Below are 144179 nucleotides of genomic sequence, written 5' to 3' on the forward strand. Positions count from 1 at the left end.
TGAGTTTTCCCATATAACAGGAACCGATGAAAGAGCATCCGAGGTCCCACACTATCTCATCGCCTGGGAGAGGATTGGAATTCTGGTTGGTTAAATACCCCAGAATTCCTACCTCTCTTATGGCTTTGAAGTATAGCGTAGTGGATACAGCATGCAACTGCCACCTTGTTGGCCAGTGTTCGAGTCTCCTGGTGGGTTGAGTGTCTAAAAAGTTATATATATATATATATATATATATATATATATATATATATATATATATATATATATATATATATATATATATATATATATGAAATGAAATGAAAAAGCCCTGATAAAGCTGGACTTCAAAAATGCTTTCAATCTGGTTAGAAGGGATGCAGTACTCAGTGCAGTTCATCGCCTTTTTCCTTCCCTCTACCCGTTTGTAAACTCATGCTACAGCAAGAATCTAACTCTGCTTTTTGGGGAACATGAAATTGAATCACAAGAAGGTGTCCAACAAGGTGACCCCCTTGCTCCTTTTCTTTTCTGCCTAGTTATCAAGGAAGTCACCGATAACCTGTCCAATGAGCTCAACATTTGGTTTTTGGATGATGGTACTCTAGCCGGCTCCCCAGCCTCACTCTTGGGCGACATAAGAATAATTCAGGAGCAAGGAACAGTCCTAGGCCTCACCCTGAACCCTTCCAAGTGCGAAATAACCTCCACCAACCAGCACATAATAGAGCAAATAAAGGTTGTTTTGCCTGACATTCATACAACCAACCCTGAGGACAGCACACTCCTAGGTGCTCCTCTTGGAAGGAATGCCATCGATGGGGTCCTTGGTAAGAAGATCACTGACCTGAAGAGGATGAACGAGAGGATTGAAGACATCGATGCTCATGATGCACTTTACCTCATCACCAAATGTTTGTCCCTTCCCAGGCTGACCTACTTTCTAAGATGTTCGCCATCTTTCAACAATATTAAATTAGAAGAGTATGACAGCTTGCTGAAATCAACACTAGAAAAAGCCCTCAATCTTTCCCTCAGCGACTCACAGTGGAAACAGGTCTCCCTTCCTGTCAGACTCGGGGGGGGGGGGGCCTTGGCGTGCGCACAGCAACACAAATTGCTGTACCAGCATTCCTGTCCTCTTCAGTGGGGTCTGACAACTTGGTGAAGGAAATCCTACCTGAGCACCTAGTTCAACAGGCAGGGGTGCATGATCCCAGCTTCACAGACTGCACAACCAAATGGGTCTCTCTCGCAGGACCAGCACCCCAACCACCGCCTTCTGAAGCCCATAAGCAATCCAGCTGGGATCGCCCCATTGCCGACCAAGAAGCTGCAACTTTGCTAGAAGCTGCGACAACACCACATGACACTGCCCGACTTAGAGCTGTAGCAGCTCCCCATGCAGGTGATTTCCTATTAGCAACCCCAATGTCAGCAACCGGCACCCGTCTCACACCGCAGGCCCTCCGAATTTCCGTGGCTCTCCGCCTCGCTGCCCCAATCCACACCGAATACAGGTGTATTTGCGGCGAGGCAGAGGCCGACAGATATGGACGGCATGGCCTTCTTTGCCAAAGGACGGGAGGATGGCATGCAAGACACGGCGAGGTCAATGACATTATTAAGAGAAGCCTTACCACAGCCAGTTGTCCAGCAGAGAGAGAGCCCCGTTACCTAATGTCCCGCAACTCTGATGAGCCTGTTGGTCGCCCAGACGGAATTACGGTGAACCCCTGGAAGAATGGTAGACAGTTGGTGTGGGACTACACTTGCGTTTCAACTTTAGCCAATACCTATGTTGACTTCAGTGCTACACAAGCAGGAGGAGCTGCCAATCACCGGGAAGCGGCCAAGTCACGTAAATACAGAGACCTTGAGCACCACAACAATTTTGTCCCCATTGCCTCAGAGACACTTTGTGCCTGGGGTAAAAGTGCTGCTAGCTTTTTGAAGGAGTTGGGGTCTAAGCTAATCGAAACAACTAGAGACCCTAGAGCTGCCAGTTTTCTTTTTCAGCGCCTTAGTGTGGCAATCCAGAGAGGAAATGCTCACTGCATCCACGGTTCCTGCCCGCCATCTGAGGAGCTGCAGGAGCTATTCAACTTGTGACAAGCAGCCTTGTACCCTGCATGTAATCAATATTGTAACTTTTTTTGTGTAAGGACATTTTCAAATAAAGTTAGATAAATATACACACTTACCAAAAGAATAGGGGTTGTAGGAGAAGAAAATATGAAAGTGTTCAGTGAGGATCCACAAGGTCTTCTCTGAGTACTCTTTATTTTCTTCTCCGAGGCTATGGGTCCCTACACTTGCACCAGAGGTGGTACCCCTTTATATATATATATATATATATATATATATATATATATATATATATATATATATATATATATATATATATATATATATATATATATATATATATTAGTATATTTTGGTAGCAGTCTTTCCTTTCCATATTATTAAATATGACCGAAAAAGTAAGATTAATAATTCTAACACGAATTTTCTCAATCTTTCGTACATTACGCTTCACTGTTGGAGGTAAATCAAAAATCACTTCTCCAAAATTCATTTTTATTTCTAGTCTGACGCGACACGGGCGCGTTTCGTAAAACTTATTACATTTTCAAAGACTTCACAAATACACAACTGATTAGAACTTACGTCTCTCTGATATTATATCTACATTTGAGTGAGGTGGGAAGGGTGATGTGGCATTAACACAAGACAGAACACTAGAGGATATTAATAGGGTATTAAAAGTATCAACACAAGACAGAACAGAAACAATGGGTATTGAATAGAAGTGTTTGTAGAAAGCCTATTGGTCCATATTTCTTGATGCTTCTATATTGGAGCGGAGTCTTGAGGTGGGTAGAATATAGTTGTGCAATAATTGGCTGTTGATTGCTGGTGTTGACTTCTTGATGTGTAGTGCCTCGCAAACGTCAAGCCGCCTACTATCGCTGTATCTATCGATGATTTCTGTGTTGTTTACTAGGATTTCTCTGGCGAACAGTCAGATGTAACAGATCTTGGAAAAGATGTAACAGTCTAGATGTAACAGTCTAGAAAGATGTTTTCTAGATGTAACAGTCATGGAAAAGGGCGGAGGTTTCCACACTGCAGTCTACACAAAGGAAACAAACATAGGAATGTGCCTAAATGCCAACAGCGACTGCCCTGACAGGTACAAGAGGAGTGTTGTTAACGCATACGTCGACCGTGCTCTCAGCCACAGCTCAGAATGGAAGCAAGTCGACGAAGAACTCTGTAGGGTAAGGCAGGTTCTAGTCAATAACGGCTTCTCCAATGGTTTCATCGAAGACATCATAAGAAGGAAAGTGAAAAGCCATGCAACCTCCGAAGAGACAACTAACACAACACCTATACCCCCTATTAGACTATTTTACAGGAACTTCTTTTCCACAGCTCATAAAACAGAGGAAAGGGTCCTGAAAGATATTGTTAATAGAAACGTTATCCCTACAGACAAAAATCAGAGGATACAACTGACGATTTACTATAAAACCAGAAAAACGGCCAGCCTACTCATGAGAAACTCTCCAGACACGAAACAGAACGCTTTAAAAGAGACTAACGTCGTCTATGCCTTCAAATGCCCACTTGGGGACTGTAAGCTCCAAAAAACCCAGTATATAGGCAAGACAACAACATCTCTTTCTAGGCGTTTAACGATGCATAAACAACAGGGCTCCATTAAGGAACATATAATCTCTTCTCATAACCAAACCTTCGCCAGAGAAATCCTAGTAAACAACACAGAAATCATCGATAGATACAGCGATAGCAGGCGGCTTGACGTTTGCGAGGCACTACACATCAAGAAGTCAACACCAGCAATCAACAGCCAATTATTGCACAACTATATTCTACCCACCTCAAGACTCCGCTCCAATATAGAAGCATCAAGAAATATGGACCAATAGGCTTTCTACAAACACTTCTATTCAATACCCATTGTTTCTGTTCTGTCTTGTGTTGATACTTTTAATACCCTATTAATATCCTCTAGTGTTCTGTCTTGTGTTAATGCCACATCATCCTTCCCACCTCACTCAAATGTAATGCCACATCACCCTTCCCACCTCACTCAAATGTAGATATAAAATCAGGGAAACGCAAGTTCTAATCAGTTGTGTATTTGTGAAGTCTTTGAAAATGTAATAAGTTTTACGAAACGCGCCCGTGTCGCGTCAGACTAGAAATAAAAATGAATTTTGGAGAAGTGATTTTTGATTTACCTCCAACAGTGAAGCATAATGTACGAAAGATTGAGAAAATTCGTGTTAGAATTATTAATCTTACTTTTTCGGTCATATTTAATAATATATGTCTACAGGAAAGACTGCTACCAAAATATACTAATATATATATATATATATATATATATATATATATATATATATATATATATATATATATATATATATATATATATATATATATATATATATTGGTGTATACTGGCAGCAGGTTTTCTTTCAAACATGTTTCATTGAATATGACCGCATATTCTGTATTTATTATTTTCTGGTTTAGGGCTTCTATCCCTCTAACTATTTTCTTAGCATCAGGGCTTAATTGGAATAGGAGTTCTCCAAAACTCATTTTCGTACTTTTAAGGTGAAGAAAAGAAGTGATTTACTATAAAAACACCCAAATCACGGAACTATTTACTCTACCCACCATGAGAGTAAGGACAAGACAAGAACATATCGATGCCAACACAGAAGACAATGTCCAACATAACAGGCCAATTACACTGGATTAATCTTTGTGTTTAGATAGGAGATGCCTCGTATGGGCCAATAAGCCTTCTGCAGCCCCTATGTTTATCCCTTATGTATCCCCCCATGTTTTCACCTTCATTGTATTATCACCTGACCTAATGCGGGTATAAAATCAACTAGTATTGTAAGATCTGTTCACTTGAGAATGAACCATGGAGGTTCGAAACGTCGTGCAAATTATACAAATAAGTGTAATACACTCTATAGTAAATCACTTCTTTTCTTCACCTTAAAAGTACGAAAATGAGTTTTGGAGAACTGCTATTTCAATTAAGCCCTGATGCTAAGAAAATAGTTAGAGGGATAGAAGCCCTAAACCAGAAAATAATAAATACAGAATATGCGGTCATATTCAATGAAATATATATATATATATATATATATATATATATATATATATATATATATATATATGTCGTACCTAGTAGCCAGAACGCACTTCTCGGCCTACTATGCAAGGCCCGATTTGCCTAATAAGCAAAGTTTTCCTGAATTAATATATTTTCTCTATTTTTTTTCTTATGAAATGATAAAGCTACCCATTTCATTACGTATGAGGCCAATTTTTTTTATTGGAGTTAAAATTAACGTAGATATATGACCGAACCTAACCAACCCTACCTAATCTAACCTAACCTATCTTTATAGGTTAGGTTAAGTTAGGTAGCCTAAAAAGTTAGGTTAGGTTAGGTTAGGTAGCCGAAAAAACATTAATTCATGAAAACTTGGCTTATTAGGCAAATCGAGCCTAGCATAGTAGGCTGAGAAGTGCGTTCTGGCTACTAGGTACGACATATATATATATATATATATATATATATATATATATATATATATATATATATATATATATATATATATATATATATATATATATATATATGTCGTACCTAGTAGCCAGAACGCACTTCTCAGCCTACTATACAAGGCCCGATTTGCCTAATAAGCCAAGTTTTCATGAAATAATATATTTTCTCTAATTTTTTTCTTATGAAATGATAAAGCTACCCTTTTCATTATGTATGAGGTCAATTTTATTTTATTGGAGTTAAAATTAATGTAGATATATGACCGAACCTAACCAACCCTACCTAACCTAACCTAACCTATCTTTATAGGTTAGGTTGGGTTAGGTAGCCGAAAAAGTTAGGTTAGGTTAGGTTAGGTAGGTTAGGTAGTCGAAAAACAATTATTTAATGAAAACTTGGCTTATTAGGCAAATCGGGCCATGCATAGTAGGCTGATAAGTGCGTTCTGGCTATTAGGTACGACATATATATATATATATATATATATATGTCGTACCTAGTAGCCAGAACTCACTTCTCAGCCTACTATTCAAGGCCCGATTTGCCTAATAAGCCAAGTTTTCCTGAATTAATATATTTACTATAATTTTTTTCTTATGAAATGATAAAGCTACCCATTTCATTATGTATGAGGTCAATTTTTTTTTATTGGAGTTAAAATTAACGTAGATATATGACCGAACCTAACCAACCCTACCTAACCTAACCTAACCTATATATATAGGTAAGGTTAGGTTAGGTAGCCAAAAAAAGCTAGGTTAGGTTAGGTTAGGTAGACGAAAAAACAGTAATTCATGAAAACTTGGCTTATTAGGCAAATCGGGCCTTGCATAGTAGGCTGAGAAGTGAGTTCTGGCTACTAGGTACGACATATATATATATATATATATATATATATATATATATATATATATATATATGTCGTACCTAGTAGCCAGAACACACTTCTCAGCCAACTATTCAAGGCCCAATTTGCCTAATAAGCCAAGTTTTCCTGAATTAATACATTTTCTCAAATTTTTTTCTTATGGAATGATAAAGCTACCCATTTCATTATGTATGAGGTCAATTTTTTTTTATTGGAGTTAAAATTAACGTAGATATATGACCGAACCTAACCAACCCTACCTAACCTAACCTAACCTATCTTTATAGGTTAGGTTAGGTTAGGTAGCCGAAAAAGTTAGGTTAGGTTAGGTTAGGTAGGTTAGGTAGTCGAGAAAACATTAATTCATGAAAACTTGGCTTATTAGGCAAATCGGGCCATGCATAGTAGGCTGAGAAGTGCGTTCTGGCTACTAGGTACGACATATATATATATATATATATATATATATATATATATATATATATATATATATATATATATATATATATATATATATATGTCGTACCTAGTAGCCAGAATGCACTTCTCAGCCTACTATTGTGGGATATTTGGGTTTGATTCTGATTAATTAATAATTAAAATAGTAAATTAAATTACGAAGGACCACCCGCTTTTAAAGTAAAGAGGGAAACTGAGAATTTCAGATCATTAGATAAAATTCTAGAGAAAACCAGTGACTATGGATATGACTAGAAAGTATGATCATAAGAATAATTAATGGGCTGTATTATTAAAGAAACAAACCTCAAACACCTACATTGGGTGGTTATTACTGGAGGTCAGTACGTCCAGGAATCAGTGTGGTTCGTTCACTAATTCAATTAATAATAATCTAATCCTATAAATAATGCTGAATATAATATTATTCATATAAAGAAGGACATGAATATGAGCATAGTAATGATTTACAGTAAATCACACATTATGTTGAAACATTCTGAATGTATCAAATTGCTAGAATATGGAAAAAAGAAATAAGCCTTAGCTTGTAGTAGGTTCCTTTAGATAACCCTGGAAGTCCTCTTAATCTCCAAGTCTGGTACACTGACGAATGGCACGGTTAACATGGAGAAGACAGCATGAGGAATTCGTCTCTCAAGCTGCAAGATAAATAACTACCAGTAGCAATTGATTTAACTACTCAATTCATATTCAAGATTATTGATATCTACAGATGGAATTCTAATCACCTGTTATTAGGTGTTATCTCGCCGCGTGACGCGCAATCACCCCGCTATTATTAAACCTGTAAATGATGCATCAAATAAAGGGTACTTAGCTGTGGGCACTGTATAAGTATTAAGATTGCCGTAATTTCGCATCCCAGGCTCCGGTGAACCTATCCTGGATTGATGCTTTTCAAGCTGGCTGATCACGTGTCGTCAGGAACCAAGTCTAGGGTCCCTCTTTTAACACCAGCACCAGTTGAAGATATTATCTGCAAGGTCGTTCACGCCTCACAGTGGCGGCTTTCATCTGCGGATGAATAACACCTGCCCGATTTGCTGGGCAATGGCGTCGTTTATGAGTACGGTAAGTGCAGTTCTGCCTCCTTCCGGCTCTGCACGTGTCCGCGTACCGACTGAGGATGGCGTCCCCCAACCCACGCCGAGTCGACGTTCATGACACAAATTATTGTCTTGAACATTAATATTTCTCGCATTCGCGCTTGAAACTCTAAAGACTGGACGGGTTTATTATTTAGAGGAACGAAATATTATTATTTAACTATTTAAGAATAGTAAATATATAAGGGAGAGGAATTAATGTCTCCCCATGCCATTCATTGATGACGTTAACACTACCGCGAGGTAGACGGTATAATTCTAACGCTCTATTCGGCTTTTAGTTAGAGAACAATTCGTCTGCAATCAGTTGTCATACAGAATGCTTTAATTATGGAGAATCGTATTTAATTCTCACACAAATTGATTATAATGTGTTTTTCTGTAAAGAAATCTGACGCAATACTGGCGTCAGGTGACGTGAGAATTCTAGCCTAATGCACAGATGAATTATTAGTACAGGAGAATTCTACGAGTTGTTAATTTTACTTACTACAATATTAAGTATGGTTAGTAATAAGTAATGAGAATACAACAATGCTGTATTCGATGTTGGAAATATCCAACATAACTCCGGGGGGGGGGGTTCCCAGGGTCGCAGTGTACTGTGTTGTACTGACCTATCCCGAAGTGATATTAAGATTAATACATTAGTATGTTAATATGTTAGTATGTTAGTACACACATAACGAACGTCCCGGATTTATCAAGGACTTACAAGAATTTGAGTCTTGTTATTCACAGGTCAGCTGAAACATGTTGTTTGTAGCCTACACAATATTTATAAAATTTAACTCTCCCAATTTAAACTAACAAAATCTACAGTGATGCGATATCTTGGGTCACAGTGACGTGTAATGTTTCGTTACGTGATATCACATCATAGTATCAGTACAGTTTTCTTAGTGGGAAATGAAGGAAATTATTCTTCTTCAGAGTTATAATAGGCTCGCAAATTCCGCCTACATTGTTGAGCTGCAGCTCTAGCGGGACGGTTGCTTGGAGGAACAAATTCATTGTCCTCTGAAATTACTGGGGAAACTGGATCTGACTGATATTCTTGTTCAGTCAGTTCTATGGGAACCAGCTTCTCTAAAGTTTTTAGAGTAGTGTTGCCTTTGCATAAGACCTTAACCACTCTTAGGACACCTTGTCGATCTGGGTGAATGGTGACGATTTTTCCTATAGGCCACTCGGACCTTGGTCCATCACTGTCGACTAGTACAAGGTCTCCAGGTTTTAATTGTACCTTATTGTAAGGGCTCGAAGCTCCGTAGTGGTACTCTCGTAGAGCTGTGAGGTATTCTCGAGTCCACACCTCATTCCACCTGTTAATAACTCTAGAAAGATGCTGGTAGCTTTCCACCAAGTCTCCTCTGGTCACATGGGATGGGTCTACAGGGTCCTCTTCGGCTAAGGAGATGAGAGGGCTCAGTAGACCTCCATGGATCAAGTGAGAGGGGCTCAGTGGTTCTCTCTGGGTGTAATCATCAGACAGGTAGGTGATCGGGCGGTTATTGACTCGTGCCTCGATTTCCACAACAATAGTTTGGAGTTCTGAGTAACTGACCTTTTGTCGGTGTAACGTTTTCCTTAGACATCTTTTGACTGTGCCTACCATTCGCTCATAGAACCCACCTTGCCAAGGGGCTCTTGGTGCTATGAATTTCCAGTGACATTGTCTTCTTTGTAAGACTGATTGCACTTCAGGGTGGTTCCAGACTTCTCGCAAACAACTTTCTCCCGCTACAAAATTAGATCCGTTGTCTGATATCATTAATCTAGGACATGATCGACGGGCAGCAAATCTGCGGAAAGCTTGAATGAAAGCTTCAGCACTCATGTCTGGGGTGACCTCTAAGTGCACGCCTCTGGTTGTAGCACAGGTAAAGAGACAAATGTACGCCTTCACTGGTATATTATCTGGGTTACCAGTGAGGAATAAGGCTCCTGTATAATCTACTCCAGTGGTTTCGAATGGACGAAGATGAACTACTCGCTCTTCTGGGAGTGGAGGAGGTCCTGGGTAAGGACAGACTCTAGCGTCGTATCTCTTACAGATTACACAAGATTTAATAATGGTCTTAACAGTCTGACGACCTTGAGGAAGCCAGTACCTTTGTCTAAGGTCGGTGAGAGTATCTAAAACTCCACCATGTAGGGTACCATATTGATGGTGATGTAAGACAAAAAGTTTAGTTATGATGTGGTGACGAGGTAAAAGGATTGGGTTCTTAGTGTCTAAGTCAATCTTTGCATGTAGCAAACGTCCTCCACATCGTAGTATGTTATGAGTGTTGACATCGTACCAGATGCCCAGAGATTTAGTGAGTTTATCCGGAAGATTCTCAAATTCGCTTCCGTAAGTCTCCTGCTGCACCCACTTAATCCAATAGTGAACAGGATTGGGAAATTTGTGTCGAATCCCTACTTTAGAGAGAAAATCAAACACGTGTGCAGTCACTCGTAACAATTTGCTTAAATTAGAATAATGATGAGGATTAATGGCTAATGTTCGCTGAGGCTCAGGGGCCGGATTCAGGAAGGTACTTACGAAGGTTTTTCCTCTTAGCTAAGAGCGAATTCCTTCTTAGCGCCTTCGTGGCGGCTAGGTCCGTATTCAAGTAGGTACCCTAAGTGGAAAAACCTTCGTAAGTTCATTCCGGGATTTAAGTGTGGTTTCGACCACTCGTAGCTTTACGTAAACTGGATATAAGTCATTTTTTCTCTACTACATAACACTGGGATCGATTTATGATATTGGAACATGACCAAAATATTATAGCTGGTGAATCTAGTGAAGAGGAATCCTTCGTGTTAGTTATATATGCATTCTCTGCTTGAAACTTGAAGTAAATATGTGTTTGATGATAGTAGAATTAGTTTTATAATAGCAAGATATTATACCAGTAGTTATTAAGTAAATAAACACTGGTGAACATGAAATATGAGAGAAGGTGATGAGCCCTGCCTGATGGGATCATTTACTATCACCAAATGCCCCTGTTCACCTAGTAGTAAGAGTGTACCTTAGCTATACATACCCATTTCTAATTTATTTAGTTTGGTTTTATTTTGAAATTAAATCTGGGTGAGACATAAAATAAAAATATGCTGCACAAATGATGTTAGGTAAGGAGAAGGGTAAAAATGTCACAAACTTTATTCATTGAATACTTAAAGCTATAATTATGACTATATACTGTAGATTATTAAAAAAGAGAGAGGGAAGTAGGGGTCCAAAACCTCTTCCTGTTATACAATTTGGGTGTGGAACAAGTAATTATCAAAAGAAGGCACCATGCCGGGAAGGCTATGTAGCAGTAAGGCAGTGAGGTGAGGCAGCTACTTATTTGAGAAATGCTTATTTTATTTACCTTATAAGCTGAGGCAACTTATTTTATTTGAGGAATACTCAGCTGATTCCTCTACATTTAGCATGGAACAAATTTGTGTCCAAGACCTCTTCCTGTTACTCAATTTGGCTGTGTGTAACCAAACTAGAAGTGCTCTACAAATCAAGGGACCCAGAATGTGGAATGACCTCCCGAATCATGTCAAAGGCTGTACCTCTCTCAACCAGTTTAAGAGTTAAACCAAGTACTGCCTAATTAACTCCATGTAACCTAACTTACCTCCTAAATGTCAACCCATGTCTTGCTATTTTTTAAACAACGCTGTTCACCAACATGTGCAATTGCTGAGTTATGCTATGCTAACCCCCCTTTTTGTATTTTTTATTCCTTCTTTCAACACAATTTATACCTAATCCCGATTACTAAGTTTTAGTCTGTGTTTTTTCCCCCACACCTTGCCCGAAATGCTATGAGTATTAGTGGCTTTAGGTATTGTATGTACTAGCTCTGCCTATAAATCCAACATTATGTTTGTAAATCAACTGTATGTACTTTTCCTGAATAAAATGTATTTATTATTTATTTTTTAATCAGTAAGTATTAAAAGAAGGCACCAAGCTGGGAAGGCTATGTAGCACCATTGTGTGTAACAATAAACCAAATTTTTTTTAACAAATAATGCACCTGTATGGTAAAACAAATCCTGTCAGCTGTAAAAATATTGATGCAGTTATTTAAATGAAAAATATAATGAAAGAAATATTACTGGTTTATTTTTATCCTATCTTTTTGTACTGTACAGTATATCCAAGGAAGTGAAAAATTGAGACATAATACACAATTTAATGAATGATTAGCATGGATTAGCAGTTCAAAAGAAATATGACTTGTATTACATATCAACATGAGATCTTAATGATCCATGGTCAACATGATTTAATAAGGATAATACAGTACTGTATTTGTAATAATACAAACTATAATTTAAAATCTTTATTACTGATTTTTTTTATTAAGAAGATTAGGTATACACAGCAATGTGCTGCTACCCTATTCTATATGGAATATTACACAGTGTAGATAAAAAACTAGCTATAAGTTTATCTAATACTCCCATCTCACAGGATGGTTAGACATACTGTACATGGAATCAATTTAGAAAATACCAGCCTCAATACAAAAAACAAATCATCTCTGACTAAACAACTCTAAGCAATTTTCACAAGAGGTAAGCACTGAATCATGGAAACATTATATTATAATTACTCTTACCAGTTTCTACAAAACTCCTCTCAAACAATGTATTTTTAAACATGTTTAGGTATACACAGCAATGTGCTGCTTCCCTATTCTGTCTAAAGGACCACACAGTGTAGATCAAAAACCAGCTACAAGCTCACCTCACAGGATGGCCAGTCATACATGGAATTAGGAGAGAACAAAATACTTAATGCTGATCTATTAGCCTCCACTGGCAAAATCTGGGTGCAGCACAAGAATATCTTCCAATATTCCTGAGTGTATGAAGTAATTACAGAGCTCAAAATACCTCATACCATTTGGTATGAAGTCACTGATAACAGGACAATCACAGATATAGTGTTGGAGAGTATGTTCTCTCAAGTAGGACTGAAAACAGATGTTTTTTCCACCAAGAGGGCTATAAACCCATGGAACCGCCTACCCGCTGAAGCCGTAAATGCCAAATTCCAGCTAAAAAATGTAATTAAGACCATTGGCGGGCCCTTCAACAAGCCGCCGGCTTTCTGTCCTCTTCGAGGTCACTAGATAGTTAGTGGCCCTTGGGTAAATTCAGTAAATATATACAATAATTGTCAGCGCATCTTCCGAGCAACAAGGACAGCTACACAGTATCTCTTAGAATTACGTAGGTAAACAACAAATGTAACATATTTGTTTACTACAATGTCGGTGCTGGCTGTAGAAGTTGAAAAAACATTGTTTTACTTCGAAATATACTAATTTTATAAGAAAATTCGACGTAAATAGGAGGCAGTAGAGCTGCGATAAGCCAGCGCTAAATCTTCAATATGAAGAATGTTGCTGCTCTCTGATTGGCCAAACGAAACACAGTAGTGACCTCTATCGGCACGCAGGTGAACCAACAATTTTTCTTCCTAAGTATACCTTATTGAATAGCACCTAAGCATCTTCTTAGGGCGCACTTAGGAACCTTCGTAGCAAACCCACTTACGAAGAAATACACAGAGCTTCCTGAATCTAGGTCCTGGTTCCTTCATGGGAGCGGTGATACTGGTCACTATGACTTGTGGCTTTTGTTTGGGCCACTGACCACCAACAAGCCATGAAGGTCCATTGAACCACAGCGAAGATTTGACAAGTTGTTTTAATGTCAATCCTCTTGATAAATAATCGGCAGGATTGTCCTTAGTAGGGACATGTCTAAACGTATATCCTGCGAATAAATCATGAATCTCCCTGACGCGATTACTGACGTAAGGAGTTTTGTTGTTATTGTTTCTTACCCATTGTAAGACTGCCTCGTTGTCTGACCACACTACAATCTCACCAAAGTGGATATTACTGAGTGTCTTTGCCAGGCAATGGGCCAATCTTACTCCCACTAGCAATGCAGTCAACTCCATCTGAGGTAAGGATCTCTTTTTGATGGGAGCAACTCTTGCTTTTGATGTGAGTAAAATTGATTGAGCACTGTTAACTAAATAGGCTACTGCGCCATATGCTTTGCCAGAGGCATCGCAAAAAACGTGCAAATTGGTGGGTAAGTTTGGTCCTGAAGCATTACGTGGAAATTTCAAAACACCTAACTGATTAAAATCCGTTGAGAGTATTTGCCATTTGGCTTGTAACTCACTTGATAACGGATCATCCCATCCCATATGTTGTTGCCAGCACTCCTGCATTAGGAGTTTGCCCCTTATTAATATAGGACTAAGTAGGCCTAAAAGGTCAAATGGTTGGCTGACAAATGAGAGCAGTGTTCTCATGGTAAGGGTTGAGTTATCAGTTGGCACTGACTTGACATTCATCTCGTCAGTGTTGGTGTTCCATTCCACGCCTAGAACCTTTAATTTACTGGGTACCTGATAATCGGGAAATTCTTTCTCAATTAACTGGTTAAGCAGTTTATTATTTGAGGCCCATGACTGTAGAGGCATATTAGCTCCTAACAGTTCACGGTTAGCCTCATGGTAGATTTCTGCCAGATCAGCTTGATCATTAGTTGTCCCCTGGAAATTGTCGACATATAAGTTGTCGCTAATGGTTGCCTTATAAGGGCTGTCTGATTTCCTCAAATGCGTGTCTAGTGTTGCTTGCAAAAGAAACGGTGAGGAGGTAGCACCAAATAATACAGAGGCGAACCGATAGGTGATTATATCACTGTTAGGATCCAGTGGATCCTTGTACCAGAGGAATTTTGTGTAGTCACGATCTTCCTCCTGCAATCCTACTCGGAGAAAGGCTTTGCTGATGTCAGCAGTGTAGGCAAAAATGCCTGTGCGAAATCGCAACAACACGTCATGTAGCCTTTGTGTTAGGCTAGGTCCCGTTTGGAGACATTCATTTAGAGACACACTATTAGGCTTTACTTTAGCACTGCAATTAAAGACAATACGAATAGGTGTTGTCAGTGAATCTTTCACCACAGCATGGTGTGGTAAATAATGACCTGTTTTTCGGTCATCGTGTTCAACAACTTCAATGAACTTGTTAAGTTGTTGTTGGATAAGTTGGTGATACATGGTTAATTTTTCTGGCTGCTTCTGCAGTCGTGTTAATTGAGACCGCAATTGTGAGGCTGCCATAAAATAATTCACTGGAAGTTGGGGATGATCTAACTTCCATGGAAGTCTTACCCAGTATTGTTTATTTGAGTAGACAACTGTATCCAGATATTGCTGGTAAGTCCATGTATCATCAGGACATGGTTGCTCAGGGATGATGCCTAACGTATCTAAATCCCACAAACGATGTATTGGTGGGTCAGACTCAATGTCCTCGGCTATTTCCCTGAAGCGTAGGGGTGACTGCTCTAAGCCTAGTCACGCCACAATTACATTATTGGTTTGTTGGTTTGTGGGCGCTGGACCTTGTCTGAAAAGCACGGGTCCTGTGAGCAATTTGCCACCTGCGGATGACAATAAATTCATACCATGTTGCCTAGTGCATCCAGTGATAAACTTGTAATAATGATCCGCGCCTATTAATATTCCAATATCTGTGAGACAATCGGAATTTATTTTATGATCCGCTAGCCTCATGCGGTTTCGCTTAAGGTGTCTCGCTGTGCGAGCTAATCCTGTGACTTGTAGGTCCGTAGGAATCTTATCCACTACCACCGTGTGGATTGGGCTAGCAGAGGATCCTAGTCTAACTAGTAATTTAACTACCTTGTAGTCACGTGGTCCACTATTTGATAGGAAACCAGAAATGTTTAACTTCACACTTTTGGCAGGTTTTAAATTTAAATCATCTACCAACTGTTGTGTGATGAAGTTTTTTTGGGAACCTTGGTCAAAGAGACCTCTACTGTTAATTCTAGATCTTCGGTTTATTAATTTAAGCTGAGCAGTAGGCAAGGTAGTACTGTTGCCTGACTCAGTAGCGAGTACATTCACTTCGTGATGTACTTTACAATATTGCACTGAAGTAGAAATAGTAAAATTCTCTCCAGTGGGCATAGTTGGTGTAGGAAATTTCCTTCATAAGGCGTAGTGGTGTACACCCTGGTTACAACGGTTGCAAGTACGTAGTGGTACTGCACACTTCTTGGGATCATGAGAACCCATACATTTAGTGCATTTGTGCAATTCCTGTAACCTTTTAACTCTAGCATTATACGTAGGATAAGCTGAGCATTGGGAAGTTCCTGATTGCAGAACAGACACTTTCTTGGATTAATAGACTTAGTCTCTTTAGTAGACAAGTCATGAGTTATCTCTGAAGGAGATACTGAGTAGGTACCTACATTTCCACTTCTTTTCCTGGTGGATGGAGTAGGTTTGGATTTATATTTATTAGACTTACTTGGAGTCTGTTTAGGTTTGACTGAAACATCAGTATTAATTGGTTTGGACTCAGGTTTAATTTTGTCATGAGTCTTTAACCTATTAACTGTGATCCTCAACCCCTCGAAAATCTGATCGAGAATAAGAAACTCAGTATTATAATGTGAGCAGAGCTCTGTCAAGACGTTTCGAGGTAATTTCCTCAGTAACAATAGCTTGATAGACCATTCAGAACTAGGTATATTAACCTTGGTACCTAAGGCCTTCACTAGAGACTCTACTTCTAGTCTGAAGCTTTGAAGTGACTCTGGTCTACTGTTTGGTGCATTCAGATCTAGTAATTGATAATAAAGGGTAGCTATACTTAACTCTTTGTTGCAATAGTTCAACTTCAGGAGTTTTATAGCTTCCTCATAATTACTCTCATTAAGATTAAGGTTATGTATGACCTTTTTAGCCTCTCCTTTGAGAAGACTGAGTAGGTATGAAAATTTAGAAACTTTGTCTAGAGACTGTTTCTTATGGATGTGAACTTCAAAGGAAGTCCAAAAATTATCCCAATTTTCTGTATCTAATCCTGAAAAGGTGGGCAAGTCTAGAGTAGGTAAACGAACCTCAGGTAAGTGATTATTGAAGTGAGACCCAGTGTTGCTGGCATTGGATCCAGACTGTTTGGCTAATTTAGATAGCCTGAAAATTTTATCATGAGTATCCTCTTCATATTGGGAGATGTCGGTTACTATTTGACTTACTTCATCAGGATCAATTTCTACAGTATTTAGCAGAGCAAGATAAGATTGACTTGCAGTTCTGACTTGATCAAATTTCAGATCAGCCAATCTAACTGTTGACTCTAAGTGATAAGAGTCAATGGGATTATCTTTAGTTAAGTCATCAGCCTTATTGATTACTCTGGTCAAGTGACCTTTAAGGCCAATGTAGGTTCTCCTCAATTGTTCAGGAGTAGCCATGTTGGGCTTAGGTTTAAACTTCACAGTGTTAGGGTATGTATTACTAATGAAGCTTGGATACTTGTTCATTAGTGAACAGGTAACATTAATTGTAGCCTAAATTAAGGTGACTACTTTATGGTTTACCTCACTTGAGGTTGAATGTACCTACCTACCTAACAACAAATAGCTAGATATTTTGTGCACTGTCTGAACTTCACCACTAGTTCTCGTCCGGTTAGCTCATCCATATCACCATCAGAGTTAATGGAGATTATCCAGCAATACACAAAATAGATACACAAAATAATGTATACAAGAGAAATATTATGGAGACACTCCAATCAGAGTTATCTCAAGATTTATCCCACCCTATAGAGGGTCAGCACAAATAATGTAATATATACACAACACTGATTAGTTTTAGATCTAGTCGTAATAATTCCTAACTAAGAACTATAAAATTATTTAGTCTGGGCTTGTACCAAATTCAGCACAATCTCAGCCTAAATTCTACCTAATAACATGGGTAAAGATTATTGTGGTGCAATAAGGTAAATATAGTTGTGCTGTATTTTTGGGTTTTTGTTTTATAAGAGTGCTCTTGCATACACAGGTGAACAATTATGTACAGTTAAGTTTGGCTTGCTAGCCATAGCGTCTTGTGATGGTTGATGGTGTTAATTAACTTGTCAACCACATGCAACCTAGATTCCCCTGACAAATGTACACCGTCTCTGTTCAGGTTCTGTCTGTAAGGTCTGGCTGTAAATTGGATATATGTGGCATCCAATCTCACTCGTTTTTTCAGCCTGAAATTTATGTACTTAGCAGCTCTCAGGTAGTATTCCGGAGTTACTCCCCAATGATTATCTTGGCTTGGTTGGCGAGGCTCCACTAATGTGAATACTACTGATTCACTGATGAGCTTGAAAGAAGAAATTATGTTTTTGAGGTGTTTGATCACCTCGGCTGGATGACGAGTGGGGTGGATGTCATTACCACCTAAGTATATGATGGTTAGGTGGTGAGGCCACTCTAACGCAGGTGTTAGGGTGGTGTTATTGTAAAAGTTATGAGCTGTTGCTCCTGGTGACCTAAAGAGTCTCACCTCGGTGTGAGGTATAGGTCTAATTGTTGTGGGTAATTGGCTATGACCCACTAAAGCCACTTTATACATGAGGTAAAAGTAGCAATATGTTAGTGTGATCTAGGCTAACTGATGTGTTACAATGTTAGTTGACACAATTAATTAAATAGTTAGTCTAGCTTCTATCACACAAGAATTAGTTATTAATGGTTAATATTTTAATTATAAATTTAATGCCTATCCGGTTCGAAGGACCATAATGTGGGATATTTGGGCTTGGTTCTGATTAATTAATAATTAAAATAGTAAATTAAATTACGAAGGACCACCCGCTTTTAAAGTAAAGAGGGAAACTGAGAATTTCAGATCATTAGATAAAATTCTAGAGAAAACCAGTGACTATGGATATAACTAGAAAGTATGATCATAAGAATAATTAATGGGCTGTATTATTAAAGAAACAAACCTCAAACACCTACATTGGGGGGTTATTACTGGAGGTCAGTACGTCCAGGAATCAGTGTGGTTCGTTCACTAATTCAATTAATAATAATCTAATCCTATAAATAATGCTGAATATAATATTATTCATATAAAGAAGAACATGAATATGAGCATAGCAATGAGTTACAGTAAATCACACATTATGTTGAAACATTCTGAATGTATCAAATTGCTAGAATATGGAAAAAAGAAATAAGCCTTAGCTTGTAGTAGGTTCCTTTAGATAACCCTGGAAGTCCTCTTAATCTCCAAGTCTGGTACACTGACGAATGGCACGGTTAACATGGAGAAGACAGCATGAGGAATTCGTCTCTCAAGCTGCAAGATAAATAACTACCAGTAGCAATTGATTTAACTACTCAATTCATATTCAAGATTATTGATATCTACAGATGGAATTCTAATCACCTGTTATTAGGTGTTATCTCGCCGCGTGACGCGCAATCACCCCGCTATTATTAAACCTGTAAATGATGCATCAAATAAAGGGTACTTAGCTGTGGGCACTGTATAAGTATTAAGATTGCCGTAATTTCGCATCCCAGGCTCCGGTGAACCTATCCTGGATTGATGCTTTTCAAGCTGGCTGATCACGTGTCGTCAGGAACCAAGTCTAGGGTCCCTCTTTTAACACCAGCACCAGTTGAAGATATTATCTGCAAGGTCGTTCACGCCTCACAGTGGCGGCTTTCATCTGCGGATGAATAACACCTGCCCGATTTGCTGGGCAATGGCGTCGTTTATGAGTACGGTAAGTGCAGTTCTGCCTCCTTCCGGCTCTGCACGTGTCCGCGTACCGACTGAGGATGGCGTCCCCCAACCCACGACGAGTCGACGTTCATGACACAAATTATTGTCTTGAACATTAATATTTCTCGCATTCGCGCTTGAAACTCTAAAGACTGGACGGGTTTATTATTTAGAGGAACGAAATATTATTATTTAACTATTTAAGAATAGTAAATATATAAGGGAGAGGAATTAATGTCTCCCCATGCCATTCATTGATGACGTTAACACTACCGCGAGGTAGACGGTATAATTCTAACGCTCTATTCGGCTTTTAGTTAGAGAACAATTCGTCTGCAATCAGTTGTCATACAGAATGCTTTAATTATGGAGAATCGTATTTAATTCTCACACAAATTGATTATAATGTGTTTTACTGTAAAGAAATCTGACACAATACTGGCGTCAGGTGACGTGAGAATTCTAGCCTAATGCACAGATGAATTATTAGTACAGGAGAATTCTACGAGTTGTTAATTTTACTTATTACAATATTAAGTATGGTTAGTAATAAGTAATGAGAATACAACAATGCTGTATTCGATGTTGGAAATATCCAACAACTATGCAAGGCCCGATTTGCCTAATAAGCCAAGTTTTCATGAATTAATTGTTTTTCGACAACCTAACTTACCTAACCTAACCTAACCTAACTTTTTCGGCCACCTAACCTAACCTAACCTATTAAGATAGGTTAGGTTAGGTTAGGTAGGGTTGGTTAGGTTCGGTCATATATCTACGTTAATTTTAACTCCAATTAAAAAAAATTGACCTCATACATAATGAAATGGGTAGCTTTATCATTTCATAAGAAAAAAATTAGAGAAAATATATTAATTCAGGAAAACTTGGCTTATTAGGCAAATCGAGCCTAGCATAGTAGGCTGAGAAGTGCGTTCTGGCTACTAGGTACGACATATATATATATATATATATATATATATATATATATATATATATATATATATATATATATATATATATATATATATAGATATATGTGTGTGTGTGTGTATATCACGAAAATAAACACGTGATTAAAAATGTGACAATGTCAGACCACGGAGGAAAAATGAAACAGGAATTTCCTTAAGTACTTTCGTATATTAATACATCTTCAGAAGGAGTGAAGATACCACTCCTTCTGAAGATGTATTAATATACGAAAGTACTTAAGGAAATTCCTGTTTCATTTTTCCTCCGTGGTCTGACATTTTCATATATATATATATATATATATATATATATATATATATATATATATATATATATATATATATATATATATATATATATATATATATATATATATATATATAATGTATGAATGACACAGAAATCAGTATAGCGTGATGCATCAAATGAACAAATCCACAAGGGCCGTGACGAGGATCGAGCGTACGTCCGAGATCATCCCTGACGCTGCCTTAGTCGACTGAGCTAAGACATGATCGTAGCTCAGTCGATTAAGTCAGCGTCTGGGATGCTCTCGGATGTAGGTTCGAATTCTCGTCACGGCCCTTGTGGATTTGTTCAAATGTATGAAAGAGTTATAAATCAAAGAGGCCCCCAGTAATAAGGGAGGTCTACTCTAGCCTGGTGTATGTAATCCGGAGGATGGTGGATTTGTTAACAGCTTGATAACTATGGTCAATATAGACGTTCATGTTACAACAACCCTAATTATTCTGAATAAATACTTTGAGCACGATCATGCCGAGTCCTTAAAAATTCTTGTCCTCCATAACTTTAGTGTATTAATAAGATTTTTAACTTATTAAGAAAAACAGCCAGATAATTTTAGAATCTTGGATATTATATGTAATTATAAGCAGAACACAATTCTCAAATATTTATATAGCGAAAACTGTCACTTAACATAAGACAACATATAAGTCAAATCAAATTGGTGGTAGTTTAGGGGTTATGATACTTAAACAACTGCCTAGTGTGTTGTTGTTGTTTTAGATTCAGCTACTCAGAAAACAAAAAATTCTAAGTAGCACGGGCTATGGTGAGGCCATAAGTGGAGGTTCTTTGGAGCCATTATCTGTATCAATAGCTGATACTAGAGATCAAAGGATGGATGGGGGGTCTTCATGGTGGTTTTCAAGCTTGGAGGGCTGACTGTAACAGTTATGGAGCTGGTGGGTTAGTGTAGACCTCTAGGTCTTCCATTTTTTCTTTGGCTGATACATTGGCTGAGCCGTGCTGTTGTTGGAGTTTGGTGAGGTGGCCTCCAAGAAAAGATCTTGAACCGAATAGGTGTCACTGTGCTGTGGCGGTGGAGCTCCTACTAAGATTTCCTCGTCTGAGGAGTCTGTAACATCCGTGGTTGGTGATTTTGTCTTTCGTCTCGCAGCCTGAGGTAGGCTCAAGTGTCGTGGATTAGTGGTAGCAGCTATTTCAGGAGCGTTGGTGGTGCTGTTAGTATTTCTTCACAGCACGTCTGCTAGCGTTGCTGCTGAGATAGTGATGGTAGAAGTGTTGGGAGCTGGAGAAACAAATACCTCAGTTTGTTCTGCCCGGGTCTTGGGTGGTTCTGGAGTCTGTGTAGAGATTGACCACGTGGTCGTCATGGTGGTAGTCTCTGGAGTGGTAATGGAGGCAGTACGACTCTCGTCCAGGGCGATGATGGGGTGCAGGCCATTGGCTACGTACACTGCGTTCAGTTCCATGACGAATCGTTGATTGTCTGATCCGGTAAGCCTCTCTGCTAGTCGAATTAGACCAGGGATAATGCCTGCACGTGATACAAGGGACTGTGAGGGTGCTGGTTAGACCTTAGATCCCCAGTGTGGAGGCCGGGTGATCTGTTGGGAGGAGCCATTGTTTGGTTGGGGTGGTACGGTCGTAGTCTGCATCTGGCTTATAGAAGGGAGACTCGGGAAATGGTCAGGTCCAAGGTCTAAGGTCGTGGCGACTTGCCTCTGGGTGGTCGGCGGCGTGGTGTTCATCTCTTTAATCTTCTTCAGTTCCTCCTTCCTTTATGTGCAGCGGTAGGAGTTGGCAGCGTACTGTTCTCCACAGTTCGCTTATTTCTTGGTGGTGGCGGTACAGTCCTTGTAGTTGTGAATACCGGATCATGAGCTGCACTTAGCCGTTTGTTCTGGGTACTTGTTGAAGAAGTGTTTATAGGTGAAGCACTTGTAGCACTGTCTCACGTTGTTGACCTTCTCCATGGCGATCTGGTTTGGGGAGGAGGTGAGTCCAAAGCACTTGAGCCCGTGTCTCACTGCTTCGTGGGCCTGTTCTGCTGTTTCGAAAGTCATCTTCATCGTCGGTCGAGTGGCGCCGTTGGTCTTGATGTAGGGTTTTCTTCGTTCACTTGCCGCACTATGGTGTTGGGGACCTCACCTGCTAACCAGCGGTTCAGCCTGTTCACAAATATCGTTTTCCCGGGAGTGATTTTGTCTGGGAAGAATCGGTAAGAGGTTCGCCTCCAGTAGTGGGACCCGGCGTTCCGGATCTTCTGTATGTCCGCTTTTGTTGCCACAGTTACCGGGGCCTCACACCACGCATATGGACGTCTACCGGTCCCACTCATGTTGCCTTGTCAATGGCTGCTGCAATTTCTCGCTCAGAGCGCTTGTAGACTCCGAGGAGTCGCACTTTCACTTTGTATGTCAGCTTCTCTGGCAATGGCTCGGATTGTCAGAACCTGGAGTGAAGAGATGTTTGCCGGCAGGTTTGTGGCAACACGGCTTACCAGCAGGAGAGGTGTGGAGTATTTATCACTGTCTAGACTATGGTGATTCAGTTTTGTGGTGTGGGTGAGGCGTGGGTCTGCTGCTGGATGGTGTGGGTGAGGCGTGGGTCTGCTGCTGGATGGTGTGGGTGAGGCGTGGGTCTGCTGCTGGATGGTGTGGGTGAGGCCTGGGTCTGCTGCTGGATGGTGTGGGTGAGGCATGGGTCTGCTGCTGAATGGTGTGGGTGAGGCGTGGATCTGCTGCTGAATGGTGTGGGTGAGGCGTGGATCTGCTGCTGGATGGTGTGGGTGAGGCGTGGGTCTGCTGCTGGATGGTGTGGGTGAGGCGTGGGTCTGCTGCTGGATGGTGTGGGTGAGGCGTGGGTCTGCTGCTGGATGGTGTGGGTGAGGCGTGGGTCTGCTGCTGGATGGTGTGGGTGAGGCGTGGGTCTGCTGCTGGATGGTGTGGGCTACTGCTCGATGCTCTTCATTTTCCAGACCTTAACGTAGTCGACCTTAAGAGCGGCCTCCTCGCTGATGTGCGGCTCACCGTGCTTCCAGGTGGGCAGCCACGACTCACGCTGAGGAGGGAGAGTAAGGTGTCACAGTTAACAGTACCAAGCAGGTGGATACTGATGGTAGTGTTGCTACTGTGTAGGGTGAGTGTGTCACAGTTAACAGTACCAAGCAGGTGGATACTGATGGTAGTGTTGCTACTGTGTGGGGTGAGTGTATGGTGTCACAGTTAACAGTACCAAGCAGGTGGATACTGATGGTAATGTTGCTACTGTGTAGGGTGAGTGTGTCACAGTTAACAGTACCAAGCAGGTGGATACTGATGGTAGTGTTGCTACTGTGTAGGGTGAGTGTGTCACAGTTAACAGTACCAAGCAGGTGGATAACATGAGAGTTGGCAGTGTTGCTACTGTGTAGGGTGAGTGTGTCACAGTTAACAGTACCAAGCAGGTGGATAACATGAGAGTTGGCAGTGTTGCTACTGTGAGGGGTGAGTGTAAGGTGTTGACCAGACCACACACTAGAAGTTGAAGGGACGACGACGTTTCGGTCCGCCCTGGACCATTCTCATTCTCGTCCAGGACCATTCGTGAGTGTAAGGTGTCACAGTTGCTACTGTGTAGGATGAGTGTAAGGTATCACTGTTACTACTGTGCAGGATGAGTGTAAGGTATCACTGTTACTACTGTGCAGGATGAGTGTAAGGTATCACTGTTACTACTGTGCAGGATGAGTGTAAGGTATCACTGTTACTACTGTGTAGGATGAGTGTAAGGTATCACTGTTACTACTGTGCAGGATGAGTGTAAGGTATCACTGTTACTACTGTGCAGGATGAGTGTAAGGTATCACTGTTACTACTGTGTAGGATGAGTGTAAGGTATCACTGTTACTACTGTGCAGGATGAGTGTAAGGTATCACTGTTACTACTGTGCAGGATGAGTGTAAGGTATCACTGTTACTACTGTGCAGGATGAGTGTAAGGTATCACTGTTACTACTGTGCAGGATGAGTATAAGGTGTCACAGTTGATGCTGTGTAGGATGAGTGTAAGGTATCACTGTTACTACTGTGCAGGATGAGTGTAAGGTGTCACTGTTACTACTGTGCAGGATGAGTGTAAGGTATCACTGTTACTACTGTGCAGGATGAGTGTAAGGTATCACTGTTACTACTGTGCAGGATGAGTGTAAGGTATCACTGTTACTACTGTGCAGGATGAGTGTAAGGTATCACTGTTACTACTGTGCAGGATGAGTGTAAGGTATCACTGTTACTACTGTGCAGGATGAGTGTAAGGTATCACTGTTACTACTGTGCAGGATGAGTGTAAGGTGTCACTGTTACTACTGTGCAGGATGAGTGTAAGGTATCACTGTTACTACTGTGCAGGATGAGTGTAAGGTATCACTGTTACTACTGTGCAGGATGAGTGTAAGGTATCACTGTTACTACTGTGCAGGATGAGTGTAAGGTATCACTGTTACTACTCTGTAACATGAGTGTAAGGTATCACTGTTACTACTGTGTAGGATGAGTATAAGGTGTCACAGTTGATGCTGTGTAGGATGAGTGTAAGGTGTCACTGTTACTACTGTGCAGGATGAGTGTAAGGTATCACTGTTACTACTGTGCAGGATGAGTGTAAGGTCTCACTGTTACTACTGTGTAGGATGAGTGTAAGGTGTCACAGTTGCTACTGTGCAGGATGAGTGTAAGGTATCACTGTTACTACTGTGCAGGATGAGTGTAAGGTATCACTGTTACTACTGTGCAGGATGAGTGTAAGGTATCACTGTTACTACTGTGCAGGATGAGTGTAAGGTATCACTGTTACTACTCTGTAACATGAGTGTAAGGTATCACTGTTACTACTGTGTAGGATGAGTATAAGGTGTCACAGTTGATGCTGTGTAGGATGAGTGTAAGGTGTCACTGTTACTACTGTGCAGGATGAGTGTAAGGTATCACTGTTACTACTGTGTAGGATGAGTATAAGGTGTCACAGTTGATGCTGTGTAGGATGAGTATAAGGTGTCACAGTTGCTACTGTGTAGGAGTACACGGTGAGAGGCGACCAACAGATGGCATTGTTTAAACAAAAAAACATGTTTTGTCCTGTCACAGGTTAGGCATATATATAGTACATATATAATAAGACGCACCTATTCGAATGCATTGTACGTTGTATCAAAAATTCAAAGCAATCGGTAAAGAGGTTTCAAAGATTTTCCTCAAATGAATAACACCGTTTTTCAGAAAATGCATGTTTTTTTTTTTTTTTTTTTTTTTACCGTTATAGACGTGACTCTGTATAGTATGTATATAAAAACCTGCTCGGATGCGAATGGAACGTTGTGTGAAAAATTCAAAGCAATCGGTGAAGAACTTTCGGTGATTAGCGGTTATTCACAAACGAACATTTCCATTATTATTTATATTGATTAATATGAACAGTTTAGTTCATTACACATGGGTAATGTATTGACACGTTAATTGATAATCAAAAACAGAAGTAAATTATAGTGAAGACTTACACCGTTCCAGAAGTCTAGGGCAGCATGAGGGGAGCCGTTGCTCCAGGGCTTCTCTGGGTTCTTGGCCACGCCATCGTGGAAGTAGCCATCTGTGCCGCCCACAGCCAAGTTTACGACGATGTAGAACTGAAGACACGTTCCCATAATTACAACATAAACTGTATGCCTTAAATTTTTTTATTTAAAAATGAAGAAGTGTGTTGAAGAAGCTTATCATAGATGTCACCTACACAACAGAGGAAATAACATTTGCGACAGAAAACATTACCATATATTACTCTAAACAGACACACAGTTTTTAGTAAGGTATCTCTAGTCTTAAATGCCATTTTACAATTAACACCAGGACTTTGATAGATGATAATTCTAGATAGGCTCTGATAATTCTAGATAGGCTCTGATAATTCTAGATAGGCTCTGATACTTCTAGATAGGCTCTGATAATTCTAGATAGAACGATTAAAATATTTTGAACATAAAATAAAAACCTGTGAAACTGCAATATTAAATCACAGGGAGTTAATTCATTGAGAAATAAACTGATGCAAGAAAACGAACATAATTAAAAAATTTAATTAATTGGTAAGCAGATAATTCTAGAGAAAATTAACAACTATAATATAAGTAATTATCTTTCCAAAGAAAACGGGAAATATTTAGCAATATTATGCATCATTTATCAAATAACAAGAGACCAGGTAATAACAAGGAATTAACTTAGCATCAAATGGGATATTGTATTGACTATCAACGAATGTGCTTCCATATTCAGATATAAAATAATTCTATAATTGTCAAAGAAATTGAGGGATGTAAGTGAAATTTAACGGGAAATTGAAGTATTTTAAGAAGTATTTTTTTAAATTTTGGAATCTAAATTTTTCTTTCATAACAATCACTCAATGACAAACATATGTAATTTCCCATATAAACATGGAGTATATATTATATAACAATAAATATGTAATATACGCATGTAGGCTCCCTTCTTATCAATATTGTGAAACCCGCCACACAGCAATCATCAGCTTGCCACCACAGCAACAGGCACAAAGCTTTATCATGCACAAAAATAAAAGAGATGAAAATAATTATAATTCGCTCTGTTGGGGGAACAGGCATCCAAAGGATGTGATATACACAATGTATATATCTTAACAATGATCGAGACGATCATTGGTGCAGTGGTCACGGTACTGTGTACGTTTAGGGGTGATCCTGGACGGCATGGGTTCGAATCCTGGCCGGGTCAAAGAGTCCTTTGTGATATATATATATATATATATATATATATATATATATATATATATATATATATATATATATATATATATATATATATATATATATATATATATATATATATATATATTGGTGTATACTGGCAGCAGGTTTTCTTTCAAACATGTTTCATTGAATATGACCGCATATTCTGTATTTATTATTTTCTGGTTTAGGGCTTCTATCCCTCTAACTATTTTCTTAGCATCAGGGCTTAATTGAAATAGGAGTTCTCCAAAACTCATTTTCGTACTTTTAAGGTGAAGAAAAGAAGTGATTTACTATAGAGTGTATTACACTTATTTGTATAATTTGCACGACGTTTCGAACCTCCATGGTTCATTCTCAAGTGAACAGATCTTACAATACTAGTTGATTTTATACCCGCATTAGGTCAGGTGATAATACAATGAAGGTGAAAACATGGGGGGATACATAAGGGATAAACATAGGGGCTGCAGAAGGCTTATTGGCCCATACGAGGCATCTCCTATCTAAACACAAAGTTTAATCCAGTGTAATTGGCCTGTTATGTTGGACATTGTCTTCTGTGTTGGCATCGATATGTTCTTGTCTTGTCCTTACTCTCATGGTGGGTAGAGTAAATAGTTCCGTGATTTGGGTGTTCATGGTAGGTCGCTCTATTCTTATGTGAATTGCCTCAAGAATTTGTAATCTTCTTGAATCTTGGGTTTTGTCTATTATGCAAGTATTCTTGTTCAACATTTCTCTTGTTAGAGTAATGTCATGGGCTTGTCTCATGTGATTCCTAGGGGCACCAGATTGAAGATGGCATGTCAAACGCCTCGTCAGCTTGGTCGACGTCATACCTATGTACTTACATTGAAGGTTACATCCTTCGTGGGGGCAAGTGTACATGTATACAACGCTTGACTGCTGTAGAGGGTTCTCCGTCGGCTTCGGGCTGTTTTTGATAAGGAGTTCGGAAGTCTTCTTGGTTTTGTAGAATATTATCAGGTTTATGTTTTGGTTAGGAGTAGTGCTTTTTACTCCTTTACGGATTATTTCTTTCATTATTCTTTCCTCTTTTATATGTTCACTGTGCATGGTTGATTTGTAATATAATTTTATTGGGGGTGTTGTGGTTTCTGTTCTAGGTTCTGAATTATACCAACGGTCCAAGTGTCTTCTTATAGCAGCGTTTATTTCCGTGTTGCTATATCCGTTGTTCACCAATACCTGAGTTACTCTTTCAAACTCTCTACTCACGTTGCTCCATTCAGAGCAGTGGGTAAGCGCTCGACGAATATAAGCATTGAGAACACTGGCTTTGTATCTTTGGGGGCACTCACTTCTACCGTTCAGGCATAATCCTATGCCTGAACGAGGAACCCCGTAGAAGACCTTAAGCGGAAAGTAAACAAAACAATTACAGCAATCAACGCAAAGAAAGGTAGTGTGCATTTCAATAAACTTCAAGGCGACTATGGCTTAGGATATGCCTACGGCAATGTTAAGACGCATAAACCAGGTAACCCACTACGCCCTATAATCAGCCAAATACCAACCCCAACTTATCACCTGGCAAAGAAACTCAATGAACTCCTAACTCCATACACTCCAAGTAAGTTCAGTCTACAATCATCAGCAGATTTCCTAGAATTGATCAAATCTACCCAGCCCCATGGAATCATCGCTTCCCTGGACGTTGAATCCCTTTTTACCAACGTCTCAGTCGACACAACCATAGGAATAATACTGGACAGAGTATACAGAGACGAGAGCACCCCCAAATTAGACATACCTGAGCCACACTTGAAAAGTCTTCTCGAAGCATGTACAAAGGAAGCCCCTTTCATCAGTCCACAAGGAGACATGTATTTACAAATAGACGGAGTAGCAATGGGCTCCCCCTTAGGAGTTTTATTTGCTAATTTTTATATGGGAACCATCGAAGATAGGGTCTTCAGTAGCAGACAAAAACCAACTGTATACTGCCGTTATGTAGATGACATATTCGTAATAGTAAAAGATTCAGATGAACTAATTGACCTAAAAAGACACCTAGAGAGAGAGTCAGTACTCCGATTTACACATGAAAATAGTGAAAATAACAGTCTGCCATTCTTGGATGTACTAATAACAAAAACAGGAACCTCTTTAAGCACCAACGTATATACCAAGCCCACCAACATAGGATTATGCCTGAACGGTAGAAGTGAGTGCCCCCAAAGATACAAAGCCAGTGTTCTCAATGCTTATATTCGTCGAGCGCTTACCCACTGCTCTGAATGGAGCAACGTGAGTAGAGAGTTTGAAAGAGTAACTCAGGTATTGGTGAACAACGGATATAGCAACACGGAAATAAACGCTGCTATAAGAAGACACTTGGACCGTTGGTATAATTCAGAACCTAGAACAGAAACCACAACACCCCCAATAAAATTATATTACAAATCAACCATGCACAGTGAACATATAAAAGAGGAAAGAATAATGAAAGAAATAATCCGTAAAGGAGTAAAAAGCACTACTCCTAACCAAAACATAAACCTGATAATATTCTACAAAACCAAGAAGACTTCCGAACTCCTTGTCAAAAACAGCCCGAAGCCGACGGAGAACCCTCTACAGCAGTCAAGCGTTGTATACATGTACACTTGCCCCCACGAAGGATGTAACCTTCAATGTAAGTACATAGGTATGACGTCGACCAAGCTGACGAGGCGTTTGACATGCCATCTTCAATCTGGTGCCCCTAGGAATCACATGAGACAAGCCCATGACATTACTCTAACAAGAGAAATGTTGAACAAGAATACTTGCATAATAGACAAAACCCAAGATTCAAGAAGATTACAAATTCTTGAGGCAATTCACATAAGAATAGAGCGACCTACCATGAACACCCAAATCACGGAACTATTTACTCTACCCACCATGAGAGTAAGGACAAGACAAGAACATATCGATGCCAACACAGAAGACAATGTCCAACATAACAGGCCAATTACACTGGATTAATCTTTGTGTTTAGATAGGAGATGCCTCGTATGGGCCAATAAGCCTTCTGCAGCCCCTATATTTATCCCTTATGTATCCCCCCATGTTTTCACCTTCATTGTATTATCACCTGACCTAATGCGGGTATAAAATCAACTAGTATTGTAAGATCTGTTCACTTGAGAATGAACCACGGAGGTTCGAAACGTCGTGCAAATTATACAAATAAGTGTAATACACTCTATAGTAAATCACTTCTTTTCTTCACCTTAAAAGTACGAAAATGAGTTTTGGAGAACTTCTATTTCAATTAAGCCCTGATGCTAAGAAAATAGTTAGAGGGATAGAAGCCCTAAACCAGAAAATAATAAATACAGAATATGCGGTCATATTCAATGAAACACATATATATATATATATATATATATATATATATATATATATATATATATATATATATATATATATATATATATATATGTCGTACCTAGTAGCCAGAACTCACTTTTCAGCCTACAATGCAAGGCCCGATTTGCCTAATAAGCCAAGTTTTCATGAAATAATATATTTTCTCTAATTTTTTTATTATGAAATGATAAAGCAACCCATTTCATTATGTAAGAGGTGAATTTTTTTTTATTGGAGTTAAAATTAACGTAGATATATGACCGAATCTAACCAACCCTACCTAACCTAACCTAACCTATCTTTATAGGTTAGGTTAGGTTAGGTAGCCGAAAAAGTTAGGTTAGGTTAGGTTAGGTTGGTTAGGTAGTCGAAAAGCAGTTAATTCATGAAAACTTGGCTTATTAGGCAAATCGGGCCTTGCATAGTAGGCTCAGAAGTGAGTTCTGGCTACTAGGTACGACATATATATATATATATATATATGTCGTACCTAGTAGCCAGAACGCACTTCTCAGCCTACTATGCAAGGCCTGATTTGCCTAATAAGCCAAGTTTTCATGAGTTAATTGTTTTTCGACTACCTAACCTACCTAACCTAACCTAACTTTTTCAGATACCTAACCTAACCTATAAAGATAGGTTAGGTTAGGTAGGGTTGGTTAGGTTCAGTCATATATCTACGTTAATTTTAACTCCAATAAAAAAATGTTGACCTCATACATAATGAAATGGGTAGCTTTATCATTTCATAAGAAAAAAAATAGAGAAAATATATGAATTCAGGAAAACTTGGCTTATTAGGCAAATCCGGCCTTGCATAGTAGGCTGAGAAGTGCGTTCTGGCTACTAGGTACGACATATATATATATATATATATATATATATATATATATATATATATATATATATATATATATATATATATATATATATATATATATATATATATATATATATATATGTACAGGTACAACATATATATATATATATATATATATATATATATATATATATATATATATATATATATATATATATATATATATATATATATATATATATATGTTGTACCTAGTAGCCAGAACGTCGTACTCGGCCTGCTATGCAAGGCCCGATTTGCCTAATAAGCCAAGTTTTCCTGAATTAATATATTTTCTCAATTTTTTTTCTTATGAAATGATAAAGCTACCCATTTCATTATGTATGAGGTCAATTTTTTTTTATTGGAGTTAAAATTAACGTAGATATATGACCGAACCTAACCAACCCTACCTAACCTATCTTTATAGGTTTGGTTAGGTTAGGTAGGCGAAAAAGTTAGGTTAGGTTAGGTAGGTTAGGTTGTCGAAAAACAATTAATTCATGAAAACTTGGCTTATTAGGCAAATCGGGCCTTGCATAGTAGGCTGAGAAGTGCGTTCTGGCTACTAGGTACGACATATATATATATATATATATATATATATATATATATATATATATATATATATATATATATATATATATATATATATATATATATATATATATATATTTGATGGTTACAAGATATACATGGGTTGATACAAAAATAATAATGCAAAAAGGTGCTTAAAGGTTATGGATCTCTTGAAGAACACAACAATGGGAAACATTGATGAATGTCACAGACGGGTTCGATCATTGTTGCAAGTCAAACACTTCTTCGAATTCCTCTGAAGTTGGACTAGTGCCCAAGACGCAACAGGCATTTCCCCTCTGAATCGCAACACTGAGGCGCTGGAACAAGAAACTTTTTGCTCTCTGGTCTTTTGTAGCGCTGATCAATTTGTCCCCCAATTCCTTCAGGAACTTCAATGCACATTTTCCCCACGAACCGAGGGTCTCCGAGCCGATCGGAACAAAGCTGTAGCAGTGTGTTAGACCTCTGTATTTAATAATTTTCTGCGATTCCCTGAAAGAAGCAGCACCACCGCTTTCACGTGTGCTGTAGTGGAGGTAGGTACTGGCCAGTGTGGCAGCGCACGTGTAGTCCCATACCACTTGCTTACCATCCTTCCAAGGTAGCAAGGTGACCCCATCAGGGCGCTTCTGAGGGTCGTTAGGTCTGGATAAGTGTGGTTCTCTTTGTGCCGGGCAGCGGGCTGTGGCGAGGCTCCTCTTGATGATGTCGTTGACTTCTTCATGTCTTGCAATTTTACCCTGTGATTTACGACATACCAGACCATGACGACCATATTGGTCTGCCATCGCAGTTCCGCAGATGCACCTATGTTCGGTGAGGATGGGGGCGGCAAGGCGAAGGGCAACTCCAATGCGGAGAGCGTCCGCATTATATATATATATATATATATATATATATATATATATATATATATATATATATATATATATATATATATATATATATATATATATATATATATATGCAATTGACGATCACAAAACACTGATCATTTTATGCGGAAAATCCACAGAGAAATATGAAAGGAGGTGAACGTTTCGGCTTGTTAAAGCCTTTGTCAACACCAGACTGACTAAGGAGAAGGGAGAAGGGGAGGATATATAGGCCGACACCTGACCAACCCATCCCTAGGGTTGGTCAGGTGTAATTAACCAAAAAAGGTATAGCTTAGCTTAGAATGGTCAAAGAGGATTAAGCGGTCAGAGAATAAGGATGAAAGATTAAAGAAAAGCCTCATGAACACACAATATATGAATATACAATTATAATGAGACATTGTAAGCCTCTCTATCAGAGTTGTTTCTTAAACTGTTGTGCAATATTATAACTTAAAAATGGATCAAGTTTGTACATTCCAGTACTAACATTAAGAAGATTTGGACACTGACTGATTAGAGCAGACTCAATCAAATTCCGTTCCACGAAATCCCCACAATTGGTAATGCTTTTTGCCCCATTCCAGTTAATATTGTGATCGCATAAACTCGTATGTAGATACAATGCATTAGACGTTTGGGCAGTTCTTATTCTATAAGCATGTTGTGACAACCGCAATTGTAAGGACTTTCCTGTTTGTCCAAGGTACACAGAATCACAATCATTGCAGGGAATCGAATACACACAACCTGCTGTATCAGGGGAGTTTTTTATTAAATTGGATTTGATCGTACTATTAGTAAACACCAAATTTATATTAAGTTTCTTAAAAATCAGAGACAATTTTTCAAGTCCACTCGCATAAGGTACCACCAATGAGTTAATAATTTTTGGTTTCGCCTTAGGGACGTGATTATAAAACGTACGCTTGGCTTGTACAAACGAGAAATCCAAAAACCTCTTAGGATATTGTAAACTCTTCCCAATTTACCGCTTTATCCTCTTTGACCATTCTAAGCTAAGCTATACCTTTTTTGGTTAATTACACCTGACCAACCCTAGGGATGGGTTGGTCAGGTGTCGGCCTATATATCCTCCCCTTCTCCCTTCTCCTTAGTCAGTCTGGTGTTGACAAAGGCTTTAACAAAGCCGAAACGTTCACCTCCTTTCATATTTCTCTGTGGATTTTCCGCATATATATATATATATATATATATATATATATATATATATATATATATATATATATATATATATATATATATATATATATATATATATATATATATATATATTGGTGTATACTGGCAGAAGGTTTTCTTTCAAACATGTTTCATTGAATATGTGAATATGACCGCATATTCTGTATTTATTATTTTCTGGTTTAGGGCTTCTATCCTTCTAACTATTTTCTTAGTATCAGGGCTTAATTGAAATAGGAGTTCTCCAAAACTCATTTTCGTACTTTTAAGGTGAAGAAAAGAAGTGATTTACTATAGAATGTATTACACATATTTATACAATTTGCACAACGTTTCGAACCTCCATGGTTCATTTTCAAGTGAAGAGATCTTACAATGCTGGTTGATTTTATACCCGCACTGGGTCAGGTGATAAGACAATAAAGGTGAAAACATGGGGGGATACATAAGGGATAAATGTGGGGTGAAACATAAGAACAGAGGCAACTGCAGAAGGCCCATTGGCCCATACGAGGCAGCTCCTATCTGCATACAAAGATTAATCCAGTGTAATTGGCCTGTTATGTTGGACATTGTCTTCTGTGTTGGCATCGTTATGTTCTGGTCTTGTCCTTACTCTCATGGTGGGCAGAGTAAATAGTTCCGTGAATTTACAAATAGACGGAGTAGCAATGGGCTCCCCCTTAGGAGTTTTATTTGCTAATTTTTATATGGGAACCATCGAAGATAGGGTCTTCAGTAGCAGACAAAAACCAACTGTATACTGCCGTTATGTAGATGACATATTCGTAATAGTAAAAGACTCAGATGAACTAATTGACCTAAAAAGACACCTAGAGAGAGAGTCAGTACTCCGATTTACACATGAAAATAGTGAAAATAACAGTCTGCCATTCTTGGATGTACTAATAACAAAAACAGGAACCTCTTTAAGCACCAACGTATATACCAAGCCCACCAACATAGGATTATGCCTGAACGGTAGAAGTGAGTGCCCCAAAAGATAAAAAGGCAGTGTTCTCAATGCTTATATTCGTCGAGCGCTTACCCACTGCTCTGAATGGAGCAACGTGAGTAGAGAGTTTGAAAGAGTAACTCAGGTATTGGTGAACAACGGATATAGCAACGCGGAAATAAACGCTGCTATAAGAAGACACTTGGACCGTTGGTATAATCCAGAACCTAGAACAGAAACCATAATACCTCCAATAAAATTATATTACAAATCAACCATGCACAGTGAACATATAAGAGGAAAGAATAATGAAAGAAATAATCCGTAAAGGAGTAAAAAGCACTACTCCTAACCAAAACATAAACCTGATAATATTCTACAAAACCAAGAAGACTTCCGAACTCCTTATCAAAAACAGCCCGAAGTCGACGGAGAACCCTCTACAGCAGTCAAGCGTTGTATACATGTACACTTGCCCCCACGAAGGATGTAACCTTCAATGTAAGTACATAGGTATGACGTCGACCAAGCTGACGAGGCGTTTGACATGCCATCTTCAATCCGGTGCCCCTAGGAATCACATGAGACAAGCCCATGACATCACTCTAACAAGAAAAATGTTGAACAAGAATACCTGCATAATAGACAAAACCCAAGATGCAAGAAGATTACAAATTCTCGAAGCAATTCAGATATGAATAGAACAACCTACCATGAACACCCAAATCACGGAACTATTTACTCTACCCACCATGAGAGTAAGGACAAGACCAGAACATAACGATGCCAACACAGAAGACAATGTCCAACATAACAGGCCAATTACACTGGATTAATCTTTGAATGTAGATAGGAGCTGCCTCGTATGGGCCAATGGGCCTTCTGCAGTTGCCTCTGTTCTTATGTTTCACCCCACATTTATCCCTTATGTATCCCCCCATGTTTTCACCTTTATTGTCTTATCACCTGACCCAGTGCGGGTATAAAATCAACCAGCATTGTAAGATCTCTTCACTTGAGAATGAACCATGGAGGTTCGAAACGTTGTGCAAATTGTATAAATAAGTGTAATACATTCTATAGTAAATCACTTCTTTTCTTCACCTTAAAAGTACGAAAATGAGTTTTGGAGAACTCCTATTCAACTAAGCCCTGATGCTAAGAAAATAGTTAGAGGGATAGAAGCCCTAAACCAGAAAATAATAAATACAGAATATGCGGTCATATTCAATGAAACATATATATATATATATATATATATGTCGTACCTAGTAGCCAGAACTCACTTCTCAGCCTACTATTCAAGGCCCGATTTGCCTAATAAGCCAAGTTTTCCTGAATTATTATATTTTCTCTATTTTTTTTCTTATGAAATGATAAAGCTACCCATTTCATTATGTATGAGGTCAATTTTTTTTTATTGGAGTTAAAATTAACGTAGATATATGACCGAACCTAACCAACCCTACCTAACCTATCTTTATAGGTTTGGTTAGGTTAGGTAGGCGAAAAAGTTAGGTTAGGTTAGGTAGGTTAGGTAGTCGAAAAACAATTAATTCATGAAAACTTGGCTTATTAGGCAAATCGGGCCATGCATAGTAGGCTGAGAAGTGAGTTCTGGCTACTAGGTACGACATATATATATATATATATATATATATATATATATATATATATATATATATATATATATATATATATATATATATATATACATATATGTCGTACCTAATAGCCAGAACGCACTTCTCAGCCTACTATTCATGGCCCGATTTGCCTAATAAGCCAAGTTTTCATGAATTAATGTTTTTTCGTCTACCTAACCTACCTAACCTAACCTAGCTTTTTTTGGCTACCTAACCTTACCTATAAATATAGGTTAGGTTAGGTTAGGTAGGGTTGGTTAGGTTCGGTCATATATCTACGTTAATTTTAACTCCAATAAAAAAAAATTGACCTCATACATAGAGAAAAGGGTTGCTTTATCATTTCATAAGAAAAAAATTAGAAAAAATATATTAATTCAGGAAAACTTGGCTAATTAGGCAAATCGGGCCTTGAATAGTAGGCTGAGAAGTGAGTTCTGGCTACTAGGTACGACATATATATATATATATATATATATATATATATATATATATATATATATATATATATATATATATATATATATATATATATATATGTCGTACCTAATAGCCAGAACGCACTTCTCAGCCTACTAAGCAAGGCCCGATTTGCCTAATAAGCCAAGTTTTCATGAATTAATTGTTTTTTCGACTACCTAACCTACCTAACCTAACCTAACATAACTTTTTCGGCTACCAAACCTAACCTAACCTATAAAGATAGGTTAGGTTAGGTTAGGTAGGGTTGGTTAGGTTCGGTCATATAACTACGCTAATTTTAACTCCAATAACAAAAAATTGACCTCATACATTATGAAATGGGTAGCTTTATCATTTCATAAGAAAAAAATTAGAGAAAATATATTAATTCAGGAAAATTCGGCCTATTAGGCAAAACGAGCCTTACATAGTAGGCCGAGAAGTGCGTTCTGGCTACTAGGTACGACATATATATATATATATATATATATATATATATATATATATATATATATATATATATATATATATGCAATTGACGATCACAAAACACTGATCATTTTATGCGGAAAATCCACAGAGAAATATGAAAGGAGGTGAACGTTTCGGCTTGTTAAAGCCTTTGTCAACACCAGACTGACTAAGGAGAAGGGAGAAGGGGAGGATATATAGGCCGACACCTGACCAACCCATCCCTAGGGTTGGTCAGGTGTAATTAACCAAAAAAGGTATAGCTTAGCTTAGAATGGTCAAAGAGGATTAAGCGGTCAGAGAATAAGGATGAAAGATTAAAGAAAAGCCTCATGAACACACAATATATGAATATACAATTATAATGAGACATTGTAAGCCTCTCTATCAAAGTTGTTTCTTAAACTGTTGTGCAATATTATAACTTAAAAATGGATCAAGTTTGTACATTCCAGTACTAACATTAAGAAGATTTGGACACTGACTGATTAGAGCAGACTCAATCAAATTCCGTTCCACGAAATCCCCACAATTGGTAATGCTTTTTGCCCCATTCCAGTTAATATTGTGATCGCATAAACTCGTATGTAGATACAATGCATTAGACGTTTGGGCAGTTCTTATTCTATAAGCATGTTGTGACAACCGCAATTGTAAGGACTTTTCTGTTTGTCCAAGGTACACAGAATCACAATCATTGCAGGAAATCGAATACACACAACCTGCTGTATCAGGGGAGTTTTTTATTAAATTGGATTTGATCGTATTATTAGTAAACACCAAATTTATATTAAGTTTCTTAAAAATCAGAGACAATTTTTCAAGTCCACTCGCATAAGGTACCACCAATGAGTTAATAATTTTTGGTTTCGCCTTAGGGACGTGATTATAAAACGTACGCTTGGCTTGTACAAACGAGAAATCCAAAAACCTCTTAGGATATTGTAAACTCTTCCCAATTTACCGCTTTATCCTCTTTGACCATTCTAAGCTAAGCTATACCTTTTTTGGTTAATTACACCTGACCAACCCTAGGGATGGGTTGGTCAGGTGTCGGCCTATATATCCTCCCCTTCTCCCTTCTCCTTAGTCAGTCTGGTGTTGACAAAGGCTTTAACAAAGCCGAAACGTTCACCTCCTTTCATATTTCTCTGTGGATTTTCCGCATATATATATATATATATATATATATATATATATATATATATATATATATATATATATATATATATATATATATATATATATATATATATATATATATATATATATATATATTGGTGTATACTGGCAGAAGGTTTTCTTTCAAACATGTTTCATTGAATATGTGAATATGACCGCATATTCTGTATTTATTATTTTCTGGTTTAGGGCTTCTATCCTTCTAACTATTTTCTTAGTATCAGGGCTTAATTGAAATAGGAGTTCTCCAAAACTCATTTTCGTACTTTTAAGGTGAAGAAAAGAAGTGATTTACTATAGAATGTATTACACATATTTATACAATTTGCACAACGTTTCGAACCTCCATGGTTCATTTTCAAGTGAAGAGATCTTACAATGCTGGTTGATTTTATACCCGCACTGGGTCAGGTGATAAGACAATAAAGGTGAAAACATGGGGGGATACATAAGGGATAAATGTGGGGTGAAACATAAGAACAGAGGCAACTGCAGAAGGCCCATTGGCCCATACGAGGCAGCTCCTATCTGCATACAAAGATTAATCCAGTGTAATTGGCCTGTTATGTTGGACATTGTCTTCTGTGTTGGCATCGTTATGTTCTGGTCTTGTCCTTACTCTCATGGTGGGCAGAGTAAATAGTTCCGTGAATTTACAAATAGACGGAGTAGCAATGGGCTCCCCCTTAGGAGTTTTATTTGCTAATTTTTATATGGGAACCATCGAAGATAGGGTCTTCAGTAGCAGACAAAAACCAACTGTATACTGCCGTTATGTAGATGACATATTCGTAATAGTAAAAGACTCAGATGAACTAATTGACCTAAAAAGACACCTAGAGAGAGAGTCAGTACTCCGATTTACACATGAAAATAGTGAAAATAACAGTCTGCCATTCTTGGATGTACTAATAACAAAAACAGGAACCTCTTTAAGCACCAACGTATATACCAAGCCCACCAACATAGGATTATGCCTGAACGGTAGAAGTGAGTGCCCCCAAAGATACAAAGCCAGTGTTCTCAATGCTTATATTCGTCGAGCGCTTACCCACTGCTCTGAATGGAGCAACGTGAGTAGAGAGTTTGAAAGAGTAACTCAGGTATTGGTGAACAACGGATATAGCAACGCGGAAATAAACGCTGCTATAAGAAGACACTTGGACCGTTGGTATAATCCAGAACCTAGAACAGAAACCATAATACCTCCAATAAAATTATATTACAAATCAACCATGCACAGTGAACATATAAAAGAGGAAAGAATAATGAAAGAAATAATCCGTAAAGGAGTAAAAAGCACTACTCCTAACCAAAACATAAACCTGATAATATTCTACAAAACCAAGAAGACTTCCGAACTCCTTATCAAAAACAGCCCGAAGTCGACGGAGAACCCTCTACAGCAGTCAAGCGTTGTATACATGTACACTTGCCCCCACGAAGGATGTAACCTTCAATGTAAGTACATAGGTATGACGTCGACCAAGCTGACGAGGCGTTTGACATGCCATCTTCAATCCGGTGCCCCTAGGAATCACATGAGACAAGCCCATGACATCACTCTAACAAGAAAAATGTTGAACAAGAATACCTGCATAATAGACAAAACCCAAGATGCAAGAAGATTACAAATTCTCGAAGCAATTCAGATATGAATAGAACAACCTACCATGAACACCCAAATCACGGAACTATTTACTCTACCCACCATGAGAGTAAGGACAAGACCAGAACATAACGATGCCAACACAGAAGACAATGTCCAACATAACAGGCCAATTACACTGGATTAATCTTTGAATGTAGATAGGAGCTGCCTCGTATGGGCCAATGGGCCTTCTGCAGTTGCCTCTGTTCTTATGTTTCACCCCACATTTATCCCTTATGTATCCCCCCATGTTTTCACCTTTATTGTCTTATCACCTGACCCAGTGCGGGTATAAAATCAACCAGCATTGTAAGATCTCTTCACTTGAGAATGAACCATGGAGGTTCGAAACGTTGTGCAAATTGTATAAATAAGTGTAATACATTCTATAGTAAATCACTTCTTTTCTTCACCTTAAAAGTACGAAAATGAGTTTTGGAGAACTCCTATTCAACTAAGCCCTGATGCTAAGAAAATAGTTAGAGGGATAGAAGCCCTAAACCAGAAAATAATAAATACAGAATATGCGGTCATATTCAATGAAACATATATATATATATATATATATGTCGTACCTAGTAGCCAGAACTCACTTCTCAGCCTACTATTCAAGGCCCGATTTGCCTAATAAGCCAAGTTTTCCTGAATTATTATATTTTCTCTATTTTTTTTCTTATGAAATGATAAAGCTACCCATTTCATTATGTATGAGGTCAATTTTTTTTTATTGGAGTTAAAATTAACGTAGATATATGACCGAACCTAACCAACCCTACCTAACCTATCTTTATAGGTTTGGTTAGGTTAGGTAGGCGAAAAAGTTAGGTTAGGTTAGGTAGGTTAGGTAGTCGAAAAACAATTAATTCATGAAAACTTGGCTTATTAGGCAAATCGGGCCATGCATAGTAGGCTGAGAAGTGAGTTCTGGCTACTAGGTACGACATATATATATATATATATATATATATATATATATATATATATATATATATATATATATATATATATATATATATGTCGTACCTAATAGCCAGAACGCACTTCTCAGCCTACTAAGCAAGGCCCGATTTGCCTAATAAGCCAAGTTTTCATGAATTAATGTTTTTTCGTCTACCTAACCTACCTAACCTAACCTAGCTTTTTTTGGCTACCTAACCTTACCTATAAATATAGGTTAGGTTAGGTTAGGTAGGGTTGGTTAGGTTCGGTCATATAACTACGCTAATTTTAACTCCAATAACAAAAAATTGACCTCATACATTATGAAATGGGTAGCTTTATCATTTCATAAGAAAAAAATTAGAGAAAATATATTAATTCAGGAAAATTCGGCCTATTAGGCAAAACGAGCCTTACATAGTAGGCCGAGAAGTGCGTTCTGGCTACTAGGTACGACATATATATATATATATATATATATATATATATATATATATATATATATATATATATATATATATATATATATATATATATATATATATATATATATATATATATATATATATATGCAATTGACGATCACAAAACACTGATCATTTTATGCGGAAAATCCACAGAGAAATATGAAAGGAGGTGAACGTTTCGGCTTGTTAAAGCCTTTGTCAACACCAGACTGACTAAGGAGAAGGGAGGAGGGGAGGATATATAGGCCGACACCTGACCAACCCATCCCTAGGGTTGGTCAGGTGTAATTAACCAAAAAAGGTATAGCTTAGCTTAGAATGGTCAAAGAGGATTAAGCGGTCAGAGAATAAGGATGAAAGATTAAAGAAAAGCCTCATGAACACACAATATATGAATATACAATTATAATGAGACATTGTAAGCCTCTCTATCAAAGTTGTTTCTTAAACTGTTGTGCAATATTATAACTTAAAAATGGATCAAGTTTGTACATTCCAGTACTAACATTAAGAAGATTTGGACACTGACTGATTAGAGCAGACTCAATCAAATTCCGTTCCACGAAATCCCCACAATTGGTAATGCTTTTTGCCCCATTCCAGTTAATATTGTGATCGCATAAACTCGTATGTAGATACAATGCATTAGACGTTTGGGCAGTTCTTATTCTATAAGCATGTTGTGACAACCGCAATTGTAAGGACTTTTCTGTTTGTCCAAGGTACACAGAATCACAATCATTGCAGGGAATCGAATACACACAACCTGCTGTATCAGGGGAGTTTTTTATTAAATTGGATTTGATCGTACTATTAGTAAACACCAAATTTATATTAAGTTTCTTAAAAATCAGAGACAATTTTTCAAGTCCACTCGCATAAGGTACCACCAATGAGTTAATAATTTTTGGTTTCGCCTTAGGGACGTGATTATAAAACGTACGCTTGGCTTGTACAAACGAGAAATCCAAAAACCTCTTAGGATATTGTAAACTCTTCCCAATTTACCGCTTTATCCTCTTTGACCATTCTAAGCTAAGCTATACCTTTTTTGGTTAATTACACCTGACCAACCCTAGGGATGGGTTGGTCAGGTGTCGGCCTATATATCCTCCCCTTCTCCCTTCTCCTTAGTCAGTCTGGTGTTGACAAAGGCTTTAACAAAGCCGAAACGTTCACCTCCTTTCATATTTCTCTGTGGATTTTCCGCATATATATATATATATATATATATATATATATATATATATATATATATATATATATATATATATATATATATATATATATATATATATATATATATATATATATATATATATATATATATTGGTGTATACTGGCAGAAGGTTTTCTTTCAAACATGTTTCATTGAATATGTGAATATGACCGCATATTCTGTATTTATTATTTTCTGGTTTAGGGCTTCTATCCTTCTAACTATTTTCTTAGTATCAGGGCTTAATTGAAATAGGAGTTCTCCAAAACTCATTTTCGTACTTTTAAGGTGAAGAAAAGAAGTGATTTACTATAGAATGTATTACACATATTTATACAATTTGCACAACGTTTCGAACCTCCATGGTTCATTTTCAAGTGAAGAGATCTTACAATGCTGGTTGATTTTATACCCGCACTGGGTCAGGTGATAAGACAATAAAGGTGAAAACATGGGGGGATACATAAGGGATAAATGTGGGGTGAAACATAAGAACAGAGGCAACTGCAGAAGGCCCATTGGCCCATACGAGGCAGCTCCTATCTGCATACAAAGATTAATCCAGTGTAATTGGCCTGTTATGTTGGACATTGTCTTCTGTGTTGGCATCGTTATGTTCTGGTCTTGTCCTTACTCTCATGGTGGGCAGAGTAAATAGTTCCGTGAATTTACAAATAGACGGAGTAGCAATGGGCTCCCCCTTAGGAGTTTTATTTGCTAATTTTTATATGGGAACCATCGAAGATAGGGTCTTCAGTAGCAGACAAAAACCAACTGTATACTGCCGTTATGTAGATGACATATTCGTAATAGTAAAAGACTCAGATGAACTAATTGACCTAAAAAGACACCTAGAGAGAGAGTCAGTACTCCGATTTACACATGAAAATAGTGAAAATAACAGTCTGCCATTCTTGGATGTACTAATAACAAAAACAGGAACCTCTTTAAGCACCAACGTATATACCAAGCCCACCAACATAGGATTATGCCTGAACGGTAGAAGTGAGTGCCCCCAAAGATACAAAGCCAGTGTTCTCAATGCTTATATTCGTCGAGCGCTTACCCACTGCTCTGAATGGAGCAACGTGAGTAGAGAGTTTGAAAGAGTAACTCAGGTATTGGTGAACAACGGATATAGCAACGCGGAAATAAACGCTGCTATAAGAAGACACTTGGACCGTTGGTATAATCCAGAACCTAGAACAGAAACCATAATACCTCCAATAAAATTATATTACAAATCAACCATGCACAGTGAACATATAAAAGAGGAAAGAATAATGAAAGAAATAATCCGTAAAGGAGTAAAAAGCACTACTCCTAACCAAAACATAAACCTGATAATATTCTACAAAACCAAGAAGACTTCCGAACTCCTTATCAAAAACAGCCCGAAGTCGACGGAGAACCCTCTACAGCAGTCAAGCGTTGTATACATGTACACTTGCCCCCACGAAGGATGTAACCTTCAATGTAAGTACATAGGTATGACGTCGACCAAGCTGACGAGGCGTTTGACATGCCATCTTCAATCCGGTGCCCCTAGGAATCACATGAGACAAGCCCATGACATCACTCTAACAAGAAAAATGTTGAACAAGAATACCTGCATAATAGACAAAACCCAAGATGCAAGAAGATTACAAATTCTCGAAGCAATTCAGATATGAATAGAACAACCTACCATGAACACCCAAATCACGGAACTATTTACTCTACCCACCATGAGAGTAAGGACAAGACCAGAACATAACGATGCCAACACAGAAGACAATGTCCAACATAACAGGCCAATTACACTGGATTAATCTTTGAATGTAGATAGGAGCTGCCTCGTATGGGCCAATGGGCCTTCTGCAGTTGCCTCTGTTCTTATGTTTCACCCCACATTTATCCCTTATGTATCCCCCCATGTTTTCACCTTTATTGTCTTATCACCTGACCCAGTGCGGGTATAAAATCAACCAGCATTGTAAGATCTCTTCACTTGAGAATGAACCATGGAGGTTCGAAACGTTGTGCAAATTGTATAAATAAGTGTAATACATTCTATAGTAAATCACTTCTTTTCTTCACCTTAAAAGTACGAAAATGAGTTTTGGAGAACTCCTATTCAACTAAGCCCTGATGCTAAGAAAATAGTTAGAGGGATAGAAGCCCTAAACCAGAAAATAATAAATACAGAATATGCGGTCATATTCAATGAAACATATATATATATATATATATATATATGTCGTACCTAGTAGCCAGAACTCACTTCTCAGCCTACTATTCAAGGCCCGATTTGCCTAATAAGCCAAGTTTTCCTGAATTATTATATTTTCTCTATTTTTTTTCTTATGAAATGATAAAGCTACCCATTTCATTATGTATGAGGTCAATTGTTTTTTATTGGAGTTAAAATTAACGTAGATATATGACCGAACCTAACCAACCCTACCTAACCTATCTCTATAGGTTAGGTTAGGTTAGGTAGCCGAAAAAGTTAGGTTAGGTTAGGTAGGTTAGGTAGTCGAAAAACAATTAATTCATGAAAACTTGGCTTATTAGGCAAATCGGGCCATGCATAGTAGGCTGAGAAGTGAGTTCTGGCTACTAGGTACGACATATATATATATATATATATATATATATATATATATATATATATATATATATTGGTGTATACTGGCAGCAGGTTTTCATTTATTCATGTCACATTGAATATGACTGCATGTTCTGTATTGATTATTTTCTTGTTTAAGGCTTCTCTCCCTCTGACTAGTGTTCTATCATCGTGTTTTAATTGGAAGAGGAGTTCTTCAAAGGTCCTCTTCGTTCGAGGTGAAGAAAAATAAATAAATAACTGTAGAATGTATTAAACTTATTTTAAAATTTACACGAAATATACACATGGAAAGGAATTTACTCATGAAATGGAACGGCATATGAAATCTGCCGTTCCTTTCCATGACTGCCTAATCTAAGAAGGGCAGTGTACCCCTACTCTATTATTTTTCAAACGCTAATGCTCATATTCACACTGCTACTGTTGAGGGTGTGGACACAATGTGATCCAATCGTCTAAAGGTTAAAGTTACTCTCTTTGACGGTCATGCTTTCTGGAAAAGGGATATTCAAAAGGTCCTGAAGGACGTGGCCGGCATCACACCCACAGACATTAGTCAGGAAGGTGATGATATCGTCATCATCTTTTCATGTGAGGAAGAATTAGAAAAACTCTTGACCAACGATGCCATACTTCGCAAGGAGCACCACCTACATCCTCACTTCCCGCGTCAGTTCCTGGCGGGAAGAACTGTTTTTACCAGCAGGACCAGCCAGTGGATCGAGAACGAAAATCCGAACCTTGGTGTATTTAACCTAGAGTTCTGCAGCACCGACAAATCTTCAATGAAGATTACTTTCTCCACCATAGCTGCGGCCACCCAGGCTGCCACACAAGGTTTCTACTGCTTCGGCTTGCAAATACCACCCCACCAAGTAAAAAATGAAACGCTACCAGGAGATCCAGCAGTGCTTCAAGTGCTCGAGCTCTCCCACACCACCAACAAGTGTCAGCACCCCTTCCAGAGGTGCAGCCTGTGCGCACTGGACCATCACTGCTCCATATGCAAGACAAGAACCCATCGCTGCTTGCTCTGTGATGGCAATTACCCCGCAATTTCCTACTTCTGCCCCCACAGACAGGAAAACGTCAAGGCCCAGTTTAAAGCCAAGAGAACGACCTTTCTACCTCCGTGACCAGAGCCCCAGGCGCTCAACCCACCAACCGACCAGAAGACTTTCCAGTCTTACCAAAGAGTGGCTCCTGGCACCAGGCAATCCAGCCTTCACAATGGGGACCCAAGGCTCCACAGGCACCTTAACGGCCTCCTGCATCACATGCAGGCATTATCCCTGGTCTTAGACTAGCGGAGCGGCTTGGCGGACCAGACAACCACCGTTTTGTCAGTGAACTGAGCACCTAATACATAGCTAATGGCCTGGACCCCAACATAGCCCCTGGCGCAGGTCTCACTGCCTCCACTACCACTCCGGAGACTAACACCAGGACGACCACGAGGTCGATTTCAACTCAGACTCCAGAACCACCCAAGACCCGGGCGGCACAGAGGTGCCGCCCGGCACCTCTCCAGCTCCCAACACTCCTACCATCACCATCTCAGCAGCCGCGCTAGTAAATCTACAAATGCTAACATCACCACCAACGCTCCTGAAATAGATACTCCAGGTATCCCTAATATCTCCCAGATACCTATTTACTGCTAAGTGAAGAGAGGCATTAGGTGATAGAAAATGAGTACAAAATAATATATTAACACGTGATGAAAAATGTGACAGTGTCAGACCACGAAGGAAGAATTGAATCAGGAATGGTCCTTAAGTACTTTCGTATTTAATAATACATCTTCAGAAGGATCTGAAGAATAATACATCTTCCTTCTGAAGATGTATTATTCTGACCCGCTCGGGATTCGAGCCGGGATTTCCAGATTGTGAGTCGAGAACGAAGCCTACTGCAGTACCGGGATCATAAATTAAATTTTCCAGGAAACTGATGAATGCACAATTAGTAGACTGACTCTGAATTCGACGTTAATTAATAACTTCATAATCAAAGTGGCTAAAAAATTCAACAAAGTTGCATAATATAGTATAAAAAATGTATTTATCTGTTAATAACACTAATAATGAGTTGCAATGTAATTAACTAGCATAATACATCTAAATTCGAGTCCTCCGTCCTATCCTAAATCCTTATCCTCATCCCTCTTCCAAGTGGTATGTAGTCGTAATGGCTTAGCACTTTCTTCTGAACATTAATTGAGCTCACCTTACACATAAATAAGATAATGACACTGAGCAAGATGAACGGTTCAGAAAGTACGACTTCAGTATTACCCTGCGGCTCTCACCGACATCCATTATGCCTGCATGCAGTTAATAATATAAGAATCTATAGGGGTAACTCCCAAATCTTGCCAACACTAATAATTATAATATAAACACTGATAATTGTAATAATAACATAAAACCATGTTTTAATAATTTAAATATATAATTACCTGAACTTTGTGTTAGTGAACCAGGAATCAAATAATAAATATTACAACTGTTAACAGTTAGTGGAGGCAAGCATGTGGGTGTGTCAACAGTGTGGGGTGGTCACAGTATACACGCACCCCTACGTGGTCACTCTCCCTATGGCCAACAGTACACCATACACTATACATTATAGTACACTATGCTCCTAGCTATATAGTGTAACATTTTAGTCACTTAAACACCAGTTTGAAAGTCTCGTTAAAAAGACTACAATAATTGGATATACCAACATTATGAAATCAAAACAATGAACACTGCATGAACCTTGCTGACATACTCGTTCATATATTATGTACTTCCAACCATTTTCATCACATCATATTTGATTTTTAATTAACTAAGTTGTTACTCTCATTAAGGGCAGTGAGTAATTATATTCAGTTAATGTATAGTCCTATAACCAAACCATTGCTCATATTTTTCTCCATTGTAGCCTTCAACTCTGAACAGACATTCTTTTTTTTTTTTTGAGATATATACAAGAGTTGTTACATTCTTGTACAGCCACTAGTACGCGTAGCGTTTCGGGCAGGTCCCTGGAATACGATCCCCACCGCGAAGAATCTTTTTTACAACCAAGTACACATTTTACTGTTGAGTTAAACAGAGGCTACAGTTAAGGATTTGCGCCCAGTAAGTCCTCCCCGGCCAGGATACGAACCAATGACAGAGCGCTCGCGGAACGCCAGGCGTTTGTTTTATTATAGATATATAGCGAGCGAATGTTCGTTTCTGTCTTCCTATCTGTTCGACGTTGGAGGCCACACGATTGAGGCTAGCCTCACCCAAATGATCTGGGGTCCGGGATGAACATAGGCTGGTCGGGGTCGCCATAATTCAAAAAGGAGCAACGTGCCAGGGTCATATTCAGACTCCAACAAAGATTGTTAGTTCTTCCTGCCGGCTACACACCAAATATTATCAAAGTAAACTTTCTAAAGCAATTTTTTTTCTTGTCGTAATATGCATCATTATTCACTGATCTCGAGAAAATTAACATAAATTTTCTGTTGTCCATAATTTGCCCGTACTAGCTAAAAACAGTCGATTCTCACACAGCTTCAAAGGCTTCTGAAGCTCCTCCGCTTTCTCAACGTAAATGTAAAAAATATTATATATTTTTAATATTTCACGCTGTTGAGCTCATCCCATTGATGACAACCAAACGCAATTGTAGAAAATTAAATTTTTATACGTGTTAGGTTACGCTGACACAGGGATCAATTGAGTGTAACTTTGTCTCACATGTTATTATTTGTCAAACTCTTCGCAGACGGCCGTGTATCACCTAGACAAGGTGAGCCGTAGTTCGAGGATTGTTTGGCCCTAGGACTTCTATTTACGAGTTAGGGCGGGGGAATAAAACCACTAATCAGAACCAGCGACTACACGTGACCGAGGCGAGGTTAACCAAGGTCATCCAGGCAATATCAGTCTTGACTCGCAGCCCATAGACACACTCCTGTAAGAGCCTCACCTCGTCTTCAGTGAATCCCTCACGAAACGTGGAAAAGTATTCTTCATATCTTACCAGATATGGATGGTGTTCGACCCTGTGGTGTTGTGTGTTACTGAGGAAGTCTTGGCTGTAGGGTTGATATAAAGCCATTCCTTGGTTACTGACGTTAATACTTAAACTGATACATGACTAGTAGCTTCCAAGCTGGTAGCGTCCTGTACGCTCCCTTGTTTACCTCTCTCTTGGCGTCTGACTCGCCGCACATAGAAAACGGATGGTACCGTTTTCTGTGAACATGACATCCCTCCTTTTCTTTAAAAAGAATGAATACAGGATGTCTACCATGCTTGTAGCACAAAGCAAAGTTATTGACACAAAGTAAGTTATTAACAAATCAAGAGATATTGCATACATTTAACATTAATTAAGCACACAAAGAATTTAAACAACTTAATCTTTACCACAAAGGATTTCAATGTTAAAGATACATATGCAATGTTAAACAAACATGAAAGAAACTGTAATACAAAGTTACAAAATATTGAATGAGAGATCTGCATTATTCAAACAATATTAAATTTAGTTGAGCATAAAAAGTAAATACTTTGCATTATATGGGAACACAATTAATCATCAAATCGTGTAGGGCGTTTAACATGACGTTTAGGACGAGAGTCCTTAAATACAAGAATATTCCTTGATGAATTGTTTGTCGGGTTATAGCTCATTTTTTCTTTTTCCTTTGTACGACTTTGCACTTCATCATTTTCTACACTAGTTGGAATCACTTTGAAATAAGCCATATTACGTGTTATACTATGATCTCTATTACTAGCTGTTACCATAGTTCCTTTTACACTAATCACTTTATATGGTTTTGTATGATATGGCATATCTAGCTTTCCCTCTTTTTTCTTTTTAACGAGAACAGTATCTCCAACCTTTATGAATTGTTCCTTTGCACGTTGATCATGAGCAATTTTCATTTTGCCCTTGGCTAGTGCATCCTTCTGAGCGAGACGTTTATCCGTTACCTCGGCTGGCATGACGGGTAGTGAGATTCTCATAGGACGTCCAAATAAAAGTTCGCCAGGCGACTTGCCCAGTGTTCCATGTGGTGTTGCACGGTAGTTCCTGAGAAAAGCATACATAGCTTGTTTCCAGGATCGTCCTTCGGCATGAGCACAGCGTACAGCTTTCATGAGAGGTTGCATGAATCTCTCAACTTCTCCATTTGCTTGAGGATGTAGTGGCATCACACTGCGGTGTTTGAATCCAATATACTCAGCAAAATTGACGAAGTTTTGTCCATTGAATGGCGGTCCATTGTCCGTCTTGACAACTTCAGGAATGCCAAAGTTTGAAAAGATCTTGTCGAGTTTCGGGATGACAGCCTTTGCAGATGTGGAAGTGATGATTTCTACTTTTGGATAACGTGAGTGATCATCAATGACTACCATCAAGTACTCTCCAGTTGGTAGCGGTCCGCAGAAGTCCATCGATACTTCCGTCCATGGTGCAGCAGGTAGTGGTGAAGGTTGTAGAGGTGTTGGTCTTGAAGTATCCACTGCAGCTTGGCAAGGGACACAGGCATCATGCATGTCCTTTGCTTGACGATCAATGCCAGGAAACCACACCTTTTCTCGTAGCAGCTGTTTGGTCCTAACAAGACCTTGGTGTCCTTGATGTGCAAGCTTCAGAGCACGTTGCTGGAGAACAGCTGGAATTACGATACGAGTACCTCGCTAGGAAGTCGGTGTCGCGTTGTTGCGTAACACCTAATTCTGTCTGGATGCGTTCAAGTGCTTTGAATACATCTTGGTCAACTCCTGAGGGTGGAATGCACGGAAACTTTTTCTTAGTCAATGCATCTACTGTTGCTTGCAGAGTTGGGTCCTCTAGAGTTGCAGTACGGATTTCATCAAGAATGAGAGCCTTAGGGACTGCATCACAGGCTACAGAGTGTACATATTCCTCGGCAACTTGAATTACATCTGGGTTGATGTGCAGATGAACTTTGCTATCAGTAGAACAATCCATTAGTTCAAATCGATCAAAAAATTCAGCAACAATACCATCAACATTGTTTGCAGATTCCACTGCTACAGCATTAGAAAGCTGAAGTAGCCCTAATTTGGTTGAAGTCTTGTAACTGAGTAGAGACTCCTTTGCATTCCTAACAACATGGAATGTAGTAATGAGCAATTGCACTCTTTGACTTAATCTCTGCAGTGAAAGTTCCAATCACTGGCAAGGCTACCTTTGAAGCATAGGCAGTGGCTTTGCCATTATAGTTCTCAAGCTTTGGGAACTGTTTTTTAAATTTTTTTTAGTGACATTCAGCAATGGTGTCAATGTTTGATCCAGTGTCAATGAGAACTTTGAGACAAATACCAGCAATGTATATTATAGTCTCTGAGTTGTTTGGAAGATCATTCCATTCTGTGATTGATTGTACTCCATAAGTATAATCACCTTCACTGTCATCTGAGACTGGTTGTAATGAAATATTGTCTTGTACATTATTAACATTCTGGATATGAGGTGCAATATTGTGTTTATCACCTCGACCCCTATGACCTGATCCTCGTACAGTGCTTTTATTCACTGACTGTGGTTTCTTGAGTGCGGAACGACACATAGCACCAAAATGACCTAGTTTTCCACACTCATAGCATTTCTTACCTTGAGCAGGACAAACATTACCTTGGTGTGGGTAGTCTTCTCCACAATTGTAACATTTATTGTTGACACCCTCTGATGTGGGTCGTTGTGACTGCTTGAGTCTTGTTACATGACCCCAGTTGTGATGTGGTTCTCGGCTCAATTTACTGTTAGGTTTGCCATGATATCTTCTTTGATCACGGTGTCCTCCCTGAACCTTACGTACCTCATCACTGTTAGTAACAGTGGCAGAACCGTTATTGGCACTGCACTCCATGACACGAGCATCACGTGCAGCATCTTCCATTCGATGAGCCATATCCAGTATCTTGGTAAGAGAACTTTCATCATCAACAAGTTCTAGAGCTCTTCGACGGAGACGTGTAGATGTGCATGTTTCAATTATTTGCTGTTTGATTTCTTTGTCAACATCAGCAAACTCACAATGGGCTGCTAAACCCTGCAGACGTGTGTGGTATTGATCCACAGTTTCATTAGAGAGTTGTTCGACTCTCTTGAAATGCATAATTTCCATGGCTGTATTTTGCCTTGGTTTGAAATGTTCAGTTAATTTTGCTTTGGCAATGTCATAATCTTTGGCACCACCAGTGTCTTTCAGTGTGTCAAAAATGTCACAAACTCGATCACCTGCATAATGAAGTAGAAAGGCACGCTTTCTTTCAGCACTTTTGATGTCAGAAACTATCAACAAATTTTCAAACCTTTTAAGCCATTTGACCCACCTCTGTGACAGGTTTGTCTGGTCACAGTCAGGATCAAATGCAGGAAACTGAGGTATATTTGCCATTTTTACTGAATAAATGTAAACTTATCACTTAAATTTTCCTCAGAATACACTTACTGCACTGTATATATTAGTTAAGAATTCCCTGTAATTACTTTAATTCTGCACTGTATATGTTAGTTAAGAATTCACTGTAATTACTTTAATTTTGCAAAGCACACAAGCATTTTAATGCAAAAGTTCACAACAGTGCATAATATAGCAGCAACTGATGTCTTACCTAGCCCTTGTGTACATGTGTTGTTGCTACTCACAGCAGCACAGCAGTTGGCACAGCAGTAGTTAGCAGTTGGTACAACAGTTGGCAGCAGATGGTACAGCAGTCAGTTCACAGCGTGAAGAATTGTAGCACAGAGCGCGTTTCATATACAAAACATCGGGTTTTGTATACAGCATCAAAGCGTCGTTTCGTATACGGCGTCGGCACACATGGATCACAGATTCCTCAGTACACAGCTTGTGAGCACATAGCATTGGTTAGCACACAGCATTGGTTAGCACACAGCATCGGTTAGCACACAGCATTGGTTAGCACGCAGCATCGGGTATGGTGCTCACAGACAGCACGACTTCCTTCCTCCTCCGGGGGCGAGACAGCATGTTCTCCTTGTGTTTTAAGCTGAACAAATACCTGCATTCACAGTTCATCCTCGTCGCCAGTGTGGTGTTTGTATGTAGCTGAGGAAGTCTTGGTTGTAGGGTTGATATAAAGCCGTTCCTTGGTTACTGACTTTAATACTTAAACTGATACATGACTAGTAGCTTCCAAGCTGGTAGCGTCCTGTACGCTCCCTTGTTTACCTCTCTCTTGACGTCTGACTCGCCGCACATAGAAAACGGATGGTACCATTTTCTGTGAACATGACAGACCCCTGGAGAGAACGTCTCATTGAATATCGCTGCGCAAGATATGATCAACAGTTATTGAGTTATGCTGTTATGCATATGCCCAACAGTTATGCAGCCCGTCCTCCTAAGGTTTCCAACGTCAAGAAAACGAAATGTTTAACATGTTCTTTCCTAACCTACCAGAGGACACAAGACAGAAAACGGGACAGTACGTCACTTGCGAGCCGCCTCCATTTCCTAGTACGACAATTTTTGGCCTCATGTAACGCATACGAGCGAAAAGCGATGTTCTTTGTAAGAAGATAGTGGGTGTACTCATAGGAAACAGATGAGTCTCCCACAGATTCCAGTTTTATCAAGTCCCTCCGCTTTCTCGACGAAAATGGGAAAACTATTAATTTGTTTAACATTTCAAACTGCTAACTCCTCCCACGGGCAACAACCACACAACAATGGTAGAAAATTATATTTTACATAATAGAGACAGACAGAGATATAAAGTCAGATAGAGATAGACAGACACGGAGAGACAGAGAGATACACAGACAGAGGCAAGAAATGGTTAGATGGATGGATGGATAAATGATCAGATAGATGGATGAAAAGCTGGATACATAGACGAATAAAGAGATAGCTGGATGGATTGAGGGAAAGATGGTTAACAGGAAAATCACACGTAAAATAATTCCTTAGGGATGACTGAATACCTCTACCAAACCCCTTCTCACCGTGAGTCTCTGCCGTGAGATAATTTATTAACTCATAAGTGTGTCTTCAGAGGAAAGGTGAATAGTGAATGTCACCCGGGTCATTATATCTTCCCGAGAAGGTCCAGGACACAAAATGTCACCCGGGTCATTATATCTTCCCGAGAAGGTCCAGGACACAAAATGTCACCCGGGTCATTATATCTTCCCGAGAAGGTCCAGGACACAAAATGTCACCCGGGTCATTATATCTACCCGAGAAGGTCCAGGACACAAAATGTCACCCGGGTCATTATATCTTCCCGAGAAGGTCCAGGACACAAAATGTCACCCGGGTCATTATATCTTCCCGAGAAGGTCCAGGACACAAAATGTCACCCGGGTCATTATATCTTCCCGAGAAGGTCCAGGACACAAAATGTCACCCGGGTCATTATATCTTCCCAAGAAGGTCCAGGACACAAAATGTCACCCGGGTCATTATATCTACACCAGAAGGTCCAGGACACAAAATGTCACCCGGGTCATTATATCTTCCCGAGAAGGTCCAGGACACAAAATGTCACCCGGGTCATTATATCTTCCCAAGAAGGTCCAGGACACAAAATGTCACCCGGGTCATTATATCTTCCCAAGAAGGTCCAGGACACAAAATGTCACCCGGGTCATTATATCTTCCCAAGAAGGTCCAGGACACAAAAGGTCACCCCGGGTCATTATATCTTCCCGAGAAGGTCCAGGACACAAAATGTCACCCGGGTCATTATATCTTCCCGAGAAGGTCCAGGACACAAAATGTCACCCGGGTCATTATATCTTCCCAAGAAGGTCCAGGACACAAAATGTCACCCGGGTCATTATATCTTCCCGAGAAGGTCCAGGACACAAAATGTCACCCGGGTCATTATATCTTCCCAAGAAGGTCCAGGACACAAAATGTCACCCGGGTCATTATATCTTCCCGAGAAGGTCCAGGACACAAAATGTCACCCGGGTCATTATATCTTCCCAAGAAGGTCCAGGACACAAAATGTCACCCGGGTCATTATATCTTCCCGAGAAGGTCCAGGACACAAAATGTCACCCGGGTCATTATATCTTCCCAAGAAGGTCCAGGACACAAAATGTCACCCGGGTCATTATATCTTCCCGAGAAGGTCCAGGACACAAAATGTCACCCGGGTCATTATATCTTCCCAAGAAGGTCCAGGACACAAAATGTCACCCGGGTCATTATATCTTCCCGAGAAGGTCCAGGACACAAAATGTCACCCGGGTCATTATATCTTCCCGAGAAGGTCCAGGACACAAAATGTCACCCGGGTCATTATATCTTCCCAAGAAGGTCCAGGACACAAAATGTCACCCGGGTCATTATATCTACACCAGAAGGTCCAGGACACAAAATGTCACCCGGGTCATTATATCTTCCCAAGAAGGTCCAGGACACAAAAGCATTAATCAATGAAGATAATTGTGAGTGAGAAAGACAATATTGGGAGATCAATGGTTACTGTCAACTATTCAAGAAAAATGTTTTATGAATTTTGGGTTAAAATTTGAAAAATTAAGTTAAAAGTAGTAAAAAATGTTATGGGCGAGTCTTCTGGGCCCCATAATATAGGATAAGTGATATTTTCAAAGGTAAATATTCTTTGTTGTACAACAGTGGAATATAGAGGACAGATGAGATCGACTCTGACCTAACTACAGCTGTTTGTGACACCTGCCCTTAAGGCTGTCCCTTATCCCATTTATCACATTCTTTGGCAAATCTTAAACAGGGAACACCGAAATTGCATGTGTGTCTGTCTGTCTTGCAGGCATTCTCTACCATGATAATAAACACCTCGGTACATGTTCTTATAATAAAAGCTTGCCAAACTTTTATGTCCTGTGATAACTCCAGAATTATTTCCCTAAACACACTATTTAACAAAATTTTCGATTATATACTCATTGACTTTTTTAGCTGATGTACTAGACACTTCTGACTTTTTATTTGCATTCAAAACTGGTTATTCAACGACGTTATGTTGTTTCTTGGTGTGGGAAACTGTTCTGTACTACATCTCGTCAGTCGCTGTTCTCTCTTTGTTCTTTAATGTTTTCAAAGCATTTGACAATGTCGAACACACTAAACATTTTAGATCATAGTTTAGCAGAAAAGTGTGATCTGTAATGAATAAATATATATTTCTCTTATCAGGTATGAAAAGTGGTTGTGAAATGAAGCAATGTATTCTCTGAAATTTTCTCAATTAAAAATTGGGTCAAACCAGGTGCTGTTTTCAGTCTTCTATTATTTGCGGTCTATATTGATCCAATGTTTAAGAAGTTAAGGGCTATTTCATTTCTGGGTAAAATATTAGGACGAAGAGAAACATACAGTATGTGAGTTTTGAAGAGGCAGTTGAAATATTGATATTCTTTTGTTTTTATATTTACAAGAGTTCTTACATTCTTGTACAGCCACTAGAACGCATAACATTTCGTGCAGGACCTTAATCCTAGTTTCCCTTGGAATACAACCTGCCAAATCTTTAACAACCAGGTACCCATTCACTGATGGGTGAACAGAGGCAACAGTTAATGATCAGCACCTAATCAATCCTCCCCAGCCAGGATATGAGCCCAGGCCAAATCCATCGAAAATCGCCGGTCGAGTGTTTGACCATTGAGCCAGGGGATTTTTACCACTTCTCTTCCCTATGTGGAAGAGAAGAGCAAATAACACGGAAACGTTTGACGAGATGAAAGTCAGGAGGACAGAGACTAGAGAGCTTTGTTAGTTTACCTCAACTTGCCCTTGTAATTTTGTGCACTCAAATTATATGTAAATAAATTGATGTATGTCGCTACCTAAGTGTTTGCTAAGTTGACACAGGAAATGTGCCTCTGATGAGACACATGCAACATTTGTTGCCGTGTTGACCAACTATAGGCAGCAAATGGTTCAGTTTTGACCAGCAAGAGACTAAAAATGTTTTGACTTACATTGAGCAGCAGACGTAGCAGTGTTAACCAACTTTAGGCAGAGAACAAGGCAATCTTTGACCGACCTGATGCAACAACCGGGGTTATTTTGATCAACTTGTGACTCGAAAAATTCACAGAAAGAAAGGGTTAAAATTAAAATCGAGAAAATCATTGATGCCCACCTTTTGGTCGAAAGGTGCCATCTTACTGCCATCTCTCCATGGGTTGTCCTGGGAGCTGCCCAAGCCACTCAAGTCCCAGAAGTTGGTGCCCGGGTCCACTGTCAGCTGGAGTTGGCCATCCACGTAGAACCTGAGGTAATTATAATTTTGTTACACCGTAGATATCAGTGAGAAGATCTTCCCTTTAAACATTAATTAGAAGTAAAGACCCAGTGACAGTTGAATGGTGTAGAGCGTTGTGCCTATTCAAAGGTGCCTCGCGAGATGAGTCTGGCATAAAAAGATACAAGGCTTCTTGCCTAAGTTGAGCTATTGTTCATATATCCCGCTGATCTTGACTGCATCTTCAAGAGTTATGTTTGGCACAACCAGCAAGAAAGGTGCATTTGAGAGAACTAGCTAGGTTCCTCATACAAAACTCTTGCTGTATAGCTCAACATACCTGCAAACCTCTTCACTGTAGTTACTGTGCATAGACACGCATATATATACCACACAATTGCATACTTAGAGTAAAAAAAACTCAACTTATTTACAAACACACAAATACACCACTCATGTTTGGCAACACTTCCCGTTTTTCGGAAACTGAGTAATTGAATTAATGATTGTAAACACTGGAACTCACTTCATGTTGTCCCTGGTCCAGTCCAGCCTCCATGTATGGAAGTTGTTGCCAAATGATCCATCATTGGCAGAGCTGTGAAGACATAATCCTGGGTGTTAATGCGAGTGAGATATTGATATATATATATATATATATATATATATATATATATATATATATATATATATATATATATATATATATATATATATATATATATATATATATATATATATATATATATATATATTGGTGTATACTGGCAGCAGGTTTTCTTTCAAACATGTTTCATTGAATATGACCGTATATTCTGTGTTTATTATTTTCTGGTTTAGGGCTTCTATCCCTCTAACTATTTTCTTAGCATCAGGGCTTAATTGAAATAGCAGTTCTCCAAAACTCATTTTCGTACTTTTGAGGTGAAGAAAAGAAGTGATTTACTATAGAGTGTATTACACTTATTTATATAATTTGCACAACGTTTCGAACCTCCATGGTTCATTCTCAAGTGAACAGATCTTACAATACTAGTTGATTTTATACCCGCACTGGGTCAGGTGATAATACAATAAAGGTGAAAACATGGGGGGATACATAAGGGATAAATGTGAGGTGAAACATAGAGGCTGCAGAAGGCTTATTGGCCCATACGAGGCATCTCCTATCTAAACACAAAGATTAATCCAGTGTAATTGGCCTATTATGTTGGACATTGTCTTCTGTGTTAGCATCGATATGTTCTTGTCTTGTCCTTACTCTCATGGTGGGTAGAGTAAATAGTTCTGTGATTTGGGTGTTCATGGTAGGTCGCTCTATTCTTATGTGAATTGCCTCAAGAATTTGTAATCTTCTTGCATCTTGGGTTTTGTCTATTATTTACTCTATACGGAACTATTTACTCTACCCGTGCTCTCAGCCACAGTTCAGAATGGAAGCAAGTCGACGAAGAACTCTGTAGGGTAAGGCAGGTCCTAGTCAACAATGGCTTCTCCAATGGTTTCGTCGAAGACATCATAAGAAGGAAAGTGAAACGCCATGCAACCTCTGAAGAGACAACTAACACAACACCTATACCCCCTATTAGACTATTTTACAGGAACTTCTTTTCCACAGCTCATAAAACGGAGGAAAGGGTCCTGAAAGATATTGTTAATAGAAACGTTATCCCTACAGACAAAAATCAGAGGATACAACTGACGATTTACTATAAAACCAGAAAAACGGCCAGCCTACTCATGAGAAACTCTCCAGACACAAAGCAGAACGCTTTAAAAGAGACCAACGTCGTTTATGCCTTCAAATGCCCTCTTGGGGACTGTAAGCTCCAAAAAAAACAGTATATAGGCAAGACAACAACATCTCTTTCTAGGCGTTTAACGATGCATAAGCAACAGGGCACCATTAAGGAACATATAATCTCTTCCCACAACCAAACCATCGCCAGAGAAATCCTAGTAAACAACACAGAAATCATCGATAGATACAGCGATAGCAGGCGGCTTGACATTTGCGAGGCACTACACATTAAGAAGTCAACACCAGCAATCAACAGCCAATTAATGCACAACTATATTCTACCCACCTCAAGACTCCGCTCCAATATAGAAGCATCAAGAAATATGGACCAATTGGCTTTCTACAAATCACTTCCATTCAATACCCATTGTTTCGTGTTCTGTCTTGTGTTTAGGAATTTAATACCCTATTAATACTACCTCACCCCATCCATCTCACTCAAATGTAGATATAAACAAATCGAAGATGTGTAAGTTCTATTCAGTTGTGTACGTGTAAGCTAAAGTCTTTGAAAATGTAATAAGTTTTACGAAACGCGCTCAAGTGTCGCGTCAGACTAGAAATAAAAATGAATTTTGGAGAATTGATTTTTGAATTACCACCAACAGTGAAAACAAACATACGAAAGATCGAGAAAATTAGCGTTAGAATTATTAATCTTACTTTTTCGGTCATATTTAATAATATATGTCTACAGGAAAGACTGCTACCAAAATATACTAATATATATACATAATGTATATATATATATATATATATATATATATATATATATATATATATATATATATATATATATATATATATATATATATATATATATATATCGCTCTATTCTTATGTGAATTGCCTCAAGAATTTGTAATCTTCTTGAATCTTGGGTTTTGTCTATTATGCAAGTATTCTTGTTCAACATTTCTCTTGTTAGAGTAATGTCATGGGCTTGTCTCATGTGATTCCTAGGGGCACCAGTAGCCATCTTCAATCTGGTGCCCCTAGGAATCACATGAGACAAGCCCATGACATTACTCTAACAAGAGAAATGTTGAACAAGAATACTTGCATAATAGACAAAACCCAAGATTCCAGAAGATTACAAATTCTTGAGGCAATTCACATAAGAATAGAGCGACCTACCATGAACACCCAAATCACGGAACTATATATATATATATATATATATATATATATATATATATATATATATATATATATATATATGGCTCGAACGCCATTGAGGTAGTCCTCGAAGAAAAGCTTAATTTAAGGGGGCATTACTTGGGTTTTGGAAAAGTTGTTCAATGTCAACCAATATTTTTTCCCAAGTTGTATATGAAAAGCGCTGCAATTGTTCCAAGTTTCAGTACTGCAGCGTAAATAGAAAGGGAGAACTATTTTTTTTAAACGAATTTTACACATTTTCAAGTTTGAATAAAACAACACACCTTTCAGATATAATTATTGTGTGACACTTTTCTGACACATTAGCATATAATAAAGGTTCGTAAGTTATGGAGTGCCCAAAACATCTTTAGTTTTCCTAATACAAATAGTCAAAGTTCCCCCCAAAAAATTATGCAAATATGTCATGTTTATTGCTATTATAAAATCAATAAATGAACTTAGGACCAAACGATAACTTGAATATTTAGAGACATACACTTTACATATAAGGTGTAAGTTTCATATAAATTGAATAAAAAATGTAAAAGTTATCCAAACGTTTATGTTAGTTGAAAATACATTAGAAAATAGTAAAGTCTAATGTGCTGCCATCTGTGGCTGAGGTTGACATTAACCAGTTTTCTCCAAAATTAATACCCTTACAGATAGTCTTATGTGCAGTCACGTGTATAAGTTCCATGCAAATTGTCCGATAAAAAAAGCAAAAAAACAAAAAAAATTAACTTAATTTTTTTTCTAATAAAACTGATTATAATATTTTTTTAATGTATGTTATTGTGATAGCAAAGAGTCATAGATATGATTTCACTTGACACTTGTGTTTAATAATCGTTTTTGACCATTTTGGAATAATTTTGACACCTACTTCAATATTTTTTTCTCCCTTCATATTTGTGATATAGAAAAATATAGTAAGTGATAGCCGAAGCTATTTGAACCACTTCCCCGCCGGCACTCGGATGGGAATCTTGGGCATAGCATTTTATCAAAACACCTCATTATTTGGGGCACAAAATGCTATGATAAAATGCTATACCCAAGATTACCATCCGAGTGCCGGCGGGGAAGTGGTTCAAATGTTGGGTGAGGCACTAACTAAGTTTCCGTTGGGTGAGTCACTTACTAAGTTTCCGTTGGGTGAGGCACTTACTAAGTTTCCGTTGGGTGAGTCACTTACTAAGTTTCCGTTGGGTGAGGCACTAACTAAGTTTCCGTTGGGTGAGTCACTTACTAAGTTTCCGTTGGGTGAGGCACTAAGTTTCTGTTGGGTGAGGCACTTACTAAGTTTCCGTTGGGTGAGGCACTAACTAAGTTTCCGTTGGGTGAGTCACTTACTAAGTTTCCATTGGGTGAGGCACTAAGTTTCTGTTGGGTGAGGCACTTACTAAGTTTCCGTTGGGTGAGGCACTAACTAAGTTTCCGTTGGGTGAGTCACTTACTAAGTTTCCGTTGGGTGAGGCACTAAGTTTCTGTTGGGTGAGGCACTTACTAAGTTTCCGTTGGGTGAGGCACTAACTAAGTTTCCGTTGGGTGAGGCACTAACTAAGTTTCCGTTGGGTGAGGCACTAACTAAGTTTCCGTTGGGTGAGGCACTAACTAAGTTTCCGTTGGGTGAGGCACTAACTAAGTTTCCGTTGGGTGAGGCACTTACTAAGTTTCCGTTGGGTGAGGCACTAACTAAGTTTCCGTTGGGTGAGGCACTAACTAAGTTTCCGTTGGGTGAGGCACTAACTAAGTTTCCGTTGGGTGAGGCACTAACTAAGTTTCCGTTGGGTGAGTCACTAACTAAGTTTCCGTTGGGTGAGGCACTAACTAAGTTTCCGTTGGGTGAGGCACTAACTAAGTTTCCGTTGGGTGAGGCACTAACTAAGTTTCCGTTGGGTGAGTCACTTACTAAGTTTCCGTTGGGTGAGGCACTTACAAAGTTTCCGTTGGGTGAGTCACTTACTAAGTTTCCGTTGGGTGAGGCACTAACTAAGTTTCCGTTGGGTGAGGCACTTACTAAGTTTTGTGAGTCTTGGGGTACATGTTGGCTTGAGGGTTGGGCCCCCAGTGGAGAGTGGACCCTGCGTACTGGTGGCCCAGGTTGCCATACTCAGTATTTCCTGCCCCGTTGAAAATATGTTCAGTCTTTGAACAATAACATGTGGTAGGTTATATTCCTAGTTGTTTTCCTCGCATAGCAATAACGAACGTGCGTTGCTTGTTCACTAAAACAAAATTTAAGAAAAAATATTGATTTATCATTAACTAAATAAAACCACACAGGTACACGTGTGGACTCTAGTGACAGAGGTTAATACTACATTACTGTACAAGTGAGTTGGCTAATAATAAGGTTTTCAAAATTAACTTAGGAATTGTGGTAAAGTGCATATCAGTGTTTTCGGAAGATGATTTTCTCATTCAACCGTACAATCAGTACTCACCTCCACCCACACCCTCACTACTCACCTCCACCCACACCCTCACTACTCACCTCCACCCACACACTCAATACTCACCTCCACCAACATTCTCAGTACTCGCATCCACCAACAATTTCAGTACTCACCGCTACCTACACACTCAGTACTCACCTTCACCCACACACTCAGTACTCAATCCACCCACACACTCAGTACTCACCTCAATCCATACAATCAGTAATCACCTCTACCCACACCCTCAGTACTTACTTCCACCAGCAAACTCAGTACTCACTTCAACCCAAACACACAGCACTCAAATCCACCGACACCTTCAGTACTCAATCCACCCACACACTCAGTACTCACCTCCTCCAGCTCACTCAGTACTCCCCTCCTCCAGCTCACTCAGTACTCACCAGCCACCCACACACTCTGTACTCACCTCCTCCTAAACAAACAGTTCTCACCTCCACTCACACATTCAGTACTCATCTCCACCCACACACTCATTCTCACCTCCATCCACACCCTGAGTACTCACTAGCAACAAACACACTCAGCACTCACCTCCACTCACACACTCATACTCACCTCCACTCACACACTCATAATCCCCTCCACCCAAACACTCAGTACTGAATCCATCCACACACTCAGTACTCACCTACACGCACACACTCAGTACTCACCTCCACCCACACACTCAGTACTCACCTACACGCACACACTCAGTACTCACCTCCACCCACACACTCAGTACTCACCTCCACCCAGACACTCAGTACTCACCTCCACGCACACACTCAGTACTCACCTACACGCACACACTCAGTACTCACCTCCACCCACACACTCCGTACTCACCTCCACCAACACACTCAGAACTCACCTCCACCCTCACACTCAGAACTCACCTCCACGCACACACTCAGAACTCACCTCCACCCACACACTCAGAACTCACCTCCACCCACACACTCAGTACTCACCTCCACCCTCACACTCAGAACTCACCTCCACCCACACACTCAGAACTCACCTCCACCCACACACTCAGAACTCACCTCCACCCACACACTCAGTACTCACCTCCACCCACACACTCAGAACTCACCTCCACCCACACACTCAGTACTCACCTCCACCCTCACACTCAGAACTCACCTCCACCCACACACTCAGTACTCACCTCCACCCACACACTCAGTACTCACCTCCACCCACACACTCAGAACTCACCTCCACCCACACACTCAGTACTCACCTCCACCCACACACTCAGAACTCACCTCCACCCACACACTCAGAACTCACCTCCACCCACACACTCAGAACTCACCTCCACCCACACACTCAGAACTCACCTCCACCCACACACTCAGAACTCACCTCCACCCACACACTCAGAACTCACCTCCACCCACACACTCAGAACTCACCTCCACCCACACACTCAGAACTCACCTCCACCCACACACTCAGAACTCACCTCCACCCTCACACTCAGAACTCACCTCCACCCACACACTCAGAACTCACCTCCACCCTCACACTCAGAACTCACCTCCACCCACACACTCAGAACTCACCTCCACCCACACACTCAGAACTCACCTCCACCCACACACTCAGAACTCACCTCCACCCACACACTCAGAACTCACCTCCACCCACACACTCAGAACTCACCTCCACCCACACACTCAGAACTCACCTCCACCCACACACTCAGAACTCACCTCCACCCTCACACTCAGAACTCACCTCCACCCACACACTCAGAACTCACCTCCACCCTCACACTCAGAACTCACCTCCACCCACACACTCAGAACTCACCTCCACCCACACACTCAGAACTCACCTCCACCCACACACTCAGAACTCACCTCCACCCACACACTCAGAACTCACCTCCACCCACACACTCAGAACTCACCTCCACCCTCACACTCAGAACTCACCTCCACCCACACACTCAGAACTCACCTCCACCCTCACACTCAGAACTCACCTCCACCCACACACTCAGAACTCACCTCCACCCTCACACTCAGAACTCACCTCCACCCACACACTCAGAACTCACCTCCACCCACACACTCAGAACTCACCTCCACCCACACACTCAGAACTCACCTCCACCCTCACACTCAGAACTCACCTCCACCCACACACTCAGAACTCACCTCCACCCTCACACTCAGAACTCACCTCCACCCACACACTCAGAACTCACCTCCACCCTCACACTCAGAACTCACCTCCACCCTCACACTCAGAACTCACCTCCACCCTCACACTCAGAACTCACCTCCACCCACACACTCAGAACTCACCTCCACCCTCACACTCAGAACTCACCTCCACCCTCACACTCAGAACTCACCTCCACCCTCACACTCAGAACTCACCTCCACCCACACATTTACGTTTTGCTTGTTTTTGCATGAAGAGTGTGCAGAGGCACTTTGCCTGCCACTCTCCATAGTGTATAGTAAGTCACTAGAGACGGGAGACCTACCAGAAATATGGAAGACGGCGAATGTGGTCCCAATATACAAAAAGGGCGACAGACAAGAGGCACTGAACTACAGGCCAGTGTCTTTGACTTGTATACCATGCAAGGTGATGGAGAAGATCGTGAGAAAAAACCTGGTAACACATCTGGAGAGAAGAGACTTCGTGACAAACCGCCAACATGGGGTCAGGGAGGGTAAATCTTGCCTTACTGGCTTGATAGAATTCTACGATCAGGTGACAAAGATTAAGCAAGAAAGAGAAGGCTGGGCGGACTTCATTTTCTTGGATTGTCGGAAAGCCTTTGACACAGTACCGCATAAGAGGCTGGTACATAAGCTGGAGAGACAGGCAGGTGTAGCTGGTAAGGTGCTCCGGTGGATAAGGGAGTATCTAAGCAATAGGAAGCAGGGAGTTACGGTGAGGGGTGAGACCTCCGATTGGCGTGAAGTCACCAGTGGAGTCCCTCAGGGCTCTGTACTCGGTCCTATCTTGTTTCTAATATATGTAAATGATCTCCCGGAGGGTATCGATTCATTTCTCTCAATGTTTGCGGACGATGCATAAATTATGAGAAGGATTAAAAAAGATGAGGACAGTTTGAGGCTTCAAGAAGACCTAGACAAGCTAAAGGAATGGTCGAACAAATGGTTGTTAGAGTTTAACCCAACCAAATGTAATGTAATGAAGATAGGTGTAGGGAGCAGGAGGCCAGATACAAGGTATCATCTGGGAGAGGAAATTCTTCAGGAGTAAGAGAAGGAAAAAGACTTGGGGGTTGATATCACGCCAGACCTGTCTCCTGCAGCACATATCAAGAGGATAACATCAGCGGCATATGCCAGGCTGGCCAACATACGAACGGCATTCAGAAACTTGTGTAAAGAATCATTCAGAACTTTGTATACCACATATATCAGGCCAATCCTAAAGTATGCAGCCCCAGCATGGAGTCCATATCTAGTCAAGGATAAGACTAAACTGGAAAAGGTTCAAAGGTTTGCTACCAGACTAGTATCCGAGCTGAGAGGGATTAGCTACGAGGAGAGATTACGGGAATTAAACCTCACTTCGCTGGAAGACAGAAGAGTTAGGGGGGACATGATCACCACATTCAAGATTCTGAAGGGAATTGATTAGATAGACAAAGACAGGCTATTTAACACAAGTGGCACACGCACTAGGGGACACAGGTGGACACTGAGTGCCCAAATGAGCAACAGAGATATTAGAAAGAACTTTTTTAGTGTCAGAGTGGTTGATAAAAGGAATGCATTAGGAAGTGATGTGGTGGAGGCTGACTCCATACACAGTTTCAAGTGTAGATATGATAGAGTCCAATAGGCTCAGGAACCTGTACACCTGTTGATTGACGGTTGAGAGGCGGGACCAAAGAGCCTGAGCTCAACCCCCGCAAACACAACTAGGTGAGTACAACTAGGTGAGTACTCAGTACTCACCTCCACCTACACACTCAGTACTCACCTCTTCCCTCATACTCAGTACTCACCTCCACCCACACACTCAGTACTCACCTTCACTCACACACTCAGTACTCACCTCCACCCAAACACTCAGTTCTCACATCCACCCACACACACTCATTACTCACCTCCACACACACACTCAGTACTCACCTCTTCCCACACGCTCAGTAATCACCTCTACCCACACACTCAGTACTCACCTCTTCCCACACACTCAGTTCTCATCTCCACCCACACACTCAGTACTCACCTTCTCAAACAAACTCAGTACTCTCCTCCACCCACACACCCAGTACTCACCTCCTCCCACACACACAGTACTCACCTTCACCCACACACTCAGTACTCATCAGCCACCCAAACACTCAGTACTCACCAGCTACCCACACACTCTCAGTACTCACCTCCCCCCACACACTCTGTACTCACCTCCTCCTACACACTCAGTACTCACCTCCCACACACACACTGCACTCACCGCCACCCATACACACAGTACTCACCTTCACCCATACATTCAGTACTCAACTCCACCCTCACAGTCAGTACTCACCTCTACCCACACTCTCAGAACTCACCTTCTCCCACACACTCAGTACTCACCTTTACCCACACTCTATATTCACGTTCACCCACACACTCAATACTCACCTCCACTTACACACACAGAACTCACATTCACTCATACACTCAGTACACTCCTCCACCCACACACTCAGTACTCACCTCCTCCCCACACACTCAGTACTAACCGCAACCCACACACTCAGTACTCACCTTCACCAACACTCTCAGTACTCATATTCACCCACACACTCAGTACTCACCTCCACCCACGCACTCAGTACTCACTTCAACCCACACACTCAGTATTCACCTCCCCCCACACACTTAGTACTCACTTCAACCCACATACTCAGTACTCACCTCCTCCCATTAACTCAGTACTCACCTCCACCCACACTCTCAGTACTCACCTCCACCCACACTCTCAGTACTCACATCCACCCACACTCTCAGTACTCACCTTCACCCACACAATCAGTACTCATCTTCACCCACACTCAGTACCCAACTTCACCCACACTCAGTACTCACCTTCACCCACACTCAGTACTCACCTTCACCCACACTCAGTGCTCACCTTCACCAACACTCAGTACTCACCTTCACCCACACTCAGTACTCACCTTCACCCACACACTCAGTACTCACCTTCACCCACACACTGAGCACTCACCTCCACCCACACTCTCAGTACTCACATCCACCCACACTCTCAGTACTCACCTTCACCCACACAATCAGTACTCATCTTCACCCACACTCAGTACTCACCTTCACCAACACTCAGTACTCAACTTCACCCACACTCAGTACTCACCTTCACCCACACTCAGTACTCACCTTCACCCACACTCAGTACTCACCTTCACCCACACTCAGTGCTCACCTTCACCAACACTCAGTACTCACCTTCACCCACACTCAGTACTCACCTTCACCCACACACTCAGTACTCACCTTCACCCCACACACTCAGTACTCACCTTCTCCCCCACACTCAGTACTCACCTTCTCCCACACACTCAGTACTCACCTTCTCCCACACACTCAATACTCACCTTCACCCACACACTCAGTACTCACCTTCTCCCCCACACTCAGTACTCACCTTCTCCCCCACACTCAGTACTCAACCTTCTCCCACACACTCAGTACTCACCTTCTCCCACACACTCAGTACTCACCTTCACCCACACACTCACTACTTACCTCGAGACTCAACTATATCAACTTCGCCACTTGCAGGCCATGCGCCATATCGTGAGTCCCTGGGCGCTAGCTCGATAGCTGCAGGGGAGATGTTCACGTGTATTTTCATCCATGTTCACGTGTATTTTCATCCATGTTCACGTGTATTTTCATCCATGTTCACGTGTATTTTCATCCATGTTCACATGTATATTCATAAATGTTCACATGTATATTCATAAATGTTCACATGTATATTCACAAATAAAAATTTTGTTTGGCATAAAATGATAACCTGGCAGGCTACACCTGCTACTCACCTGGCCACACCTGCCACTCACCTGGCCACACCTGCTACTTACCTGGCCACATCTGCCACTCACCTGGCCAAACCTGCAACTCAACTGGACACACCTGCCACTCACCTGGCCACACCTGCCACTCACCTGGCCACACCTGCTACTTACCTGGCCACATCTGCCACTCACCTGGCCAAACCTGCAACTCAACTGGACACACCTGCCACTCACCTGGCCACACCTGCCACTCACCTGGCCACACCTGCAACTCACCTGGCCACACCTGCAACTCAACTGGACACACCTGACACTCACCTGGCCACACCTGCCACTCACCTGGCCACACCTGCAACTCACCTTGCACACCTGCTACTCACTTGGCCACATCTGTCACTCACCTGGCCACACCTGCCACTCACCTGGCCACACCTGCTATTCACCTGTCCATACCTGCCACTCACCTAGCCACACCTGCTACTCACCTGGCCACATCTGTCACTCACCTGGCCACACCTGTCACTCACCTGGCCACACCTGCTACACACCTGGCCACATCTGCCACTCACCTGGCCACACCTGTCACTCACCTGGCCACTCCTGTCACTCACCTAACCACACCAGCTAATCACCTGGCCACACCTGTTACTCACCTGGCCACACCTGCTATTCACCATGCCACACCTGTCACTCACCTGGCCACACCTGTCACTCACCTGTCACTCACCTGGCCACACCTGCCACTCACCTGGCCACACCTGACACTCACTTAGCCCACACCTGCTACTAACCTGGCCACACCTGTCACTCACCTGGCCACACCTGACACTCACTTAGCCCACACCTGCTACTAACCTGGCCACACCTGTCAGTCACCTGCTACTCACCTGGCTACACCTGCCACTTACCTGGCCACACCTGACACTCACCTGATCACACCTGCTACTCACCTGGCCACACCTGCTACTCACCTGGCAACACCCGCCACTTACCTGGCTACACCTGCCACTTACCTGGCCACACCTGCCACTCACCTGGCCACACCTGCTGCTCACCTTGCCACACCTGTCAGTCACCTGGCCACACCTGCTACTCACCTGGCTACACCTGCCACTTACCTGGCCACATCTGCTACTCACCTTGCCACACCTGTCACTCACCTGGCCACACCTGCTACTCACCTGGCCACACCTACTCACCTGGCCACACCTGCTACTCACCTGGCCACACCTGCTACTCACCTGGCCACACCTGCTACTCACCTGTGCACACCTGCTACTCACCTGCCATCACCTGGCCACACATGGCAATACCTGCCACTCACCTGGCAACACCTGCCACTCACCTTGCCACACCTGCCACTCACCTGGCTTCACATGGCCACACCTGCCACTCACCTGGCTACACATGGCCACACCTGCCACTCACCTGGCTACACATGGCCACACCTGCCACTCACCTCGCCACACCTTCCACTCACTTGGCCACACCTGCCACTCACCTGGCCACACATGGCCACTCACCTGCCCACACATGGCCACACCTGCCACTCACCTGCCCACACATGGCCACACCTGCCACTCACCTGGCCCACACATGTTCACACCTGCCACTCACCTGGCCACACCTGCCACTCACCTAGCCACACATGTCCACACCTGCCACTCACCAGGCCACACATGGCCACTCACCTGGCCACACATGTCCACACCTGCCACTCACCTGGCCACACATGTCCACACCTGTCACTCACCTGGCCACACCTGCCACTCACCTGGCAACACATGTCCACACCTGCCACTTACCTGGCCACACCTGCTACTCAGCTGGCCACACCTGCCACTCACATGACCACACCTGGCACTTACCTGGCCACACCTGCCACTCACCTGGCCATACATGTTCACACCTGCCACTCACCTGACCACACATGTCCACACCTGCCACTCTCCTGGCCACTCACGTGGCAACACATGTCCACACCTGCCACTCACCTGGCCACACCTGCCACTCACCTGGTCACACCTGTCACTCACCTGGCCACACCTGCCACTCACCTGGCAACACATGTCCACACCTGCCACTTACCTGGCCACACCTGTCACTCACCTGGCCACTCACCTGACCACACCTGCCACTTACCTGGCCACACCTGCAACTCACCTGGCCACACATGCCACTCACCTGGCCACACCTGCAACTCACCTGGCCGCACATGTCCACACCTGCCACTCACCTGCCACTCACCTGGCCACACCTGCCACTTACCTGGCCACACCTTCAACTCACCTGGCCACACATGTCCACACCTGCCACTCACCTGGCCACACCTGCCACTCACCTGGCCACACCTGCCACTTACCTGGCCACACCTGCAACTCACCTGGCCACACATGTCCACACCTGGTACTCACCTGGCCACACCTGCCACTCATGTGGCCACACCTGTCACTCACCTGGCCACACATGTCCACACCTGCCACTCACCTGGCCACACCTGCCACTCATCTGGCCACACCTGCCACTCACCTGGCCACAACCAGTCTCCTCGGGGCATCTTGGCGCGGACCTCCACCCGACCATACCTGGGGGGGATGGGGGGGGGAGGGAGGACATCACCATTATGGCCTCAACATTATATTGCTACATCAGCCTAAGTGAATGTATTAACTTCCTATGCAACACAAAAACTTCCCTATAAACTGGCAATAATATTGAAAATTGCTCAAACTTAGTTTGCTTCACAATGTAATAACTATAATATATAATATTATAATTATAAATGACATTAAAGCTTGGAATTATAATATTAAAATTATAATTTGTATTATAAATTTGAATTATAATAAAACTTATCATTGATTTAATTTTATTTATAAACATCTTTATGTGGCGCCACAAAGTAAAGTATTTCAGTCGAGCATTTATTTCGTCTGCTGGTCTCAATCGAGGAATTACAGGTAATGTTTGCCTGAAATCGCCTGCAAGCAATATTAATGCATTCCCAAATGGTCTGATGTTTCCACGCAAATCTTGCAATGATCGAACAAGAGCCTTGAGCGATTTTTTGTGGGCCATTGTGCATTCATCTCAAATATTAAGTTTGCATTTCTGCAATACTTTTCCCACGCCGGATCCTTTGGAAATGTTGCACGTGGGAGTTTTAATGAAGAGCATGTTCAATGGCAATTTCAAAGCCGAAGAAGCAGTTCTTCCACCTGGTAGCAATGTCGCAGCTATTCCGGACGATGCAAGGGCTAAGGTAATGCCATTTTTGGATCGAAATGCTGCCAGAATCAATCTAATTAGGAAGGTTTTACCAGTTCATCCTGGCGCCTCTAAGGAGATTTCTCCAAGCCCGTTATTGACAGTTTGATTTATTTGAGTGTAAATGCCTTTTCGCTCAAGCGTTACCTTAGGAATATTTGAATGCACATACGACAACATATCACCCGTGTTTTAATTTTGTTCACGACGCAATTCTACATCGAACGAAGCAGCAGCAGCTCAATTCGGTAATGGCATTTCCAATTGATTTAGAACTTTGTTCGCGATTTCTAAGCAAAAATCTTCAGTCATTATCAATGCTTCGTTGTAGATTTCTGATGTGAAATCTATGTTCACATTTGAATTTTCCTTGCATATTCGACGGATAATATCTTCAGCCGTGTGCGATTTACATTTCTCTTATAACTCTGATGGAGACGAAGGAGAGCCGGTGGTCAATATGATTGCAAACAATGCTCGAATTTGATTTAGATGTGACGTGTTGGACGCGTCATTAATTCATACAGCCTAGTGCCGGTCGTTCTCCAATAAATTAAGAGCTTGACATGCACTACGGAAAGTGGCATAAGTTATGCCGTTGACAAATCTCAATGGAAGGAAAGACGTTGGACGGGGCACATTTACCAACAGCATGCGAAGAAAGAAGCATTCATCTTGATTGGGATGCACCGTGTGCAGTCTGCCTATCGTAGTTTATTTGAATATGCCAGGTTGTCCGTCAACTTGGTCTCCTCGTTTGCGTCGTTCAAATGATTTTCTAATCGCATTCTATGTGTAATACGTAGGCACTTCCGAATACAGCAGGGTTTTCGCAAATGTGTCATTTTGACATAACGTAAAGAAAGCAGTTAACATTGTAGCCGTTGGATTCATGGCTGTTTGTTGCACATTTGCAGGTGTGAAGTAAACGTGTTGTCCATTTTCCTGTTTTCAAAACAAAAAATTTTAACGAAATATTTCAATTCAAACGCAGATCAATCGACACAGCTCAAATTCACCACCAATTGCACTGAAAAATAAGAACAGTTAAAAAAAGGAATTGAAAAATAATGAAAAAAGAAACAAATAAGCTATACCCACGAAATGAACGGTATGGTAAACAACACAGCTCAATTCCAATGCAACGTCACACAAAAACAATTAAATCAAAATGAAAATAAGTTAAAATATATGAAAATTAAATTTATCAATGCAATCAGGAACATTGAAATGGAATCATAACATATTTTGTATATCGTGTGTTGCTCTTACGTGCAAGATATGGCGCTGTTTTTCAAAAAACGCATGTTTGCACCTGTCACAGGAGTGACATCTAAATAGTATGTATATAAAAACATGCACGTATTCGAATGGAATGTTGTATCAAAATTTCAAAGCAATCGGTAAAGAACTTTCGGAGATTATAGCCTGTGTTGGGCTTACGTCCTACAGATGGCGCGGTTTTTCAAAAAAAGTATGTTTTTTCCTGTCACAGGTGAAGCATGTATGTAGTAAGTATGTCAAAAACACTCGCCTATTCGAATGCAATGTTGTCAAAATTTCAAAGCAATCGGTAAAGAGGTTTCGAAGATTTCCCTGACATGGAAAACACAGCTTTTAAAAGAAGCATGTTTTTTTTCTGTCACCGACGTGATCTCTATACAGTATGTATATAAAAACCCGCTCGGATGCAAATGGAACATTGTGTGAAAATTTCAAGCCAATCGGTGAAGAACTTTCGGAGATTAGCGATTTTGAACAAACGAACATTTCCATTTTTATTTATATACTAGCAGTACCCGGCCACGCGTTGCTGTGGCTGGCTCAGCAACGCATGTGCGTTGCTGAGCTACAGCAACCTTTCTTATCCCCCAGTCCTCCCCACCATTCGCCCCTCACCCGTCTCCTCGACCTCCCAACCATTCCCCACTCCACCGTCCCTTCGTCCTCCCCACCATTTCCCACTCCTCCATCCCCTCTTCCTTCCCACCAAGCCCCACTCCCCTGTCCCTTTGTCCTCCCCATCAGTCTCCATTCCCCCATTTCCTCTTCCCCACCATCCCAAACTTCCCCGTCTCTTCGTCCTTTCCCACCATTACTCCCTCCCTTGTCCCAATCGTCCTCCCCACCATCTCTCACTTCCGTCCCCTCATCTTCCCCACCATTCCCCACTCTCTCGTCCGATGCTTCCCAAATGGTTTGATGTTCCATCAGAAAATTGGAAACATCAAGTGATCTGATTTTCCCAACACTGAAATATAAGAAAAACAGTTAAAAAATTAAATGAAAATATGAAAAAATAAAAACAATAATCTATACTCACGAAATGAACAGTATGTTAAACAACACAGCTCAATTCCAACGCAATTCACACAAAATAATTAAATCAAAATGAAATATCAAAATCTATGAAAATTCATTTTATCAGTGCAGTCAGAAACATTTAAATGGAATTGTAACATATTTAGTATAGCATGTGTGTTGCTATTACATGCAACAATGGCGCTGTTTTTGAAGAAAAGCATTGTTTTACCTGTCACAGGTGTGGCATCTATACATATACTTACGAAATGAACAATATGGTAAACAACACAGCTCAATTCCAACACAATGTCAGACAAAATAAGTCAATAAAAAATAAAATAAATCAAAATCTATGAAAATAAAATTTATCAATGCAATCAGAAACATTGAAATGGAATTCGTGGGATATTTAGTATAGCGTGCATGTTGTTATTATGTGCAACAGATGGCGCTGTTTTTCAAAAACATGTTTTTACCTGTCACAGTGGGTGGTATCTAAAAAGTTGGTATATAAAAAGACGCACCTATTCGAATGCAACATTATGTCAAAATTTCATAGCAATCGGTGAGGAGCTTTCGGAGATTACAGCATGTGTTACTCTTGCGTCCAACAGATGGCACTGTTTTTCAAAAAAGCATGTTTTTTCCTGTCATAGGTCAGGCATGTATATAGTAGATATATAAAAAGACGCACCTATTCGAAGAAAACGTTGTGTCAAAATATCAAAGCTATTGGTAAAGAGGTTTCGAAGCTTTCCCTCACGTGAAAAACACATGAAAAAACACAGTTTTTCAGAAAAAAGCCTGTTTTTTACTGTCACAGACGTGCTATCTATATAGTATGTATATAAAAACCTGCTCGGATATATATATATATATATATATATATATATATATATATATATATATATATATATATATATATATATATATATATATATATATATATATATATATATATATATATATATATAATAAATATAAATGATCGTGGCACAATCTCCTTCTATTTGGGAATGCATGCCTAGCATTACCGCCCAGGAGAGACAAGTCATTAGCAACCTCTGTAATCAGGGCTCTTAATGAATTCCCCAGAGCAGACAACCTGGTCCGCCTCCCCCCTCATGCCAAGAACACCAGCCGCAGGACGTCCAACAATAACTCATCTGAGAACCACAAAATGAGAGCACAGATCACCAGGAAAATAGAGGAGGGCAATACCACAGGTGCCATCAGAATCATGACCAGCGATGACACTATTGCCCCCAGGAACGCCATGACAGCAGAGGCTCTTCAAGACAAACACCCACCCAGAGCCCCCGACAGCAGCAGGGATCCCCCAGGAAAACAATGCTGGCATAGAACCCTTGACTGTTCGAGAATATGAGGTGTACAAAGCAGCCATGTCTTTCCCAACAGGTTCAGCAGGGGCTTTACAGGCCTAAGACCCAGCACATCAAACAAATGCTGAACCCGGTGCTTGGAGATGCTGCAAAGGACTTCTAGTGGAACTTACCAGATTCTCCAACATGTGTTTGGCTGGCGGCATCCCTGAGGACATCAGGCCAGTCTTTTATGGAGCAGCACTCTGTGCTCTAAAGAAGAAGGATAGGGGTATCAGGCCCATTGCCGTTGGCAACACCCTCCGACGCCTTGTAGCTAAGGCTGCAGTCAGATCTATCAGCCAGGAAGGTGATGCTGATCTATCAGCTGATGAGGTTTCACCTTGCTGAAACCTCATCAGCTCGGGTTTGGAATCCCCCTAGGTTGTGAGGCTGCAGCACATGCAGCGCGGGTTTACATTGCTGATCTCCCGGACCAGAAGGCACTAGTAAAGCTTGACTTCAAAAATGCCTTCAATCAAGTCAGACAAGACGCTGTCCTCAGGGCTGTACACAACCATTTCCGTCCCCTTTACCCGTTCATCCGATCGTGCTACAGTGGGGACTCTAAGCTTCTTTTTGGGGAGCATGAAATAAACTCCTGTGAAGGTGTCCAACAAGGTGACCCCTTAGCCCCCCTCCTTTTCTGCCTAGCTATCAAAGAGGTCACTGATAGTCTGACAAGCGAGCTAAACATCTGGTACCTGGATGATGGCACTCTAGTTGGAACTCCGGAAACCATTTTGGAGGATATAAGGAAAATCCAGGAGCAGGGAGCAGTCTTAGGCCTCATTCTCAATGCATCCAAATGTGAAATAATCTCCCGCAACCCTGACATCACTGGGCAAATACAAAATGTTCTTCCAGACATTCTCGTTGTCGAGTCACCGGACTGCACTCTCCTGGGTGCCCCCATTGGCCCACGAGCAATCGAGGAGGTCCTGGCTGCAAAAAATCACTGACCTAAAGAGAATGCTGGACAGGATTGACAAGATTGATGCCCATGATGCTCTCTTTCTCCTCACAAGATGCCTGTCTCTCCCTAAGTTGACCTACTTTCTGAGATGTTCTCCATCCTACAGCAGCGCTAAGTTAAATGTGTATGACACCCTTCTGAGGTCCATGCTGGTGAAAGTCCTGAACCTGCCATTGGACGACTCTCAGTGGGAGCAAGCAATCCTTCCTGTAAGACTCGGCGGCCTTGGTGTCCGCACAGCCTCCCAAATTGCTCTACCAGCCTTCCTTTCCTCCTCCCATGCATCGCACGACCTCGTCAGAGATATTTTAACTGCAACCCTGAGAGATTCAGCAGGAATACACGATCCTGCTTTCACTGAATGTTCAAATCAGTGGGATGTTCTTGCAGCCCCAGCAACCATTATAGAGCCAACAAAACACCACAAACCGTCCGGCTGGGACCACCCTCTAGTGGAAAAAGCAGCTGAAGCCATGCTCAGCGTCGCAACATCAGACAAGGAGAAAGCCCGCCTCAGAGCAGTGCGTGCCCCCCATGCAGGAGACTTCCTCCTGGCAGTACCCATGTCAGCAATGGGCACGCGCCTATATCCAGAATCCCTTCGTGTAGCAGTGGCCCTCCACCTTGGTGCCCCAATTCACACTGAATACAAGTGTATTTGCAACAGGGTAGAAGCAGACCAATGCGGACTGCATGGGTTGCATTGCGGAAGCACAAAAGGGCTGGCATGAAAGACACAACGAGGTCAATGACATCATCAAGAGAAGCCTCGTCTCAGCTAGGTGCCCAGCGGAGAGAGAACCTCGCATCCTAGGGGTCCAAAACCCGGATTTCCCCGCACTTCGCCTGATGGCATCACCATATACTCATGGAAGGAGGGTAGACAGTTGGTGTGGGACTACACATGTGTATCCACCCTGGCTGACACCTACGTACACTTCGGAGCTGATCAAGCAGGTGGGGCGGCCAACCACAGGGAAACAGCTAAATCACTCAAGTACAAATGACTGGAAGGTCAATACCTCTTTGTTCCCATAGCGTCTGAGACGCATGGCCCCTGGGGCAAGAGTGCCTTGGGATTTCTCAAGGAATTTGGTTCCAAGCTCATTGACCTCACCAGAGACCCAAAGGCTTCCAGTTTTTTGTTTCAGCGTCTCAGTGTGGCGATCCAGAGGGGAAATGCTTGTTGCGTCCTCGGTTCCTGTCCAGAAGCGGAGGAGCTTCAAGAGATCCATAACCTTTAGGCATTTGTCTTGTATGTTTTTGTAACCTTTAAATACACAATAAAGGAAAAAAAAAAAAAAAAGGGAAGGGGGTGGTAGGAGAAAAGCACACAGAAACTGTATTGGAAGGGACCTACATTCCCTCCAATGCGTTATGTGTGGTTTCCTCTGAGGCTATGGGTCCCCCTTCTTCCAGCCAGAGGTGGTACTCCCTTCCCTAATATATATATATATATATATATATATATATATATATATATATATATATATATATGAATGAAAACTCACACCCCAGAAGTGACTCGAACCCATACTCCCAGAAGAAACGCAACTGGTAACTACAGGGCGCCTTAATCCGCTTGACCATCACGGCCGTCAAAAGGAAGTGATAGCCGAGGCTATTTGAGCCACTTCCCCGACGGCAACTCGGATGGTAATCTTGGGCATAGCATTTCACCAAATCACCTCATTCTTTGGGCACACGTGAGGAACACAAATGCGAACAAGCCTGAATGGTCCCCAGGACTATATGCGAATGAAAACTCACACCCCAGAAGTGACTCGAACCCATACTCCCAGAAGCAACGCAACTGGTAACTACAGGGCGCCTTAATCCGCTTGACCATCACGGCCGTCAAAAGGAAGTGATAGCCGAGGCTATTTGAGCCACTTCCCCGACGGCAACTCGGATGGTAATCTTGGGCATAGCATTTCACCAAATCACCTCATTCTTTGGGGCACACGTGAGGAACACAAATGCGAACAAGCCTGAATGGTCCCCAGGACTATATGCGAATGAAAACTCACACCCAGAAGTGACTCGAACCCATACTCCCAGAAGCAACGCAACGGGGAAGTGGCTCAAATAGCCTCGGCTATCACTTCCTTTTGACGGCCGTGATGGTCAAGCGGATTAAGGCGCCCTGTAGTTACCAGTTGCGTTGCTTCTGGGAGTATGGGTTCGAGTCACTTCTGGGGTGTGAGTTTTCATTCGCATATAGTCCTGGGGACCATTCAGGCTTGTTCGCATTTGTGTTCCTCACGTGTGCCCCAAAGAATGAGGTGATTTGGTGAAATGCTATGCCCAAGATTACCATCCGAGTTGCCGTCGGGGAAGTGGCTCAAATAGCCTCGGCTATCACTTCCTTTTGACGGCCGTGATGGTCAAGCGGATTAAGGCGCCCTATAGTTACCAGTTGCGTTGCTTCTGGGAGTATGGGTTCGAGTCACTTCTGGGGTGTGAGTTTTCATTCGCATATAGTCCTGGGGACCATTCAGGCTTGTTCGCATTTGTGTTCCTCACGTGTGCCCCAAAGAATGAGGTGATTTGGTGAAATGCTATGACCAAGATTAACATCCGAGTTGCCGTCGGGGAAGTGGCTCAAATAGCCTCGGCTATCACTTCCTTTTGACGGCCGTGATGGTCAAGCGGATTAAGGCGCCCTGTAGTTACCAGTTGCGTTGCTTCTGGGAGTATGGGTTCGAGTCACTTCTGGGGTGTGAGTTTTCATTCGCATATAGTCCTGGGGACCATTCAGGCTTGTTCGCATTTGTGTTCCTCACGTGTGCCCCAAAGAATGAGGTGATTTGGTGAAATGCTATGCCCAAGATTACCATCCGAGTTGCCGTCGGGGAAGTGGCTCAAATAGCCTCGGCTATCACTTCCTTTTGACGGCCGTGATGGTCAAGCGGATTAAGGCGCCCTGTAGTTACCAGTTGCGTTGCTTCTGGGAGTATGGGTTCGAGTCACTTCTGGGGTGTGAGTTTTCATTCGCATATAGTCCTGGGGACCATTCAGGCTTGTTCGCATTTGTGTTCCTCACGTGTGCCCCAAAGAATGAGGTGATTTGGTGAAATGCTATGACCAAGATTAACATCCGAGTTGCCGTCGGGGAAGTGGCTCAAATAGCCTCGGCTATCACTTCCTTTTGACGGCCGTGATGGTCAAGCGGATTAAGGCGCCCTGTAGTTACCAGTTGCGTTGCTTCTGGGAGTATGGGTTCGAGTCACTTCTGGGGTGTGAGTTTTCATTCGCATATAGTCCTGGGGACCATTCAGGCTTGTTCGCATTTGTGTTCCTCACGTGTGCCCCAAAGAATGAGGTGATTTGGTGAAATGCTATGCCCAAGATTACCATCCGAGTTGCCGTCGGGGAAGTGGCTCAAATAGCCTCGGCTATCACTTCCTTTTGACGGCCGTGATGGTCAAGCGGATTAAGGCGCCCTGTAGTTACCAGTTGCGTTGCTTCTGGGAGTATGGGTTCGAGTCACTTCTGGGGTGTGAGTTTTCATTCGCATATAGTCCTGGGGACCATTCAGGCTTGTTCGCATTTGTGTTCCTCACGTGTGCCCCAAAGAATGAGGTGATTTGGTGAAATGCTATGCCCAAGATTACCATCCGAGTTGCCGTCGGGGAAGTGGCTCAAATAGCCTCGGCTATCACTTCCTTTTGACGGCCGTGATGGTCAAGCGGATTAAGGCGCCCTGTAGTTACCAGTTGCGTTGCTTCTGGGAGTATGGGTTCGAGTCACTTCTGGGGTGTGAGTTTTCATTCGCATATAGTCCTGGGGACCATTCAGGCTTGTTCGCATTTGTGTTCCTCACGTGTGCCCCAAAGAATGAGGTGATTTGGTGAAATGCTATGCCCAAGATTACCATCCGAGTTGCCGTCGGGGAAGTGGCTCAAATAGCCTCGGCTATCACTTCCTTTTGACGGCCGTGATGGTCAAGCGGATTAAGGCGCCCTGTAGTTACCAGTTGCGTTGCTTCTGGGAGTATGGGTTCGAGTCACTTCTGGGGTGTGAGTTTTCATTCGCATATAGTCCTGGGGACCATTCAGGCTTGTTCGCATATATATATATATATATATAGGCTTGTTCGCATATATATATATATATATATATATATATATATATATATATGCGAACAAGCCTGAATGGTCCCCAGGACAATATGCAACTGAAAACTCACACCCCAGAAGTGACTCGAACCCATACTCCCAGGAGCAACGCAACTGGTATGTACAAGACGCCTTAATCCACTTGACCATCACGACCGGACATAATGAGGTGATAGCCGAGGCTATTTGAACCACCCCACCGCCGGCACTCGGATAGTAATCTTAGGCATAGCATTTTACCAAATCACCTCATTCTTTGGGTGAATATATATATATATATATATATATATATATATATATATATATATATATATATATATATATATATATATATATATATATATATATATATAATATATATATATATTAGTATATTTTGGTAGCAGTCTTTCCTGCAGACATATATTATTAAATATGACCGAAAAAGTAAGATTAATAATTCTAATACGAATTTTCTCGATCTTTCGTACATTTCTTTTCACTGTTGGTGGTAATTCAAAAATCAATTCTCCAAAATTCATTTTTATTTCTAGTCTGACGCGACACTTGAGCGCGTTTCGTAAAACTTATTACATTTTCAAAGACTTTAGTTTACACATACACAACTGAATAGAACTTACACATCTCCGATTTGTTTATATCTACATTTGAAGTGAGGTGGATGGGGTGAGGTGGTATTAATAGGGTATTAATTTCATAAACACAAGACAGAACACGAAACAATGGGTATTGAATGGAAGTGACTGTAGAAAGCCTATTGGTCCATATTTCTTGATGCTTCTATATTGGAGCGGAGTCTTGAGGTGGGTAGAATATAGTTGTGCATTAATTGGCTGTTGATTGCTGGTGTTGACTTTTTAATGTGTAGTGCCTCGCAAACGTCAAGCCGCCTGCTATCGCTGTATCTATCGATGATTTCTGTGTTGTTTACTAGGATTTCTCTGGCGATGGTTTGGTTGTGGGAAGAGATTATATGTTCCTTAATGGAGCCCTGTTGCTTATGCATCGTTAAACGCCTAGAAAGGGATGTTAATTGTTGTCTTGCCTATATACTGGGTTTTTTGGAGCTTACAGTCCCCAAGAGGGCATTTGAAGGCATAGACGACGTTGGTCTCTTTTAAAGCGTTCTGCTTTGTGTCTGGAGAGTTTCTCATGAGTAGGCTGGCCGTCTTTCTGGTTTTATAGTAAATCGTCAGTTGTATCCTCTGATTTTGTCTGTAGGGATAACGTTTCTATTAACAATATCTTTCAGGACCCTTTCCTCCGTTTTATGAGCTGTGGAAAAGAAGTTCCTGTAAAATAGTCTAATAGGGGGTATAGGTGTTGTGTTAGTTGTCTCTTCAGAGGTTGCATGGCGTTTCACTTTCCTTCTTATGATGTCTTCGACGAAACCATTGGAGAAGCCGTTGTTGACTAGGACCTGCCTTACCCTACAGAGTTCTTCATCGACTTGCTTCCATTCTGAGCTGTGGCTGAGAGCCCGGTCGACATATGCGTTAACAACACTCCTCTTGTACCTGTCTGGGCAGTCGCTGTTGGCATTTAGGCACATTCCTATGTTCCTTTCCTTAGTGTAGACTGCAGTGTGGAAACCTCCGCTCTTTTCCATGACTGTTACATCTAGAAAGGGCAGCTTCCCATCCTTTTCCATCTCGTAAGTGAAACGCAGCACGGAACTCTGCTCAAACGCCTCCTTCAGCTCCTGCAGATGTCTGACATCAGGTACCTGTGTAAAAATGTCGTCAACATACTTGCAGTATATGGCCGGTTTCAAGTTCATGTCGACTAAGACTTTTTGCTCGATGGTACCCATGTAAAAGTTTGCAAACAGGACACCTAGGGGAGAACCCATGGCGACCCCATCTACTTGCTTATACATGTGCCCATCCGGGCTCAAGAAGGGTGCCTCTTTAGTACAAGCTTGGAGTAGTTTCCTTAGAATATTTTCTGGTATGTCAAGAGGAGTACAGTCTGGATCACGATACACTCTGTCGGCTATCATCCCGATTGTCTCGTCCACAGGTACGTTGGTGAACAGTGATTCTACGTCCAACGAGGCTCTTATCCCTGTGGCCCGTGTGCCCCGCAGTAAGTCAACAAATTCCTTTGGAGACTTCAGGCTGAAGGCGCAAGGGACATAAGGAGTCAGCAGGCCATTGAGTCGCTTCGCCAGTCTGTACGTGGGTGTGGGTATCTGGCTAATGAATGGCCGAAGTGGGTTTCCAGGCTTGTGTGTCTTGACATTTCCATACGCATATCCAGGTTTATATTCCCCAATAATATTTGGCAGGTGGAGTCCGGATTTCTTGGCGTTCACAGTTTCGATCAGTTTGTTGACCTTTGCTTTCAATTCGGCTGTAGTGTCCTTCGTTACCCTTTGGAATTTAGTTTGGTCAGAGAGTATGAGGTTCATTTTCGCCAGATATTCGTCTTTTTTAAAAATGACGTATATTGGCGACTTGTCACCTCTCCTGACAACTATCTCCTTGTTCTCACGAAGGCTTTTAGCTGCCGCTTTGAGCTCGGGGGACAGTATGGTGCTTCTGTAATTGCCTCGATTCTTTCCTCCTTCTGCAATAAGTTCTGCTTGTAAGGTATCTTTGGTAGTGACCTTCTTTTGTGTCTCGAGGTCGAATATGTCGTCCAACAGGCTTCTTAAACCTTGCTGGAATCAACCTCACTGAGGACCAAAGCACTCTTCTAAATCTGGGTATAAACGGTCACGTTACGTCCAGACCACGCGAGATGGCCCGGAAGGTTGAGTTGGAGATCCTATTGGATGACATATTCGACTACGAGGCGCAAAAGAAGGTTACCACAAAAGACACCTTGCAAGCAGAACTTATTGCAGAAGGAGGAAAGATTCGAGGTAACTACAGAAGCACCATACTGTCCCCCGAGCTGATTTGATAATCACCCCCGAGGTGATTTGATAAAATGCTATGCCCAAGATTACCATCTGAGTGCCGGCGGGGAAGTGGTTCAAACAGCTTCGGCTATCACTTCCTTATGTCGGGTCGTGATGGTCAAGCGGATTAAGGTGTCCTGTAGATACCAGTTGCGTTGCTCCTGACAGTATGGGTTCGAGTCACTTCTGGGGTGTGGATTTTCAGTCGCATATAGTCCTGGGGACCATTCAGGCTTGTTCGCATTTGTTTTCCTCACGTGTGCCCCAAAGAATGAGGTGATTTGATAAAATGCTAGAGACCCAAGAGCGGCCAAATTCATGTTCCAGCGCCTCAGTGTCGCTGTTCAGAGGGGAAATGCGTGCTGTATCATGGGTATACACCCGACTTCCGAAGAGCTGGACAAGGTCTTTGAACACTGACTGGTATATTGTTATATAAGTGTGTGTTTTCTGTAAACTGTAGCATTGCAATAAAATCAAATAAAAAAATATTAAAAAACAAAAAATAATAGGGGTGGTAGGAGACGAAAAGATTAAAGTATTCAGTGAGAATCCACAAGGTCTTCTCTGAACACTTTTATTTTCTTTTTCGGGGATGTGGGTTCCTTTAATTAAACCAGTGGTGATACCCACCACTGTATTTATATATATATATATATATATATATATATATATATATATATATATATATATATAATATATATATATATATATATATATATATATATATATATATATATATATATATATATATATATATATATATCGTACCTAGTAGCCAGAACGCACTTCTCAGCCTACTATGCAAGGCCCGATTTGCCTAATAAGCCAAGTTTTCATGAATTAATTGTTTTTCGACTACCTAACCTACCTAACCTAACCTAACCTAACTTTTTCGGCTATCTAACCTAACCTAAGCTATAAAGATAGGTTAGGTTAGGTTAGGTAGGGTTGGTTAGGTTCGGTCATATATCTACGTTAATTTTAACACCAATAAAAAAAATTGACCTCATACATAATGAAATGGGTAACTTTATCATTTCATAAGAAAAAAAATTAGAGAAAATATATTAATTCAGGAAAACTTTGCTTAATAGGCAAATCGGACCTTGCATAGTAGGCTGAGAAGTGCGTTCTGGCTACTAGGTACGACATATATATATATATATTATATATATATATATATATATATATATATATATATATATATATATATAATATATATATATATATATATATATATATATATATATATATATATATATATATACAGAGAGAGAGAGAGAGAGAGAGAGAGAGAGAGAGAGAGAGAGAGAGAGAGAGAGAGAGAGAGAGAGAGAGAGAGAGAGAGAGAGAGAGAGAGAGAGATCTACGTTATATCTACGATATATGTCTACGATATATGTCATATATCTACGTTATTCAAATTTAAACAAATTAACTTATACATAATGAAATGGGCAGATTTAACATTTCATAAGACAAAAATTAGAAAAGTATATAAATTCAGGAAAACTTGGCTTATTAGGCAAATTGGGCCTTGAATAGTAGGCCGAATGCGACGTTCTGGCTACTAGGTACAACATATATATATATATATGTTGTACCTAGTAGTACAACATATATATACATATATGTTATACCTTGTAGCCAAGAGCGTCGTACTCGGCCTACTATGCAAGGCCCGATTTGCCTAATAAGCTAAGTTATCCTTAATTTATATATTTTTCAACGTTTTTTCTTATGAAATGATAAAGCTATCCATTTAATTAAGTATGAGTTTATTTTGTTTAAATTTGAGTTAAAACTAACGTAGATATATGACCGAACCTAACCAACCCTACCTAACCTAACCTAACCTATCTTAACCTAACCTAAACTAACAAAATTAAGTCAATAATTTATGTTCTTAATATAATATAATAATAATAATTCAAATAAACTAATTGGGAGCAATTTATTTCAAATAAAGAAAATCACTCGGCCTATTAGGCAAATCGGTCCTTGCATAGTAGGCCGAGAAGTGCGTTCTGGCTACTAGGTACGACATATATATATATATATATATATATATATATATATATATATATATATGTCGTACCTAGTAGCCAGAACTCACTTCTCAGCCTACTATTCAAGGCCCGATTTGCCTAATAAGCCAAGTTTTCCTGAATTAATATATTTACTATAATTTTTTTCTTATGAAATGATAAAGCAACCCTTTTCTCTATGTATGAGGTCAATTTTTTTTTATTGGAGTTAAAATTAACGTAGATATATGACTGAACCTAACCAACCCTACCTAACCTAACCTAACCTATATTTATAGGTAAGGTTAGGTTAGGTAGCCAAAAAAAGCTAGGTAGGTTAGGTTAGGTAGGTTAGGTAGACGAAAAAAACATTAATTCATGAAAACTTGGCTTATTAGGCAAATCGGGCCTTGAATAGTAGGCTGAGAAGTGCGTTCTGGCTATTAGGTACGACATATATATATATATATATATATATATGTCGTACCTAGTAGCCAGAACTCACTTCTCAGCCTACTATTCAAGGCCCGATTTGCCTAATAAGCCAAGTTTTCCTGAATTAATATATTTACTATAGTTTTTTTCTTATGAAATGATAAAGCAACCCTTTTCTCTATGTATGAGGTCAATTTTTTTTATTGGAGTTAAAATTAACGTAGATATATGACCGAACCTAACCAACCCTACCTAACCTAACCTAACCTATATTTATAGGTAAGGTTAGGTTAGGTAGCCAAAAAAAGCTAGGTTAGGTTAGGTTAGGTAGGTTAGGTAGACGAAAAAACATTAATTCATGAAAACTTGGCTTATTAGGCAAATCGGGCCTTGAATAGTAGGCTGAAAAGTGCGTTCTGGCTATTAGGTACGACATATATATATATATATATATATATATATATATATATATATATATATATATATATATATATATATATATATATATATATATATATATATATATATATATATATATATATATATTTATTGTGACCAGTGTGAGGGTGGCAAGTGTGACCACTGTGGGAGGCCCAGTGAGGGTGCCCCTACACCAGGTGACTCCGAATTCTGATTATGGCTGCCAGACCCTAGTGGTAGGGGTCTGTGCATCAATGCCCAAGATGGAGGCACAAGTCATCTTGGGAAATGACGCATGTGGAGGATATGTCCTCCCGAATCTCGTGAAGGGCGAGGAGTGCATAGAGCACTATAAGGAGACAGGTGGAGTGTTAGACGCCTGTGGGGACGAGAAAGGAATCGCCACGGTGGCGTTGTGCTGTGAGTCCGAGGCAGTGCGACGGACACGGAGGGTGTGGATCTGATAGGGCTGACGAGGAGACGTCCGACAGTCTAGAAATCGATCGCCTCTTCGTGGGACCCGGAGAACGAGTGGAGGGTGAAGGCAGCCCGGATGGCGAGTTACAGGTGACCCTCGCCAGTTCTCTCGGAGTGGACCGCACTCGTCTTGGGGAGTCGCAGCAGATAGAATCCCCCAAATTGATTCATGAGGCCAATGGAGGACGTGTTGGTCCTGAGAGGCCCACTCATTTTTACATACAGGACGGCATGCTGATGAGTGTGTTTCTGCGCAGAGCAGGGAAATGAGTGGGATGAAGCAGTATGCCCTGCGTTGTTTGCCATACGTAACGCAGTGGTAGGATTGTTAGGTTTCTCACCTTTCCAGCTGGTGTAGAGACATGAGGTGCAAAGTCCTCTGTCCATGCTGAAGGAACAATGGACATCAGGGGTGACCATGGGAACGGTCAATGGATACGTAAGGAGCGTTTCGCATTGGCGGCAGGAATACTGGTTGGAAATTAAACTCATCCGATGGGAAGACAACGTAGTAGCAGATGCCCTGTCCTGTATACACTAACCAGACATGACTCATATTTTAAAGGGAGGGGTATGTGACAGGTGTTTCCCCCCCTTATATTTCTCCCACGCCTGCTGTAAGAGTCATGTCCACTTTACCCGAGCGTTCTCTACGTCGCAGGCATCAGTTTGATATATGTGGGAGAATGTAGTGTTCTCGAAGTGGCGAGAAATTTGTAAAAGAAGAGTATTTTGGCCTGTGGTTTAGGCCCTTTAGGAAGCCAATATGGCGCTGGCTCCTCTGTTTTGCCGCCAAAACTGTGTGACGTCAGTGACACCAGATTGGTCACTGACAGCGACGTGGCACAGGGAGCCAATGAAAACCTCCCATGGCGAATATGACGTCACAAAGGAAGGGGGGTCCGGTTAGTGCGCGACTCTGGCGCCATCAGTCTAAGACAGCACGTCAAGGAGGTCGGACGTGCGCTGGGGAGTCCTGTCAGTTGGACAGTTTACCCCGTCTCCGGAGGACTTACGCATCACCCGTGGTCTGCCATCACCTGTGGGGTCTTCCTTCGTTCATGTGTTGGACCAGAGAAGGAATTGACAGAATATTGAGCATCAAGTGCTCCATGGACAGGTGTTGTGCAAGAGTGGAGTCTAGGCAGCGACGTATGCGACGGCTGAAATCTTCACAGTGATGACGTAGTGGCTGGGCCAATCCTCCGTGAGGGAATCAGTATGACACGACACGTCAAGGTGGACGGATGTGTGAAGGTTGATCCTGTCAATCCGACAGTAATACGCCACTCCCGTGGATCTTACGCGTCACCCGTAGTCTGCCAGTACGCCGGGATGTCTTCCTTCATTCCATGTGTGGACCGAAGAGGGAATTGACGGAATATTGAGCATCAAGTGCTCCAGGGTCGGGTGCTGTGCAGGTGAAGTCTAGGCAGTATCGTCTGGGACGTCTGATAGCTTCACAGTGACGACGTAGCGGCTGGGCCAATCCACTGGGAAGCAGTGAAAGAAGACACTAATTGGGAATCCATACGACTGCAGCCGAGACGTAGGCAGGCAGCCGTAGTTGGGAGGAGAAGTTGACGGCCGGGAGACCAACTCCAACCCTACAAGACATGGAGGAGGAGCAGGGCCCCGCGGAGGACAGAACACGGAGATGATGCGTTTATTTTGGGACATTGATTGAGTTCCTGGAGGACACGACAGGGTGTGTGTGTGGGGGCGTTCCCTACACGAGGCAGGAGCCTGGTCCAGGAGCTACAACTCAACTCTCACCGGAGGATAGGTAGAAGTAGGTGATTCTAGTTTCCCTCCCAATTCCCCTTTAGTCAGCTATATTATTTAGCCAGAGTATTTGGTATGTCGTGAGCAAGGCTCACCTATGTCACAGTAAGGCACAAGCAGAGTGGGGCTACATAGAAAACTCACGGTATTTATTATTATTATTGGTGTGTGCAGGCACCCGGAGTAATGGATGAATTTACTGTGTTGATAATGTCTTTCATGAGACTTTAATATGATCATTTAGTGAGAGAATATATATATATATATAAATGTACCAGTATTTGGTGTTAGGCTATGTGCCCAGTAACTATATTATTACCATTATTGATATCTATGATTTATCTATATATATATATATATATATATATATATATATATATATATATATATATATATATATGTCTATGCTTGTGTATTGAATAACCATTCATGTGTGCAGTGATCAATTGAATATTCGCCCACGAAAGGAATTACTGAGAACTCCAGTAATATATATACTTGCATGCGTTATCATTAAATGGGGTGCAGTGTGTTATACCATGATAGTGAAATATTGTGTTCATTAATATAGAAATGTTTGATTGAGCTCAAGATCAGTGCAGCGGATTATTTACGTTCTATTGCTATTGATATTGTGTTGTTTGAACATTTAGTGATCCTTGAGAATTTAAAGAAACAGGCGCCTCACGTCAGACAAACAGATAAACGAACATTCGCGCGGTGGGAGTCGCCCAGCTGATTTTGACATTGACGTGAGGGGGAGCATTGCCAGCTTGGCGAGTTCATGATTATTTGTGAGAACGAGCGACTTCCGCATGAAATAGCTGTTTGCTTATTGATATAATTATGTGATGTCTTGAGTTTTAAGTAAAACACAAAATACCTTGGCGTTTGTATTATCCCCTCCATGTTTCTTGTGGCTATATAATACATGAAAGGAAATAGAGTGATAGAAATAAATACCTGCCTGATATCAGATCTATTGAGTGTGTTCTTGCCACTGCTACCTACAATTCAACAAAACCACTGACGTGTTACTGGACACGGGAAACACCAGTTGGCGACCTTGTGGTTAGTAGTAGAGCCTAGTGTCGGGGCGGGCACACAGCTGTAAAGAGAACAAGCTGTGTTCTCACTCATTCTCGATCAGAGGCCGGTTGGGATTGACTGGGATACTCTCCTGGCGTACAGTGGCGCCGCGAGGATAGAGTGAAGACCCGCAGGGCTACGGTGAGTGACCTTGGGTATACTGTTACTCGCCCCTCTTACGGTGAACCCCGACAATATATATATATATATATATATATATATATATATATGTACCTAATAGCCAGAACGCACTTCTCAGCCTACTATTCAAGGCCCGATTTGCCTAATAAGCCAAGTTTTCATGAATTAATGTGTTTTCGTACTACCTAACCTACCTAACCTAACCTAACCTACCTTTTTTCGGCTACCTAACCTAACCTTACCTATAAATATAGGTTAGGTTAGGTTAGGTAGGGTTGGTTAGGTTCGGTCATATATCTACGTTAATTTTAACTCCAATAAAAAAAAATTGACCTCATACATAGAGAAATGGGTATGCTTTATCATTTCATAAGAAAAAAATTATAGTAAAGTATATTAATTCAGGAAAACTTGGCTTATTAGGCAAATCGGGCCTTGAATAGTAGGCTGAGAAGTGAGTTCTGGCTACTAGGTACGACATATATATATATATATATATATATATATATATATATATATATATATATATATATATATATATATATATATATATATATATATGTCGTACCTAATAGCCAGAACGCACTTCTCAGCCTACTATTCAAGGCCCGATTTGCCTAATAAGCCAAGTTTTCATGAATTAATGTTTTTTCGTCTACCTAACCTACCTAACCTAACCTAACCTAGCTTTTTTTGGCTACCTAACCTAACCTTACCTATAAATATAGGTTAGGTTAGGTTAGGTAGGGTTGGTTAGGTTCGGTCATATATCTACGTTAATTTTAACTCCAATAAAAAAAAAAATTGACCTCATACATAGAGAAAAGGGTTGCTTTATCATTTCATAAGAAAAAAAATTATAGTAAATATATTAATTCAGGAAAACTTGGCTTATTAGGCAAATCGGGCCTTGAATAGTAGGCTGAGAAGTGAGTTCTGGCTACTAGGTACGACATATATATATATATATATATATATATATATATATATATATATATATATATATATATATATATATATATATATATATATATATATATATATATATATATATATATATATGTCGTACCTAGTAGCCAGAACGCACTTCTCAGCCTACTATGCAAGGCCCGATTTGCCTAATAAGCAAAGTTTTCATGAACTAATTGTTTCTCGACTACCTAACCTACCTAACCTAACCTAACCTAACTTTTTCGGCTACTTAACCTAACCTAACCTATAAAGATAGGTTAGGTTAGGTTAGGTAGGGTTGGTTAGGTTCGGTCATATATCTACGTTAATTTTTACCCCAATAAAATAAAATTGATATCATATATAATGAAATGGGTAGCTTTGTCATTTCATAAGAAAAATATTAAAGAAAATATATTAATTAAGGAAAACTTTGCTTATTAGGCAAATCGGGCCTTGCATAGTAGGTTGAGAAGTGCGTTCTGGCTACTAGGTACGACATATATATATATATATATATATATATATATATATATATATATATATATTTATATATATATATATATATATATATATATATATATATATATATATATATATATATATATATATATATATATATGTCGTACCTAGTAGCCAGAACGCACTTCTCAGCCTACTATGCAAGGCCCGATTTGCCTAATAAGCCGAGTTTTCATGAATTAATGTTTTTTCGACTACCTAACCTACCTAACCTAACCTAACCTAACTTTTTCGGCTACCAAACCTAACCTAACCTATAAAGATAGGTTAGGTTAGGTTAGGTAGGGTTGGTTAGGTTCGGTCATATATCTACGTTAATTTTTACTCCAATAAAAAAAATTGACCTCTTACATAATGAAATGGGTAGCTTTATCATTTCATAAGAAAAAAATTAGAGATAATATATTATTTCAGGAAAACTTGGCTTATTAGGCAAATCGGGCCTCATCTATCGAATTATCTATCGATGATTTCTGTGTTACCACAGAAATCATCGATAGATACAGCGATAGCAGGCGGCTTGACGTTTGCGAGGCACTACACATCAAGAAGTCAACACCAGCAATCAACAGCCAATTAATGCACAACTATATTCTACCCACCTCAAGACTCCGCTCCAATATAGAAGCATCAAGAAATATGGACCAATAGGCTTTCTACAATCACTTCTATTCAATACTCATTGTTTCGTGTTCTGTCTTGTGTTGATGAAATTAATACCCTATTAATACCACCTCTTGTTCTGCCTTGTGTTGATGAAATTAATACCCTATTAATGCCACCTCACCCATCCACCTCTCTCAAATGAAGATATAAAATCGGAGATGCGTAAGTTCTATTCAGTTGTGTATTTGTAAACTAAAGTCTTTGAAAATGTAATAAGTTTTACGAAACGCGCTCGTGTCGCGTCAGACTAGAAATAAAAATGAATTTTGGAGAATTGATTTTTGATTTACCTCCAACAGTGAAAAGAAATGTACGAAAGATTGAGAAAATTCGTGTTAGAATTATTAATCTTACTTTTTCGGTCATATTTAATAATATATGTCTACAGGAGAGACTGCTACCAAAATATACTAATATATATATATATATATATATATATATATATATATATATATATATATATATATATATATATATATATATATATATATATATATATATATGTATTTAGGGGTACCACCAACGGTTTAATTAAAGGGACCCACATCCTCGAAGAAGAAAATAAATAGTGTTCAGAGAAGACCTTGTGGATTCTCACTGAATACTTTAATCTTTTCCTCTCCTACCACCCCTAATATTTTTTTTTATTTGATTTTATTGCAATGTTACAGTTTACAGAAAACACACACTTATATAACAGTATAACAATATACCAATCAGTGTTCGAAGACCTCGTGCAGCTCCTCGGGGGTCGAGTGCGTACCCAAGATACAGCACGCATTTCCCCTCTGAACAGCGACACTGAGGCGCTGGAACATGAAAACTGGCCGCTCTTCATTAGTTTCATTACAACAGATTCATTTCTGACAGATTCATTAGTTTCTTCACAACACCTTCCATTATTACTCTGATAGCACAATCGGAGCTCCAGGTAGCACACTGTGAATTCCTCTAAGTTAGGTTAGACATATTTATGAATGAGTCTGGTTGGATATCAATAGGCCATAAGTGGCCATATTTCCTTGCATTGGCCAATAGGCCTTCGGCAGTTTCATTGATTCTTATGTTCTAAGCATCGTAAGAATGTTCTATGCATTGCACATTTCCCATGTCAGGTGAGAATGACGGACTCGCCATTGCCCGTGTTGCTTGGAACATTTTGTTCCCAGAAGCTGAATCTAAAATACCATTTAAGCATTGTGGAACACACATAAGTATGAGGCACTTTCCATTAGACGCCTTCTATACCACACACACATTATGAGCCCCGGTTTTGTCCACCACACAAAGAGGCCCCATCACAAACACCCCCAAGATCTACACAGTGAGGCCGTGAGGCCATAACGGCCACAGTGAGGCCATAACGGCCACAGTGAGGCCATAACGGCCACAGTGAGGCCATAACGGCCACAGTGACGCCATAAGGGTCACAGTGAGGCCATAAGGGTCACAGTGAGGCCATAAGGGTCACAGTGAAACCATAAGGGTCACAGTTAGGCCATAAGGGTCACAGTGAGGCCATAAGGGCCACAGTGAAACCATAAGGGTCACAGTTAGGCCATAACGGCCACAGTGAGGCCATAAGGGCCAAAGTGAAGCCATAAGGGCCACAGTGAGGCCATAAGGGTCACCGTGAGGCCATAAGGGCCACAGTGAGGCCATAAGTGTCACAGTGAAACCATAAGGGCCACAGTGAGGCCATAAGGGCCAAAGTGAAGCCATAAGGGCCACAGTGAGGCCATAAGGGTCACAGTGAGGCCATAACGGCCACAGTGAGGCCATAAGGGCCACAGTGAGGCCATAAGGGCCACAGTGAGGCCATAACGGCCACAGTGAGGCCATAAGGGTCACAGTGAGGCCATAAGGGTCACAGTGAGGCCATAACGGCCACAGTGAGGCCATAAGGGCCACAGTGAGGCCATAAGGGTCACAGTGAGGCCATAAGGGCCACAGTGAGGCCATAAGGGCCACAGTGAGGCCATAACGGCCACAGTGAGGCCATAAGGGTCACAGTGAGGCCATAAGTGGTCACAGTGAGGCCATAACGGCCACAGTGAGGCCATAACGGCCATAGTGAGGCCATAAGTGGTCACAGTGAGGCCATAACGGCCACAGTGAGGCCATAAGTGGTCACAGTGAGGCCATAAGTGGTCACAGTGAGGCCATAACGGCCACAGTGAGGCCATAAGTGGTCACAGTGAGGCCATAACGGCCACAGTGAGGCCATAAAGGCCACAATGAGACGAGAAGGGCCACAGTGAGGCCATACGGGCCACAGTGAGACCATAAGGCTCACAGTGAGACCATAAGGGCCACAGTGAGGCCATAAAGGCCACATTGAGACGATAAGGGCCACAGTGAGGCGTGAGGGCCACAGTGAGGCGTAAGGGCCACAGTGAGACCATAAGGCTCACAGTGAGACCATATGGGCCACAGTGAGGCCATAAAGGCCACATTGAGACGATAAGGGCCACAGTGAGGCGTGAGGGTCACAGTGAGGCGTAAGGGCCACAGTGAGACCATAAGGCTCACAGTAAGACCATAAGGGCCACATTGAGGCCAGAAGGGCCACACCGAGGCTGGGCCAACTCAGCACTAGCGGCACTCAGCAGCACCCACCTGAAGGCGAAGCTTGGCTGAGTGGTAAGTTTGGCGCTCATGATGGGGTTAATGATCTGCTCGGAGGTTCCTCTGCGGACGCAGCCGAAGTCCCGGTTGTCCGTGCACGCCGACCCCAGGTTGAGCTCGTTGTTGAACAGGAAGTGCTCATTAAAACTGTTGGACGTCAGTTCCTGAGAGAGAGTAATGGAATGTGAGGGAGAGTGGTGAAGGGTGAAGAATCGTGGTGGAGGGTGAGAGTTACCTGGACACCATCAGCTGTTACTGTGTTACCTGGTCACCTTCAGGGGCCAAGTCACCCGAAAATCCGATGAAAAATGGAATATTTACGAAAAATTACGAAAAATACTACAACGTTCTGGCAACACTGTGGTCCAAACCGTTTAATGATATCTTGAAAAATAACGTAATTAGAGTCAAATTTCCCGCTGCAACTTTCGTGAATCTGGTCCTCGCGCCGTGAGTGCGCCGCGGGGTATTGTATCTTACGTTGTAGATGTCTTATTTTTCGTAATAGCGTTGAAAATAACATGTTATGCATAAAATGCATATAAACTAAACATATGGCAACACAACATATGGTCTGACACGAGGGTGGTGCAGTCAGTGACTGCGTGTCTCTCATGGAGAGAGGATGTATGCTGACGCGCTCACACAATATCTCCCAGAACATGCTATTTTTAGCTATTTGTACTGCAATATGACTTACCAAACGAACAAGAGAGAAGCATTGACAGCTAGATGCATACGAGCTGGCCGCAATGCGTAAATCACCACTCACGAGTGACCGCAGGTAGAGAAACTTTGAGAGCGCGCTACGCAACTCCAACTTTTACAACTAGATAAAATTTCACAGCCTTTATTTATTATTCTATTTACGTGAAACTTGCACATTATATGTAGAGTTTACGCCTCTATAAACGCATGTCATTATTCTTATCTACGTAGATTTATTGATTTTATAAATAATGATACACCTCATTTTGTTGCATACGTTTTTGGGAAACTTTTATAAAATCTGTATTATTGCACTAAATACATCTGGGATAATAATGTGACATGCAAATCTTTATTATATAGTAAGGTCATAGCTGAGTGTCGTATAAATGATTTTGGTTCACAATTGTGGGCTGTGAAATTTTTTGAACATGGTTGAAAAATTCGTCTTTTTTTTGTTTTTTGTTTTTTTCTCCGTCTCTATTTAGGCTGAGATGCTGAAACTTGGCCTAGGTGCAGCACCTTTCACATGCATCAGGAAAATAAATTATGAATACCCTACAACAATTTTTTAAATCCGGGTGATATGGCCCCTTCAGCTGTTACTGTGTTACCTGGACACCATCAGCTGTTACTGTGTTACCTGGACACCATCAGCTGTTACTGTGTTACCTGGACACCATCAGCTGTTACTGTGTTACCTGGTCACCATCAGCTGTTACTGTGTTACCTGGTCACCATCAGCTGTTACTGTGTTACCTGGACACCATCAGCTGTTACTGTGTTACCTGGTCACCATCAGCTGTTACTGTGTTACCTGGACACCATCAGCTGTTACTGTGTTACCTGGACACCATCAGCTGTTACTGTGTTACCTGGACACCATCAGCTGTTACTGTGTTACCTGGACACCATCAGCTGTTACTGTGTTACCTGGACACCATCAGCTGTTACTGTGTTACCTGGACACCATCAGCTGTTACTGTGTTACCTGGACACCATCAGCTGTTACTGTGTTACCTGGACACCATCAGCTGTTACTGTGTTACCTGGTCACCATCAGCTGTTACTGTGTTACCTGGTCACCATCAGCTGTTACTGTGTTACCTGGACACCATCAGCTGTTACTGTGTTACCTGGACACCATCAGCTGTTACTGTGTTACCTGGACACCATCAGCTGTTACTGTGTTACCTGAACACCATCAGCTGTTACTGTGTTACCTGGACACCATCAGCTGTTACTGTGTTACCTGGACACCATCAGCTGTTACTGTGTTACCTGGACACCATCAGCTGTTACTGTGTTACCTGGACACCATCAGCTGTTACTGTGTTACCTGGACACCATCAGCTGTTACTGTGTTACCTGGACACCATCAGCTGTTACTGTGTTACCTGGACACCATCAGCTGTTACTGTGTTACCTGGACACCATCAGCTGTTACTGTGTTACCTGGACACCATCAGCTGTTACTGTGTTACCTGGACACCATCAGCTGTTACTGTGTTACCTGGACACCATCAGCTGTTACTGTGTTACCTGGACACCATCAGCTGTTACTGTGTTACCTGGACACCATCAGCTGTTACTGTGTTACCTGGACACCATCAGCTGTTACTGTGTTACCTGGTCACCATCAGCTGTTACTGTGTTACCTGGTCACCATCAGCTGTTACTGTGTTACCTGGACACCATCAGCTGTTACTGTGTTACCTGGACACCATCAGCTGTTACTGTGTTACCTGGACACCATCAGCTGTTACTGTGTTACCTGGACACCATCAGCTGTTACTGTGTTACCTGGACACCATCAGCTGTTACTGTGTTACCTGGACACCATCAGCTGTTACTGTGTTACCTGGACACCATCAGCTGTTACTGTGTTACCTGGACACCATCAGCTGTTACTGTGTTACCTGGACACCATCAGCTGTTACTGTGTTACCTGGACACCATCAGCTGTTACTGTGTTACCTGGACACCATCAGCTGTTACTGTGTTACCTGGACACCATCAGCTGTTACTGTGTTACCTGGACACCATCAGCTGTTACTGTGTTACCTGGACACCATCAGCTGTTACTGTGTTACCTGGACACCATCAGCTGTTACTGTGTTACCTGGACACCATCAGCTGTTACTGTGTTACCTGGACACCATCAGCTGTTACTGTGTTACCTGGACACCATCAGCTGTTACTGGCAGTATCATATGGATGAACTGAATTGTTTACCTGTCAATGATTATCTAAGCATCCTGGAATTAAATTTTAATCCCTCAGAAAACATTGAGAATTACTAACGGAACTCCTACAATCAAGGCAGGCAAAAAACATGTTGCTTAAGAAAGTTAGTAAAGATCTTTCAGATTTCCTTCGTGGGGTTTGTTTCTTAACCAGCTTACTAGTTACGGGCCCTTCTGTGTACACTCAAGTGTTCGTCTTAATCATTTAACTATTTTATTAATTAGTCGGTTTAAAGCACTTTATTAACGAAATTAAGTTACTAAAATCATCATCATTGTAGATAAATTTATTGCTCGAAACAAGACATTGATTTGTATTATTAAAGTCGTCTCTGATTATTGGTTGATTATTTCTCTTCAATTTTCAGTTCAAGTGATTTTATAAAAGTTTGGGTGTTGATTAAAATTTTCGTTATTAAAGGGGTATATATTACCTCATTCGTCTATATTAAATATATATTCTATATTTATGTTTTCTCGTCTCCGACTCACTGCTGATTACACTAGTCATTTTAGGTCCCACAAATCTTACCTAGTACGACTTGCCTTGTGTGAGGTATTTCTTTCGTATTTTTGAGTTATCAGCGAATTTTCACATTTTCCTGTAATCCTGTTTTTGGTTCACTCGAATATAATATGAAAATCATGGGGTCTATAACCAATTTTTATTATTATCATTATTGCAAAAATAACTAAACGCACCACTAGAAAGAGAGAGAGAGAGAGAGAGAGAGAGAGAGAGAGAGAGAGAGAGAGAGAGAGAGTGAGAGAGAGAGAGAGAGAGAGAGAGAGAGAGAGAGTGAGAGAGAGAGAGAGAGAGAGAGAGAGAGAGAGAGAGAGAGAGAGAGAGAGAGAGAGAGAGACATAGAGAAAGTAAACATACACAGTCAAGTATAACTCACCGGCTTGATGATCAGAGCAGATTCACGTATGTAGCTGAGACTATGATCGTTTAAGTACATCTGGAACTCCCCCTTCTGGTGGAGACGAAGCATAGACAAATGTCTTATTATCATATCATCACTCATACTGTGGCTTCTTATCATATTTTCACTCATTCTGTGGCTTATTATCATATCAACACTCATACTGTGGCTTCTTATCATATTTTCCCTTATCATATTGTGATTCATAATACTAATTTTCGGAACTGAGGTTCTAAAAATGTAGTTACTCTGCATACCCATATTCACACTATTGTTCTAATATTGCAGCTTATCATATCGTTACTCATTATACCACATCATACTCTTAAACCTATAACTCAAGAGACGTTCACTAAGTATATTGTTAATCAGAACTGGTTTTATCATTGTATTACTCATTACACTCATAAATCTGTATATGCAGTCTGTTCTTCATACAATCGTTCATGATATTGTTATTTATCTGTCACTCATATACATATGATGCTCATAAACATTATATTGCTTCAACTCATATTTTCATTCATTGTTTTCATAATCATCATACAATCACTTGTTAAAATGTTATTCACAATACTGTAATGTATCAAGGCGGAACATAATACTATTTTCAATAACCATGTCATTGTTACTCAACAAACTATCACATAATATTTGTGACTCAACAAACTATCGCATAATATGTGTTACTCAACAAACTATCACATAATATTTCTTACTCAGCAAACTATCACATAATATTTCTTACTCAGCAAACTATCACATAATATTTCTTACTCAGCAAACTATCACATAATATTTCTTACTCAACAAACTATCACATAATATTTCTTTCTGAACAAACTATCATTTTATGTTTGTTACTCAACAAACTATCACATAATATTTGTTACTCATCTTTTTCATCATATTTTAACTTAATATATAATCATTGATCTCATTTCTTTTATTTATTATTTACCAACAAAAAGGTACAATGACTTGCGAAGGTATAGATCTTGGTGACTAAGTTATTCATTCTTGCCAGGCAAGACGTTTCAGAGCAAGACGTAACAGAGAAACAAACTTTTTTCTGTTTGCTGTAAACGTCATTGTACCATTAAAAATAGTTAGATGATAAGTTCGAGCCATGCGGGGGATTCGAACCGGCACCTTGGGTACTCCTAAGCACATGCCTTTACCTACTGGACCACAACCTGCTACACCAGTAATAAAGGCTGGGATTGAACTGAATCCACGAGGCGTCCCAAGGCATCGACCTGGTACACAATCAAGGTTTCACACAGTGCCCTACAACACTCTGGTGGGGCATATGAGTTCCAGCCCTCACTTCATATGTTCCCAGTGTGTAAGTTCGAATCCTCCTCATGGCTTTAACTGATTTTGTCAATGATATATCACCTTAGTGAGATGTCTTGTGCAGTCAAAATACTGTTACTCATCATACTATCTCACACAATTATTCAACATACTATATAACACACTTATTCATCATACTATCTCACACACTTATTCATCACACTATCTCACACACGTATTCATCATACTATCTCACACACTTATTCATCACACTATCTCACACACTTATTCTTCACACTATGTCACACACGTATTCATCACACTATCTCACACACGTATTCATCATACTATCTCACACACGTATTCATCATACTATCTCACACACGTATTCATCTTACTATCTCACACACCTATTCATCACACTATCTCACACACTTATTCTTCACACTATGTCACACACGTATTCATCATACTATCTCACACACGTATTCATCTTACTATCTCACACACGTATTCATCATACTATCTCACACACGTATTCATCTTACTATCTCACACACCTATTCATCATACTATCTCACACACGTATTCATCTTACTATCTCACACACCTATTCATCATACTATCTCACACACGTATTCATCTTACTATCTCACACACGTATTCATCTTACTATCTCACACACCTATTCATCACACTATGTCACACACGTATTCATGTTACTATCCCACACACTGTTATAACCACACATACGTCATGTAAACATTGGTGTTAGTGTATGTGGAGGTCATAATCTCACTCACTTATTTTTCGTTAGCTTACTCTTGTCAAAATATTACTGTACAGAATAACAGAAATTTACGTTCATACACACATATATTAAAGGTATGTGTATATGGTGAATAAGTCATAATAACCGGCGACCGCTTAATGCTGGAACTCCTCCATTATCCCCCCCCCCCCCCGACCCATGGTGAACTCCTCCATTATCCCCCCCCCCCCCCGACCCATGGTGAACGTCTCCAGCAAGTGTACCAACTGTATATAATAATGACTTCCTTATGTGTTCACACATATTGACGTATATGCTTAAGTTCCTTGAGGCTTTGTATTGATATTATATTTTATTATATATATCCATATGGACTTGTTGTAAATATTGTGGAGTGACTTGCCATGTTGGCAACACAGTCACTCTCGGCCGTCCAGGCCGCTGGCACGTCACTACTTCCCTGATTTTCCCAGAGAGGCAGACGTCATACGTCTAGTCCTCTGGTTGTACCTTATATTGTGCATTTATTTCTTAATCTTGAGTGTCCAAGAGTAATGCTATATATATATATTGTCAGGCTAACTGAGTTATCAGTAGGTCAGATGGTAAGTAATTGTGGCTACTTAAGGATTATATAGTATTGTTGTAGAGTTACGGAATGTGACTGATTCCTCTGCCCACCTTTACGTGTCACCCTTCCAAACTGTTATGTAAGATAGTGTCACTGCGCCGGGTTGGAGCCTGCTGTCAGCTATACCTACGTTTAAGCCCTTACTGATATGATAGCCGACTCATTATTGATTTGTTACTTAGTGGCTAACTGATGTGTAGGTTAACTAATTAGATAGTTGACTGAGTTTGACACTAAATGGATAGCTGATTTGCTAGTTGAGTGATAACTGATTTATGTGACTAGTTTAACCGTGTATTGAAGCTCTCTTCTTTCTGATGAAAGAATCGGCTTCAGTGTGCATCAGTTATTTATATATCAGTTGTACGGAGACCTAATTATATGCCCAGTAAACTGGCGTTGTTGTAACCAGTATGTTTTAACCATACTATGTCACACACTCATCATACTATGTCACACACTCATCATACTATGTCACACACTCATCATACTATGTCACACACTCATCATACTATATCACACACTCATCATACTATGTCACACACTCATCATACTATGTCACACACTCATCATACTATATCACACATTCATCATACTATTTCACACACTTATTCTAATGCAATGTCTTAAAATTATTTTTATTGAGAATTTAACTCATTCAGTTGTTTTCGTCATATTGTAAGTAATTGTACTTGATTTATACACACTGTTGTTTATCACAGTGTCAACACTTAAGTTTTAAGTGATCCATAATCAACCCCCCCCCCTTGTCTCCATAATCAAGTCTTTATAGACAGTTACTCACCACACCACCAGACAGTTACTCACCCCGCCCCCAAGACGGTTACTCGGCCCGCCCCCAAGACGGTTACTCGGCCCGCCCCCAAGACGGTTACTCGGCCCGCCCCCAAGACGGTTACTCAGCCCGCCCCCAAGACGGTTACTCGGCCCGCCCCCAAGACGGTTACTCGGCCCGCCCCCAAGACGGTTACTCAGCCCGCCCCCAAGACGGTTACTCGGCCCGCCCCCAAGACGGTTACTCAGCCCGCCCCCAAGACGGTTACTCACCCCGCCCCCAAGACGGTTACTCACCCAAACCCCTAAGACAGTTACTCACCCCACCCCCAAGACAGTTACTCACCCCACCCCCAAGACAGTTACTCACCCCACCCCCAAGACAGTTACTCACCCCACCCCCAAGAAAGTTACTCACCCCACCCCCAAGACAGTTACTCACCCCACCCCCAAGACAGTTACTCACCCCACCCCCCAAGACGGTTACCCACCCCACCCCCAAGACAGTTACTCACCCCACCCCCAAGACAGTTACTCACCCCACCCCCAAGACAGTTACTCACCACACCACCAGACAGTTACTCACCCCGCCCCCAAGACGGTTACTCACCCCGCCCCCAAGACGGTTACTCACCCAAACCCCTAAGACAGTTACTCACCCCACCCCCAAGACAGTTACTCACCCCACCCCCAAGACAGTTACTCACCCCACCCCCAAGAAAGTTACTCACCCCACCCCCAAGACAGTTACTCACCCCACCCCCAAGACAGTTACTCACCCCACACCCCAAGACGGTTACCCACCCCACCCCCAAGACAGTTACTCACCCCACCCCCAAGACAGTTACTCACCCCACCCCCAAGACAGTTACTCACCACACCACCAGACAGTTACTCACCCCGCCCCCAAGACAGTTACTAACCCCGCCCCCAAGACAGTTACTCACCCCGCCCCCAAGACAGTTACTCACCCCACCCCCAAGACAGTTACTCACCCCGCCCCCAAGACAGTTACTCACCCCGCCCCCAAGACAGTTACTCACCCCGCCCCCAAGACAGTTACTCACCCCGCCCCAAGACAGTTATTCACCCCACCACTAGACAGTTACTCACCCCGCCCCCAAGACAGTTACTCACCCCACCACTAGACAGTTACTCACCCCGCCCCCAAGACAGTTACTCACCCCGCCCCCAAGACAGTTATTCACCCCACCACTAGACAGTTACTCACCCCGCCCCCAAGACAGTTACTCACCCCACCACTAGACAGTTACTCACCCCACCACTAGACAGTTACTCACCCCACCACCAAGACGGTTACTCACCCCGCCCCCAAGACAGTTACTCACCCCGCCCCTAAGACAGTTACTCACCCCGCCCCTAAGACAGTTACTCACCCCGCCCCTAAGACAGTTACTCACCCCGCCCCTAAGACAGTTACTCACCCCGCCCCTAAGACAGTTACTCACCCCACCCCCAAGACGATTACTCACCCCACCACCAGACAGTTACTCACTCCACCCCCAAGACGGTTACTCACCCCGCCCCCAAGACGGTTACTCACCCCGCCCCCCAAGACGGTTACTAACCCCGCCCCCAAGACGTTTACTCACCCCGCCCCCAAGACGGTTACTCACCCCGCCCCCAAGACGGTTACTCACCCCGCCACCAGAGAGTTACTCACCCCACCCCCAAGACGGTTACTCACCCCGCCCCCAAGACGGTTACTCACCCCGCCCCCAAGACGGTTACTCACCCCGCCCCCAAGACGGTTACTCACCCCGCCCATATGACGGTTACTCACCCCGCCCCCAAGACGGTTACTCACCCCGCCCCCAAGACGGTTACTCACCCCGCCCGCAAGACGGTTACTCACCCCGCCCCCAAGACGGTTACTCACCCCGCCCCCAAGACGGTTACTCACCCCGCCCCCAAGACGGTTACTCACCCCGCCCCCAAGACGGTTACTCACCCCGCCCCCAAGACGGTTACTCACCCCGCCCATATGACGGTTACTCACCCCGCCCCCAAGACGGTTACTCACCCCGCCCCCAAGACGGTTACTCACCCCGCCCCCAAGACGGTTACTCACCCCGCCCCCAAGACGGTTACTCACCCCGCCCCCAAGACAGTTACTCACCCAACCACCAGATAGTTACTCACCCCACCCCAAGACAGTTACTCACCCCGCCACCAGACAGTTACTCACCCAACCACCAGACAGTTACTCACCCCACCCCAAGACAGTTACTCACCCCACCACCAGACAGTTACTCACCCCACCACCAGACAGTTACTCACCCCACCCCAAGACAGTTACTCACCCCACCCCAAGACAGTTACTCACCCAACCAAAAGACAGTTACTCACCCCACCACCAGACAGTTACTCATCCCACCACCAGACAGTTACTCACCCAACCACCAGACAGTTACTCACCCCACCACCAGACAGTTACTCACCCCGCCCCCAAGACAGTTACTCACCCCACCACCAGACAGTTACTCACCCCGCCCCCAAGACAGTTACTCACCCCACCACTAGACAGTTACTCACCCAACCACCAGACAGTTACTCACCCCACCCCAAGACAGTTACTCACCCCACCACCAGACAGTTACTCACCCAACCACCAGACAGTTACTCACCCCACCCCAAGACAGTTACTCACCCCACCACCAGACAGTTACTCACCCCACCACCAGACAGTTACTCACCCCACCACCAGACAGCTACTCCCCCCACCCCCAAGACAGTTACTCACCCCACCCCCAAGACAGTTACTCACCCCACCACCAGACAGTTACTCATCCAACCACCAGACAGTTACTCACCCCACCACCTGACAGTTACTCACCCCACCACCAGACAGTTACTCATCCAACCACCAGACAGTTACTCACCCCACCACCAGACAGTTACTCACCCAACCAAAAGACAGTTACTCACCCCACCCCAAGACAGTTACTCACCCCACCCCAAGACAGTTACTCACCCAACCAAAAGACAGTTACTCACCCCACCACCAGACAGTTACTCACCCCACCCCAAGACAGTTACTCACCCCACCCCAAGACAGTTACTCACCCAACCAAAAGACAGTTACTCACCCCACCACCAGACAGTTACTCACCCCACCCCAAGACAGTTACTCACCCCACCACCAGACAGTTACTCACCCCACCACCAGACAGTTACTCACCCCACCCCAAGACAGTTACTCACCCCACCACCAGACAGTTACTCACCCAACCACCAGACAGTTACTCACCCCACCCCAAGACAGTTACTCACCCCACCACCAGACAGTTACTCACCCCACCACCAGACAGTTACTCACCCCACCACCAGACAGTTACTCATCCAACCACCAGACAGTTACTCACCCCACCACCAGACAGTTACTCACCCAACCAAAAGACAGTTACTCACCCCACCCCAAGACAGTTACTCACCCCACCCCAAGACAGTTACTCACCCAACCAAAAGACAGTTACTCACCCCACCACCAGACAGTTACTCACCCCACCCCAAGACAGTTACTCACCCAACCAAAAGACAGTTACTCACCCCACCCCAAGACAGTTACTCACCCTACCACCAGACAGTTACTCACCCCACCACCAAACAGTTACTCACCCCACCACTAGACAGTTACTCACCCCGCCACCAAGACGGTTACTCACCCCACCACCAGACAGTTACTCACCCCACCCCCAAGACAGTTACTCACCCCACCACCAGACAGTTACTCACCCCACCACCAGACAGTTACTCACCCCACCCCCAAAACAGTTACTCACCCCACCACCAGACAGTTACTCACCCCACCACCAGACAGTTACTCACCCAACCACCAGACAGTTACTCACCCCACCCCAAGACAGTTACTCACCCCACCACCAGACAGTTACTCACCCCACCACCAGACAGTTACTCACCCCACCACCAGACAGTTACTCATCCAACCACCAGACAGTTACTCACCCCACCACCAGACAGTTACTCGCCCAACCAAAAGACAGTTACTCACCCCACCCCAAGACAGTTACTCACCCCACCCCAAGACAGTTACTCACCCAACCAAAAGACAGTTACTCACCCCACCACCAGACAGTTACTCACCCCACCCCAAGACAGTTACTCACCCAACCAAAAGACAGTTACTCACCCCACCCCAAGACAGTTACTCACCCCACCACCAGACAGTTACTCACCCCACCACCAAACAGTTACTCACCCCACCACTAGACAGTTACTCACCCCGCCCCCAAGACGGTTACTCACCCCACCACCAGACAGTTACTCACCCCACCCCCAAGACAGTTACTCACCCCACCACCGGACAGTTACTCACCCCACCACCAGACAGTTACTCACCCCACCCCCAAAACAGTTACTCACCCCACCACCAGACAGTTACTCACCCCACCACCAGACAGTTACTCACCCCACCCCCAAGACAGTCACTCACCCCACCACCAGACAGTTACTCACCTCACCACCAGACAGTTACTCACCCCACCACCAGACAGTTACTCACCCCACCACCAGACAGTTACTCACCCCACCACCAGACAGTTACTCACCCCACCACTAGACAGTTACTCACCCCACCCCCAAGACAGTTACTCACCCCACCACCAGACAGTTACTCACCCCACCCCCAAGACAGTTACTCACCCCGCCACCAGACAGTTACTCACCTCACCACCAGACAGTTACTCACCCCACCACCAGACAGTTACTCACCCCACCACCAGACAGTTACTCACCCCACCACCAGACAGTTACTCACCCCACCCCCAAGACAGTTACTCACCCCACCACCAGACAGTTACTCACCCCACCACCAGACAGTTACTCACCCCACCACCAGACAGTTACTCACCCCACCACCAGACAGTTACTCACCCCACCACTAGACAGTTACTCACCCCACCCCCAAGACAGTTACTCACCCCACCACCAGACAGTTACTCACCCCACCCCCAAGACAGTTACTCACCCCACCACCAGACAGTTACTCACCCCACCCCCAAGACAGTTACTCACCCCACCACCAGACAGTTACTCACCCCACCACCAGACAGTTACTCACCCCACCACCAAGACAGTTACTCACCCCACCACCAGACAGTTACTCACCCCACCACCAGACAGTTACTCACCCCACCACCAGACAGTTACTCACCCCACCACCAGACAGTTACTCACCCCACCACCAAGACAGTTACTCACCCCACCACCAGACAGTTACTCACCCCACCACCAGACAGTTACTCACCCCACCACTAGACAGTTACTCACCCCACCACCAGACAGTTACTCACCCCACCACTAGACAGCTACTCACCCCACCCCCAAGACAGTTACTCACCCCACCCCAAGACAGTTACTCACCCCACCACCAGACAGTTACTCACCCCACCACCAGACAGTTACTCACCCCGCCCCCAAGACAGTTACTCACCCCACCACCAGACAGTTACTCACCCCACCATCAGACAGTTACTCACCCCACCACCAAGACAGTTACTCACCCCACCACCAGACAGTTACTCACCCCACCACCAGACAGTTACTCACCCCACCACTAGACAGTTACTCACCCCACCACCAGACAGTTACTCACCCCACCACTAGACAGCTACTCACCCCACCCCAAGACAGTTACTCACCCCGCCCCCAAGACAGTTACTCACCCCGCCACCAGACAGTTACTCACCCCGCCACCAGACAGTTACTCACCCCACCCCCAAGACAGTTACTCACCCCACCCCCAAGACAGTTACTCACCCCGCCCCCAAGACAGTTACTCACCCCGCCACCAGACAGTTACTCACCCCACCCCCAAGACAGTTACTCACCCCACCCCCAAGACAGTTACTCACCCCGCCCCCAAGACAGTTACTCACCCCGCCACCAGACAGTTACTCACCCCGCCACCAGACATGGTGATTTCAGGCTTCCAGATATTGTTGTTGAGATCGTTGAAGTCATCGTTGAAGATAAGGCAGGGAAAGCTCCGGCAGCTGGCCGGATCAACAACATCTGGGAAGGACAATGTTATCTTTACTATAAGTTTTAATTACTAAAACACTTTAAATATATTTACAAATTCTAGACAATGAGAAAATCCCCCCAACGCTGTGAGGTGGGCGCGAACCTGGGCCCAAGGCCATACCAACCGCATACTCTACCACTTGACCATCGTAGAGTAATGTGGTTGTTAACACCGCAGTCGCAGGTTCTCGCCCCAACTCACAGCCCTGGTGAACCTTCTCATTGATGTATATCACGTTAGGGAGAGTTCTGTGTGAATACTAGACAATGTTGTCTACTTAATTATGAATGATATTAAAAGACAGAATGTTAGTAAATTTAAACTTTTTTGGCAGGTAGAATGTTGTTCGGTTATTGCTGGTCGATATATCACCTTGAGAGTAGCAGCCAGCATGAGGCTGGTTACTACTAACTTCCTGAAGTTAAGGCTTCCAGTTTGCGGCTGCTCACAAAGTTGGGGCAGGTGGGGGACCTCGGGAATATTGACCATATGAATAAGTCCGCCATCACCCCTCTAGTGTTGAATGCATTAACGTCCTCAACAGTCCAACAATAATGAATGAAGGCTGGAGACGAGTCTTCACGCACAGGTCTTCAGCTGTATCGTGGGGAGCAAGCCATCTAGCAGCGCCTTAAATGTATACAATCAGTACAAGCTTGTGCTTCATGTAAGGTTTTGAAACCTCTTCATGAGAGTTGGAATAAGATGCGCCTTAGGGTTTGGAGTTTCTTGGCAGCATTGTCGCCAGACTCAACACGAGGCTTTGCTAGATCATCCACCAGATTAACTTCTGTCCCAAAATGTTAACTACATCAGAGAGAGAGAGAGACCACAGGACGAAGACCAACATAACATCCGTTCACTCCTCATCCTGTCGCCCAGATATTGAGAACTTATCACAAGGGAGTCAAAAGTTTTCCCAGAACGTGTAAAAATAAGCAAGCTGGTGGCAGCTTACCTTGTTGACCCCCTCCCTTTCTGGCTCCTTGTCGACGTGAGGGGGCTTAGTGGGGGCTGCCGGAGTGTGATGCTCCATGGGTCAGTCCTCTGTCCTTTTGGAGCCTTATTCTCCGGCTGCTGTCTTTACCAATTTTGCCAGAACTCTTTTTTTTTTTCCTTTTCCTTGTGTTTCGTTTTTCTCCCCCCCCCCATCCCCCTCTTCTCCTTTCTGATTGTCATTTCCTGCCAACCTTTTACCCGTTTTGATTATTCTCTTGGACTTCTTCTATTTTGACACCCGGGTGTTTGAGGAGGCATACTCCTGCATCCGTAGAACTATAGTACCTGACGTCGAGAGCGAGGGGAACCTTTTATTGTCAATCCTCCTTTCATCACTGAACCCTATCTCGACGGACTCACGGTTCTTAAGGTGGCGTTTGTGGGGCGTATACTCACGACGCACCGCTAGGGGGCCCCGGCAAGATCGGCGATAGCTTCTTGTTGAGTGTCCTACCTCTAATTTTGGCTCCATGGTGGGTGTGGGGGCTCATTCGTGAATGAAAGTTTTTTCCTTGTTTTCAGGCTGATAATATTTCCGTTGTTCCTTCTCAGGCTCGTGGGGTGGGCGACCAAGGCCCCAAGTCGGACTGTGTTGGAAGACCGGGCCCTGTAGCCCCCGCTGCATTGGGCCCCGACCCCCTGACTGCTCCCCTCAGCTCCCCTCCCTACTCTGTGGTAGGGTCGAGTTCCCAGCCCCCAGTGGTGACCACTTCGTCCCCTTGCACAGCTCCGTCTCTCATTGTGACTACTGCACCTTTTACACCCCCCCCCCCCTCTCTCTCTAGGGGGTTCTCAACGCCGTCCCCGCCACGGCCGCACTCGCACGATCCCTTCTCGTACTAATACTTACAATGCCTTGTTTGGTCCAGCTACGTGGGCTAAATACTTTGATCTCAACCATCTGGATTCTACTCCTCCTGACGATTTCTCCCTCCATAAACACCTTGTTGATTTCGTAGATGCCTTTGTTACTTTAAACTCCACCAGTTACGGTACGCGTGTCGTCACTGCTCCTTCTCAGGATGCAGCTACTCGATTAGCCACTTTGTCCTGCATTGGAGAGACCCCTGTTCAGGTTTCCAAAAACGCTCGGTTAAATGCCAGTGTTGGCACTGTTCTCCTCCCACACCATGTTGCAACTGGTGTTCGGAACCTCATAGATTGCCATGAGGATATTAAACATATCCTCGAAGCACAAGGCCATTCTGTCCTCCAGGTGGACACGTATACTCAACCCCCTCGTGGTCGTCGCAGTCAGCCCCTTCGAGTTGTTAAAATCACCTTTGATAGTAGGGTCCTTCAGCCCTCTATTATTCTTGCTGGTGCCAGATGCTCCGTTCAGGAGTACATTCTCTCTCCTAGACTTTGCAATAAGTGTTGGAAGTTCGGACACGGTGTCCTCAAATGCACAAGTACTGTGTATCTATGCCCCATGCGTGGAGACAATAGTCATTCTAAGTCCGAGTGCACTTCTCCCCAGGCTCGCTGCCTCAATTGCGGTGAGGCCCACCTTACTTTCTCACGCACGTGTATACACTACAAACTCAAGGAAGCCGTCCTCAACTTGAAGCACAGTGATCGTCTGTCTTTTCCTGAAGCGAGACACCAAGTGCGTCGTCTCACCCCTTTCGCGGCCGTATCCTATGCTCGCGTGTTGCGTTCGACCTCTCCTCGTCCTTCCCACCTTCCTCAGTCTCACAACCGTTTCCAGGCCTTAAACCCTACCACATCCACCACCTACTCCCCTATTCCTTTGCCTCCTGTCCCGCCAAGTTTCCCTCCTGGTTCTCCTTCTGGGGTTTCCCCCCTTCTGGATCTTGACCTTGATCCTGAGATTCTTTAATAAACTGTGTTCTTCTTTACCTTTGTTTCTTTCTTGTTCTCTGTTACTGTCCTTTCTCTTTGGTAATGTCTCTTCTTCAGTGGAATATTCGTGGATGTTATGCCAACTTCCATGAACTCCAACTTCTAATTACACAGTTTTCACCACTTTGTGTTTGTCTCCAGGAACCAATGCTTAGTGCTCGTCCTGGTCACTTTCGTGGTTATTTCTTTCTTTCTTTCCCCCCCCCCCCCCATAACTCTCCCCCCCCCCCCCACCATAACTCTACTGCTCTCTTAATTCGATCAGATATTCTTTCGTCCCCCTACTTCTTCCGTCACCTATCCATTGTTCTGTTGCCCGTGTTTTTATGGGTAAATGGTATAGTCTGTTCCATTTATCTCCCCCTAAATGTCCTGCTTTCCCTTCCTGATCTTAAGCACCTCCTGGACTCCTTGCCAGAGTCGGTGCTCCTCTTGGGTGATTTCAACTGTCGACATACCCTCTGGGGTGATGTTCTGACAAACATCCGAGGCCGAGCCCACTCATGTGGACTCTCGAACTCGCACCCTTTCCTGTCTTGATCTTTCTCCCTGCTCGTCGTCCCTTTACTTAGATTTCACGTGGCAGGTTCTTGATGACCTCCATAACAGTGATCATTTCCCTGTCCTCATTTCCTTTTTCTCCTTCCACCCTTACCCTCTCCTTCCCTTGGTGACAGTTTGCCAAGGCTGACTGGTGCCTATTCACCCTCCGTGCTACTCTCTCTGACCTCTCCTCTCTGCCTCTTCCTCGTGCCCTCCTTCTTTTTTATGACACTGTCTTCAACACAGCCCTCTGCTCTATTCCTCGCTCTTCCTCCCGGGGCACACAGAAGTGCGTTCCCTTGTGCAATGCGGACTGTGCTCGGGCTGTCCGCTGTAAGCGTGCAGCCTGGAAGAAACACCGCCGCTGGCAGACGGCTGATTCTTTTATTTTGTTTCGGAAGGTAAGTGCGGTTGCCCATAGGACCATCCATACAGCTAAACGTGAGAGTTGGAAATCTTATGTTTCCACCATTACGTCTGATACTCCTCTGCCACAGATCTGGAAGAAGATTCGCAAGATTGTGGGCAAGTTCATTTCAGATGTCTCGCTGGTTTTCCACCTCCGCGGTACTCTTGTGGTGGACCCAGTGACGGTCGCGACCGAACTGGGTTCCCACTTTTCTTCTGTTAGCTCTGGTTCTCATCTTCCTCAATCCTATCTTCTTCGTAAGCCTGTTCTTGAATCTAATCCTTTAGATTTCCACACTCATCTCCGTCTTCCCTATAACGATCCTTTCTCTCTTTCTGAACTTCAGTCTGCCCTGGCCCTCTGTGGATCTACAGCAGCGGGCTCGGATGACGTTCATTATGAGATGCTTCGCCATCTCCCGCCGTGCACGTCTCCGTATTTACCGAGTCTGTATAACCAGGTCTGGGAGTCGTCGTCCGTCCCTGAGGACTGGCTTGATGCTGTTTTATTCCCTATTCGGAAACCAGGGTCTCTCGGTACGTCCCCTAGGGACTTCCACCCTATCGCTCTCACGAGTTGTGTCTGCAAGCTCTTTGAGCGTAGGGTAAATGTCCGCCTGATGTGGTTTTTGGAACACCATCACCACCTCTCCCCTTCTCAATTTGGTTTCCGCAAGTGCCGCAGCACGACTGATGTCCTGGTGAACTTGGAGGTCTATATTCGTACTGCTTTTGCTGCGAAGACCTCCGTTGTTGCTGTCCTTTCTGACCTGGAAAAGACTTATGATACGACCTGGTGATACCATATTCTGTCCCAACTTCGTTCTTTTGGCCTTTGTGGTAATCTCCCTCTCTTCCTTCGAAGCTTTCTCTCTCGTCGTACCTTTCGAGTCAGACTTGGTACCCCTCTCTCTGCCTCTTTTCGGCAGTATGAAGGTGTACCCCAAGGTAGTGTTCTGAGTACTACTATTTTTCTGGTTGCCCTCAATGGTCTTCTTTCCTCCCTTCCTTCTGGCATCTTCTCCGCTCTTTATGTTGACGATCTTACTCTTTGCTGTTAAGGTGATGATTTACCTCTCCTTCAACGGCAGCTTCAACTTGCGATTGATGCCTTGTCATCTTGGGCCACCTATCATGGCTTCAAGTTCTCTACTACTAATACTTGTGCCATGTCTTTTACTTGGAAGCTGGTCGTTCTTCGTCCCTCTTTGTCACTTTATGGTCGTCCCTTTGAATACAAAGATTCCGCAAAGCTTTTGGGGTTATTCTTTGACACTCGTTTGTCTTGGTCGCCCCATGTCTCTTACCTCCGTGTTGAATGCTCTAAGGCCCTTAACCTACTTAAGGTTTTGTTCCATACTTCTCGGGGAGCGGATAGGCGCACGCTCCTCTATTTGCATTCCTCCCTCGTCCTGTCTAAACTCGATTATGGTTGCCCTGCATACTCTTCTGCTTCTCCTTCTACTCCTTCTCCATCCTCACTCTTCGCCGTCTTGATCCTTTGCACCATACTGGGTTGAGCCTCAGCTCTGGTGCTTTTCGTTCAACTCCAACTCTCAGCTTGTACGCTGACACAGGCTTCCAGTCTCTCCAGGACCGCCGTGATCGCTACAGTCTTCGTTATCTTTCGCGATCCTTCCAGCATCCTCACTCTCTCAAAAGTCTCTTTGACTTTTACCCCTCCTGTAGTTCCTGTTCCTCTTCACCACCTCCCTCTGTCCGTTTGACTCGCTTACAAGATTCTTTCAGTTCATATTACCAATGTTTCTCCTCGTATTGTTCCATCCCTGCCCCCGTGGAGGGTCCCCCTTCCCAAGTTTTGTACTTCTCTGACCCGCATTACTAAATCTTTTACCGCTCCTACGGTTCTGAAACGCCTCTTCCTTGAGCACTTTTCTTCTCACTCCCACTCCGTTCCCATCTTCACCGATGGGTCTAAGTCTGCTGACGGTGTGGGCTACTCTGTTGTTTTTCCTGACCAAACTTATATGTGTCGCCTTCCTCCAGAGGCTAGCATCTTCACAGCAGAACTTTATGCTATTCTCTATGCTCTTCGTCTCCTGCTTTCCCGGGGGCAATCCTCCTTCGTGGTAGTAGTTGACTCTCGTAGTGCCCTCATGGCGTTAGGGTCCTTTAATCTGGTCCACCCGGTGGTCATCGAGATTCAACATTGGCTGTTTCTTATCTCCAGTAAATTTAAGTCGGTTGAGTTTTGCTGGGTTCCCAGCCATCTTGGTGTCTCTTTAAATGAGTGTGTGGATGCTGCCGCTGAGGAACTTGCACTTGCCGCACTTGTCCCATCTCCTGTAAAAGTATTCCTTATTCCGATTTTTACCCAGTTATTCATGCCTCCATCCTTGCCCGCTGGCAGCGTTGTTGGTCTTCTGTTATTGGTAACAAACTGCGTACTCTTAAGAGTCGTGTGTCGCAATGGCCTTCCTCCTACCACCGTAACCGGAGGTGGGAAACGGCTCTGACTAGGTTACGTATTGGCCATACCCGTTTAACTCACGGTCACTTAATGGAGCTCCACCCTGCTCCTTATTGTCCAAATTGCATTGTCCCTCTTACTGTCATGGATATCCTTGTTGAATGTCCTGACTTCCAGGACGAGCGTGTGTCTTGTTTTCCGAACGTCCCCCGCGGTCGCTTGTCCCTCGATAGAATTCTTGGCGACTCGGATACTTTTGATATCGTTCGCCTTATGCGTTTCTGTTCTCGTATTGGCATCCTTGGTGATATTTAGCGCCATCTGATTATCCCACACATTTGATGGTGCTACATAGCCTTCTCGGTTTGGTGCATTCTATTGATAATTATTTGCTTACCATGTTGATTATTAACGATGACGATCTCTAACTACCGTGCGGCGCGACATTCTCAATATGAAGTTATTGATAAAGTATACTCCTTTAATTGGAAGTTGAACAGTGCAAGACGAGATTATAATACCTCTCACAATTGAAGGTTAATACTCACTACAGCTCTCACACAGTGGTGGGAGAGTACCCACAATGGGCACCCTCCCCCTCCCCAGGATCTCCCTTCTTCCCTCCCAAGCCCTCCCTAATCCCCCATGCCCTCCCTTCTCCCCCACCTCGAAGCCCTCCATTCTCCCCCCACCCCCAAGTCCTCCTTTCTCCCCCACCCCCTCTAAACTCTCCAGTATCCCCCACCCTTAGGGTGAGAGGATGGGTTTGGATATAGTGAAAGTGGGTGAGAGGATGAGTGTGGATATATTGGCAGGTGGGTGAGAGGATGGGTGTGGATATAGTAGCAGTGGGTGAAAGGATGGGTGTGTGGATATTCTTGCAGTGGGTGAAAGGATGAGTGTGGATATAGTAGCAGTGGGTGAAAGGATGAGTGTGGATATAGTGGCAGTGGGTGAAAGGATGAGTGTGGATATAGTGGCAGTGGGTGAAAGGATGAGTGTGGATATAGTGGCAGTGGGTGAAAGGATGAGTGTGGATATAGTGGCAGAGGGTGAGAGGATGGGTGTGGCCGTGAGTTAATCCATGGGTGTGTGGCGTGTGAGTATGGTGTGGCCGTGAGTCAGGTGACGAGTATGGACCGGAGTTAGCAGTGTGTGAGGAGTGTGACGAGTCGCCACAAGCGCCTAGCAATAACTGCCTGGGAGATCAACTGTGGAGACCATGATGGAAGACTGATACTGAGAAGTTTACAAGATGGTCGTACCGGCAGCCAGGGCTCCACAGACCACCAACAGGAAGTACAGCGCCCTCATCCTTGTCTGAAAGGGGAGAAAAGGAGATGTAAAAAAATGTTGGGATATAAAGAGATGGAGAAGATAACATTGATAACATTGCCCTGCATTATCTTTAAGGAGTGGAAACATAAGTACTGACTTTTGGGTTAATAATGAAAAACTGCAGGGAAATAGACACCACACAGCAGTACAGTCGTCTGGCACCACACAACAGTACTGTTGCCTGGCACCACACAACAGTACAGTAGCCTGGCACCACACAACAGTACAGTTGCCTGGCACCACACAACAGTACAGTAGCCTGGCACCACACAACAGTACAGTAGCCTGGCACCACACAACAGTACAGTAGGCTGGCACCACACAACAGTACAGTAGCCTGGCACCACACAACAGTACAGTAGCCTGGCACCACACAACAGTACAGTAGCCTGGCACCACACACAACAGTACAGTAGCCTGGCACCACACAACAGTACAGTAGCCTGGCACCACACAACAGTACAGTAGGCTGGCACCACACAACAGTACAGTAGCCTGGCACCACACAGCAGTACAGTAGCCTGGCACCTCACAGCAGTACAGTAGCCTGGCACCACACAACAGTACAGTAGCCTGGCACCTCACAGCAGTACAGTAGCCTGGCACCACACAACAGTACAGTAGCCTGGCCCCACACAACAGTACAGTAGCCTGGCACCACACAACAGTACAGTAGCCTGGCACCACACAACAGTACAGTAGCCTGGCACCACACAACAGTACAGTAGCCTGGCACCTCACAACAGTACAGTAGCCTGGCACCACACAACAGTACAGTAGCCTGGCCCCACACAACAGTACAGTAGCCTGGCACCTCACAGCAGTACAGTAGCCTGGCCCCACACAACAGTACAGTAGCCTGGCACCTCACAACAGTACAGTAGCCTGGCACCACACAACAGTACAGTAGGCTGGCCCCACACAACAGTACAGTAGCCTGGCACCTCACAACAGTACAGTAGCCTGGCACCACACAACAGTACAGTAGCCTGGCACCTCACAGCAGTACAGTAGCCTGGCACCTCACAACAGTACAGTAGCCTGGCCCCACACAACAGTACAGTAGGCTGGCACCACACAACAGTACAGTAGCCTGGCACCACACAACAGTACAGTAGCCTGGCACCACACAACAGTACAGTAGCCTGTCCCCACACAGCGGTACAGTAGCCTGTCCCCACACAGCGGTACAGTAGCCTGTCCCCACACAGCGGTACAGTAGCCTGTCCCCCACACAGCGGTACAGTAGCCTGTCCCCCACACAGCGGTACAGTAGCCTGTCCCCCATACAGCGGTACAGTAGCCTGTCCCCCACACAGCGGTACAGTAGCCTGTCCCCCACACAGCGGTACAGTAGCCTGTCCCCCACACAGCGGTACAGTAGCCTGTCCCCCACACAGCGGTACAGTAGCCTGTCCCCCACACAGCGGTACAGTAGCCTGTCCCCCACACAGCGGTACAGTAGCCTGTCCCCCACACAGCGGTACAGTAGCCTGTCCCCACACAGCGGTACAGTAGCCTGTCCCCCACACAGCGGTACAGTAGCCTGTCCCCACACAGCGGTACAGTAGCCTGTCCCCCACACAGCGGTACAGTAGCCTGTCCCCCCACACAGCGGTACAGTAGCCTGTCCCCCACACAGCGGTACAGTAGCCTGTCCCCCACACAGAGGTACAGTAGCCTGTCCCCACACAGCGGTACAGTAGCCTGTCCCCCACACAGCGGTACAGTAGCCTGTCCCCCACACAGAGGTACAGTAGCCTGTCCCCCACACAGCGGTACAGTAGCCTGTCCCCACACAGCGGTACAGTAGCCTGTCCCCCACACAGCGGTACAGTAGCCTGTCCCCACGTAGAGGTACAGAAGCCTGTCCCCCACACAACGGTACAGTAGCCTGTCCCCCACACAGCGGTACAGTAGCCTGTCCCCCACACAGCGGTACAGTAGCCTGTCCCCACGTAGCGGTACAGTAGCCTGCCCCCACGTAGCGGCACAGTAGCCTGTCCCCACGTAGCGGTACAGTAGCCTGTCCCCCACACAGCGGTACAGTAGCCTGTCCCCCACACAGCGGTACAGTAGCCTGTCCCCACGTAGCGGTACAGTAGCCTGTCCCCCACACAGCGGTACAGTAGCCTGTCCCCACGTAGCGGTACAGTAGCCTGTCCCCCACACAGCGGTACAGTAGCCTGTCCCCACGTAGCGGTACAGTAGCCTGTCCCCCACACAGCGGTACAGTAGCCTGTCCCCCACACAGCGGTACAGTAGCCTGTCCCCCACACAGCGGTACAGTAGCCTGTCCCCACACAGAAGTACAGTAGCCTGTCCCTCACACAGCGGTACAGTAGCCTGTCCCCACACAGCGGTACAGTAGCCTGTCCCCACACAGCGGTACAGTAGCCTGTCCCCACACAGCGGTACAGTAGCCTGTCCCCACACAGAGGTACAGTAGCCTGTCCCCCACACAGCGGTACAGTAGCCTGTCCCCACACAGCGGTACAGTAGCCTGTCCCCCACACAGCGGTACAGTAGCCTGTCCCCCACACAGCGGTACAGTAGCCTGTCCCCACACAGCGGTACAGTAGCCTGTCCCCACACAGAGGTACAGTAGCCTGTCCCCCACACAGCGGTACAGTAGCCTGTCCCCACACAGCGGTACAGTAGCCTGTCCCCACACAGAGGTACAGTAGCCTGTCCCCCACACAGCGGTACAGTAGCCTGTCCCCCACACAGCGGTACAGTAGCCTGTCCCCCACACAGCGGTACAGTAGCCTGTCCCCCACACAGCGGTACAGTAGCCTGTCCCCCACACAGCGGTACAGTAGCCTGTCCCCCACACAGCGGTACAGTAGCCTGTCCCCACGTAGCGGTACAGTAGCCTGTCCCCACGTAGCGGTACAGTAGCCTGTCCCCACGTAGCGGTACAGTAGCCTGTCCCCCACACAGCGGTACAGTAGCCTGTCCCCACACAGCGGTACAGTAGCCTGTCCCCACACAGCGGTACAGTAGCCTGTCCCCCACACAGCGGTACAGTAGCCTGTCCCCCACACAGCGGTACAGTAGCCTGTCCCCCACACAGCGGTACAGTAGCCTGTCCCCACGTAGCGGTACAGTAGCCTGTCCCTACGTAGCGGTACAGTAGCCTGTCCCCACGTAGCAGTACAGTAGCCTGTCCCTGTTACGGCCCTCTCGGGTCGCAACTGGGTTCGTACTCTGATGTTATTAGAGGAAGTTGTATCCGGCCCCAAGCCAGTAGTGGCTTTCAAGGGATGAGATCCGTGACGCAAGTAAAATAAAAGGGGAAGGGAAAAAAAGGCAAAAACTTAAGATTATAATTACCTTCACCAATAAGTAATATATAAAAGTTACACAGGGGGAGGGGTATTAACACTGCACAGGGAAAGTATATACACGGTCGTCTTCTCCTGAAGACTCGGGATCCCCTCGGTGCCAAGTTCTCGGTGCTCTCGTGGTCTCTTGACGAATCCTTCGACAAGCTGAGTCTACCCCGGCCACAGGCCAGCCAAAACGCAGTTCCACTGGGGGCACCGCCGTGGAGGCCGTCAACCCCAAGTCCAGCAAACTGCTGGCAGGTTCCGGATCAGCAACGCTGTTCAGGCCACTCCACGAGCGATACTAGGGTAGCGCCCTAGTCAGGAGCCTCGTGTGATACCACAAATCACTCTCCTGTCCTCAATACCCCAGTGGTCAATCTTCTCCAGCAGTCGGTCCCGGGTACGACAATCCTTCTACTGCCACTTCACGGGCAGGGTAACACCACAGTGTTCCTCCGGGAGGCGAATCACAGCTGCTGCAGCAAAGCACAATGTATGGGGACGGCTGCCTTGGGTAGACTGACTCAACTTCCATCACAGCAGTCCCAGGTCGACTCTGTAAGCAGACACGTCATCAATAACAGGGACACACTCAAGCACCTCACTTACAGGCTCAGACACAAACGCCCACCTATCCACTCCATAGATGGCGCTGTCGTCTGAGCACCACCTCACCAGAGGTCAGCAACGGCTGTGTTATGTGCTGAACAGGACTGGAAACTGGCCCTTGTGACCAGTACACTTCATCTTCACCAGGTGGCGTCGTCCATTTGGTGGGGGTTTCGGGAGCTGACCCACAGATGGCGCGGTCGTCACTGCTCCGTGCTCGGATGCTGGATTCGGGTCCGTAACACCTCCCCACCAAAAAGAATTTGGTTTGGGTTTCTAGAAAGAGAATTACAAACCAAATTAGTACGGGGACACAACTCCAAATGGACTCACATACACTATGAACTGGAGTGATGAGGCTGTCTTGTCCACAGAACTGTCCTTCTGGGTAATTCCGGCACAAGGGAAACTTGCAGATAGAAGGCAATGACCTGCCTGACGTAATCTTCCACCTCTCCACTGCGAGGGGGGCCATCATCTCACATCTATCGAGTAAGGATCTATATCGACCCGACCTAGGGCGACTCGACACTTCCCTATGTCGTGGCACCGATGATGGCTGATCACAGACGGCATTTCTGGTGCCGGTCCGGTAGTCCGTCAGGGAGACGGGAACCTGGAATACAGGGGTCGGATCATTTAGAGTCACAGCGACAGTTAAATCAGTACTCACAGCAGACTCCTCTACTATGCTCACACCTAGTTCCAACGGGGCTGTTCGTACATCGAAGATGGCATTCGCTCTGCCACCGTCAGGTCGACCAACGTTCCGTATAACGCTGCATTGAGGCTCAGCAATCACGCGGGGGGTGTCAACCTGTCGGAAACAGTCACTCACATTATCATATCTCGTACCACCTGTATCTACCATTACTTTCCAGGTCCCTCCTTCAACTGCAACACTCACAGTGCATGTCTCTAATCCCTGGGATCTCTTCACGATGTTCAAGGGAGCCATCATCCGTCGGGTCGTCCACTGGTTCTTACTGAGAACAAGAATAAAAAATACCGCTAAGAAACATTTGGTTAACTTAGGGACGAGTTTCCTGAGCTTGAAATGTCCATAGCCGACTACATCCATTAGCCTGGTTTGGACCAAAGAGGGCACTAGAACCTTCGCACATACCTCACATACCTCCGACGTCTGGGGAATCTCTGGCCGGTTCAATGAACGCCGTACCTTGCCATACCGCAAGTACTCATCTGCCTTCGCTCCAGACTCGTTGGTATCCATGGGTGCTTGCACACAAGGCCTCTTTTCTTGCTCAGGTACTTCTACTATCGTAACCGCATGTTCCTTGTCGAGAGAAGAATCAGGAGACTCTGTTAGAATACTGTCGATCTGCGGGTGAGAGGACAAATTAAACATGTTTAAATCCGGGTCTGCCTTTACTTGGACATTACCATTGCCTGTTTTCACCTCCGACCTTGCTGTTTCGGCTGACTCGTCCACGACCTTGGGAAGATTGATGCTCCAATCTGTCACAAAGTCGTTGGCTAGTACCACGTCAATCCCAGCTACAGGGAGGGTATCGACTACTGCCAACACACATGTGCCGCTGAAGTAAGGCGAGTCGAGATGTACCGGCACTAAGGGGGCGATATACTGCGTCCTAGGAAACCCAACCAGGACAACCTGTTGTCTCCCGTCCACACTTACTCCCTCGGGTAACGAGCTCTTCACGATCAGGGACTGGGCTGCTCCACTATCTCTGAGCACTACAACTGATCTACCAGTATGATCACTCGATACATACCCGCCTGAAGTGTGAGGGGAAAACAATCTGGGTTCTTCCTGCGTAGTCGTAGACTGGTTTCCTGCTGGTGATGTTCCACAGCTCATCAACATCACCTCCCTTCGTGCGCCGCCACCTCTTCTGCCTCGGCACATAGCAGCTACATGCCCTTTCTGCCCACAAGTCCAGCACACCACATTCCTCCTCGGACTCCGGTGTTTAGGACTGTTAGGACTCGTCCTTCAAGGGCTACTTGGGGGCGTCTTCTTAGCGCTTCATGGGACGGGGGTCTCTTCTTCGTCCTGAGATTTGTTAAACCAGCGTTGGTAATTCCTCGGGACGTAGCAGAAGGCCTGTGCGTCAGGATGTATTCCTCGGCCATGGTGGCTGCCGCACTCAAGGTCTCTACCTGCTGTTCCTCTAAGTACGTCTTCAGGTCTCCAGACAAACAATCTTTGAAGTCCTCTAGCAGTATGAGCTGCTCGAGGTCTTCTTTGGTCTCCACCTTCCGAGAGGCACACCATTCCTGAAAAAGTCGCTCCTTGATGGTGGCGAATTCGGTGAAAGTGTGCTCTGAGGTCTTCTTCAGGTTCCTGAACTTCTGCCTGTAAGCCTCCGGTACCAATTGGTACGCCATGAGCACGACCTTCTTCACCTTGTCGTAATCGCCGGAGTCGTCAAGGGATAACGTGGAGTAGGCGATTTGGGCCTTCCCAGTCAGGACTGACTGTATCATGATGGCCCAATTCTCCCTTGGCCACTCCAAAGAGGCAGCGACTTTCTCGAAGGCTGCGAAGAACTTTGAAACTTCCTTCTCGTTGAATTTGGGGACCATTTTGATGTTCCTTACCGGATCGAAACTGCTGGCTTCCGTCGTTGGCCTCCGACCACCTAACCGTAATACTTCTAGCTCATGTTGTCTCTCTCTTTCCTCTCTGTCTCGTCGTTCTTGTCTGTCTCGTTCTTCTCTTTCTCTCTCTCGTTCTTCTCTTTCTCTCTCTCGTTCTTCTCTTTCTCGTTTCTCTGCTCTTTCTCGTTCTTCTCTTCTTTCTTCTCGTTCTAATTCTAAACGCCTCATCTCTAATTCTTTATCTTGTCTCTCTCTTTCCATTTCTAATTTCTTCCATTCTATCTCACGATTTATCTCTAAGGCGCGCATTTTGACTGTAAGCAAGCTAATATTCAGCTCACCTGCATCACTGTCAATGTCACTGCCTTTATCTTCCTTTTCAGTGGAAGCAACTTCTTCACTTTCCTTGGTACCTAGTGCCTCACTTTCTTGTTTTTCTTCGGCCTTCAAATGCCGGTGAACCTTGGATAAGATCTCTACACGGGAATCACTGGCACGGATCTTTATCTCTAGGTAGGCACTAACTAGCACTAGTTCCGGTTTGCTCAGATACTTTAATCTGGCAAGACAGTCCTCTCTGTTCAGAAAAGCCTGAACATCGTCCAGATCATCGATGGTAGCTTTTTCTGCCATTGTCACAGATGGAACACTTAACTAACACTTAACACACCGCTTTCACGTTAGCACTTAACGCACCGAGCACTGTTCTACGCCAATATTGCACTTTATCGCACCTGGCGCCTCACTTGCCAATATTGCACGTAATTACTTCGGGCACCGCACTACACAATATTGCACTGAATCACAGCGAATACTTCGCTCTACAATATTGAACTGAATCACGCCGAGCACCGCACTACACAATATTGCACTTAATCGCTTAATCACAGCGAGCACCACACTGCACAATATCGCACTTAGTCACTCTTGAGCACCGCACAGGACGTATAACGTCCCAATCGTCACACACAGGGGGAGTTATTTACAGGGATTGCGCCACTTCACCACCCCTGTCAAACATACTTAACAAGGGGACGGATCTCGCTGGGGATGCCAATTATGTTACGGCCCTCTCGGGTCGCAACTGGGTTCGTACTCTGATGTTATTAGAGGAAGTTGTATCCGGCCCCAAGCCAGTAGTGGCTTTCAAGGGATGAGATCTGTGACGCAAGTAAAATAAAAGGGGAAGGGAAAAAAAGGCAAAAACTTAAGATTATAATTACCTTCACCAATAAGTAATATATAAAAGTTACACAGGGGGAGGGGTATTAACACTACACAGGGGAAGTATATACACGGTCGTCTTCTCCTGAAGACTCGGGATCCCCTCGGTGCCAAGTTCTCGGTGCTCTCGTGGTCTCTCGACGAATCATTCGACAAGCTGAGTCTACCCCGGCCACAGGCCAGCCAAAACGCAGTTCCACTGGGGGCACCGCCGTGGAGGCCGTCAACCCCAAGTCCAGCAAACTGCTGGCAGGTTCCGGATCAGCAACGCTGTTCAGGCCACTCCACGAGCGATACTAGGGTAGCGCCCTAGTCAGGAGCCTCGTGTGATACCACAAATCACTCTCCTGTCCTCAATACCCCAGTGGATAATCGTCTCCAGCAGTCGGTCCCGGGTACGACAATCCTTCTACTGCCACTTCACGGGCAGGGTAACACCACAGTGTTCCTCCGGGAGGCGACTCACAGCTGCTGCAGCAAAGCACAATGTATGGGGACGGCTGCCTTGGGTAGACTGACTCAACTTCCATCACAGCAGTCCCAGGTCGACTCTGTAAGTAGACACGTCATCAATAACAGGGACACACTCAAGCACCTCACTTACAGGCTCAGACACAAACGCCCACCTATCTACTCCATAGATGGCGCTGTCGTCTGAGCACCACCTCACCAGAGGTCAGCAACGGCTGTGTTATGTGCTGAACAGGACTGGAAACTGGCCCTTGTGACCAGTACACTTCGTCTTCACTAGGTGGCGTTGTCCATTTGGTGGGGGTTTCGGGAGCTGACCCACAGATGGCGCGGTCGTCACTGCTCCGTGCTCGGACGCTGGATTCGGGTCCGTAACAGTCCCCACGTAGCGGTACAGTAGCCTGTCCCCACGTAGCGGTACAGTAGCCTGTCCCCACGTAGCGGTACAGTAGCCTGTCCCCACGTAGCGGTACAGTAGCCTGCCCCCACGTAGCGGTACAGTAGCCTGTCCCCACGTAGTGGCACAGTAGCCTGTCCCCACGCAGCGGTACAGTAGGCTGTCCTCACGTAGCGGTACAGTAGCCTGTCCCCACGTAGCGGCACAGTAGCCTGTCCCCACGTAGCGGTACAGTAGCCTGTCCCCCACACAGCGGTACAGTAGCCTGTCCCCACGTAGCGTTACAGTAGCCTGTCCCCCACACAGCGGTACAGTAGCCTGTCCCCCACACAGCGGTACAGTAGCCTGTCCCCCACACAGCGGTACAGTAGCCTGTCCCCCACACAGCGGTACAGTAGCCTGTCCCCCACACAGCGGTACAGTAGCCTGTCCCCCACACAGCGGTACAGTAGCCTGTCCCCCACACAGCGGTACAGTAGCCTGTCCCCCACACAGCGGTACAGTAGCCTGTCCCCACACAGCGGTACAGTAGCCTGTCCCCACGTAGCGGTACAGTAGCCTGTCCCCACGTAGCGGTACAGTAGCCTGCCCCCACGTAGCTGCACAGTAGCCTGTCCCCCACACAGCGGTACAGTAGCCTGTCCCCCACACAGCGGTACAGTAGCCTGTCCCCCACACAGCGGTACAGTAGCCTGTTCCCACGTAGCGGTACAGTAGCCTGCCCCCACGTAGCGGCACAGCAGCCTGTCCCCACGTAGCGGTACAGTAGCCTATCCCCCACACAGCGGTACAGTAGCCTGTCCCCCACACAGCGGTACAGTAGCCTCTCCCCCACACAGCGGTACAGTAGCCTGTCCCCCATACAGCGGTACAGTAGCCTGTCCCCCACACAGCGGTACAGTAGCCTGTCCCCACACAGCGGTACAGTAGCCTGTCCCCACACAGCGGTACAGTAGCCTGTCCCCACGTAGCGGTACAGTAGCCTGTCCCCACGTAGCGGTACAGTAGCCTTTCCCCCACACAGCGGTACAGTAGCCTGTCCCCACGTAGCGGTACAGTAGCCTGTCCCCCACACAGCGGTACAGTAGCCTGTCCCCCACACAGCGGTACAGTAGCCTGTCCCCCACACAGCGGTACAGTAGCCTGTCCCCCACACAGCGGTACAGTAGCCTGTCCCCCACACAGCGGAACAGTAGCCTGTCCCCCACACAGCGGTACAGTAGCCTGTCCCCCACACAGCGGTACAGTAGCCTGTCCCCCACACAGCGGTACAGTAGCCTGTCCCCCACACAGCGGTACAGTAGCCTGTCCCCCACACAGCGGTACAGTAGCCTGTCCCCCACACAGCGGTACAGTAGCCTGTCCCCCACACAGCGGTACAGTAGCCTGTCCCCCACACAGCGGTACAGTAGCCTGTCCCCCACACAGCGGTACAGTAGCCTGTCCCCCACACAGCGGTACAGTAGCCTGTCCCCCACACAGCGGTACAGTAGCCTGTCCCCACGTAGCGGTGCAGTAGCCTGTCCCCACGTAGCGGTACAGTAGCCTGTCCCCACGTAGCGGTACAGTAGCCTGTCCCCACGCAGCGGTACAGTAGCCTGTCCTCACGTAGCGGTACAGTAGCCTGTCCCCACGTAGCGGTACAATAGCCTGTCCCCACGTAGCGGTACAGTAGCCTGTCCCCACGTAGCGGTACAGTAGCCTGTCCCCCACACAGCGGTACAGTAGCCTGTCCCCACGTAGCGGTACAGTAGCCTGTCCCCCACACAGCGGTACAGTAGCCTGTCCCCCACACAGCGGTACAGTAGCCTGGCACCACACAACGGTACAGTAGCCTGTCCCCCACACAGCGGTACAGTAGCCTGTCTCCCACACAGCGGTACAGTAGCCTGTCCCCTACACAGCGGTACAGTAGCCTGTCCCCCACACAGCGGTACAGTAGCCTGTCCCCCACACAGCGGTACAGTAGCCTGTCCCCCATACAGCGGTACAGTACCCTGTCCCCCACACAGCGGTACAGTAGCCTGTCCCCCACACAGCGGTACAGTAGCCTGTCCCCACGTAGCGGTACAGTAGCCTGTCCCCCACAAAGCGGTACAGTAGCCTGTCCCCCACACAGCGGTACAGTAGCCTGGCACCGCACAGCAGTACAGTAGCCGGGCACCACACAGCGGTACAGTAGCCTGGCACCACACAGCGGTACTGTAGCCTTGCACCACACAGCACTACAGTAGCCTGGCACCACACAGCAGTACACTAGCCTTACACCACACAGAAGTACAGTAGGGTGGCACCACACAGCAGTACAGTAGCCTGGCACCACACAGCAGAACAGTAGCCTGGCACCACACAGCAGTACAGTAGCCTGGCACCACACAGCAGTACACTAGCCTTACACCACACAGAAGTACAGTAGGGTGGCACCACACAGCAGTATAGTAGCCTGGCACCACACAGCAGTACAGTAGCCTGGCACCACACAGCAGAACACTAGCCTTACACCACACAGAAGTACTGTAGGGTGACACCACACAGCAGTACAGTAGCCTGGCACCACACAGCAGAACAGTAGCCTGGCACCACACAACAGTACAGTAGCCTGGCACCACACAGCAGAACAGTAGCCTGGCACCACACAGCAGAACAGTAGCCTGGCACCACACAGCAGAACAGTAGCCTGGCACCACACAGCAGAACAGTAGCCTGGCACCACACAGCAGAACAGTAGCCTGTCCCCCACACAGCGGTACAGTAGCCTGTTCCCACGTAGCGGTACAGTAGCCTGCCCCCACGTAGCGGCACAGTAGCCTGTCCCCACGTAGCGGTACAGTAGCCTATCCCCCACACAGCGGTACAGTAGCCAGTCCCCCACACAGCGGTATAGTAGCCTGTCCCCCACACAGCGGTACAGTAGCCTGTCCCCCATACAGCGGTAAAGTAGCCTGTCCCCCACACAGCGGTACAGTAGCCTGTCCCCACGTAGCGGTACAGTAGCCTGTCCCCACGTAGCGGTACAGTAGCCTGTCCCCACGTAGCGGTACAGTAGCCTGTCCCCACACAGCGGTACAGTAGCCTGTCCCCCACACAGCGGTACAGTAGCCTGTCCCCACGTAGCGGCACAGTAGCCTGTCCCCACACAGCAGTACGGTAGCCTGGAACCACACAACAGTACAGTAGCCTGGCACCACACAGCACGACAGTAGCCTGTCCCAACACCGCAGTACAGTAGCCTGTCCACACACAGCAGTACAGGAGCCTGGCCCCACACAGCAGTACAGTAGCCTGGCACCACACAGCAGTACAGGAGCCTATCCCCACAGAGCAGTACAGTAGCCTGGCACCACACAGCAGTACAGTAGCCTGTCCACACACAGCAGTACAGTAGCCTGTCCCCACACAGCAGTACAGTAGCCTGTCCCCACACCGCAGTACAGTAGCCTGGCCCCACACAGCAGTACAGTAGCCTGGCCCCACACAGCAGTACAGTAGCCTGTCCACACACAGCAGTACAGGAGCCTGGCCCCACACAGCAGTACAGTAGCCTGGCACCACACAGCAGTACAGGAGCCTATCCCCACAGAGCAGTACAGTAGCCTGGCACCACACAGCAGTACAGTAGCCTGGCCCCACACAGCAGTACAGGAGCCTATCCCCACACAGCAGTACAGTAGCCTGTCCCCACACCGCAGTACAGTAGCCTGGCCCCACACAGCAGTACAGTAGCCCGGCACTACACAGCAGTACAGTAACCTGTCTCCATCAACAGTACAGTAGCCTGGCTCTGTCAACAGTACAGTAGCCTGGCACCACACAACAGTACAGTAGCCTGGTGCCACACAGCGGTACAGTAGCCTGAAACCACACAGCACTACAGTAGCCTGTCCCCACACAGCAGTACGGTAGCCTGGCCCCACACAGCAGTACATAAGCCTGGCCCCACACAGCAGTACAGTAGCAGGGCACCACACAACGGTACAGTAGCCTGGCACCACACAACGGTACAGTCGCCTGGCACCACATAACAGTAATGTAGCCTGGCACCACACAACAGTACAGTAGCCTGGCACCACACAGCAGTACAGTAGCCTGTCTCTCTCTCTACAGTACAGTAGCCTGGCTCTCTCAACAGTACAGTAGTCTGTCACTCTCAACGGTACAGTAGCCTGGCACCCTCAACAGTACAGTAGCCTGATGCCACACAGCGGTACAGTAGCCTGGCACCACACGACAGTTCAGTAGCCTTCCACCCTCAACAGTACAGTAGCCTGGCACCACACGACAGTACAGTAGCCTTCCACCCTCAACAGTAGAGTAACCTGGCACGACACAGAGGTACAGTAGCCTGGCACCACACAACAGAACAGTAGCCTGGCACAACACAGCAGTACAGTAGCCTGGCACCACACAGCAGTACAGTAGCCTGGCACCACACAGCAGTACAGTAGCCTGGCACCACACAGCAGTACAGTAGCCTGGCACCACACAGCAGTACAGTAGCCTGGCACCACACAGCAGTACAGTAGCCTGGCACCACACAGCAGTACAGTAGCCTGGCACCACACAGCAGTACAGTAGCCTGGCACCACACAGCAGTACAGTAGCCTGGCACCACACAGCAGTACAGTAGCCTGCCACCACACAACAGTACAGTAGCCTGGCACCACACAACAGTAACGTTGCCTGACACCACACAGCAGTACAGTAGCTTGGCACCACACAACAGTACAGTAGCCTAGCACCGTCAACAGTACAGTAGCCTGGCACCACACAGCAGTACAGTAGCCTTTCTCTCTCAACAGTACAGTAGCCTGGCTCTCTCATCAGTACAGTAGTCTGGCACACTCAACGGTACAGTAGCCTGGCGCCACACAGAAGTACAATAGCCTGGCAGAACAAATTAGTACTGTAGCCTGGCACCCTCAACTGTACAGTAGCCTGGCACTACACAGCAGTACAGTAGCCTGGCTCTCTCAACAGTACAGTAGTCTGTCACTTTCAACGGTACAGTAGCCTGGTGCCACACAGCGGTACTGTAGTCTGGTACCACACCGCAGTACAGAACCCTGGCACCCTCAACTATACAGTAGCCTGGCACTACACAGCAGTACAGTAGCCTGGCTCTCTCAACAGTACAGTAGCCTGGCACCCTCAACAGTACAGTAGCCTGGTGCCACACAGCGGTACAGAAGCCTGTCCAACACCGCAGTACAGTAGCCTGTCCACTCACCGCAGTACAGTAGCCTGGCACCACACAGCAGTACAGTAGTCTGGCAACACACAACAATACAGTAGCCTGGCACCAAACAACGGTACAGTAGTCTGGCACCACACAACAGTACAGTAGACTGGCAACACACAACAATACAGTAGCCTGGCACGACACAGGAGTACAGTAGCCTGGCATCACACAACAGTACAATAGCCTGGCACCTCCAACAGTACAGTAGCCTGGCTTCACACAGCAGTACAGTAGCATGGTACCACACAACAGTACAGTAGCCTAGCACTACAGAGCAGTACAGTAGCCTGTCTCTCAACAGTACAGTAGCCTGCTCTCTCACCAGTACAGTAGTCTGGCACATTCAACGGTTCAGTAGCCTGGCGCCACACAGCAGTACAATAGCCTGCAGAACAAATTAGTACAGTAGACTGGCACCACACAACAGTACAGTAGCCTGGCACCCTCAACTGTACAGTAGCCTGGCACTACACAGCAGTACAGTAGCCTGTTTCCATCAACAGTACAATAGCCTGGCTCTCTCAACAGTACAGTAGCCTGGCACCACACAACAGTACAGTAGCCTGCTGCCACACAGCGGTATAGTAGCCTGGCACCAAACAGAGGCACAGAAGCCTGACACCACACAGCACTACAGTAGCCTGGCACCACACGACAGTACAGTAGCCTGTCCCAACACCGCAGTACAGTAGCCTGTCCACACACCGCAGTACAGTAGCCTGTCCACACACCGCAGTACAGTAGCCTGTCCCCACACAGCAGTACAGTAGCCTGTCCACACACCGCAGTACAGTAGCCTGTCCACACACCGCAGTACAGTAGCCTGTCCACACACCGCAGTACAGTAGCCTGTCCCCACACAGCAGTACAGTAGCCTGTCCACACACAGCAGTACAGTAGCCTGTCCCCACACAGCAGTAAAGGAGCCTATCCCCACACAGCAGTACATTAGCCAAGCCCCACACAGCAGTACGGAAGCCTGGACCCACACAGCAGTACAGTAGCATGGCACCACACAGCAGTACAGTAGCCTGGCACCAAGCGCGAAAGTACAGTAGCCTGTCCCTATACTGCAGTACAGTAGCCTGTCCACACACCGCAGTACAGTAGCCTATCCCCACACAGCAGTACAGTAGCCTGTCCCCACACAGCAGCACAGTAGCCTGGCACCACACAGCAGTACAGTAGCCTGGCACCACACAGCAGTACAGTAGCCTGGCACCACACAACGGTACAGTAGCCTGGCACCACACAACGGTACAGTAGCCTGGCATCATACACGAGTACAGTAGCTTGGCATCACGCAACAGTACAGTAGCCTGGCACCTCCAACAGTACAGTAGCCTGGCACCACACAGCAGTACAGTAGCCTGGCACCACACAACAATACCGTAGCCTGGCACCACACAACGGTACAGTAGCCTGGCACCATACAACAGTTCAGTAGCCTGGCACCACACAACAGTACAGTAGACAGGCACCACACAACAGTACAGTAGACTGGCACCACACAACAGTACAGTAGACTGGCACCACACAACAGTACAGTAGCCTGGCAACGCACAAAAGTACAGTAGCTTGGCACCACACAACAATACCGTAGCCTGGCATCACACAACAGTACAGTAGCCTGGCATCGCACAACAGTTCAATAGCTTGGCACCTCCATCAGTGCAGTAGCCTGGCACCTCCAACAGTGCAGTAGCCTGGCACCACACAGCAGTACAGTAGCCTGGTTCCACACAATAGTAACGTTGCCTGACACCACACAGTAGTACAGTAGCCTGTCTCTCTCAACAGTACAGTAGCCTGGCACCACACAGCAGTACAGTAGCCTAGATATCGGATAGCCTAGCCTAGATAGCAGTAGTAGTAGATATCGGAGCCAACGAGAAATGAAAATATTCTAGATCTGGTCTTTACGAACAATGAAGACATTATCAGAGACATTACGATATCAGATACCACATACTCAGATCACAAACTCATTGAAGTGCAAACGACCATCAATACTCAGAATAGACCTAAAACGTTCATAAAGCGAGAGGGGCTATTCAGTAAATTCAATTTTAATAATAAAAGGATAGACTGGGAGATAATAAACAGGGAACTTACAAACATTCCATGGGGAACTGTTCTAAGTAATACAAGTCCTACAGAAGGAATAGAAAAACTGACTTCAGAAGCGTATCAAGTCTGTCTGAAACATGTTCCTTTGAGGAAAGCCAGAAAGAGATCTAACGTAGAAAGAGAACGCAGACGACACTATAAACGCAGGAAAAAAATAACGGAACTGCTTATGCAGACACGAATTTCCCGTCAAAGAAGGAATAATTTAAATAGGGAGATTGAAGAAATCGAGCGGAAATTGAAACACTCATATGAAACTGAAGAAAGGCAGTTAGAACAGAAAGCAATTCAGGAAATAAAGAAAAATCCAAAATATATCTTCTCATATGCGAAATCAAAAGCAAAAACCACTGCCAGTATTGGACCTATTCGTACAAGTGAAGGTTCATACACGGAGGATGACAAAGAAATTAGTGAAATCCTAAAAAAGCAGTATGAGGACATGTTTAGCACTCCAATAAACAACATGAAGGTGGAAGATCCAGACAATTTCTTTATGCGGGATATTCAAACCCCGGTAAATATAACTGATATAAACACGAGCGCACTAAATTTTGAAAAAGAAATTGAAAACATGCCCATGCACTCGGCCCCAGACTCATGGAATACAATATTTATAAAGAAATGCAAAGTGCCGGTAGCACAGGCACTCAGTATAGTGTGGAGGAAGAGCTTGGACACGGGGGAGATACCAGATGCACTTAAAGTAGCAGACATAGCCCCTCTACACAAGGGAGGGAGCAAAGCATTGGCAAAAAATTATAGACCAGTTGCACTAACATCGCACATCATAAAAATATTTGAGAGAGTGATTAGGAGTCAGGTCACCAATTTCATGGAGACCAAAGACCTTCACAACCCAGGCCAACATGGATTTCGAGCGGGAAGATCGTGCCTCTCACAGCTACTTGAGCACTACGACAAAGTCACTGAGGCATTAGAAGAGAAACAGAATGCTGATGTGATATACACGGACTTCGCAAAGGCCTTCGATAAATGTGACCATGGCGTGATAGCACACAAAATGAAGTCAATGGGAATAACCGGTAAAGTAGGACGCTGGAAGTAGTGTAAAGTGCGACTACGACCGCGCGCACCAGCTGTCAGGTGGCACTCCATGGAGTGCCATTCGACAGCTGGTGTGCAGGTGTGTAGTCGCACAGGTTTTTTTGGGATTTTCGGGGAATTTTTGGCGCGTTTCGGACGCGTGTGAGCGTCCGATGTTTTGGTATGTGGTCATGAAAGAGGGGAGGTCATGTTGTTGGGTGCCAGGTGGTACGCGACGTCGTCGTCGCAGCGCGGGTGTCTAGTCACAGGGGGTAAGGGAATTTCCCGGAAGTTTGGCGCGTGTCGGAGGAAGCCCTGAGTGGCGGGTGAGCAGGTGCGGCCCCCCACCCCGCGCGCGCGCGTGTCTAGTCAGGAAAGATGGGAGTAGTGTGAGAGTACGTGGTATAGTAAGTGATAGAGTAAGAAAATAGAAGGAAGAGTGAGGAATGAGTAAAAGAATTATGTATGTGTGTTTTGCGTAGCCTTAATCGTGAGTTAGTGTGTAGATGTGAGGAGAAGGCAACACAGTCTGTTATGTTGTTTTGGGTGTGGGTTGGATGGAGCTTCCCCTTCGTCTGGAGAGAGTGCTCTGGGCCATTATGTGGTTAGACAAACCATTAGCTCCCCTACAGGAAGTCGCAAGTGTTGAGGGGTGAGAGAGCACTCTCCTGCAGAAGTTGGCCATTCCCTTGGGTCATTTGTCTTCAGAGTGTTGATGTTCGTCCCACGACGACTCCCCATACACTGTGGATTCCGGTAAGGAGGCGCGAGATACTTACGACAGACCTACACCTGTCAGCCATCAATCAATCACTCCCCACCCCTCATCCCCACCCGCCCCCATACCATCAACCATTGTTCCGTGCATTCTCTTTTAGTATGTGTAAGCTATATCGCAACGTGATCAACATGGTGAGAGCAATAACGAGGGAAAAGTAAACACATTATATAAATTTATTCCGCGACGGAGTAAGCGTGCTGGTCGCAGGTTGGAGCCCGACTGATCAACTTTCCAACTAGTCCGGGTATTTCTCCCCCGACACCGGAAGTGGTGGGGCACCCATTACCATTGCGTTTCACCAGGGTCCGCGATGGCGGGTGCCACGCGTCGCTCTGTCTCTGTCTCTGTCTCTCTCTGTGTCTCTCTCTCTGTCTATCTCTGTCTCTCTGTCGGTCTGTCTCTGTATGTCTGTCTCTGTCTCTGTCTCTCTCTCTCTGTCCATCTCTGTCTCTCTGTCGGTCTGTCTCTGGCTCTGTCTCTATCTCTCTCTCTCTCTCTGTCTCTGTCTCTGTCTCTCTCTGTCTCTGTCTCTCTCTCTCTCTCTCTCTCTCTCTCTCTCTCTCTCTCTCTCTCTCTCTCTCTCTCTCTCTCTCTCTCTCTCTCTCTCTCTCTCTCTCTCTCTCTCACCCTCTCTAAAGTCCACCACACAGCACTTCACTTAGTAAATTCAGTCAAAGTCAGTAGGTTGGCGTTTACTAAAAGAGAGAAACATTTCACATCGTCACGGAGACGCGATCTATACCTACAAATTGTTCTTGTTAACTGTGATCACAACATCTGCCAGCCCAAATAAATACCATTGAAATGTATGCATGTTTATCAAGTCATAAGCTGGTCTTCAATCTTATTATTATAACAAATCATAATTTGCTGTTCTCTCTCTCTCTCTCTCTCTCGCTCTGCCTCTGTCTCTCTCTCTCTCTGTCTCTCTGTCTCTCTGTCTCTCTCTCTCTCTCTCTCTCTCTCTCTCTCTCTCTCTCTCTCTCTCTCTCTCTCTCTCTCTCTCTCTCTCTCTCTCTCTCTCTCTCTCTATCTCTCAGTCTCTCAGTCTCTCAGTCTCTCTCGCTCTCTCTCTCTCTCTCTCTCTCTCTCTCTCTCTCTCTCTCTCTCTCTCTCTCTCTCTCTCTCTCTCTCTCTCTCTCTCTCTCTCTCTCTCTCTCTCTCTCTCTCTGTCTCTCTGTCTCTCTCTCTCTCTGTCTCTCTGTCTCTGTCTCTCTGTCTCTGTGTCTCTCTGTCTCTCTGTCTCTCTGTCTCTCTGTCTCTCTGTCTCTCTGTCTCTCTGTCTCTCTGTCTCTCAGTCTCTCAGTCTCTCTCTCTCTCTCTCTCTCTCTCTCTCTCTCTCTCTCTCTCTCTCTCTCTCTCTCTCTCTCTCTCTCTCTCTCTCTCTCTCTCTCTCTCTCTCTCTCTCTCTCTCCAGATCATTTAGTAGTTGGGAAAGTAACATCATTTCCTTTCTCCTGCTGCCGCTGTTCACATATCTTTCTCCATCAAGGCTGTCTCTCTTAAGACCTACGTCATCCAATGTAAACACCAATCGATGAGAATAAGACCGGTGAGTCGATAGTGAAATAGGTCTGGGTTAAGTCTGTTTTTCAGTTCTTGTATCACAGTCAATGTAGCGTAATGGGAAACCAGTCTTTCTACTGCCTACATAAATAGCGTTTGAAAATGTATGCAAGTCTAGACAAACTCCTATAGCCCTTACATTCTAACACAAATAAAATATTAGCACACGATTGCATCGCATTATATCATCATTAAGTAACGTAGAGATCAACTTTCTGGCTGTTGTCCGAATATCATTATTGAAATGTGAACTCATTTAGCCAAACACAATATCTCCATTACATCTCTTAGCATATGAATATTACGGTATACCCGTTTTAACCCTCTATAACACAATGTAACGTAACGTAACGTACCGCAAATCAACTTTCTACAGACCAAATATCGTTTTTAAATGAAAGTATGACATAGTCCATCTTCATTACATCTCTCACCATATAAAATATTGGCGTCTACCCCTTTTAGCCCTCTGTAACACAATGTAGCGCAACGTAACGTAACGCAAATCAACTTTTGCAGACCAAAATGTCATTTTGAAACGGAAAGTGTGGGATTAGTCCATCTTCATTACATCTCTCACCATACAAAATATTGACCTCTACCCATTTTAGCCCTCTGTAACACAATGTAACGCAACGTAACGTAACGCAAATCAACTTTTTGCAGTCCAAAATGTCATTTTGAAACGGAAAGTGCGGGTTAGACCATCTCCATTACATCTCTTACCATATAAATAATTGATGGCTACCCCTTTTAGCCCTCTGTAACACAATGTAACACAACGTAACGTATCGCAAATCGACTTTTTGCAATCCAAAATGTCATTTTTAAATGAAAGTATGACTTAGTCCATCTTCATTACATCTCTAACCATATAAAATATTGGCGTCTACCCCTTTTAGACCTCTGTAACACAATGTAACGCAACGTAGCATAACGCAAATCAACTTTTTGCAGTCCAAATGTCATTTTGAAAACGGAAAGTGAGGGTTAGACCATCTCCATTACATCTCTTTACCATATAAATAATTGATGGCTACCCCTTTCAGCCCTCTGTAACACAATGTAACACAACGTAACGTATCGCAAATCGACTTTTTGCAATCCAAAATGTCATTTTTAAATGAAAGTATGACTTAGTCCATCTTCATTACATCTCTAACCATATAAAATATTGGCGTCTACCCCTTTTAACCCTCTGTAACACAATGTAACGCAACGTAGCATAACGCAAATCAACTTTTTGCGGTCCAAATGTCATTTTGAAACGGAAAGTGAGGGTTAGCCCATCTCCATTACATCTCTACCATATAATTAATTGGTGACTACCCCTTTTAGCCCTCTGTAACACAATGTAACTCACCGTAACGTATCGCAATCAACTTTTTGCAGTCCAAAATGTCATTTTTAAATGAAAGTATGACTTAGCGCATCTCTTACCATATAATATTGACCTCTACCAGTTTTAGCCCTCTAACACAATGTAACGTAACGCAAATCAACTTTTACAGCCCAAAATGACATTTTTAAATAAAGTAGGAATTAGTCCATCTCCATTACATCTCCTTCCATAAGAATATTACAGTCTACAAGTTTTAGCCCTCTGTAACACAATGTAACGTAACGGGGAAAATCATCTTTGTCGGATGAGCAAATAACATTATTGAAAATGACATCCGTGTTTAGGCCATTACATCCAAACACAAGAAAAATATTACCGTTTTTCTTGAGAAACTTATATGTGGAGATCATATCTCCAGAATCCACACAATAAGCCACACATCACTCATCTTCTGTTTTCAAATCGCAGCTCGCATCTAATTTAATGTTATTTTTTTTTTTTTGCAGAAACTATGTTTTTGAGATTATGCTCAATGTCGGCAATTACTATTCGTATCATCAAACTCCTTTCAGTCAACAAAATTCACATTTCATATCGCGTGTGTAGATAAGAGAGAGAAGGCAAACATAGCGTGCAGCTAGTCAAAAACTTATCATAACAGATATGATTTCACAGAGTTTTTCAACCTTTGCCAGTTTTTTTTTTCATTGTTATCTCTTCACTCGTGCTAAGTGAGTCAGACAAAATGTGACATTTTATTTCATTATTAGCCATGCAATATGCTATTAGCTAGGTAGTCAAAACATATAACAAGCGTTATTTCACAGGAATTTTTTCTAGCAAATATGCTTCCTTTAAGCAGTTCAACACATCAAACACCTCCAGTCTGCGAAATTCCTTAGTCAATAATCATCCTTTACAGTATTTCTTGACTAGAATAGCACTCCAAACATAAGTGGTCATTTTTATTCTCACTGTCGCACTATAGTCAATAATTTGTTTCGCAGAGTGACAAGTTATGCATAGTGACGAGATTTCATGGTGTGCATAGTTAAGAGAGTTCACACTGTATTAATTACGGTCATGGATATCTTATGTTATGTTTATGAAGACCATCTCTTCTTATTTTTTTATCATTTTCACACCCCACAGCTTTACAGTCTTCTCATATTCTTTTTTCAAATAAAGTTTGTTTTACTGTTTTCCAGTAGGATCGGCCTCACATTACATATATTAATCAATTTTCAAATTCAGTTCAGTTTCTTTTCAATATCGCAGCTTTGTTGCCCCCACAGCCCGTATCTAGTTCAAGACCTCTTATTATCAATGTCATTAATACGGTTATCATCAACCACGTATTGGATGTCTCTGTCATTCAGTCATCAACGTAGTATGTGTTTAATGAACGTGAGAATCACTTCATGTGCACTCATTTTAGTTTAGTTTAAAGTTTTACATCTTGAATTAATACCGCTATTGGATAGCTCAGACATTCAGTTAACATCTCAGTAAGTGAAAATCTTTTCATGTGAGCTCATTTTAGTTTAGGATAAGGTTTTTCCATCGTGAAATGCTATTATCAGTAACCAGGTATTGGATGATACTACCATTCAAGTTTACATCTCAGTAACTGTTTACTGAACATTGTTATCCATCCATGCAACCTCATTTTTAGTTTTAAGTTTCTACATCGTAAAAATAAAATATTACTATCACACAGCCGTGTATCGGATAGCTCAACCATTCAGTTAACATCTCAGTAAGTGAAAATCTTTTCATGTGAGCTCATTTTAGTTTAGGATAAGGTTTCCATCGTGAAATGCTATTATCAGTAGCCAGGTATTGGATGGGTGGACCATCCAGTTTACATCTCAGTAACAGTTACTGAACATAGATATCCCTCCATGGGGACCATCATTTTTAGTTTAAGTTTCTCCATCGTAAAATAAAAATAAAATATTACTATCACAATCCTTGTATTGGCCTGCTCCGGCATTCAGTTTACATCTCAGTAAGTGTTTACTGAATGCAAAATCGCTACATGTGTGGTCATAAGGTTTTCTCATCGTGAAATGCTATTATCAGTAACCAGGTATTGGATGACACTACCATTCAGTTTACATCTCAGTAACTGTTTACTGATCATTGTTATCCATCCATGCAACCTCATTTTTTAGTTTTAAGCTTCTACATCGTAAAAAGAAATAATATTACTATCACCAGCCATGTATCGGTAGCTCAACCATTCAGTTTACAGCTCAGTAACTGTTTACTGAACATAGACATCCCCTCCATGCGAGCTTATTTTTAGTTTAAAGTTTCTCCATCGTAAAAAATAAATATTACTATCACAAACCATGTATTGGGTGGGTCAAACCATCCAGTTTACATCTCAGTAATAGTTTACTGAACATAGATATCCCTCCATGTGACCTCATTTTTAGTTTAAAGTTTCTCCATCCTAAATAAAAAATAAAATATTACTATCACAAACTTTGTATTGACCAGCTCCGGCATTCAGTTTACAACTCAGTAAGTGTTTACTGAATGCAAAATCGCTACATGTGTGGTCATTTAGTTTAAAGTTTCTCAATCTTAAAATATTACTATCAACATCAACCATGCATTGGCCGGCTTAGTCTTTCAGTTCACATCTCAGTAAGTGTTTACTGAATGCAAAATCGCTACATGTGTGGTCATTTAGTTTAAAGTTTCTCAATCTTTAAATATTACTATCATCAACCATGCATTGCCTGGCTAGTCTTTCAGTTTACATCTCAGTGAGTGTTAACTGAATGTGGAAATTATCACGTGTTAGCATTTAGTTTAGTTTCAAGTTTCAATTAAATACTAACATCATCCCGTATTGGGCTGTCGGCATTCAGTTACCCACTCGGAGAGTGTTTACTGAACGTCGAAATCATTTCCTGTAGACACATTTTTTACTTGAACCCGTCTCCACTCCAAACCAGTCAGGACCGGCGGTCCTGACTCGGACCGGGTCCGGTTTGGAGTGGAGACGGGTTCAAGTAAAAAATGTGTCTACAGGAAATGATTTCGACGTTCAGTAAACACTCTCCGAGTGGGTAACTGAATGCCGACAGCCCAATACGGGATGATGTTAGTATTTAATTGAAACTTGAAACTAAACTAAATGCTAACACGTGATAATTTCCACATTCAGTTAACACTCACTGAGATGTAAACTGAAAGACTAGCCAGGCAATGCATGGTTGATGATAGTAATATTTAAAGATTGAGAAACTTTAAACTAAATGACCACACATGTAGCGATTTTGCATTCAGTAAACACTTACTGAGATGTGAACTGAAAGACTAAGCCGGCCAATGCATGGTTGATGTTGATAGTAATATTTTAAGATTGAGAAACTTTAAACTAAATGACCACACATGTAGCGATTTTGCATTCAGTAAACACTTACTGAGTTGTAAACTGAATGCCGGAGCTGGTCAATACAAAGTTTGTGATAGTAATATTTTATTTTTTATTTAGGATGGAGAAACTTTAAACTAAAAATGAGGTCACATGGAGGGATATCTATGTTCAGTAAACTATTACTGAGATGTAAACTGGATGGTTGACCCACCCAATACATGGTTTGTGATAGTAATATTTTATTTTTTACGATGGAGAAACTTTAAACTAAAAAATGAGCTCGCATGGAGGGATGTCTATGTTCAGTAAACAGTTACTGAGCTGTAAACTGAATGGTTGAGCTACCGATACATGGCTGGTGATAGTAATATTTTATTTTTTACGATGTAGAAGCTTAAAACTAAAAAAATGAGGTTGCATGGATGGATAACAATGATCAGTAAACAGTTACTGAGATGTAAACTGAATGGTAGTGTCATCCAATACCTGGTTACTGATAATAGCATTTCACGATGAGAAAACCTTATGACCACACATGTAGCGATTTTGCATTCAGTAAACACTTACTGAGATGTAAACTGAATGCCGGAGCAGGCCAATACAAGGATTGTGATAGTAATATTTTATTTTTATTTACGATGGAGAAACTTAAACTAAAAATGAGGTCCCATGGAGGGATATCTATGTTCAGTAAACTGTTACTGAGATGTAAACTGGATGGTCCACCCATCCAATACCTGGCTACTGATAATAGCATTTCACGATGGAAAACCTTATCCTAAACTAAAAATGAGCTCACATGAAAAGATTTTCACTTACTGAGATGTTAACTGAATGGTTGAGCTATCCGATACACGGCTGGTGATAGTAATATTTTATTTTTACGATGTAGAAACTTAAAACTAAAAATGAGGTTGCATGGATGGATAACAATGTTCAGTAAACAGTTACTGAGATGTAAACTGAATGGTAGTTCATCCAATACCTGGTTACTGATAATAGCATTTCACGATGGAAAAACCTTATCCTAAACTAAAAATGAGCTCACATGAAAAGATTTTCACTTACTGAGATGTTAACTGAATGTCTGAGCTATCCAATAGCGGTATTAATTCAAGATGTAAAACTTTAAACTAAACTAAAATGAGTGCACATGAAGTGATTCTCACGTTCATTAAACACATACTACGTTGATGACTGAATGACAGAGACATCCAATACGTGGTTGATGATAACCGTATTAATGACATTGATAATAAGAGGTCTTGAACTAGATACGGGCTGTGGGGGCAACAAAGCTGCGATATTGAAAAGAAACTGAACTGAATTTGAAAATTGATTAATATATGTAATGTGAGGCCGATCTACTGGAAAACAGTAAACAACTTTATTTGAAAAAGAATATGAGAAGACTGTAAAGCTGTGGGGCGTGAAAATGATAAAAAAATAAGAAGAGATGGTCTTCATAAACATAACATAAGATATCCATGACCGTAATTAATACAGTGTGAACTCTCTTAAACTATGCACACCATGAAATCTCGTCACTATGCATAACTTGTCACTCTGCGAAACAAATTATTGACTATAGTGCGACAGTGAGAATAAAAATGACCACTTATGTTTTGGAGTGCTATTCTAGTCAAGAAATACTGTAAAGGATGATTATTGACTAAAGGGAATTTCGCAGACTGGAGGTGTTTGATGTGTTGAACTGCTTAAAGGAAGCATATTTGCTAGAAAAAATTCCTGTGAAATAACGCTTGTTATATGTTTTGACTACCTAGCTAATAGCATATTGCATGGTTAATAATGAAATGAAATGTCACATTTTGTCTGACTCACTTAGCACGAGTGAAGAGATAACAATGAAAAAAAAACTGGCAAAGGTTGAAAAACTCTGTGAAATCATATCTGTTATGATAAGTTTTGACTAGCTGCACGCTATGTTTGCCTTCTCTCTCTAATCTACACACGCGATATGAAATGTGAATTTTGTTGACTGAAAGGAGTTTGATGATACGAATAGTAATTGCCGACATTGAGCATAATCTCAAAAACATAGTTTCTGCAAAAAAAAATAACATTAAATTAGATGCGAGCTGCGATTTGAAAACAGAAGATGAGTGATGTGTGGCTTATTGTGTGGACTCTGGAGATATGATCTCCACATATAAGTTTCTCAAGAAAAACGGTAATATTTTTCTTGTGTTTGGATGTAATGGCTAAACACGGATGTCATTTTCAATAATGTTATTTGCTCATCCGACAAAGATGATTTTCCCCGTTACGTTACATTGTGTTACAGAGGGCTAAAACTTGTAGACTGTAATATTCTTATGGAAGGAGATGTAATGGAGATGGACTAAGTCCTACTTTATTTAAAAATGTCATTTTGGGCTGTAAAAGTTGATTTGCGTTACGTTACATTGTGTTAGAGGGCTAAAACTGGTAGAGGTCAATATTATATGGTAAGAGATGTGCTAAGTCATACTTTCATTTAAAAATGACATTTTGGACTGCAAAAAGTTGATTTGCGATACGTTACGGTGAGTTACATTGTGTTACAGAGGGCTAAAAGGGGTAGTCACCAATTAATTATATGGTAGAGATGTAATGGAGATGGGCTAACCCTCACTTTCCGTTTCAAAATGACATTTGGACTGCAAAAAGTTGATTTGCGTTATGCTACGTTGCGTTACATTGTGTTACAGAGGGTTAAAAGGGGTAGACGCCAATATTTTATATGGTTAGAGATGTAATGAAGATGGACTAAGTCATACTTTCATTTAAAAATGACATTTTGGATTGCAAAAAGTCGATTTGCGATACGTTACGTTGTGTTACATTGTGTTACAGAGGGCTGAAAGGGGTAGCCATCAATTATTTATATGGTAAGAGATGTAATGGAGATGGTCTAACCCTCACTTTC

General features: G+C 43.4%; 1 protein-coding gene across 1 annotated transcript; it reads right to left on the minus strand.

Annotated features, from left to right (window-relative positions):
• Window positions 1-21606: 21606 nt before the first annotated feature.
• Window positions 21607-117105, minus strand: LOC123750870 (beta-1,3-glucan-binding protein). Its single transcript, XM_069310326.1, has 11 exons — window positions 117054-117105; window positions 109416-109528; window positions 99954-100028; window positions 96089-96261; window positions 72525-72580; window positions 69721-69798; window positions 63529-63631; window positions 59067-59138; window positions 58439-58568; window positions 26512-26637; window positions 21607-24038 (listed from the first exon to the last, which is right to left on the minus strand). Exons 1-11 carry the CDS (start codon window positions 117100-117102, stop codon window positions 23928-23930), a joined length of 1086 nt encoding a protein of 361 aa, XP_069166427.1. The 5' UTR covers window positions 117103-117105; the 3' UTR covers window positions 21607-23927.
• Window positions 117106-144179: the final 27074 nt, after the last annotated feature.

This window comes from Procambarus clarkii, chromosome 67 (genome assembly GCF_040958095.1).
Source record: "Procambarus clarkii isolate CNS0578487 chromosome 67, FALCON_Pclarkii_2.0, whole genome shotgun sequence".
Lineage (NCBI taxonomy): Eukaryota > Metazoa > Arthropoda > Malacostraca > Decapoda > Cambaridae > Procambarus > Procambarus clarkii.

Excerpts from the sequence above, each read along its gene's own strand:
- LOC123750870 (XM_069310326.1), bottom strand. The coding sequence starts at position 117,102 with ATGAGGGCGCTGTACTTCCTGTTGGTGGTCTGTGGAGCCCTGGCTGCC. Across the intron at positions 72,581-96,088 it reads CAGCCAAGCTTCGCCTTCAG|GTATGGTCGGGTGGAGGTCC; the intron begins GTGGGTGCTGCT and ends CATCCCCCCCAG. Across the intron at positions 26,638-58,438 it reads TGGCACCTTTCGACCAAAAG|TTCTACATCGTCGTAAACTT; the intron begins GTGGGCATCAAT and ends ACGTGTCTTCAG.